The sequence below is a fragment of the Antechinus flavipes genome, chromosome 3, assembly GCF_016432865.1.
Source record: "Antechinus flavipes isolate AdamAnt ecotype Samford, QLD, Australia chromosome 3, AdamAnt_v2, whole genome shotgun sequence".
Lineage (NCBI taxonomy): Eukaryota > Metazoa > Chordata > Mammalia > Dasyuromorphia > Dasyuridae > Antechinus > Antechinus flavipes.
The window spans coordinates 578,247,242-578,379,870 of record NC_067400.1 but is presented as its reverse complement, the minus strand read 5'-3'; the positions used below and the strand labels follow the sequence as shown (position 1 = coordinate 578,379,870).

General features: G+C 41.6%; 2 protein-coding genes and 3 long non-coding RNA genes across 7 annotated transcripts; 2 read left to right on the top strand and 3 right to left on the bottom strand.

Annotated features, from left to right (window-relative positions):
* Nucleotides 1-12,217: 12,217 nt before the first annotated feature.
* LOC127555667 (uncharacterized) lies at nucleotides 12,218-68,470 on the top strand. Of its 3 annotated transcripts, none has more exons than XR_007952257.1 (4): nucleotides 12,218-13,001; nucleotides 13,693-13,807; nucleotides 30,489-30,545; nucleotides 34,044-34,210. It is a non-coding gene; the product is annotated as an uncharacterized LOC127555667 (long non-coding RNA). The 3 variants fall into 3 exon arrangements; XR_007952256.1 differs by lacking the exon at nucleotides 34,044-34,210 and adding an exon at nucleotides 67,984-68,470 and having other exon boundaries at nucleotides 12,223-13,001; XR_007952255.1 differs by lacking the exon at nucleotides 34,044-34,210 and having other exon boundaries at nucleotides 12,242-13,001; nucleotides 30,489-30,546.
* Nucleotides 25,752-30,482, bottom strand: LOC127555668 (uncharacterized). Its single transcript, XR_007952258.1, has 2 exons — nucleotides 26,841-30,482; nucleotides 25,752-25,933 (listed from the first exon to the last, which is right to left on the bottom strand). It is a non-coding gene; the product is annotated as an uncharacterized LOC127555668 (long non-coding RNA).
* Nucleotides 34,308-40,235, bottom strand: STMN1 (stathmin 1). The gene is made up of 5 exons (XM_051988168.1): nucleotides 40,145-40,235; nucleotides 38,470-38,543; nucleotides 37,736-37,908; nucleotides 35,223-35,414; nucleotides 34,308-34,823 (listed from the first exon to the last, which is right to left on the bottom strand). Exons 2-5 carry the CDS (start codon nucleotides 38,480-38,482, stop codon nucleotides 34,752-34,754), a joined length of 450 nt encoding a protein of 149 aa, XP_051844128.1. The 5' UTR covers nucleotides 38,483-38,543; nucleotides 40,145-40,235; the 3' UTR covers nucleotides 34,308-34,751.
* Nucleotides 68,471-79,875: 11,405 nt separating the features above from the next.
* PAFAH2 (platelet activating factor acetylhydrolase 2) lies at nucleotides 79,876-113,018 on the bottom strand. Its single transcript, XM_051988167.1, has 11 exons — nucleotides 112,831-113,018; nucleotides 102,490-102,602; nucleotides 101,431-101,584; nucleotides 100,841-100,937; nucleotides 97,754-97,822; nucleotides 97,433-97,574; nucleotides 89,977-90,090; nucleotides 87,989-88,080; nucleotides 87,338-87,508; nucleotides 83,714-83,868; nucleotides 79,876-81,757 (listed from the first exon to the last, which is right to left on the bottom strand). The coding sequence occupies exons 2-11, from the start codon at nucleotides 102,577-102,579 to the stop codon at nucleotides 81,663-81,665; spliced, it is 1,179 nt and encodes a 392-aa protein (XP_051844127.1). The 5' UTR covers nucleotides 102,580-102,602; nucleotides 112,831-113,018; the 3' UTR covers nucleotides 79,876-81,662.
* Nucleotides 113,019-114,590: 1,572 nt separating this feature from the next.
* On the top strand, nucleotides 114,591-121,577 carry LOC127555664 (uncharacterized). Its single transcript, XR_007952254.1, has 4 exons — nucleotides 114,591-116,678; nucleotides 119,037-119,151; nucleotides 120,380-120,578; nucleotides 121,319-121,577. It is a non-coding gene; the product is annotated as an uncharacterized LOC127555664 (long non-coding RNA).
* Nucleotides 121,578-132,629: the final 11,052 nt, after the last annotated feature.

Below are 132,629 nucleotides of genomic sequence, written 5' to 3'. Positions count from 1 at the left end.
CTGAGGCACACTAAAGTAGTTCTCAGGGGAAAATCTAATCTCAAAACATACATTAACAAAATAAACAAAGACAGATCACATACATATTTTCTTAATTAGAAAATCAATAGATGAATCCCCAAATAAGCACAAATTAGGTGAGAAAAATATAAATTGGAAACTAACCCAAATAAATGATCAACAAAGACAAAACTGGTCCTTTGGGAAGTCACAAGAAGGAATGGCCAAGAAAGAGCAAACATAGAGACTCTAGTTGCTCCAAGATTACAAAATCAGGAGCAATGTGTGAAAGTCGCAAAGGGGTAATTTTAGATCTGATTTAAGGAGAATCTTCTAATGATTAGACTTGACCAAAAGTAGTTTGGGTGACTACAGAAAGCAGTGGGTATCCTGTGATTATTGTTGTTGTCTGTCCTTTGTTCTCGAGGAGGGCTATGACATCAGGGAGGTGATTCCATGACATACAAGTGAATTGGATTTAAGCGACGTATGGCTGGGCTCTAAGGTCTCCCATTGCATCCAGTACCATCTCCAGTCATCTTGATCTATATCTAGCCACTGGACTCAGATGCCTCTGAAGGGGAAAGTGAGGCTGGTGACTTTGCACAGTCCACTCTCACTTAAATACAATTCACTTGCATGTCATAATATTACTTCCCTGATGTCATGGTCTGCTTTGACTACAGGTCTTCAAAGACTATAAGAGAGATCTTATGGAAAGGATGACTTCTTGGTCAGGGACTAATTTAACAAGATGGCCTCTGAGATTCTTCCTACTGCAGGAATTGTAATTTTATAATTTGATTCCAAGAATGATAGTCAACTAGCACTTAATATCAAGCATTTATTATGTACTTATCAGTGTGCTAAGTGCTGTTACAGCTAGAATAAACATTAGCTATTTTTATTAAGGCTTTTTATTTTCAAAACATATGCATGATAATTTTCAACATTCACTCTTGCAAAACCTTGTGTTCCAATTTTTCCCCTTCTCCCTACTCCTTCCCCTGGACAGCAAGTAATCCAATATATGTTAAACATATGCAAATCTTCTATACATATTTTTACAATTATCATGCTGCACAAGAAAAATCAGATCAAAAAGGAAAAAATGAGAAAGAAAATAAAATGCAAGCAAACAACAAAAAGAGTGAAAATGCTATGTTGTGGTCCACACTCAGTTTCCATAGTCCTCTCTCTGGGTGCAGATGGCTTTCTTCATCACAAGAGCATTAGAACTTGTGATGACCGCGTATTTTAAAATCAGCCAGAGTCATGAATTCAGGTTAAGGGAAAATCCTCAATCTTTTATTCTTTTTGAGGTGAAGGGGGATTAGCAATGTTAACAGCTGCAACAGGACCCAGCCAGCAGAGGTGAAGGGAGATCACGATAGCAATATGAGCAGCTGTGACAAGAAGCCAGCCAGCAGTCCCTCCTTGCCTCTCTGCCTCCACCCACCAAAATCGTCATTTCCTATACAACACATTAAGACTTGCACAAAGAGTGGTTGGGGGCCATTCTTTCTCCAAGCATATATATTAATAGAGTATGGTCTAATTACTATTTAGCCTCACATGCTTGGGATCTCAGTACATCAACTTGAGCTTCAGTCCATTACATCTCCTGCTTTCTTTTGTTTTAGAACACAGGTAGTCATGCCATGCCATGCCATGACGAGTCCCTCAGGGATGTCAGAGCCCCAAGGGGGCTCCCTGACTTCTCAGGAAATGAGATGAAAAGCACCAAAGGGAAGTGGGAGTTGCTAGAGGGTTTCTGGGCTGAAGGGTCTTATTATGTAGCCCATCAGCATGGGAGGTATTACACAAGCACATAGCAATAACGCAGAGGCTATTAGTGATGACCATCCCCTCAGTCAGTGCAGGCTCAATGTTGTGTAACAAACATGAATTATACATGCAAGTAGTGGTATAACAAACAATATAAATCAACATGGTGTTGTAAAAGATTGCCAGAAGTCCTAGAAGGAGGGTATGTAAACAGCAGTCACACATACACCTTCAGCAGCCAAGAGATAGTCCAAAACCAATCTATTGTTCATTGCTTCACTTCTCAGGGAATCCGATGATCCCCCGAGTTTTTGAAGTCCTGCAAAAATCTTGTTATGTCTTAGGGAATCCAATGATTCCAGCAGATTTTGAAGTCCTGTAACAGTCTTATCATTTCTCAGAAAATCCAATGATTCCTGAAAGCTTTGAAGTCTTATGTCTCAGAGAATCCAATGAATCCTGAGGGTTTTCAAGTCCTACAACAATCTTATGTCTCAGAGAATTCAATGATTCCTGAGGGTTTTCAAGTCCTACAACAATCTTATCATGTCTCAGAGAATCCAATGATTCCTGAGGGTTTTCTGGTACAACAATTTTCAATGACCATAAGTCAAATGCCATAACTGCCACACTCTTTCAATGGTGAGCACAATCAGCAACAGAACCACCAGATATTTCTTGGGTCTTCTCCTCCATTTCAAGGGTCTGCTCCATCTCTCTGCAATGGACAAGGTGAATATGGCTCGTTGGCACCCATCTGATTCCTTCTCCACCTGTAAAGATACAAACAAACCCTCTCCCCCAAGCAGTTAGCCTATCTGGTCCCTTCCATTCACCACTTTCTGGGTCTCTCCACATCACCTGGCGATTATCTAAAGATAGTGGAGCTGCTTGCACTGGATACTGCCCTTCCGGTGGGTATTAAAACCTGTCTGCTGAAGCCAGTGCATCTTTGTCAAAAATCAAGAAGTTAATAGTATAAAGGTCTAGATTTAGAAGTTTTCTAGGGTTACCTGTAGCTCTCCCTTTCTTTTGTTTTTGGAGGAGCGTGTCTTGATGACTCTGTTTCTCCTCTCTACTATTGCCTGTCCTTGAGAATTAAAGGGTATGCCAGTGGTGTGTAAAATCTTATACTGTGCACAAAAGTGTGCAAAATGTTTGGAGGTATATGCAGGACCATTGTCTGTTTTTATTGCTTGTGGCACACCCATAATGGCCAATGCTTGTGTGAGGAATTCAGTGACCACTTGCGCTGGTCTCTTTTGCCACTGGTATTGCAAAAGTGAATCCTGAAAAGGTATCTACCACAACTTGGATAAAAGATAGACGACCAAAAGATTTATAATGGGTCACATCCATTTGCCAGATTTCATTGGGTCTCAAACCATGAGGGTTCTTCCCTGGAGGCAGTGTAGGAGCATGGAAAGGAAGGCAAGCCGTACAGGCTTTTACTATGCTCCTAGCTTCCTCTCTTGTTATTCCAAATTGTAAACGTAAAGCTCAAGTAGCCTGATGATATTTAGAATGAGATTCCTGGGCTTCTTGGAATAAAGGAGTATTGGCCAGCATAATTAGAAGGCTATCTGCCTTTGAATTACCATCAAAAATGGGACCTGAAGTCCACTATGAGAATGGGCATGCAAAATATAAATCTTACCTGCATGCTTTCTCACTTGCTCTTGAAGTTTCTTAAAGAGCTGATATATATTAGAGGCTGCAAATTTTATTTGGGCTGTAGCAATTCTTTGTACCACACCTACTGAATAGGCTGAATCATATATTATATTTATGTCTCCTGGATAATAAGTAAGAGCTAGAATGATCACATACAATTCATTCTGCTGAGTGGACTGAAAAGGAGTTCTGACTACTCAGTTTATAGTTAAGTCATGAGAGTATACAGCACAAATATTATGTTTGGCTGCATCTGTAAAGATAGTTGGTCCTTTAAGAGGAACTTTAGGAACTTTTTCTTCAAGAATCCATCGCCAATTATGTAACAGTCTGATTATCTTTAATGGAGATCCGTGTGTAAAATTTGGAGCCATGGCTAATAAAATTTGCCACTCTGGGATGGTCTCACAGCACACATTAATTTGTGTATTGGTATAAAAGGTGTATCGTACAGTCATTAGAGATGCCAACTGGCCCAGTCACTGGCCAAAGATTAAAGCAGACACCTATATGTCTGGTGTAGGAGGATCAATAGCAGCTGAAGTTAGTGCTGCCCCTATGAGATGGACTTTTGAAGGCAAAACAGGAGTTTTTACTCCTTTTATAGTTGAAAAAATTCCCATCAATCTGTGGGGAAGAGATGTTTTACAGCAATTAGGGTTAAAAATGAGTACTTCGGTTTTTTAAGCAGGGTTGCTATTGAAGGCCTGCCAACATTTTCACCTGTTCCTATCCAATGGAAAACTAATACACCAGTGTGGATAGAACAGTGGCCCTTAGATAGTGATAAAATTCAGGCCTTATTAGATATAGTACAGGAGCAGCTTGACCAAGGACATTTACAACCTTCTCTAAGTCCTTGGAATTCCCCAGTGTTTGTTATAAAAAAGAAATCTGGAAAATGGAGGATGTTGACTGATTTAAGAAAGGTGAATGAACAGATGGAAACTATGGGAATTCTTTAGCCTGGACTTCCACTTAATTGCCTAGAGAATGTCCTCTCTGGGTCATAAATATTAAGCATTGTTTCTATTCTATTCCTCTGGATAAGGAGGATATGAAAAGATTTGCCTTTTCAGTGCCCAGAGTTAACTTAGCTGAGCCTTATAAAAGATATGAATGGACAGTTTTGCCACAGGGAATGAAAAACAGCCCCACCTTGGGCACCAAATGTGATGACCGTGTATTTTAAAATCAGCCCGAGTCAGGAATTCAGGTTAAGAGAAAATCGTCAATCTTTATTCTTTTTGAGGTGAAGGGGGATTAGCAATGTGAGCAGCTGCAACAGAACCCAGCCAGCAGAGGCGAAGGGAGATCGCAATAGCAATGTGAGCAGCGGCGACAAGAAGCCAGCCAGTAGCCTCTCTCTGCCTCTCTGCCTCCACCTACCAAAATCATCATTCCCTATACAACACATCAGGACTTGCACAAAGAGTGGGCGGGGGCCATTCTTTCTCCAAGCTTATATATTAATAGAGTATGGTCCAATTACTATTTAGCCTCATGTGCTTGGGACCTCAGTGAATCAACTCGAGCTTCAGCCCATTACAAAAACTGGTCTGAATCCTCTCATCATTGAAAAGAGCCACATCCATGAGAATTGATCATCATATAATCTTGCTGTTGCCATGTACAATGATCTGGTTTTGCTCATTTTCCTCAGCATCAGTTCATGCAAGTCTCTCCAGGCCTTTTTGAAACCATCCTGCTGATTGTTTTTTATAGAACAATAATATTCCATAACATTCATATACTGTAACTTATTCAGCCATTCTCCAACTGATGGGCATCCACTCAGTTTTCAGTTTCTTGATATCACAAAAAGGTCTGCCACAAACAGAAATATTAGCTATTAACTCATTCATTTTACATTGGAGGAAATTAAGACCGGAGAGAAAGTTGACCATGTCATGTCTCCAATAGTTAAACAAGCATTTAATCAGTGATTCTCATGTGCCAAGCACTTCTACTAGGTCCTAGGGATACAAAGATCTAAGGTCACACAGTAAGTTTGGGACAAAGGTAAGATCCAAACCAGCTCCACCTCCTACCTCTCATTTTTGCTTCTGGGTTTCAGCTATCTAGTTTTTCCAGGAGATTGTAGGAACAAGTAAATTATTTCGACATCAGGGCTCCTATCAGAAATGCTCATCTCTCAGTGGGTTTGGTTTTGGTTTTGTTTTTTTTCTCTGATCAGCTTGGGGAGGATCTCTAAAGGGGAAGTAGGAATTAAACATAAAATTATATTGAGCACTCACTCTATGATAGGTAAGGTAGAAAAATGCAAAGAAAAATAAATGTGGTCCTTTACTATAGGATGTTCAAAGTCTAATGGGAAAGCTAAGTTACATACACAAAGAAAATACAAATTTAAATATGATGAATATATAAGAATTCCTTGGCATGGTCTCATTGTCTGTTTCCAGAGATAAAAGACAAAAACAAAGTTCCATATGTATTCCAAAATATCAAAGCAGATTTTGCAGTAGCAAAGAGCTAGAAACAAAGTGGATGCCTATGGATTGGGTAAATGGCTAAACAAACTGTGGTATGTTAAAGTAGGAGAATAGCATCATCAATAGTAATAAATGACAAATTAGTAAAAAAATTTAGAGAAACATAGTAAGATTTATAAGAAATGATGAATGATGAAATATATATATGTATATGTATATATATATATATACACACACATATATGTACATAGAGACTGAGATCTTTCTGGTTCTTATTTCATATATGTCTCTATACCACTTTACCTCTTTTAAATTATTTATTCTAGGGCCATGTTTGGGAAGACATCTAGCCTGGAGATCTCACCCCTCACTTTTTCAAAAGGAAACTGGGGAAAGAGAGGGGGAGTATCCATCTACAAGGTTCAGGAAGTCATTCCATAGGATAAAGGGAATATGATTCAGGGACTGTTGTCCAGAATTTTCTCCCTCTGTTTCCTTCTGCTGCTCTTGATGCCCAGCATGCAGGCCTCAGAGAGCAAGCAGTTGTAGTCATTGCTTAGACTAAGACTACATATTTCCATAAGGTGAGGAGGTGTCCTGGGCCACTCTAGCATTATAGTCAATGTGGCCTTGGGAAGAAATTCAAGAGTCTAACCAGGATGACAGAGATCAGACTTAGAGACAAAAGCCATATCTTAGAGCAGAGATATAACTAGTGTAGTCAGGAGTAAGCTACTGACAACAAATTCCATCAGCTGGTGAGCTAGAGGAGAAGAGAGTTCTCTGTCTCTGTGTGTTTGTCTCTCTTTGTCTCCATCTCAGTCGATTTCTGCCTGTCTCTATCTGTCTCCATCTCAATTTGTTTCCGTCTCTCTGTGTGTGTCTGTCTCTGTGTCTCTGTCTCGGTGTGTCTCTTTCTGGGTCTGTCTCTGTCTCTCTTGTCTCTCCTCTTTCCACCCTCCCCCAGAGTTAGGTGCCCTTGATAACTTATCCCCCTTTCCATGACTTCTAGATGGAACCTCAGAAACTTCCCTTCATCCCAAGAGGGCAAGCAGGAGGAGATTTGAGGAGATGACTAGAAGTAAATTGCTCCATGTAGTTCTCTGCTAATTTTTAAAGCACTGTATATTAGCTTTGATTGTCATTATGTAAGAGAACTTAACCTCTAAACTTTCATTTTTGTAATATTCAATAAATTATGTGATCACAGTAGATTTAGTAACTGTGTCCTGAAAATACTAGGGATTGTTGACCAAGAGGAAATTCCAGATATGGAGGAAAGAGTGAAGGGTTTGTAGAGTGTTCAGATTTCAAGTTGTTTTTTTTTTTTTTAACATTTTGAACAGCATTCCAAAACATTCCTTCTTAGCTAAATTCTGAACCTATCTGTCTCTTGGGTTCTAATTGTTCAGTATCACTGCTTTCAAACCACTATGATCATGTAGCCAGGAAGAGAGATGAGAAGGTGGGGATGGGGTGAATGAAGATGTGGCAACAATTTAAGTGTCTTCAGGTTATTACTCTCTAGTACACAAGAGCACATCCCTGTGCAGGTCTTTTGACCACTCACATCTCAAAAAGGAAGGAAGATGACTACAAAGCTAGGAGTTCAAACAGACAGTATTGCCTGGTGAGCAACTCAGATATTATACCCTCTTGATAAATAATATGGTGGTGTGTTGCCTTTCTTAAAACTTAAGCCAGCTTAAAAACAAATTTGGACTTCTGCCACTGTTACAGCACCCCACATATCACACACAGTATACATAAAATGTCATATATATAAAAGGACTGCAGCAATGTAAATGAAAAAATCACTGAGATCCAAGACAATTATGAAAGAGCTAGATGAAAAAAATGCTATCTACCTCTGGAGAAAGAACTGATGGAATCTGAATGCAAATCAAAGCTTACTGCTTTCTTTCTTTCTTTTTTCTTTTGATCTGTATTTTCTTTCACAACATGACAATGAAATATTGCATTTTGCATGATTGCACATATATAACCTTAATCAAATTGCTTGCCTTCTCAGTAAAGGGGAGGGAAAAGGGAGAAGACAAAATGAGGAATTCAAAAGTGTTAAAAACAAAGATTAAGTGTTGTTTTTACATGTAAGTACATACCTGGGTGTATGTGTGTGTGTGTGTGTGTGTGTGTGTGTGTGTGTGTTTGTACACATACAGATGATGAAAGATCACTGAAAGGAAGTTGAACTTTGAGCAACTGAAATAATGGTCTCAAAGAATAGATAGTGAGATACCTACCTCCTCTGGGCAGACAGACAGGAGACTACTAAAGTAAAATGTTGCAAACATAGTCAGATATAGTCACCAGTTGCTTTTGCTTAACGTTTCAAATTTGTGTTTTAAATTAAATATATTATTTTCAGTTCTGAATTTTTTCTTTTCCATTTTCTTCCCTTCTCCACTGAGAAGCAAGAGAAACTAAGCCTATTATAAATATTTATTAGTAATGAAAAATAAATTCACATATTGCTCAAAGAGAAAGAATAGAAAAAGAAGAAAATGTTTCAATCTGCATTCTGAGTCCATCAGACTGGAGGTGGAAAGCAAGTTTCATCATGATTTCGTCATGAAACCATATGAATACAATTATAAAACACTTTTTCCACAAAAAGTCAAAACTAAACAAATGGAAAAATATAAATTACTCATGGATAAGCCAAACTAATATAATAAAAATTATAATTTTACCTAAATTAATTTACCTCTTCTGTGCCATACAAATCAAAGTACCAAATAATTATTTTATAGAACTAGAAAAACATTAACAAAATTCATCCAGAAGAACAAAAAGTCAAGAATATTCTGGGAATAAATGAAAAAATATGAAGGAAGGTCACCTAGCTGCACCAAATCTCAAGCTCTATTATAAAGCAGTCATTATAAAAACATTTTGACACTGGCTAAGAAATAGAGTAGTGCATCAGTGAAACAGATTAGCTTCACTTTATACAATAGCATATGGCCACAGCAACCCTAAAACACAAGCTTTTGGGACAAAAACTCTTGAGAAAACTAGAAGACAGTATGGTAGTAATTAGATACAGACCAATATCTTGTACCATATACCAAGATAAGGTCAAAATGTGTACATGATTTAGACATAAAGGGTGATACCAAAAACAAACTAGGGGAGCATGAAATGGATTAAATGTCAGATCCATTGATAAGGGAGAATTTATGATAAGAGACAAAGACATTATGAAATGTAAAATGGATAATTTTGATTAATAATAAATTTAAAAATTTTTGCACAAACAAGACCAATGTAACTAAAATTAGAAGGAAAGCAGTATGTGTGGTGGTGGTGGGGATGGGGAGATATTTGCAAGTGTCTCTAATAGAGATTTCATTTATCAAATATATAGAAAAATGAATCAAATTTTTGGAATAGAAGTCATCCCCCAATTGATAAATGATCAAAGGATATGAAAAGGCAGTTTTCAGATGAAGAAATCAAAGCCATCTATAGTCATATAAAAATTCTTTAAAGCACTATTAGAGAAATGCAAATGAAAACAACTCTGAAATACCACCTATTACCTATCAGATTAAATATTATGACAGAAAAGGAAAATGACAAATGTTGGAGGGAATGTGGGAAAATTAGGATCCTAAAGTTGTGAACTGATCCTAACATTCTGGAGATCAATTTGGAACTATGCCGAGAAGGGTATAAAACTGTGTATACTCTTTGATCTGCCAATACCACTATTAAGTCTGTATCCCAAAAAGAATTTTGTATTAAGGTTTTTTTTTTTTATTGAAGCTTTTTGTTTACAAAACATATGCATGGGTAATTTTTCCAACATTGACTCTTGCATAATCTTTTGTTGCAAATTTCCCCTCCTTTCCCCCACCCCCTCCCCTAACACATTAGCTTCACAATATAGTAGGTAGTCCAATACATGTTAAATATGTTGAAATACATGTTAGATTCAAGCTATGTATACATTTTTATACAATTATATTGTTGCATTAGAAAAAAGAAAGATCAAGAAAGAAGAAAACCGGAGAAAGAAAACACAATGCAAGCAAATAACAATAGAGAGAGTGAGAAAGAATACTATGTTATGTTAAACACTCTGTTCTCAACATTCTCTCTCTGGGTGTAGATGGCTCTCTTCACCATTGAACAAATGGAACTGGTTTGAATCATCTCAATATTAGAGAGAACAAAAATTGATCATTATATAGTCTTGTTGTTGCCATGTATAATTATTTCTTGGTTCTGCTCATTTCACTCAGCATCAGTTCATGTAAAACTTTCCAGGCCTCTTTGAAATCATCCTACTGGTCCTTTCTTACAGAACAATAATATTCCATAACATTCATATACCACAATTTATTCAACCTTTCTCCAGTTGATGGGCATCCACTCAGTTTCCACTACAAAGAGGGCTGCCACAAACATTTTTGCACATGTGGGTCCCTTTCTCTCCTTTAGGATCTCTTTGGGATATAAGCCCAGTAGTAACACTGCTGGATCAAAGGATATGCACAGTTTGATAACTTTTTGAGCATAGTTCTAGGTTGCTCTCCAAAATGGATTGGATTTGTTCACAATTCCACCAACAATGTATCAGTGTCCCAGTTTTCCCGCATCCCCTCCAACATTCATCATTATATTTTCCTGTCATCTTAGCCAATCTGACAGGTATGTAGTGGTATCTTAGAGTTGTCTTAATTTGCATTTCTCTGATCAATAGTGATTTGAAGCACTTTTTAATGTGGCTACAAATAGTTTCAATTTTTCATCTGAAAATTGTTCATATCCTTTGACCATTTATCAGTTGGAGGATGGCTTGAACTATTATAAATTTGAGTCAATTCTCTACATATTTTAGAAATGAGGCCTTTATCAGATCCTTTGGATGTAAAAATGTTTTCCCAGCCAAAAAGAATTTTTAAGGGGGGGAGGGGGGAAGTGGACCTATTTGTACAAAAACATTTATAGCAGCTTTTTGTATGGTGGCAAAGAATTGGAAGTTGAGGGAATATTCATGAAATGAGGATAACATTTCTAAATGTTAAAATATTATTTTGCTATAAGTAATGGAAAGCCTTAAATGAACATCTCATGCAAAGTAAAGTTGGGAGAATATTGAACAGAAAATATAATATTCAAAGTGACTTCCTATTTGGTTGCAAAGATTCCTCCAAATGAACTAAGTTACCTTTCAGCATTTGTACTAGAGAGGAAAAGGCTCATGTACAGGACTAACATATACTTACAATTAGCTATTCTTAGAAATACAATGATCCAAGACAATCCCAAAGGATCCATGATGAAAATACTATTTACCTCGAGAGAAAGAATTGATGAAGTCTGACTGCAAATTTCAGGTCGCTATTTTCCACTTTATTCTATTCACAGGTGCTTTTGTTGTTTTGTTTTGGTCTGAATTTTCTTTTACAACATGACTAATATGGAAATGTTTTGCATGATTGTACATGAATAATCTACATCAAATTGTTTACTGTCCCAGGAAAAGAGGGTGTAAGGGGGGAAGAAGAGAATTTGGAAGACCAAATTTTTAAAAGGTTTTTTAAATTGTTTTTACATGAAATGAGGGAAAAATTATTCTTTTAAAGAGGGAAATATCCTTTGGAACTGTGGTAGGTCATTATGTTAGAGTTACTAAGTCTTTCAAAGTTAATTTTTTAGAAGTTGATTTTCTTTACAATATTACTATTATTGTATAAATTGTTCTCTTCATTTTGCTCACTTGACTTCATGTAAGTCTACCAATTTTTTTTTCTAAAACTCTTATCCCCCTCATAATTTTTTATAGCACAATAGTATTCCTTCACATTCATATGCCACAATTTGCTCAGCCATTCTTCAACTGGGTGGACATCACCTCTTTGCCCCCACAAAAAGCTGCTTTATTTTTGTACAGGTGGATTTTCCTCTCTTTATTTGGTCTCTTTGGGGTAGAGAGCACTGGGTAAAAGGGTATGAACAATTTAATAGCTTTTGAGGGATAACTACAAGTTGCTTTCCAAGGTGATTGGACCCATGTTCACAGACCCATGAATAGTGCACGTGTATGTTTTCCTACAGACCCTCCAACATTTATCATTTTTCCTTTTTGCCATCTTAACAGATCTGATAGGGTATTTTTATTATGAGGGAAGCAAATCTGGGTTTAAGACTTTGGGATAGTTTCTGCCACAGAGTTGGGACCAGATAACCCTATTTCCTAATTAAGACCATTTATCAATAAGGAGTAAGGATGAAAGACCTGTGCTGCACATTGTGAGAAAATGGAATCCTAGGATTCAGAATATTTGAGCTAGAAGGGAACTCAGGAAGGAATGAATGAAGTATTTATTAAGCACTTACTGTAAGTACTATGCTAAAACTGGGAATACAAAGAGAAGACAGTCCCTGCTCTCAAGGAGCTCACATCCTAAAGAGGAAGATAACACATATGGAAGGTTTCAGGAGCAAGTCAGGTGGAAAAGTTCCATGGATTCAGAGACAAAGCAGATGGAGATACTTTTTCTTTAATGTCATTTCCACTGACGAGATCATATCAGTTTCTGATGCTGAACCATTTGACAAGGTCAAGGACTGTGGTGGAAAGCTTTCTTTTCTGAGTTCTCAGCAGTTCCATAAGGGTGATTTTCCAGGATCGCGGCTAAAAGCATTACTATCCCCATGGTTCGTGTCCTGAGCTGACTCCATCAGGATTTGAGGGAAGATGCTAGTCAAGGTGGTGGTAGTGGTCTGGTTTTCCTGACACGTGCTGCCTACTACTGTCTATCAGTGTACCTTTCTGCTTTGCCTTGGTTGGTAGTTAGTGGTGGATAGTCGTTTTCTAGTAGTCCCTCCTATACAGAAGCTGCTTTGCTTGAATGATGGCTATGGGGTTGGAGGGCTGGGGGTCTAGGAGCTGCTGCCACTCTCAGGGTTCCTGTGCCTTTAGAACAATTGGTGGCAGTTGGTCGGCAGTTGGTGGTGCTGGTGGTGATAAAGAAGCTTAGTCCTCCTCTCCATGATGATTTCTCCCACTGATGATGGCTATGGGGGCTGGGCTAGAAACATCTGATGGTATGGGATGCTATTCCCAAGTCTCCTGGGTTCAGAGTACTTTGAGCTCTTGAGCTCAGATGGACTTAGCTGCCTCCTTTTCAGGGTGCTTTACTACTTAAGCTAGTGATTCTGGATCTAGAACTGGAAGGGACCTCTGAAGCTATCTACTCCAACCCCCTCATTTTACAGATGAACTCAGAGATGACTCACTCATGTTAGAGCAGGGAACTGAACTCTTGTCCTTTGGCTTCAAATTTAGCTGTATCACATTGCCTGACTAGCTCCACCTCCTTTTCTCCTTCAGACCTCACACAACCCTTTGCTTATTATACTTCCCTAACAGATTTGCTTGTGATACACAAGAATACATGCTATCTGTCCATCTGTGTCCTATCCTCCTACTAAACTCTCAAGGGCAGTGGCAACCTATCTTAGCTTATCTTTTTAGAAGCATAAAGTGTATCTCAGTTAATCTTTTCTGTGAGAGAAGGAACAGAACTTATCTACCCTTCACATCTTTTTGGAGCCTCTTCTGGCAGATAGGGACTTTCTCACAGCTAGAAACTTAATGAAAGTTTGTTGCACTGAATTAAACTTCATTTTACTAAGGAGGACACTATAGCACTGGGATGTTACATGAATTGTCCATGGTTACATAGATTCCAATTCAGCACTTCTAATCCTAAATCTAGCTTCCTTTCCATGATAGACACCCTACTGCCTCCAAGCTTCAGGAAATTCCCAGTCTGATGAGCAGGAGTGACAAGAAGAGGTGTCAAGAATGAGGGAGATACCAACTTGGACCTCAAGGACTTTAGAATCCGGTAGGTTGGATCTAAAAACATGAAAAAGTCCAAAGATAACAAGATGCTATAGTGGAAGAGATCACTGACTCATTATTTAGAGGGCCTGGCATTTAAATCTTTCCTTTATGGTGTTGGGCAATGTATTATTCTTCCTGAGTTCCTTTTCTTTTACATGAGGGTCCAGTATTGGATAACCTCTGAGCTTCAGATTTTATGATCCTAGATGCAGATTGATTAGTTTACTCTCAATTATCCATGGGGAAGAGTGAAGGTGAAGGCATAAATAATTCAAAATATGGTATAATAACAACAAATGGTGTGACTTTGAGAAGAATGTATTACATGATAATGATAATAATAAATGTCCAAACAAAAACCTGTATGTTTATAAAACATAAGGTTTGTCCCTCCAGGGTAGTTATAAAAAAAGCTTCTTTGTCAATCTAGAAGAAGAGAATTGACAGATGTTTCCAAGGCACATGACAAACCGATTGAACATTTACAGAAATACTTTTAGCACAAATGGACTTTACTTCATAGGCTGAAAACTGGTAATTGCCATTCCATTTACTGAAAACAATTAAAAGTGGCTTATTTCCAGGTGGAATCCATTAAATTAGAGAGACTCAACTGCAGCTGACAAAGTGACTTCCTATCTGGTGGCAAAGGCTCCTCTAAATAAATAATTATGTTAAGTTACCTCTCAGCATTTGTATTAGAAAGGAAAAGGTCCATGTACAAGACTAATATGGACAAAAAAGATTTGTTAAAGGATGTGAAGTACAGTCAACAGAGGCATCAGGAGCTTAGAGATGGGAATAAGATGCACCCATCCTTCCAATCAACACATGAATTGGAGTGATTGGGAGATGAATTGGACAGTTCTGGGGTGGTCCCAAGCTTTCCTTTTTTAATATACAATAAAATTCCTAACCCTGGTATGTGTTATGAGATGCCTCCTTCTTTCCAGGAGTTCCAGGATAGTGAGTGGTAGGATACAAAGTATTATCTGCTACTTCCACTTTCAGATCTTCATTCTGAGATTTTTGAGTTCAGTAAATAAGGGGAATGAGAGTATGGGATTAAGGATGTGGATAGTATTGTCTATGAGGCCAGGTACAAAGGGTTTGGCTCAGAGAGACCCTTGTCTGTAAGTCTTTATTGGGGAGGGGAAAGAAGAGACCCTTTTGGTTTGGAGAGATAAAAGCAAAAGAAAACAAGGAATAATTAGAACTTATAAGATACTAGCTAATCGATATAAATGTGAGTATTCCCAGAGAAATCTGCTTCTTAAATTGAATAGCTAGTGACAAGAAAATGAATTTGGGTTGCTTCTTCAAACAAGAAATTGAAGGCCTCATAGAAGTGCTTCTTTGTCTCAAAATTTCATAATAAGAATGCAAACTTAGATTCTATCGGGACCAAAAGGCAGAGACAAATTTCTAATACATAGAGATCCTTTAAATTAAAAAAAAAAAAACTTTATTAGAATCCAGTCATAGCATATGTGTAGCAGAGGGAATTATGGCTTAAATCGTTCAGTTGTTCATTCATGTCCAAGTCTTTGTGACCCTAAGACTGTATGGGCTATAACAAGCCAGGTTCTTCTATCCTTGATTATCTCCTGAAGTCTGTCCAAGGTCTTGTATTGCTTCTATACTATGTATCTATTCATTTCATTCTCTACCATCCCCTTTTCTTTCATTCTTTCTCAACATCAGGGTCTTTTCCAGTGAATCCTATCTTCTCATTAGGTGGCCAAAGTATTTACATTTTATCTTCAGTATTTGACTTTCTAATGAATAGTCTGAATAAATTTCTTTAAATAATGATTAACTTGAACTCCTTGCTGTCCAAGGGACTCTCAAAAGTCTTTTTCTAGCACCACAATGCAAAGGTCTAGATTCTATAGTTCTGTTTTCCTTTTATTTAGTCTAGCTTTCATAGTCATACATTTCTTTGCATTAAGGTAAAACCTTAGCTTTACTAATGACTATACCTTTGTTGGCAGGGCGACATCTCTGCTTTTTAATATGCTTCCCAGATTTGCCATAGTTTTCCTTTCAAAAGGCAAATGTCTTAATTTGATGGCTGCAGTTACTGTCTGCAGTGACTTTGAGTCCAAGAATATAAAATCTGTCACTGCTTCCATGTCTTCTCCCTCTATTTCCCTGGAAGTGATGGAAACAGTTGCCAAGAGCTTAGTTTTTTTGATGTTAGGCTTAAAGCCAGAAGGATGGCATAAATTAGGGAACTCAGTAAGTGTAAAACCAACTTTTAAAGCAGGAACGAGCAGCAAGACTAATTGGATGCTGAGTCCACAAGCCAAGGCTAGGAATGATATCCAATCTAGAGCAAGCCTGAGCCTGTGGGTAAAACTGAAATAAAACCAGCTGCCAGGATGAAGAGGGTGTGGAATGGCATTCAGCCAGGTACAACTTCTTCAAACAGGGAACTTGGATAGGTGCCAGGGGATACAAAGAATTTAATAACATAGTCTCTCTCCTTAAAACACTCAAACTCTAGGTGAAGAGAAATGACACTTGAAATAATAACTAATAGTGCAACGAGTACAATTGCTTTTCTTCAGATTGAGCTAACATCATGTATTCAACAAAACAAAATTCATCAAATACTGGCTAAGACTGGCTTTCTTATACAGTGATTTCTGAACTTTGTGTAGTTATTTTAAAATTTTATTTTTTAAAAATAAATTTTAAAAAATCATGCTGTGCACCTTTTAATAAAAACAAGTGTATTTTTCATTCATTTTCACATAATATTAAGAATTTGTGACATGTAACAAAATAATTGATTAAAAAATAAAATCTTGCATAGCTTGATATTTATAATATAAAAAATAATAAAAGGGCCTGGATCTATGATTTAATTGTTACAGGGAACTCTTCTGTAAAGAAATTTAGTTTCTTAAAAATACCAAGAAGTTGTAGTTTGTCCAGGGTTATAAAACCTACCTGACTTAAACAGGAATTGATTTCAGATTTTCCTTGTTTTGAGGCTGGTTCTCTAGTCACCTCACCATGCAGTCTCTCAACAGTAACTAATATTAATGTAATGACTGAGATGTTTTTGGTGAAAAATTTTAAGAGTTAATTTGTCGCAAAATGAATTTGCTTCATCTTTTATCACCCCGAAAAGTGAGTTTCTTCTTTTAACTTGAATTTCCTTAGAAGTACTTGCCAAAAACAAAAGTACTTGTCATTATAATGTCAGTGTGTTCCACAATACTTTAGAAATGTCTTCATATCATCATACAATTTTGCAAAATGCAATTCTCTTTCTAGTGGATTTTTTAAAAACTTAAGTTGGTAAAGCAATTAGAAAATATGCCCAAAGGCATATAAAACTGTGCCTCCTCTTTGATCCAGAATAACTAAGTCTCTATCCCAAAGAGATAAATAAATAAGGGGAAGGGGGAAGGACCTATCTGCACAAAAATATTTACAGCAATTCTTTTTATAGTGGCAAAGAATTGGAAATTGAAGATATTCTCATCAATTGGGGAATGGTTGAACAAGGTGTGATATGATTGTAAAGAAATTTTATTGTGCTTTAAGAAATGATACAAGGTGGAGGCAGCTAGGTGGTGCAGTGGAGAGAGTACCAGCTCTGAAATTAGGAGGATCCTAGTTCAAATCTAATTTCAGACACTTAACATTTTCTAGTTGTGTGACCCTGGGAAAGTCACAATCCCAGCCCCTCATTCCCCCCCCCCAAAAAAAAATGATACAGAGTGATTTCAGAAAAACTTGAAAAGACTTTGGCAAATCTAGGGGAGAGGGTAAAGGGAGGGAGGGGAAAAATCAGAACAGAAGTGAATGCAAGGGATAATGCTGTAAAAAATTACCCTGGCATGGGTTCTATCAATAAAAAATTATTAAAAAAAAAAAGAAAGAAAACTATTTTACATGTATTTGGAAAAATAAAATAGTATTGGGGAAAAAAAAGAAAAGACTTTGGCAAACTGATGCAGAGTGCAATGAGCAGTATGAGAACACTATAGAGAGTATTATATGATGATCAACTGTGAATGACTTAACTACTCTCAGCAATACAATGATCCTAGACAATTCCAATGAATTCATGATGAAAAATGCTATCCACCTCCAGGGAAAGAATTGATGGAGTCTGAAAGCAGATTCAAAGTACATTATTTTAACTTTTTGTATTTTTTTGTGTTTTCCTTTTTTGCTCTGTCTTCTTTCATAACATGACTTATTAGTTAACATTAATAATGTTTTGCATATTATTGTACATGTATAACCTATACCAAATTGCTCATTGTCTCAAAGAGCAGAGAGGTAAGAAGGGAGAGAGAAAATTTGAAACATAAAAATCTTTTTAAATGAATGTTCAAAATTATTTTTACATGTAACTAGGAAAATATAAAATATTATTTAATGCCAAAAATTGATTATTCTTGCCATAAAAAATGGTCTGTAGATTTCATTTATATTTCATAGTAATTGTTTATGAAGCTTGCAATATATACAAATTATATATGGTTTAATTACATTTAATATAATTGTAATTACATTTTTCTATTAGAAAAAATCTGCCTTCTATTCCTCCTGCTCTTTCCTGTCCCCATTTGAAAAATGTGCAAATGTGTGTAGTAAAGCAAAACAAATTTCTGCATTGACCATCTCACACACACACACACACACACACACACACACACACACACATACACACACTCTTCATTCTGCATTTTGGGTCCTTTACCTCTCTATCAAGAAATAGATGGTTGTTGATTACACTGATCAGAGTTCCCAAATCTTTCAAAATTTGTTGTTACCATATTGTTTGTCATTGTATAAATTCTTTTCTGCTCACTTCACTCCTCTATCAGTTCATACATGTCTTACCAAGTTTCTCTGAAATCATTTCCTTCATTTCTTATAGCACAATAGCATTTTACCATATTTATATACCGTTGTTTAGTTGCTTCCCAATTACTGAATGAATTCCTCATTATATAGAAATCTATTTTCTTTTCTTGCTGACACAACTGGGGTTAAGTGACTTGCCCAGGGTCACACAGCTAGGAAGTGTTAAGTGTCTGAGGTCACATTTGAACTCAGGTCCTCCTGACTTCAGGGCTGGTGCTCTATCCACTGTGCCACCTACCTGACCCGTTGTATAGAAATCTATAGAAGTAGATTTCTACTTGCACAACTGATTATGTGAAATTATTTTTCCTAACCTTCCTTTCCCTTTCCCTTTCCCCCAATGTATTGCTCTTCTTTCTCTTTCCAGTTTTCTTTTAAGATCAAGACGTAACTGTCATTCCCAGGCCTTGTCTAACTGGACTCCTTCTCTGAACCTTGATGATGCTAGTTAGGGTTCTGAGGGGAGCCATCTCCTATATAAACAGTTTATCCTTGTCTAGTCCCTTAGCAGTGTTTATTCATATTTGTATTTACGTGTGTTTATACTTGAAAATTTTAACATGACTCTAGTCTTTTCATCAGGAATGTTTAGAAGTCCTCTGTTTCATTAAGAATTCATTTTTTCCAAATGTTAGATTATACTCAGTTTTCCTGGGCAAGTTATTCTTGGTCTCACATGATACTGATTGTGGCTTTTTTTGGTTCATATCTTTCTATCTGCTTGCACTATTTTTTTACTTTGACCTGGAAATTTTGGGTTTTAATGTTCTTGGGAGTTTCATTTTGGGATTTTTTTTCCCAGGAGGTGACCAATAGTTTCTTTGTTTCCATTTTCCCCTCTGGTTCTAAGATATCTAGGCAGTTTTCTTTTGAAATTTCTCAAGATAAATGTCTAGATTCTTTTTTTGGCCAAGGCTTTCAGATAGTGCAATGATCCTTAATTTTGTTCTTAAATCTATTTCCCATATCAATTGCTTTTGCTATAAGATACCTTGAATTTTCTTTATTTTTAAAATTTTTTGGCTTTGTTTTTGATACTATTTTTGGCATCAGAATCATTAGCTTCTATTTTGTCCATGCTACTGTTCAGGGAGTTTGTTGCATGGACAGCTTTTTGTACCTTTTGTACCCACCTACTTATTCCTTTTAAAATTCATTCTTCCATCACTCTCATTTCTTTTCCTAATTTTTCCCTTTAGCACTCTCATTTTATTAATAAAAATATTTTAACTTTAAAAATTCTTGTTTTTATCTCTTCTAGGAATTTTATTCAAATTTATGCCCCACCTGTGTTTTTTCTGAGATTTTGCTTATATTCATTTTGAAATCATTCTCTTCTTCTGAGTTTGTGGCCTCAGCATCGCTGTCACCATAAATACTCTTTATGGTGAAATTCTTCTGTTTGCTCATTTCTTCCAAGCTACTTCCTGACTCAGAACTTGATGTTAGGGCTAGATTCTATGCACTTCTGCAAAGAATATTTAGACTAGTCCTATGTGTTTTCTTTGGGGTATTATTATGTTATTCCAGGCCCTCAAAGGCAGCTCAGATTGGAGAACTAAAAGTTATCAGTGTTCACAAAGTGATCTGATCCAGAGATCAAATTGCTGTTTCCCTGGTCTGAGTTTGCAAGTTCTTGTTGGTCTGGGTTTGAGCAACAAACCTATGGGCTTGTCCATTTGGAGCTCCAATGGACTGCTGGTGGACTCAACCACTATCAATTAGCTGGGATCCTCTTCAGTATGGGATTCTTGCTCTGGTTTTTTGCTGCAGGCTTTAAATTGGGCTGAGTAGAATTGAATTCCTGTTCTTTTCCTGGGGTCAGAGCAAAACAGTTGCAGCATGCTTTTGAATTTGCCTAATGCCTGCAACCATTTGTTGCCTTGCAATGTCACCCTTAGATGGCACCCTTACAGGGGACTCAAGTCCCCTCCTCAATCCACCCTACATCTGTGACTTGTAAACAACAAAGTTGCCAGTTGACATTTCTTCTGGGGCCCTACACCAGGTTAAGACCCTCTACTGGATCTAGGACTCATGTTGTCCTGGCACACAACTTCCCTCTCTATTAACAATTCAAGAAACATTTATTACGCACTAACTCATGTGCCCTTTTGCTGGAATGCTCCTGTACTCCCAGCCAGATGCCCATCATCAACTGACCTTCCTGTGTGTTTCCCTGTATCAATATGTCTGGAAAGATTATTCATTATTTTTTTCCTTGACTTTCCTGATCAAGATTCATTCTGGTTCCATTTTCTAAGTCTGTTTCGGAGATGGGTTTTGTTGTTATTGGAGAGGGAAGGGAGAGTCTATTATTGTTCTTCCCTCTATTTCACTATTTTGGATTTGCCTCTAGTTATATATTTTAAACTAGTGTTTATAGGTCTGCAATTAGTTGATATCAACTGAGTCATCATTTCTGAATTCAACAGTGTGTCTTATATAACTTTCATTTTAAAATGTATCACTATTGTTGAACATTTTTTGATTGCCATTAAGTTTATAAAGTAGCAAATCTTCCCCACCATCATTTCAATGTTATTTATGTTTAAACTAAGATCCTTTTCTCTGATGTTTTATTGCAATGCAAAACAGAAAGATTTGATTTTCTTAATTCATAAATATGGGGAATTTGCTTTTCTGCTATATCATCTACAGATGAAATTGTTAGAAACTTTTTTGCACATAAATCAGATATTTTAACCATATCAACAGCTTAAGATAATTCTGTTTCTCCTATTGACTGAGGCTTTATATGCTTAAAAATACTATAAGCAACTTAAATCAGGCAAGTAATTTCTTTTGACATCACAAATGGGGTCTTTGAAAAGGTTTGATTTGCTAATTAAGTAACTTTTCTCTGAACATCTCATGAACTCTCATGAGTGAGTTCATTCACTTTCATCCAGTCCACAATGTGATCACTAATTCTTATATTTTCCTTTTAGTCCTCACTTCATTATCTGCTCTCCATAATGTTTGCTTTGCTTGTGACCATCCTTTCCAAACTCCAGCCTCCCTCTTAAGCACTGATCTCTCCTCACTGTGTCCCTATTTATTTCTTTATTGAGTTTAATATACTTCTATGCCACACTCTCTGTATGTGTTCTGTCCTCCTTTGCCTTGTTCAGATGAGGTTCAAGAAATGTTCTCATCATCCCAGCCTCCATGTTTTTTTGGCTCACCTCAATGGAGAAATAAGTTCCTTTTTCTTCTTCCCTATTTTACTTTTTTATTCTCCTAAAACCAGCAGAACAGAATAAAACCATCTCCAAGGTGCTGTGTTGTTGTTGTTTTTTTTTTTCCTATAGGGCCTTTGTGAACTTTAAAGATAGTAAGATTCTAGAAGGACACTTATCTTTTTTACTTCTAATACAAATGTAAGCACATGATCATCATTTAGCACTTTCCCATAGCTTAACTTTACTTTCTTGTGTTTCTTTTCTCTCCTGTATTTTCACTTCAAAGATTCTTCACAGCTGTGGTCTTTTCATCAGGAATGTTTTAAAGTTCTCTCTTCTATTAAAAATCTCTAAACACCAGGAAAATGTATATTGTGAATAAATTATTTTTTGTCTGAAAGTTTTTTTATACATTGTATTCCTAGATTTCCTTCCCTTTACATAGCTGCAATATGGTATTTTGTAATTCTGATTGCATTCCTTTGAACTGTTTTATCCTGGCTGCTTGTAAAGTTTTAAATTTTTTTTTAAGTGGAAATGATCTTGTAGAGTTTTAAATTTTTTTTAAGTGGAAATGATTTTGGCTTTCACATTTCTGGGTGTTTTCAACTTTCTTTAAGGTGTTGACTGATGTTTTTTTCTATTTTTACTTTGCTCTTTTAGACTTTTTTAAAATCTGATATCGAGGGAAATGATTTTTAGGAAGTCTGATGATTCTTAACTCTTCTAAACCTTGTTTTCCAGGTCAATTGTGTGTGTTGCTGAGGCAGTTGGGGTTAAGTGACTTGCCCAGGGTCACATAGCTAAGAAGTGTCCATTGCGCCACCTAGCTGCCCCAGGTCAATTTTTTTTTCAATCTTTTTTTTCCATCTTCTTGTCTTAATTGCTGAGCTAAATCTATTCCACTGACAAAAAAAAAAAAAAAATCTACTTCTATTCAATTTTATTCCACTTATATTCTATTCTACTTTTCTTCAATGTTTTCCCTAAGACTTCTATGTTCATTGCTAAATCTCTTGCTTCATTTCTTGCATTCAATCTTAGAGTCCTTGCAGTCAAGTCATTCTTTTTCCAGAGGCTCTATTTAAACAATTAATATAGTTATTCTTTTCTGAGTTAACTTTTGGGCTTTTCTCAAATCCTAGTACCTTTTCATTGTTCTAGGAGTTTTTCTCTTTATTCATATATGAAGCCATCTTCCTAAAGATGGACTTTTTGTCCCAGAGCCAGGTTCTGCCCTGCCTCATAGGCCCTGGTTTGGTCTTCCTTGCAATGTGGATGCTGTCTCAGCTGCTGCTGACTTTGTGAAAGGTCTGGAGGAGACTAGTCTTCCTCCCTTCCCTCTGGTGCAGCCCTGGCCTGAACCTGGCATGAGGCCGCATCTTCTGCCTCAATTCTGGCACTCCTCTCTATTTTATGGTTACATGAGTGCTAGCCTTTCCCTTTGTCCATCTTCTAAAAGTGAGTTATCCATCCCTTCCTGTGGGACCCCAAAAAGAGAATGAGATTTCACTAGACTCAATCCTCTAGGAGCCAAGCATTTCTGCCTTGTCTCGGCCTTCTTTGATCCCTTAGTACAATCCCTTAGTCAGAGATTGCTCCAGTTCTAGGGCTGACAAAGCATTGGGGTCAAACATTCAGCTTTAACAGTTAGTGTACAGTTGGGAAATATTTAACAAAATAAAACATACCACAAAATATCAATATCATATTTAAAACCAAGTCAACATGCAGCCTCGTTTGGAGGCCCCCATTTCTATTTGGCTAACCATTGTCCTACAGGATCTCAGTAGAAAGGGACCGTAGGTGTCTCTGTAACATCTTCTCCTTGAAAATTCACTTAGCAATACATGAATTTGTCCTTTGCTGTGGCTCCAAGGAAATACCAGAGATGGTTCTGGTGCCAGACCTTGGAGATATGTACTTACTTCTTACTAATAGCTGACTATTTTCTGTTGTGGTTCTATTAAGTCCAAGTATTGTTGACTTTAGGCTCAACTGACACACCTCCAAGAGTGCCCACGAGCCATCTTCTTGTGAAATCCTAAATCCAATACAGGAACTTATTGTTGTGTTCCTTGATTTTATTTATTTTCACTAGCCTGGCAGCAGGTGCTTAATAAAGTATATTGACTAACTACTGGAAGTTGAAGTGTGACCTACCAGCCTGGAATGCAATGCCTAGGTAGGCACTTAATACACATTGATTAATTCCAAGAATCAAAATACATAGAATAAACTGGAACCAAAGTCAGTTTTCAGCACGAGATTAATCTATTGCTGGGAAAGGAAATAAGAGCAGAGAAACTGAGTCTGTTATGCGAGAGGTTGTCAGGAGTTTGATAGAAAGTCCAAGTAGTGTGGTAGATATTCACAGAAAAGGACAACAGATTGCAAAACTAGTATGCTGTGGGAAAACCACAGCCTGGGCCACATTGCCATGAAAGAGATGTCATGGTCCAGTGGAAAAGGCACTGGGCTAGAAGTTAGAAAACATGCTTTAGACCTCTTTCCTTGTTTTGGCCCTCTTCAGTATCTTCATTAATGATTTAGATGTAGGCACAGATGCATAAAATAATTCAACCAAATACACATCAAACACCTAGCATGCATAGGCTGCTGTTCTGGGTGTGGGAACATAAAGAGAATTAATTCTATCACTATCTTAGCAGAACTTACGATCCCACAATGGGGATGCCAAAGAGCAGATGTATACAGAGTATTCTATGAAAACCTGAGGCAGGTTTCTGAAATCCACTTTCAGGTTGAAGTAAGGAGTAAAAGACGATTTCATGCAAGAGATGTGAAGGAAGATGATTTTAATATATTTGTGTGTGGCAGAAAGTTTGGTGGCACAAAAATGAGAAGGGTATTGTACCTGCCCAGGTATAAGGTGATGAGGGCTTAGATTAAAGAGGCAGGTACATAGCAATGCTGAATATGAAATTCTGGAAGAATGGATGCAAGAAATATTGTTGAAAGACTTACTTGATAATAATTGTCAATTGACTGTTCCCAACTAAATAGGAAAATCATAATGCCACCAACAAAAATAAAACTGGAAGGAGGGACAAGCTTTGTAGGGCCAGGAGGTGAGCTGAGGTTGAGGAGAATAACTAAGTCTTAATCATGTTAAAATTAAGGTGTCAGTCAATCCAGTAGAAATATTTAGAAAATAGGTGGAAATAAAAGCTAGCATACAAGGGAGAAATTAAGCTTGGATAGATAGATTTGGGAGTCAACTGCAAAGAGGTAATAATTGAAACCATGTGAGTACATGAGATCACATAGTGTACAAACAGAAGCATGCAAAGAACCTCGAGGAATGGAAGGACAACGAACTAGCAGTGAAGACAAAGCTGGGAATGGTCAGAGAAAGAGGAGAACCAGAAGAAGGGTCAGAAAAGTCAAGGAAGGAAGGTATCCAGAAAGAAAGAGTTCTTAATAACGTCAGATGCTGTCAAAAGTTCAAGGAGAAAAAAATTTAATTAAAAAAGATTTTTAAAAAGTTTTTCAGAGGATCAGAACTGAGAAAAGGACATTGAATTTGGTGATTAATAAGTCACTGATGACCTTGAAGAAGGCACTATTATGAATTGTCCTTTTCTTGGACAGGTTCATTCAGTCTCAAAGAAAATGTCTACCAAATACCCAAGTCTGCAAAACCAGAGTTTGTCTGTCAGTGGTTTTTTCAAGTAAGAAAGGTATTCCATAAAAAGAGGCTAGGACAGTTCAAAACTCAAACAATTACACTGGTGCTTTTCCTCAAGACAAATCTGCATCTTTGGGCATGCAGCAGAGGGTGCTTTATGTCATACTTATTGTATTATTACAGAATGACTAAAGAGACATGTACTCAAGGGCTGAAATTTAACAAAATTAATCATTTTTATTGCTTCATCAAAGACAGTCTTAAGTGAAACTGGCAAAGGATACAGTGACTATTAGGACAGTTTAATGCTGTAGCCTTGATTCATACCAAGGCACCAGGAGTTTGATCCACCATGGCTTGTGCACCATCAGCCACAAACATCAATCCAGTGGTCCTGGATAAACCATGAGATGCAAAAAAAGTTAGTCAACACTTTGGTTATTTCAACATCATTCATGTCTATTGCAAAATGTTTACATAAATGAAGATCTTCAATGATTAGTTAGTGATGACAGCAGACAAATACAAGCAAAACACCAAGGCCAGCCTCATCTGTGGATTAGTCCATTTTTAAGGCAAAAATAAAAATCTGGATTATCAACTCAGTCTTTGTGTTCACAGCTAAATCTTTAAGTCAAAGGTCATATATATAGCATCTCAAAAACTCTACTCTATACTCATGAAAGAATGAGTGTGAAAAAAGGCAAAAAAATATCCAAAAATAGTTTGAGTCTTGAGAACCCCCTGGAAAGCATCTCAGGGACTCTTGGGGGGTTGAAAATAATTGTTCTAGATTAATATAAAGGGAGTTCATTTCTCTCCAGGTTTTTGTTAAACCAGATGATCTCTGAGGTCTTTCCAGCTCTGGATTTTTGTCCTAGCTTTGTCACCAACTGTATATGTGACTTTGTAAAAATTATATCCTCTTCTTCCCTGTTACCCCTTAACCAGGGTTCATTTTTTCTCCTCTGCAAAAGGATGAGTTAAGGCTAGCCATTTCTAAAATACATTTAAACTCTCATGACCTTGTGACACCAGGAGGCACTGTCAGGCTAATTACTGACCCATGACTCCCATAGCTGGGATCAATTGGGGAGATTTTGAATCATCCTGATCATGGGAGCAAAGGAGATAAGCTTGGCATTCTCTGTAGGGGATATGAATGATATTCCTGAGAAATTCTTCACACCAAAACAAGTTACAAGTCCTATCAACCTGGAAGAAGAGGAACCTGCAGCTCGTGTTGGACAGTTAAGTTGTGGAAGCAGAGTTGCTTCAGGAGGACTGATTTAAGAGCTTACCTCATTCTGTCATAGCTTTTGTGATGGAAATTTCCTTGTGCCTTCTCCCCATCTCTGAGACTTGGTCATCCCTTTGGCTTCCAGGTGGAAATTTCCATCCTTCTCAAAGGGCTAGCAATGAGATGCTGAGATAAAATGCAATTAAAGGCGGTATAGAGGCTTCAGCAATGGAGGATCAAAGAATCTATTTCTGAAGTATAGTCACAGGCCACATTACATTTTGAGGGTTTAATGACCTCAGCCAAATCTCTATTACTTCTTCCCTCCTTCCCTTGTCACCTAAGCTGAATCTTCCTTCTATCACCTAAACCATTCTGGAAATGCTGTTTCAAGTTGGCCCAAAAACTTGAAAGAGCAGATTCTTTGACTAGAAGAAAATATAGAGAAAGACAAGTGCAGTCTCTGCCTGACAATTTCCTCTTCAGAAATACCCAGGGAAGAAGAGCAATTTTCCCAGATATCTGAGAGTTCAAATTCTGGCTCTGCTACTTTCTACTTGTGTGGCCTTGAACAAGTCATTCAATTTCTCTGAGTCTCAGTTTCTTTACTTGTAAAATGGACCAGATGACCTCTAAAAACTCCCTTCAGCTTTAGTTCTATGATCCCTAGGAATATACAATGTGCCCCTGATCTTTGACTCCCTCTTTCTGATGTTACATTGCAGATCTTTCTTTTTATTTTAACTTTCTACTTAAGTTACAATTAAATCCTCTGAAGCAATGGATAAAATCCATCATAATAAGCAACAATTTCCCTGAATTTCCCTAGCAGAAAATGCTTATCTAGTTCTCTCCTTTGCTACATCAGGTTCAGCCTTATCTAAACTTATGGTGTGTGCATCCTCCCTGTAGATTGTAAGCTGCTCTCCAAGGACTGAGCACAGGGGCATGCGTTTGGATGACTGGAAGAGGGAGCATCTGCCTTCTGCCTGGGGGATGAGTCAGGAAAGCTGGCTGCTTCATGCCCCAAAAGAGACCCTTCTCTAAGGGCCTGGGTCAGACTCAGAATGCATTCATGTCTTAACTTTCCTCAAACCCAACCTGTCAGGGATCCTCTAAAGTTGCAGAGAGGCCCCTGAGGTTGGGCTGTGAAACCAAGAGAAAGACACATAATGTAAATATGTGGAGATGGGTGGACAGCCTAAGAAGGAAGGATTTGCACTATTCTCTCCCTATATCATTTTGTTCTCCTCTTGAAAAATTAACACATTCAACGAGGACAAATAAATTGAAAAAGGAGTAAATTTTCAAAAAAAATACTTTAAATCTGAATTACAATGCTTGATTATAAAAGAATAAAACTTTGATTTTTTGATATTTCAGTGGCTCTATGATCTCCTCAAAGTAGGTATTTACTCCCATTATACAAATGTCCATCTAGGCCTGTCCATCCTGTGTGATTTTTTACCATATTTCTCCAACAAATATGACAAATGGGGCTCCAACCCCATGTGCCAGAAATCTTCCCCTATCACTTGACATTAGGTGGCTACCAACAATCTTGCAGGTACTTCCAGTGGTCATTCTTTGCCCATACCACATGATTGACCCATCTTTTTGTTGGAAAACTACATTTCTCTGAAAACTTCTTTCATTCTGCTTTTCTGGTGTGATACAATTTTTAACAAAATGACTACTAATCTGATCTGTGTTCTCTTCTGAATCTATCCCTCTGTATAAGCTTTTCTTAACATTTACCTTATTCTTCATACATTTACTTCTTATGGGACAGCAGTAGTCTATTACACTTCTAATTGCTAAATATAGATGCTACCTGTCATTCTCAGCAGCAGGAAAAAAAAGGATCAAGCTCGGGGGTACTAAAGAAAAAGCTTTATCAATCAAGGAATAAATGCCCCAAGACCCTCACAGAACATCACACAGAAACTGATGTGAATTTCTAAACTAAAAAGCCTTTGCCTCTTCAGTCAGTCAGTTACTCCATGGGCACAGCTTTAGGAAATAAAACCATGCTAGCCCACCACAAGGGGTTAACACTTGATGCCCATCCACCCTTCAATCCCCCAACGAGAAACTCAGGGGGTCTGTGAATTCCTTCTGAGCTCATCCAATGAACTTGACTGTTTGATCTCATTAATATGCTGAGTCACACTGCAGACAGCTCCAGCCTGGGGTAAGAAAGCCCAACATTCATTTAAGCCCTCTGTTTACTTCAACTTCCCCAGCTTGAGGGAATACCTATTTATAAGGTTTTAAAAATAGGGTCCTTGAGGTTATTGACCAATTCAGGCCTCAGGCCTGTGAAGGTAGGGGTATATGGTCAGTAACTTTGCACAGACTTCCCACATACCTTTTAGAAGGCATGTTCTGTTCTACATTCCTCCCATTTTTCCCTCCCGATGCCTGGCTGATAAAAACCCCAAACATGCCCGGGCCTACTCGACAAGTTTGGTTAATAGTTTCCAATCTGATCATCAGATGCCACGGTGCAGAGGGATCTGTCCATCCCTCTCCCCAACCTCACTGCCATCCCACAACGTCAGCAGAAGTATGCTGTGATCAATTCCTGAGGAGGGGATCACCAGGTCAATCAAAGGGTGAAGCATTAGCTCTGGGTGTCTCAACAGTTATGCTCTTGGGAAAAGGGCAGCCATCCTGCTTCTGGCTCTGTCCCAACAAAATCCTCTCCGTATTCTGATGGCCCCAGGGATCTGAGGACTGAGCATCAGAAGCTAACTGTGCTTGTCAGGGTGTCCGCTCCTCCGTAGACCTCGCCAGGATGCCGTGGTTGCACAGCTGGTACAAAAGCCAGGCTTGGAACCCAGCACTCCGAGTCCACTGATTTTTCCATTACATCATAGAAAAAAACAACCAACCAATGGGGCCTTTCTCCATCCTAACATCAGACACACTTCAAACATAATGCCCGACTTGGTCAGTATCTTGCCCAATTAAAGAATATTATTCTCCTCGCTCTCAATCTTCCTCCAGAGAATGCATGACAAAAACAGAGGAATGAGGAAAAGTGGGTCGTGAAAAGCCTTTGTTTCTCTTAACCAGGAGAATCTGTGCGCCTCCTGGTGGCCACCGTCTCATTGACACCTTATCATTCATTCATGCGTGTGATGATGATTTCCTTATTTTGAAGGCTGAAAAGAACTTTAGAAACCATCTGATCCAGTCCCTTTATTTTAGATGAAAACTGTGGCCCAAGGTAACACATTAAAAGTGACAGAACTCAAACTCCTCTTGTTGGACTACCCTGGAGCAGTAGATAGATACCAGATCTGGCCAGAGAGCTTCTCTGGGTTTCCTCATCTTTAAAATAAGGGAGGTTGGATTAAAGGGCCTCTAAGGTCTCTTCTAGTTCTAAACCCTTTAAAGGATACCAAGTTATTTCACTTCCTGCTGGGTCTACTCCATTTCAAAGTTCTCTCCATCACAGTATCTGAACTCTTATCTGCCTAGGATTTAAGTTTAGATTGTGAGGCTGGGAAGGAATCTGTAAAACAAGGGGTTGTACTAAGCAAGATGGGCCTCCTAAATGCCTTCAAATTATAAGAGCCGATGATGCAGAAGGCCTCAAGTGACCCCCTATGGGATCTGGGGCAAGTCCCTTCACTAGTCTGAGATTCAGCTTCTGCATCTATAAAATGGGAATAAGACTAACTCCTTCTCTCCCTCCCAGGAATGCTTGAAGGAAGAAGGCACAAGAGAACCCTCTGTTACTGCAAAACACGTGAAGGTCAGTCACCTGATATGCAGAGTATTAACATATTCTCACGACAAGGCAGGCAGAAAGAGGACTTCCTCCCCCCACCGACACCTACTCCAAGCAAAGGGGCAGGGAGACAAGTCCCTGGTGGGGAAGAGAAGACAGAGTTCAGCTCCGAAGGGATGTGATAGAATAGGAACAAAAGGCAAGGCTACATAGCTCTTGTTTGATTCTGGCCATATGGGCAGGTAAGGGAAGGACTCCTGAAGTCAGGAAATTTGGGTTCTATTGGACCTCGGGTTCCTTCTGCAAAATAAAGGGGTGGATTGGACCCTGGTGGTTCTGCTGCATTTGAAGTGGGGAGTTTCTAACATGGGTCCCAGGAGTTGTCTGCTCTTGGCTCTCGTGGAGCCAACTCAAACTCTGAAGGAGAAGCCTGGGAAGGAGGGAAGATGAAAAGACACACTCCTCTCTCCTAATCTTGCCTGGAGCAGTTTCTGGTTGCATTTGTGTACCCAAGAGGTCTCCTGGACACCCCCATAGGCCCATGGTCCTCAGGACTTGACCTCTGGACACTGAGAGGAGGCACCAATTGGTCTCCTTCAGTCTCCTCACTATGGCCAGTCCTGCTTTCCTCTCATCCTAGCCCCGAAGGAGCCCACAGCTTTGGCTCTTGCATCTCCCCACCTGTTACATGCATCTCCACCCCTCACCTGGACTCTCTCAATTTAGCCAAATCTTGCCTTTTTTCCAGAAAAGACAAGATTCTCCTCAATGATGTTTTCATATGGCACTAGCTGTACAAGTCATCTGGCACTTGCTTGTATTAATGTTCAACTAAGTTAATTTGAAATTTATTAAATGCCTATTAAGTATGAGAGGCAGTCTGACCCATGGACCAAGAGTAGGCCTGGAAGAAGACCTGGGTTTGAGTACTACGGGCCCATGGGTGACAAAGGCCACATCTCAGCACTGTCATCTACCAGGGAGCTCACAGGTCCAGAAAATGAACAAGACACACTCTGCTAAATAAGTTGGGTTTTTTGGTTTTTTTTTTTTGACAAGATCTCCTAATCTCACTCAATAAGTATTGAGTAAAATACTGCCTTGTGGATTAAATCTAAAGAAATGTTGCTTTAGGCAGAGATCACCAACATACACTAAGAAAAAGAAATTCCATTCAGATTCTGGACTTAGAATCCTGAGACCAGAATTCCAGCACTCTAACTAAGCCCATTTTCTTGGCTATAAAGGATACTAACAATATGCTCCTTCAAGGGGCTAGAAGAAAAGCCCTGAAAACCTAAAAGCATTCTATGAGTTCCCTTCCTGAACTGGGAGCTTCTAGAAGGTAGGGACCAGGTTCACAAGTTTGGAGGCAAAAAATAGTTTCTTACTAACTTCCAGCATGGCTTTCTCCAGGTTTTCTGGACCTTGCTCAACTAGTCAGCTGTGGCTCACCCTGTTTTCATGCTCCAATATGTCTAAATTTTGGTTAAATGACTGTGAATCATATGAAGTCCAAATCAATGAAATGGGACAGTAAGTATGCTACAGGCTAAGGCAGGGATAGTTCACCTTGACTGGAAATGAATCTTGAAATTCATCTAAGAAGAGGAGATTCAAGGAGAGGAGCCCTGGATCTGGTGTCAGAAGAGCGAGGTCCAAGGTTGGATTTTGCTCCTTATTATGTAAAATTGGGCAAGTTCCTCCCTTCTGTGGGCTTTAGTTTGGGATTTCTCAAAGTGTCTCCCAGTCCTAAATTCTATAAAGAGCTAAGCTTTCATGACTGTGCTTAAAGGCCCCCCTCCCTCCCCACTGGTCCCAGGACAAGGGGCAAGTGACTTCTTCCATTCTGCCCAACCACTCCCTCCAAGGTAAGAATCTGGGCCTCTGCTGCTTGTTTTCCTCCAGCATAATACAATGCCATACCCAGAGCACGAGCTTGAAAGAGCTGTTGAATTTATTATTGTGGAGGCCATTCTCTGATCCGATGGTATGGAGTTCACTCTGCTCCAGTGTTGGCCTTTCCAGGACTCTGTTAGAATTTCACATCCTTTACTTCCACTCAGCCCCCACCATCAGCTTTTCTGTCACAGACCCCCAGTTTGACCTCTGCATTGCCTTACTTGCCAGTCTTCTTCCCAGGATGCAATTCAATCCATCTTTCCCAGAAGCTTTACCTGATTCTACTGCTTTTTAGCTTGTTCCCTTCCCTGCCAGAACTCTTAAGGTATGCATATACATGTTCCCTCTGGACTTTTCCACATGTTTGCAGCCTCTGCTGCCCACAGAATGTTAGAGCTGGAAGGGATCTTTAAATCATTTATCTCATCTTAAAGATGAGGATTCTGAAGGCCAGAAAGATATAGTGACAAATCAGGATCACAAAACTAATGGGTGGCAGAGCCAAAATTAGTATCTATATCCTCTAAATCCCAGACTCAGGATCATCTTCCTCAATATCTTTCTACCTTCCTTCTTTAAATTAATTATTATGATTTATACATCTAAAATCATACTAACCATATTTTATGATCACAATTGCCTTAATGAAAACAGATAAAGTAAAACCAAAGATAAAATGAAAGCTAAATTTTATAAAATCCATAGATTTCTGCATTAGAAATATCAAGATCTTTAATAAGATTTTCACCATTTAATCCTACATCTGTGTTTTTGGGACACATTCTTGGCTTCCTAGCACTCAAAGGCCTCTTTACACAGAACAGTCAGCTCTGAAATGATACAATCTTACTGTATTCAGAATTCACTTTCCTAAATGTCTGAGGCCATTTGCCAAAAGTTTCTCTTAAATGAGATATGATACTTCTTGCAACCTCTATGGCAGGATTTCTGAACCAGAGCTCCATGAATTTTTAAAAAAGAAAATATTTTAACAACTATTATTTCAATATAATTGGTTTCCTTTGTAATCCTAAGTATTTTATTTTATGCATTAACCTTAGGGCTTCATAAGCCTGCCAAAGAAGTCCATGATTCAGAAAAGGTTAAGAAACCTTCCTCAAAGATCCAAAAATCAAATCACTGCCAACCCTTATCACTGAAGTCACTCAAGAAGTCTTTAAAGCAAAGGCTAGTCAATCATTTTGAGATGATAGTCTTGAAAGCTTTCTTTTGGGGGGTATGATTGGTTTACAATAAAAATGACTACTATAGTATCTTCCAATTATGAAATTATAAAACACAAAAAAGGCTATCTATTAAGGTACAATAGAATAGGCTTCTACTAATATTTTTCTCTCGTGGTGTACCAAATGGTAGAAAAGGTTATAAGTTTTGGGATCCTTCTCCTGAGAACTGGAAGAGTCCTTAGAAATCTCCTAATCCAGTTTCCCCTCATTAAATGAGTGAGCTGCTGAGGCCCAAAGAAATAAAAGTGATGATGTGCCTCTACCCCAGGAATAGCCTCAGGAGGTAAATAAACATTATCACACCCTTGTTCTATGGTAAAGCCTCCAAATGTTACATACTGTACCAATTGTGATTTTCATCTGAATTAAATAGGAACACAAAAACAGAAAATGATTGTGTGTGAATAAACATCCGAAAGACTAGCAACAGCTGATCTGGGCTGAGGCGTCAAAACAAAGCTATTATTGTAGAAGAAGGACAACTCCAGAACAAAATCTGAAGAAAAGGGGCACAGAGCATGCTGTAGCACATGCTAAGTCATTCTACCAAACCAGAGCAACTTTGGGATGCAATTTAAACTGGGCAAGTCTATTCAGCTGAAGTGGTTAAAACCTGGATAGAAAGAAGTCACTGCCATAACAGCACTGTGCAGTTTTATTAACCATTCAAGTACAGTAGTATCTGGAAAGACCGGGACAAAGGTCAGGTTTCAAAAGTGAACAGACAGATATATTCAGCATCTAACAGTTGGAAAGAAGCATACTACAGATTCCTTTCACAAACATGTTTTCACAGAGCCAATACAGTACTAGCCATTAACCCAGCACCGAGCATACTGGAATAGAAAAGATGCAACAAGAAAAATAGCTACGTTAGAAAGACTTCAACACTTTAGAAAAAGAGCAAAACACTTGTAGTTTCTCCCCCTTTGCCCCCAAAACAACATCTGTACGGTTTGGATCTATCTATGCAGCTCTACATCAGTTTCTAGAATATTTGTCAGGAGGAATAAAATAAAAGCGACACTGGCCAGTTCAGTCTTTGGATGCTCGGGAGGGGGAGAAGCCAGCTCTTGGCCAGCTAGTCAGCTCCGTTCTCGTCAGCAGGGTCTTTGGACTCTCTGTTCTTCCGGACTTCCTCCATGTGCTTATCCTGGAGAAAACAAGGCAGAGCGCACACATGCACACACGCGCACACATGCACACGCACACGCACACGCACACGCACACACACACACACACAAATGGCCCATGAAGGGGCTGCCAGTAAACCACATTCCCTCTCCCCCGCCCCCAGCTAGACATGGCCCCTCGAATGCATGATTTCTAACACCTGAGCCACCTCCCAACCAGGGTGCAACCACACTGCAAGTGACAAAGTCCTGTTCTAAAATATAATGAAAGACTTTGCAGAGGTCACTTTCTGAGATGAGCCCCACAAGCTATGGATGGTCATCTCCTTCCATCAAATAAAACCATCCCAGTGAATACACTATGTGGACAATTAAGTCATGTCATTTATGCCTCAAAGAGGTTTGTAGCCCAGACCTACCTTCTCCCGCAAACGTTCCAGCTTAGCAGCCATTTGTGCCTCTCGGTTCTCTTTGTTAGCTTCCATTTTGTGGGTCAGTTTTTCTTCCGCCATTTTACTGAAGTTGTTGTTTTCTTCAATTGCTTTCTGAAGTACCTCCTTCTCATGTTCTCGCTTCTCAGCTAGCTGCTTCAAGACTTCAGCTTCATGAGACTGAAGGAAAATAAGGGTCACAGACCATGAGCTCTGAAATGGGCTGGGCAAGTCAGTTAAAATAGATACAGAAGTGTTTTCAAAAAGGCAGAGAAAAGGCTCTCTTCAATGCTTCTGAAGTCATTATCTTAAGTCTTTCCTACTAAAGAATGAGGTAAAATTAAAATCTCTGTGGTCATACTTTTAGATATCAGGTGCATGGTTGAGGGAAAATGGGGTGGCAGATGAGTAAATGACTAACATTTCTATCTGAAAACAGAAATGTCTGGCCATAAGTTTTTGTTAAAATTATTTCTTAGGGGTGTAGTTTGAAGCTGAGCTTCATGGTGATATATCTCTAGATTGAGGGCAGTATAATGAAAATCTTTAGTCAAGGCAAAACTGGCTAGATGACCCAAATGTGTCATTTTGTCTCCTAGAGATTTTTCTTCAACTGTAAATGGAGATAATACTTGAATATCTTATCCCAAATTGTGACAATTGATAAAAAAAAAAAAATGGGAACCTCTAAAGTTCCCATCCTAAACCTATGATTCCATTTTTAAAAAGCATTTTGGAACAAAGTATTATAAATAAAAACTAATGTAGTTTTGTGGGTTTTTTTTTTTAAGGTTATTAAGTTTTATTGTTAAAGGCTCTAGAATTTGGCATCAATATCCAAATATTGTGTAAGAATGGACTTGTTGACAACTGAAGACATTCATACAAAAATTCATCCAGCTTGGTACATGCACCAAAAGGGTTTCTACTCTGCTCTGCTCTAAGAGAAACAATATTTAGTTATTCCCTCCTAGGCCATTCCCAGCTTTAGAGCCATTAGCTTAGAGGATCCAGTAGTCTGGATGACAGTTTCTTATGTCTATTCAGCAATACAATATGACTACTATTACTAACATACAGTGCTTAGAGATTTGGAAAATATATTACATAACAGTGTCACACATTTGATCCTGTAATCTTTAAGTCATTAGTTATAACTAGAAAAAACACTTAACCTCTCTGGGCCTCATTTTTCTCACCTGTAAAATGAGACACTTGGACAATTTGACTTTTTAATGCTCCTTTCATCTCTGAATCTCTTATTTTAAGCAGTTGATTCAGATTTGAATAGGGTAGCTCTAATTCCAAATTCAGTCCTTTTTACTACAGCTGCCTTTTTAGTAGCTAGCAGGCATTCATCCAGTTCTATTACAACAGAACTGCATTCTCATAACTCATTATTACAGTAATCCATTTGTACTATGAGTCAAGTCACAACTGTCAAAATATCACTGTGTTCAATATGAGTTTGATCTAACTTGACAGGGCCACAAAGAAGCAGCCAGATATCTCATTCCAAACCAGAATCCTAATGCAGGTGTTCTATAATGTTATAATGGCACAGTACAAAGAATAGTGGCCACTTAGTCAACTGGTCTGGATTCCAACTTCAATTAGATGCGTAACCTTAAAAGCAAATCAGCAAAAAGCTCTGAAATTATTTCCTCATCTGGAAAATGAGGGTAACACTGGGACCACACTTGCATGAGTAGGGGTATCATGGCTGATTGTAAGAACCAAATTAAATAGTATACACATAAGTTTGTGAAAAACAGAAAACCCTATGTTATACCTCCTCTCTCTGATTTGACCAATTAATAGATGACCTTGCAAGTCCCTTACAAATTTCTCTGTCTCAAGGAGAACAAGCCAACATCAAAGGTCTTATCTTTACAAGCACGTGTTTTACAATATTTTGTGGCAACACAGTATATACAACTGTTAATTATAGACTGATGGTCACAAAGGAAAAGAATAAAAATAGATGAATGTAAATACTTTACTACTGGGAATTTTTATCGTTGAATTGTTTCAGTCAACACCGATTCTTCATAGCCTCTTTTGAGATTTTCTTGGCAGACATGTTGGAGTCCTTTGCCATTAACTTCTCCAGTTCATTTTACAGATGATAAAAACTGAGGCAAACAGGATTAACTAACTTGCCCACGGTCACACAATTACTAAGTATCTGAAGCCTGTGCTTTGAATTCAGATCTTCCTGATTCCTGGCAGAAACTCCATCCACTTTGACATCTAGCTGCTCCATATAACTGGGAATACACACATTCAAAGCACAAATACTTAAAGTACATCAGTTATAACTCAGTTAAACAACAGCTTTATTGAATTATTGCAAGTTCCAAAATAGATGCTTAGATGATACAGTACAATAAACAGGCACATTACCAAATAATGTGATGAATAAGAACTTCTGAGGATCTTTAAATTTGGGCTCAAAACGAGTTTTGATATATCCAATACAAATCATAACAATGTTTTACCTTGCGTCTTTCTTCTGCAGCTTCTAGTTTCTTTTGAATTTCTTCCAAGGAAAGATCTTTCTTCTTTGGAGGGGAAAGAGGGAATTCTGGAACTGCTTCTTTTGAACGAGGACTAAGTATCAGCTCAAATGCTTGCCCTGAGGCACGCTTCTCTAGTTCTTTCACCTGGATATCTAGACACAGAATGATGATCATGTTTCTGGAGTATTTGGGAAAAGCTATTGATATTCTAATTATGACCGTCCAAAACCCTGAACAATTTAAGGTACTGAATTAAGATTGAGCGTTATATGTATGCTAGTCTTATCAGACAACGAATCCATTCATCTAAATCTAAACATAGAACCACAAAACATTTTTGTTTCACACTACACTGAAATCCAATCTCCCTTTCACTCATCCCTTCCAGAATTCAGTGGGCTCTGTATTTTGGGGTTAATCTTTCTGTTCAAATCATCAGTAATTGTTGGTTATTTTCATTAACAATATATTTTGTAAAAGTCCAAAGACCTACTTTGAAGGACCTTAATAACAAAATAGGTGAATCGCAGGATTGTAGACCAAGTGTTAGCCTGTCATTTCTTTCTGTTTAAACTCCTCCCCCTACCCAAACAAAGGCAAATACATATGGTTAGATCAGGCTTCCACTAAAAGCCACAGTGCTTGATATGGACCCCGGCTATTACATAATTTAAACATTTAAGCTTATTCAGTTTCTGTTTATTATTACATACCAGAAGAAGCCATGGTGAATAGAAGACAAGAGACTGGCAGTGTACTCTAGACAATCCACACGGTGGAAAAAACCCTGAAAATTAATTTTTTAAAGTACAAAAGTCAAGCTTCATGCATTTCAATATAAAAAGATCTCAGCAAACATTACTTGGGTATCAGAAGGAAGAAAAGGACTACTACCACAATATTTTTGCCTACTAAGGCAGGTGACCATAATGTATAAAGTATTGCAATACCAAAAGATTATGACAATTGTTAAAAGGACATTTTCTAGAAAGAAATATTAGTACTGACAAGGAATTCATCGATAAAAAAAATCATGGGATTTGCTGAACTTGAACCATTCAAACTAAAAAACATTTTTCTATCGAGAACGGTAAAATTACAGATGCAAAAATGTCTTGGGAAATGACTACAAATGACAATCTCTTGGGGCCGTGGGGACCGGTTTTATCAGAATTGTTTTAAGAGCAGAGAGGCACTCTTAAGTACAATCCCTCTATTGTGTAGGATAGAGAGCTACCTCTGCTCCCCCAGAGTCAGGTCTCGGTGGAAAAAAGCTCCCCAAACAGTGACCCGTAATAACGAATTCCTATTGTTAAAGGAATACGGCTGCAGGACAGAACCACAGCGTGGCCTTGGGCTGCCCCTGGGGTCAGGAGACCTGCCAGGCGGTCGGGAAGGCATCCTCATGCCTCAGGCTCGAGGTGCTCCAAGAGAGCCTCGGCTGAGCTTTACTTACTGCATTTATTGCGACTACCAGAGGGTCACCTGAGAAGATGCTATCCTGCCAGGGCTGAGCTACACAGAAGGCCTAAGCACCACCAGAGCCACCTGCCCTGGAGAGGGCGTGGCCCGGGCCCCGGGAGGCAGGGCTTGTCCAATCATCGCGTAATGGGCGCCCCGCCCCTTTCCCTCCCCGCGCCTTTTCGAAATCTCCCCGAACGCTCCTCATCCCAGAGCAGGGAAGCGCGCGCACGCGCGCGCTGGAGCTTCAAGATAAAGAAGGAGGCGATGGGCGGGGCTAACGGTCCCATCCGGGGAACTCCGCCCTCCTCAGGTTTTCCCCCTCCCCCTACTCCCGCCAAATCCCCCACCCGGGCTCCCCGCTTTGACAGAGGATGGGGGGGTGCCCCCGACTCAGGGTAGGACCCCCTCCCCCACGGGCTGTCCGTCAACTCCCCGGCTCGGGTAGGTGGGGGTCGCAGCCCTCGAGGGGTGGGCGCGGTCCCGGTGGCACCCGCACAAAGGCCAGGCGGCCCGTCAGTCACGCAGTCTCGGGTCGGGGCGGGGGGTCGACAGCTTGACCCCGGGTCCCTCGGACAATGGAGGCCGCGCCCGCCCAAAGAGGGTCTCCGCCCCCTATTGTCTCCTCCGACCTGCTTCCGCGCCCCCTACAGGGCCGGGGCCCCGCCCAAGCCACCATCGCAGTCGCCGCATCCCCAGAGCCCCCGGTCCCCCCCAAGCCTCCGAGAGAGGCTCCGCCCGGCGACAGACACAAAGCAGCGCCCGTCGGACCCCGGACCATCACAGCCCCCGCCCCGCTCCACTTAGCGGAGCCGCCGTCCAGCTCAGGGTTAGCCATAGCCGGCCGTCCAGCCCCCCCCCCCCAACTCCCCCGCCCTCCAATGCCTCTGCTGCTACCGCACCACTGCGCCGAGGCCCCGCACCCACCTGCTCGGTCCGAGCCGCCCGGCCACACTCCGAGCACCAACAGACCCGGGCGCGCACAAAAGCGCCAAACAGCGGCACGTGACCGCCCCGCGGGGCTCCGCATTGGCTGAGCTCGGCGGCACGTGCCGGCCCCCTCCCCTCCCCGCCCTGCTTTTTTCATTCTCCCCCCTCCATCCTTCCCTCCCTCCTCCCAGCTCCATCTCTGCCTTGCCCTCCCCGCCCTTCTTTTCATTCTCCCTTCCATCCCTCCCTTACCCTCGCCACCTTTTTATTCTCCTCCTTCCATCCTTTCCTTCCTCTCTTTTCCCAAATCACATCCCCTCCCTCCCTTCTCTCCTTTCCATTCTCCTCTCTCCCTTCCTTTCTCAGCCCTTTTCCTCCTTCCCTTGCCATCCTTTCTCCAGCCCAGTCCCTACCTTCTCTTCCCTTTTGCTCCCTCTATCCTTCCCTTACTCACCTGCCCTTTTTCTCATTCTCTTCTCCTGTCCTTCCCTCTCCATTCTTCCCAAACTCCATCCTCATCTTAGCTTCCTGACCTGTATAGTCTTCCTTATTCTGTCCTTTCCATCAACCCTCCCTTCTCTTCTTTTCATTCTCCCCTTCCATCTTTTTTTTCACTCCACCTTCTTTGCATTGCTCCCTCCATTTTTCCCCCAGCCCCTTTCATTTTTTTCCTATTTTTCCTCCCTTAGCTTGTCCTCCCCTCCTTCAGCTTCTCCTTTATCCCTCTCCTCCCAATGCCCTCTTTAACTTTTCATCCCCTCATCCCTCCATCCTTTGTTTTTCCTTCTCATATCCCTCCTGTCCTCTCCCTGTACATCCTTCCATGACTCTCTTCCCCCTCTCTACCTTTTTCTTCCCCCTTCCTCACCCATCCTTCCTTCTCTCAGCATTTCAGGAAAGTTTGCCTCATTACAAGGATGGGCTGATGGTCAGGTGGGAAGCCAGAGCTGGGAGCAGTTTCTGTTTGGAAGGGGAGATTGGTACTGAAACTCTCTTCTCAGTCCTCAGCCAAATAGGATGTTCCCTTGTCTCAGTCCTCAGCCAAATAGGATGTTCCCTTGTCTCAGTCCTCAGCCAAATAGGATGTTCCCTTGTCTCAGTCCTCAGCCAAATAGGATGTTCCCTTGTCTCACCCTCAGGTGGATAGGGAAAGAACCAAGTTCTAATTGTAACTGTGTCACTGACCCTGCTACTCTGTGTCTTTAAGCAAATCATTTCACCTCTCTGGGTTTATCACGTCAGTTTCGTTATTGGAAGAACAGAGTGGTGAGCTCCATGAGCCCAGCAGCTCTGACTTCCTCTCACTGGAACTCACTGTAAAATAAGGTCTTGGACTAGATCATCCCCAAGGTTTCTTTCAGCCCTAAATCCTATGATCCCTTTAAAATGAAGCTGTCTGGACATCTAGACCTTCAGGACAGAATGTGCAGCTGGTCACATTCAGCATAGCCCCACAACTTGTGACAGGTTCTGACTCCTCCTCCAGCAAGCCCGGGTCTTGAGGCTTGTGTTTTCAGACCCTAGGTGCCCCAGGATTGGGCTGCTACGGAGCCCCAGACCTATCCCTTTGCTGGATCACACTCCCGGGTCTTTAGTTGTGATGCCGTGGAAACAAGGTCCTGCCAGCAGAGGGACAGCAGTTGTGCCTCAGGAATCTGATCCCCCTTTGGGGCTACGAATGTCCCTCTGTCTTGGCTTTTAGGAAGGAGAGACCCCATCTGTTCTGCCAAGTCATTTGCCTGATGATAGGAAAGGAGGAGCAAATACAGCCCCAGACAAGCCATGGAGCGTCCCCATCTATGTGTTGCTTTTGTTCTGAGGACATGTGCTTGGGGGATCTGAGCTCAGATTACTTTAAGAATTGAAACAAAAGAAGCCACAAGGTCAGTCTTCATGCCTTGATTGATCCAGGGTCTTCTGATCACTTAAGGAGATTGAACTGACTCTGGGGAATCCTCACAGAAAAACTCCAACCCAAACAGTTCCTGTGGGGACCACCTTCCCACCCACTGCTCCAGCACTGCACTGTGGCTTGTGCCTGACACATTCAGAGAAATCAAATGTTTGTTTTGGGGCCATGTTCAAGAACCTCAGAAATGAGGACTGACTCTTCACAGACACAATAATTTTTCCTGAAAAGCTTCTCATCTTCGACAATCACCAGGGAGGTGCAGTGGTTAAATGCCAATTAAGAAACACCCTGGACAATTAAAACCTCACAGCTCCAAGGACAGACTCCTGACACAAAGAAACAGTCAGTAGGCGCTGTTGCCTGAAATCAGCCTTTGCAGTGGGGAAATATGCTTGTTGCAGCATTTTTTGCAACAATCCACTGTTGAATGGGGTCCACCCATGCAGGGACCACGGCCAGCCACTGTCAGCCAATCTGCTTGCTATTCCCATAGCATGTGGACCCACCAGTAACAGTGCATCTCCTGAAGCCAGAAAGGGCTCTCCCCTTTCAGAGGGGGAGAGCCCCTCTAAAATCAAACTTTACCTCCAGGCAATGGCCATATTCCCATCTGCCTGTGGGGAAGCCACCATCAGTCAATCAGACTGCAAGGAAGAGGGAACATTCAAAGATGACAGCCTGGAAGTTCAAATTAGATAGCTGGATAGATAGATGATAGATAGATAGATAGATAGATAGATAGATAGATAGATAGATAGATAGATAGATAGAGTGAGCAACTTATATCAGTCATATATACATATGAACCTATATATATGTAATATGAACAGCCCCAAAAGAAAAGAGTATTGTTATCCCTCCAACCAATCTTAGGTTTTCATTATCTGAGCAGGAGGTTAACAGTAAGAGATCCACTCTCTTGGGTATATATTTTTTAAAAAACAAGAAATTGCTTCACAAAAGAATCTCACATTACCCAGCATTAATGTTGTGACAACTCAAAAAATAAATCTTTCAAAATACTCATTGTTTTAAAACACACCACTCCCCTCACCTCTTTTTCCCCCCTCCCAGAGCGGAAGTCTATTTCCATGGAAACCACAGCTAGGAATGGAGTTGTTAGAATTCATGTAGATTTTTTAATCTTTTATAATGATGCTGCTTGGCTTCTGGGTAGTTCATTAGAGGAATAGGAATTTCCTGTAGTCTTCGGTGCGGGCTTTGTGTTAGTTTTTGTTGTTTTTTTTTTTTTTAATAAGATTTTCTGCTTTTTTTTATCTTGATGTACTGCCGTATGTGGTTCCACCCACCCTCCCCCCACCCAGGGTATTCCTGGAGAACAGTAAAGGAGGCTTTTGAAAGCAGGTTCTTTCAATAACTGTTTTTTGAATGGCACTAAAGGGTGTTAATATCTTATGGAGTCCCAGAAACTAGAAGTGTTTTAATTCTAAACAGAGAAAAGCAGCAGAAACCACTTGACTAGGAAACTGGACAAAAAGGACCCCCATGAAACCTTCTTAAAAGCATCAACAAAAAACAAAAACAGTCTAGAGGTTAATACTAACATTAAACTTCCCCCCAAAGAATGACCAGATTTGCAGATGGACTGGAGCTGGGGAGGGGGAGGAGGAAGGGAGGGAGGGAATATGGGATGACAGAATCTGGGTCCAAAATGAGCTCCAGAAATCAAGGTTGAATTGAAAAAAGAATTGAAAAAAAAATTTAACTGTTGTATATTTGAAGCCTAGTCTGGGGGTTCTTAATCTTTTTGATGACCTAGACCCCTTTGTCTGTCTGATAAACCTTAAGGTACCCTTTTCAGGATAATGTTTTTAGATACATAAAATAAATTCAAGATTACAATGAAAACCAATTATCATTGACCCCAGGGCTAGATAGATATTCAGATGAAAAAAGATCCAGGATTTTTTTTTTTTTAAGCAGACCCTAGGCAGCATGAATCAAACAGTAAGACAAAACAGCAAAAGGAATAGTATGATCTTTTTTTTTTCATTAATGCTTTTTATTTACATGGGTAACATTGATCCTTGCAAAACTTTCTGTTCCAAATTTTCCCCTCCTTCCTCCTACCCTCTCCCCTAAATTGCAGGTAGTCCAATACATGTCAAATATGTTAAAATATATATTAAATCCAATATATGTAAATTTATACAGTTATTTTGCTAAACAAGAAAAATCGGATCAAGAAAGGAAAAGAAAAACCTGAGAAAGAAAACAAAACACAAGCAAACATCAGCAAAAAGAATGAGAATGCTATGTTGTGTTCCACATCTGTTCCCATAGTTCTCTCTGGATGTCCATGGCTCTCTTCATCACTGAACAATTGGAACTGATTTGAATCATCTTATTGTTAAAGAGAGCCATGTTCATCAGAATTGATCATTATATAGTCTTATTATTGCCGTGTACAATGATCTCCTGGTTCTGCTCATTTCACTTAACATCAGTTCATGTGAGTCTCTCCAAGACTCTCTGAAGTCATCCTGCTGGTCATTTCTTACAGAGCAATAATAGGAATAGTGTGATCTTAACCTGAATTAACACTATAGCATCCAGAAAACAGAGGTTGTTGTCTCTTTTGTCCTTTGTCTTCATCAGACAGTATCTAGAGGACTGGGTCCTGTGAGGGTCACAGTTTATGGAGAGCCTTGGATAAACTGAGGCTTGTCCAGAGGAGGCTAACCATAACATCATGGTGACTTGAAGACATGCCACAGAAAGATCAGTTTCAGGAATTGGACTATTGCCTGAAGGAGAAAAGACTAAAGAGGGAGCATATATAATCATATAATGATCTGTCTTCAGAGAAATAAAGAGGGAGAAGCTATAGTCTACTTGGCTCCAGAGAACAAAATTGGGACCAACAAGTTAAAGGCTCGTTTTGTATAAGGAAGGATTTTCTAATAATTTAAAGTCACCACTTAAATGGGATGAACCCCATTTTGCTGAAGTAGTGAGTTCCTCATCACTAGAAATATTCATGCAGAAATCAATTCTTGCTTCAGGATTAGACAAGTTGAACTCTGAGGACCTTTCCAATTGTAATAGTCTGTGATTCCATAATTATTTTTGTACATTCTCTAAAGACTGGCTATACTAGGAAGGTATCTATACTATGGGAACAATTCATAGATTCAAAGAAAGTTCACAAATTCACTGAATTGATAGTAGATCCTAAATATAGAATATTATAGATAGAAGACTATAAGGATTGTAATTAGAAGATTATAATTAGAACACGTGATGTCAGAGCTGGAAGGGCCCTTAGAACTCAGGATGTCCGAGCTGGGAGGGCCCTTTAGAGCCCAGAATGTCAGAGCTGGGAGGGGCTTTAGAACACAGGATGTCAGAGCTGGGAGGGGCCTTAGAACACAGGTTGTCAGAGCTGGGAGGGCCCTTAGAACCCAGGAGGTCAGACCTGGGAGGGGCCTTAGAACACAGGATATCAGAGCTGGGAGGACTCTTAGAAGCCAGGATGTCAGAGCTGGGAGGGCCTTTAGAACCCAGGAGGTCAGACCTGGGAGGACTCTTAGAAGCCAGGATGTCAGAGCTGGGAGGACCCTTAGAAGCCAGGATGTCAGAGCCGGGAGGGCCATTAGAACACAGGATGTTAAATCTGGGAGGGCCATTAGAACATGGGATGTCAGAACTGGGAGGATCCTTAGCATAAAGACACTCTAAGGAGATGTCAGAACTAGAAGGAATATTATTGCATGATTTTATCCTCAGGAATACAAAATGGAGAAGTCACTGTGAGACAGTAGCACCAACATTTAAAAAAGACCTCTAGGTCAGAATGGAATTGGAAGTTGAAGGAGTCCACAATATGACCTGACATCCAAAAGAAGTTCAGAGTTCCTCAGAATGCATTAAAAGCAGGGTGTCTAAGACCGGAAGATAACAGCCCTGCTGTGCCCCATCCTGGTCAGCACCATCTGGAACACCACCTTTAGGTCTTAGTGTCACATTTTTCAAAATTTTATCAGTAAGCTTGAGAGTTAGCAAAGAAAGGCAGACAAAATGAATCAGTGAATACAAGCCTTGAGATCATTGCAGATTCTGGTCTTTGCCACTCAATAAACATTTATTAGATAAAGGTCAATTGAAGGAGTTGGAACTGTTAAGCCTGGCGAAGGGAAGATTCTGGGGGCCTCAAGAGTTATCTTCAAGCACTTTAAGGATTGTCACTGGGAAGAATTAGATCCCTCTAACTGGGGTCCAGAGAACCAAACTAGAGCAATGGGTGGAAGAGGAAAAGAGGAACTTCCCTTGTCATCCTTAGGACTGGGGCACTTCCTCTTTGGACAAGGGTGTTGGATTGTATGGTTTTTAGATTTTCTTCTAGCTCTAGAAGTGCTATGTTTTAACATGATCTATTTAAGGTCTCTTTTAGAGCTAAGATTTTAAGATTCTGTCTTTCGTGTGCTTATGCAAACAATAGTGAGAAGGCCCTGAATATAAATTCTAGCACTGCCACTTACTGTCCAAGTAACTTCGGGCAAAATGAAATTAAAACATTGATAAGATGCCTACTGTATACCAAACACTATTCATATCTCTGGGGATATAAATACAAAAATGAGACAGTCTCTGCCCTCAAGAAACTTGCATTCTAATAAGGAAAATAATATATGGAGGAGAGGTGGTTAATGTTCCTAGATCATAGGATGTGTTCTTGAATCACATAAATACATGAAGGGCAGTCAGGTATGAGAAAACTAGAAAGGAAGGAACAAGGTGATGAAAGGCTTTAAAAGCCAGACAAAGGAAGTTACCTTTGATCTTTGAGATAATAGGGAGGCAGTGAATGGGGGCTGACCTGCATCTTAGGAAGATGAATCTGATAGCTAAGTGAAGAATGGACTAGAATGGCAACAAATAGATACATAGGACAACCAGGAAGCTATTGCAATATTCTAGGCATAGAAATAAGAATCCTCATGAAGGTACTAGCAAGGAGAAAAGGTGTGAAAATGATGTTGTAAAGGCAAAATAGATAGGACTTGGCAATGGATTGAATATAGAGGAATTGAGAGTGACATGTAGAATGCAAACCTGGTGGTACCCTCCAAAATCATAGGAAAATTTAGGAAGAGTTTGTGCCACAGTTCCCTTTTGATGTCCTGACCTAGTTTCCCCATTGTCCTATCTTCCCTCTTAATGTTTGATAGGATAAAGGTCTTATATCTTAGACTTTAGGTTATATTTACTCCCTCTTAATATTTAATGGGATAAAGGTCTTTATCCGTTTTAGACATCATCAGAATATCAGGAGCCTCACCAGTACCTCCCATTATGTCATCCTAGGTGCTTCCCCCCATTAGGTTATCCCCATCCAGGTACCTCCCCCATTATGTCATTGTTCTTGTTATTCTATAAAAGAGTCTTGCTGTCTGTTATTCAGGGCTGGATTCTTTGAGATGATAATCTCATCCAACCCTGGGTCCAACCATGGATCCATTTAGTCCCAGTATATCTTTCCATTTAATAAACTATTGAATTGTTCTCGAATCTCTGTCTTGCTCAGTTTCTCAGGCATTACTAGGAGGGGAGGGCTTTGGACATGATGTGTTTAAGAAATAGATCTGGGCTGGTTTTTCTTGTTCACCCTGATCAATGTGGAAATATGTTTAGAAGAACTGTACATGTTTAACCTGTACTGAATTATTTGCTGTCTAGTGGAGGAGGAAAGTGGGGAGGGAGGGAGAAAAATTTGGAACACAAGGTTTTGCAAGGGTGAATGTTAAAAACTATCTTTGCACGTATTTTGAAACATAAAAAGCTATCAGTACATAAAAAAGAAATAAATCTGAGAATCAATAGCAGAGAGATGATAATTGAAGCCATAGGAGTTGATGAGCTCACCAAGCAAATTAGCATAGAGGGAGAAGTGTCCCAAGAATAAGAAGTCTCCAAAGCCTCGAGGGACATGCACATTTAGTGGTTACATCCTGAATGAATACACAGCAAAGGAAAGTCAGAGAGGTAATAGGAGAACAAGCATAGAACAACCTCTTATAAACCTAAAGGGAGTAGCAGTGTCAAGGGTGCTGAGATACCCTTCAGCAGGAGACAGACTGAGAAAAGACCATCGAACTTGGCAATGAAGAGACCACTGATAATTTCTGAGCAAGTGGTTTCAGTTAAATGATAAAGTCAAAAGCCAAACTGAACAAGTTCACCAGAGAGTGAATAAAAGGAAATGGAAGCCCCGTGGACAGGAAAAGGAGGTAAGCTACAGAACAATGGATAGCCAGGATGGCTGGATAAATGGATCAATGAAGGTGATCTTTCTGTATCTCCCTGAAAAAAACCGGGTACATTTTAGCCAAAGACTTGGCAGTGATAAGCATGGCCAAGCAGAAAGGATGAAGTCCAGCAGAGAGCAGGCCCAGGTTGCTCAGTGAAACCGAGAAGATGCCAACAGTCTTAGGAGGCCAGAGAGGTAATTTTGCCCATTATCACAATTCCCCATGTGGGGATGAGGAAGTCCTCAACCTGGATTTCGATATTTGTTTACTTTCCCCAGAATGTTGTGAATGTTTGTGGGAGATTGTGCCCACATTGGGGGAGAAAGAGGGGAATGCTCTAATGTAAATCTTTTTATCATGCAATTCTCATAAATGCCTTTGCTTTAAGTGAATGTCCTCTAGCTGTCTAGTGAAAAATAAGCACACCTGAGGGAGAGGGGGGAGGGGAGGGCTTGTTTTAGGAGTCTGGACACATGGTGCCTTGATCCTGGAGAAGCTATTTCTGGAAATCAAACCTGTGAATTCAAGTTGGAGAGCGCAGGAGTGGTTAACCCAATGGTATTACAGCTATAACAGTAGATCACATGGGTGCTGCTAAAGTACTCTTCTCAAAACAATCAAGTACTGTTATCCCTATTTTGAGATAAGAAAACCAAAGATCAGGGAAATGAAGAGACTGGCTCACATGGCTAGTAAGGACTGACCTGAAGGACACACTCAGATTCTGAGGTCAGACTCTTTCCTCAGAATCCCTCTACTTCTAAAGGAATCTCAAGAGTCAGAAAGGAGGTAGTGGAATTTATGGCCAGAAGGGAGCTGAATTTGGAGTATTTCACAAATATGAGTTTACCAAATTCATGCCTTTTTCTACATGAATCCATAGCAATTAGACATGCCTTGGGTTTTCTATTAATAATTTGAAATGAAACTGCTAATTATCTTTATAAATAATGAGCCAGATTCTATAATCAGATGGCATATATGAGTGTGTCAGATCTTTAAAACTCAGTTGTTTGCAAGTTGGAAAGCTCCCCAGCAAGATCTTAAAATGTTTAAGCTAAAAGAGACCCTTGAATATGGGAAAAACTTAGCTGACAAAATATCAGATTTGAAAGGGTCCCTAGAGCCTAGATTGTTAGATGTGGTAGATCACAGAACCTGAGAACTGAGGTCAAAGTTTTAGGATGTCAGTGGTCTTGGATGGGGAAAAAAATACATCTTTTTTTTTCCTACTAACATCTTTTTTCTTCAGCACCAACATTATTCTGAGCAGAGTTCCACAGGCTACCCCAGACAGCCAAAGAGGACTCCATGATACAAAAAAAGTTAATAACCTTTGTCTTGGAAAATAGAATATCAGAGCTGAATGGGGCATTAGAACTCTCAAGGCCTGGCCTTTTTCAACAATGAGGTGATTCAGGCCAATTCCAATAGACTTGTGATGGAGTGAGCCATCTGCATCCAGAGAGAAGACTGTAGGGACTGAATGTGGATCACAACACAGTATTTTCACCTTTGTGGTTGTTGTTTTTTCCTTTCTCATTTTTTCCCCTTTTGATCTGAGCTTTCTTATACAGCAGGATGAATGTGGAAATGTTTAGAAAAATTATATTTTTAATCTGTAAAGGATTATTTGCTGTCTAGGAAAGGGGGAAGAGGGGAAGGAGGGAGAAAAATTTGGAACACAAAGTTTTGCAAGGATAAATGTTGAAAATTATCTTTGCATGTATTTTGAAAAATAAAAAAGCTATTGTTATTAAAAAGAAGAAGAAGAAGAAGAAGAAGAAGAAGAAGAAGAAGAAGAAGAAGAAGAAGAAATCTCTAGTCTAATCTCCTCATTTGACAGAGAAGGAAACTAAAAGAAAAATGGCCCAAAATCACACAGCCAATGAATGGCAGAGCTGAAATTGGAATACAGGTTTCCTGCTTCCCCAGTTACCTACCTACCTTCCCATATTGTCCTCTCTCTCTGATTCTGTCATCTCTCTCTTTTTTCCTTTTTTCTTTTTGAAGGTAATCAGAGTTAAGTGACTTGCCCAAAGTCACACAGCTAGTCAGTATCTGAGGGTGAATTTGAACTCAGATTCTTCCTTACTCCAAAGCTGATGTTCTAGCCAACCCTCATATTCCTCTTTTGGTGAAGATTGTGGCATATTTGTTTCTGACTGTTCTTTATAACTAACTTCCACATTACTAGAGTGGAGGAAAGGAAGGGAGAATAGAAATAGGATGTCAGACCCACTCTTCAGTGAGTTTTCCAGGGGGGCTTCAAGTGTGACTTGATGTTAAATTTTGCATCTAAGATTCCATATTAACCAGTTTCCTCAGAAAATAGATGACATCTCCCTTTGCTGTCTTGCAGAAGTCACGTATCCATGGAAATGAACACTGTATATAATGTCAGATTTTTTTTTAATGTATCAATCAGTTTTTCTCTTTTTCTTTAAAAATTTTTTGGTTATAAAGCATAATTCTCTGGGAAGGAGAGGGAAAGATATAGAATGAAATCTAGATATCACTAAGATAAATACAAAACAAATACACATGTATATCTTTAAAAAATCCTTGCTAGCTTAAAAATGGGGGGACTACTAATCTCTTGTAACCACAAAAACCCCTGTGAGCTCATGTTGTGGAAAGGCCAAACTAGATTGAGAATCAAGAGACCAAGGCTCCTGGACCAACTCTGCCATGAACTAGCTGTATCACTTTGGTCAAATCCTTTCTTTTCTTTCCTTTTTTTTTTTTAATAATGCTTTTTATTTTTCAAAATCCATGCAAAGAGGTTTCAACACTCATCCTTGTAAAACTTCTATTCCAATTTTTCTCCCTCCCTTCTTACCTCTCTCCTCCCCTAGACAGCTAGTAATTCAATATAAGTTAATTGTGCAATTCTTCTAAACATATTTCCACATTTACCATGCTGTACAAGAAAAATCAAAAGAAAAAAGTGAGAAAGAAAAAAACAAACAAGCAAACAACAGAAGTGAAAATACAATACTATATTGTGATCCACATTTATCCCCATAGTCTTCTCTGGGTACAGATGGCTCTTTCCATCACAAGGCTTTGGGATTGCCCTGAATTACCTCACTGTTGGAATAACCAATCCATCACAGTTGATCATCACATAATTTTGTTGTTGCTGTGTACATAATTTTGTTGTTGCTGTGTACAATACTCTCCGTCAAGTCCTTTCAGCTCAAGGGTCCTCATCTGTAATTTGTTAATAATACCTGCTCTTTCTCTTTTACAGTCATGGATATTGTGAAGATCAAATAAGCTAACACCTGTGAAAGTTCAGGGGTCAAGGATGCCCATTCTAGCAGAGAGCCTTCTGTCCCTTTTAGATAAATATCTTAATAGTTTCAGCATAACCCTGACATGGTTTTAGATAACCTGCTAAGTTGAAATCTAGATAGGTCTCACCAGATACATTTCAAGGAAGGCAAAGTATCACAAGATCATGGAATCTAGAGTTCATTAAACTTAAAATTCATCAAGTTCAACCTCATTTTTTTGAAAAGGAATCTGAAGGCTAGAGAGAGAAAATGATTTGCTCACTGTCACATAGGAAGATGAAGAGCTGGAATTCTATGAAGCGGAAGCCTGGGTCCTTCATGAAGGGCACCAGAGCAACAAAGAGAAAGATCTTGGATAGGATAGCAGGACAACAGGCTGTTCTCACCTTAGGGATGTGAGAGTGGTGCAAGGTATGTGCCAAGGTGGGAGGGAGTATGAGGTGAAGGAAAGGTTTGGGGAGGGGAACACCGTGATTCTCTTAGATTCAGAGCTGAAAGGGACCTTAGAGATCACAGAGTCCTAAATCTAGAAGGAGAAGGGGCAGCTAAGTTATACAGTGGTTAGAGCACTAATCCTGGAGTCAGGAGTTCAAATCTGCTCTCAGGCACTTGCTAGCTGTGTGACTCTCAGCAAGTCACTTTATTCTGTTTGCCTCAGTTTCCCCATCTGTAAAATGAACTGGAGAAGGAAATGGCAAGCCACTCCAGTATCTCTGCCAAGAAAAATTACCATTAGTTGGGCACAATTGATTAACAACAACAACAAAAGGAAATCAGATGCTTTCTAATCCAACCTCCTTATTTATAGAGAAAACACTCTTAGAGAAGGAAGGGACTTGCCATTCTTATAGAAAATGGGGATAATAATCCTTGTGTTGCCAATCTCACAGGGTCTGTCCATGGCTTGTTTGTAGCTACTTGTTTTCAGGCTATCTCCCCCATGGTCTGTGAGCTGCTTAAGGGCAGGGACTGTCTTGCCTTTCTTTGTAACTTCAGTGTTGAAGAGGCAGCCAGATGGTGCAGTCCATAGACTACCAGCCCTGGAGTCAGGAGTACCTGAGTTCAAATCTAGCCTCAGACATTTAACACTTGATTATCTCTGTGACCCCAGGCAAGTCATGACCCTCACCAACCTTCCCTCCCCTTCCCTCAAAAAAATCAAAAAACGCAACTCTACTGCAGAAAGCACAGCTCCAATGGGCTGGCCATGTTGTTCAAATGTCAGACGTACACTTGCCAAAAAAGACTATTTTAGGGAGAACTTGTGCAGGACAAGCACTCACAAGGTGGTCAGAAAAAGCAACACAAGAACATTCTCAAGGTCTTTCTTAAAACTTTAGAATTGATTGTATGACGTGGGAGACACTGCCCCGACATGGGAGACACTGCCCCAGCATGGCATGCCCTCATCAGAGAAGGTGCTGTGCTCTATAAGAAAACAGAATTGAATTATCCCAGAAGAAACAGGTGATGCACAAAATTGGAGAATCCATCCCAAATGTTCATAGTCTTTGTGCCCAACCTGTGGCAGAGCATCCCAAACTTGTATCAATCTGATCAGCCGCAGTTGGACACATGGTAACTCAACTCTAACACAGTGATGTCATTTTGTGAACAAAGGACAACAACAAATCAGCTTAATACAGTGCTTGGCACATAGTAGGTGGTTTAATGCTCGTTGGCTATAAAAACCTTTGAGATGATAAATCTTTCAATACTTCCAAAGGCTCTATAATTTTATCCAAGAGGCTCCCCCTTCACTAAAATTCTGCCTTCTAAAGAGAGGATGCCCTTTTTGTGGATTTCCATCTATTCTAATGCTTTTTTCTCTGTTGATTATTGCTAATTTATCATACACACACACACACACACATCATAACCTGACCATATCATTCATCTTGTTCAATAGGTATATCTACCTATTGAAGATCCTACCTGGAAGATTTAGCCAATGTTTAGAAAATGTTCCTCTGGATCTTTTAAAATTCTACAAATATATCATTGCAACATGAGGGATGTCCAATCTTTTATTCTTCACTTTTGTTATATGAGAAGCCCCCTCCTCATTCTATTATACATTTCCTTAATTTTTTTACACCATTTCTCACATACAAATTGTCATTAGTAATTTGTTGCAGCCTACATATATCTGCCATGTTGGCTTCCATTATCCTTTGTGCCATCTGCAAGTTTTTTTCCCCTTGGGACAGAAAATACTATAAAAATGTCAGCTAATATTATTTTACTAAGTACTCACATTTATGATATGAATGAATGAAAAGTGAATTACAGATTTATCAGTGAAACTGACAATAATGGAGTTGGGGATATGTGTTAGATAGAAATGGAGGGCTTATTTAAAAAAAAACCAAAGACTATAATAGCACATAGTTAATATTCAATAAATAACTGTTGAATGAATGTATGATTTTACTATGGTTAAAGAACAAAATTTTACTTTCTAGGTTATCATGTCCCTAGAGGGAGGGGAAAAGAAATGGAAGGAGGGAAAAACAAAGCCTAAATAATTTTTTCAACTGAAAACCATCTGTCTCATAGCATAAATCTTTCTAACTCAAAAATGAGTTATATGAAATAGAAAAGGCACCAGTCTGGGAGTTTGGAAACCAAATTTTTAATCCTATTATTGCCATGAATAATTATATGATTTTGGGAGTAAATCATGTTCTCTATCTAGCTCTCAGTTTCCCCTTTAGATAAATGAGAGGACTAGATTATTGTTGAGTCATTTTTTAATTGTGTCCAATTCTTTATGATCTCATTTTTGAGGTTTTCTTGGCAAAGACACTGGAATGGTTTGCTATTTCCTTCTCCAGGTCATTTCACAGATGGGGAAATAGAGGCAAACCAAGGTTAGGTGACTTGACTACGCTCACACAGGTAGTAAGAATTTTTATTGGGCTATATAATCCCTAAGTGCCCTTCCATCTTGAATATGCTATGATATCTCAGGAGGGTTTAGAGGTTTAGGAGAGTGTTTTTTTTTTTTTAAACATCCTTGAAGATTAAATATTCCTTTAAACACTTGGTTTACTTGGCCCCAAATTCTATCACTTCAGCTCCACTTTTGCTCGACACAAAAATAGCACAAATTCACTGAGTATCAGGATAGATGCTCTCTTGCTCACCATCTCCATCACAAGCCAAAGCACCTGGGCCACAGGCCATATCAATGAATTATCAAGTCATCTGTGATACCAGAGGACTCAGTCTCCAAGTTGGATGGACTACCTATTGTCTATCACCTATTCTATGTGATCTCAAGAGTGTCTCCTCTTTTTTTAATTTTTTATTTTTTTCAAAACATATGCATGGATAATTTTTTAACATTGACCTTTGCAAAACCTTATGTCTCAAATTTTCTCCCTTTCCTCCACCCTCCCAAATGGCACACCCCAATATATATTAAACATGTTAAAATATGTTAAATCCAATATATGCATATATATGTATACAATTATCTTGCAGCACAAGAAAAATCAGATCAAAAAGTTTTTTACAAAAGAGAAAGAAAACAAAATGCAAGCAAACAACAATAAAAAGAATAGAAATGGTATGTTGTGGTCCACACAGTTTCCACAGTTCTCTCTCTGGGTGTAGATGGCTTTCTTCATCACAAGATCATTGAAATTGGTCTGAATCATCTCATTATTGACAAGAGCCATATCCATCAGAATTGATCATAGTATAATCTTGCTGTTGCTGTGTACAATGATCTCCTGGTTCTGCTCATTTCACTTAGCATCAGTTCATGTAAGTCTCTCCAGGCCTCTCCTGCTGATTGTTTCTTATAGAACAATAATATTCCATAACTTTCATATACCATAATTTATTCAGCCATTCTCCATCTGATGAGCATCCACTCAGTTTCCACTTTCTTGCCAAGAGTGCCTCCTCTTTACATTGAGCTATTTCCTATATGTCTACAATCCTGGACCTCCTTTGGAGCTCTGGGGAAAAAGCCCCAAGGAAAATAAAAAGTGGACTTCCCAAGATCTTAGACTGCAAGCTCTACTGTCTCAGGCAGGAGATTTTAGCTGATCACAGGCTTGATTCCTGAAGCTGAACATTAAGAAATACAAGAAACCCATAAGGAAGGAAGTTGCTGTTAGCTAAATGTCTGATATCCTGGGCTGGTCTTCCAGACTATGCCATTTTCCTCTCCTCAGAGTCTTTATCCTAACACACCAACCATAAATGTGCCATTTGAACTTAATTTTTTTCAAGTTCCAACTTAAATCCTACCTTCTAAGGGAAAGGTAGCCTTCACTAAAATTCTGCTTTCTAAGGGAAGGATGTCCTTCCTGTGGATTTCCATTGATTCTAATGTTTTTTTTTTCTCTGTTGATTAGTGCTAGTTTATCTCTCTCACACACGTGCTATAAACTCCTTGAGGGCAGGGATAGGCTTTTGCCTTTTTTTGTATTCCCATCACATAGAATACGGCCTAACAGATAGGAGGTGCCTAATAAATGCTTTATTGTGGGTGCTTAATAAATGTTTATTGACTGCCTGATTTATGGTATCAGTTCTCCCAGAAAAATGCATGCTATATCCCAAGTATCTGGACCCTATAGACTTTTCTAAGAGAACAGTACAGCACGTAAGAGATGGTAAACAACTCATTAGAGTGGAGTCAGAGGACCTTAGTTGCCCCATATTTAAATCATGAATCCATTTTGATCTTATCTTGGCATAGCATGTGAGATGTTGGCCTATGCCTAGTTTCTGCCATATTATTTTCCAATTTTTTCCAACAGTTTTTGACAAAATGATGAGTTCTTATTCCAGAAACTAAAGTCAGTGGGTTTATCAAACACTAGATCACTATAGTCATTGACTACTGTGACTAGTGTACCTAACCTGTTCACTGATTCACTACTTTATTTCTTAGCCAGTAGGAAATGGTTTTGATGATTGCCACTTTATAATATAGTTTTAGGTTTGGTATGACTAGGCCACCATCCTTTGCATTTTCTTTCTCATTATTTCCCTTGAAATTCTTGACCGTTTGTCTTTCCAGATCAATTTTTTTCTAGGTCTGTAAAATAATTTTTTAGTGGTTTGATTGGTATGGCACTGAATAAATAGGTTAATTTATTCAGAATTGTCATTTTTATTATATTAGCTCGGCCAGCCTATGAGCAATTGATATTCTTTCAGTTGGTTAGATTTATTGTTGTCTTGGCAGGTAGACTTCCAAATACTGTATATTATTTACAGTTATTTTTAAATGGGACTTTTCTTTCTCTTGCTGCTGGTCTTCGTTAGTAATAAATAGAAAATCAAGTGATTTGTGTGGGCTTATTTTATATTCTGCTACTTTGCTAAAGTTGCAAATTGTTTCAAGTTGTTTTTTATTTGAGTCCTTGGGATTCTCTAAATATGCTGTTATATCATCTGCAAAGAATGATAGTTTTATTTCTTCATTGTCTAGTTTAATCCCTTCAATTTCTTTTTCTTTCTTATTGCTAAAGCTAACATTTCTAGTACAATATTAATAATAGTGGTGATAATGGGCATCCTTTGTTTCACCCCTGAGCTTATTGGGAATGCTTCTAGCTTCTCTCCATAATGCTTACTGATAATTTAAGATAAATGATACTTCTCATTTTAAGGGAAGCTCCATTTATTCTTATGCTCTCTAATATTTTTAATAGGAACAAGTGTTGTATTTTTTCCAAAGCTTTTTCTGCATCTATTGAGATAATTATATATTTCTGTTGGTTTTGCTATTGATATGATCAATTATGCTGATACTTTTCCCAATATCAAAGCAGTCCTGCATCCCTGGTATAAATCTTACTTGCTCATGGTGTATTACCCTGGTAATAAATTGCTAATATTTTATTTAAAATTTTTGCATCAATAGTCATTGGGGAGATTGGTCTATAATTTTCTTTCTCTAGTTTGGCTCTTCCTAGTTTAGGTATCAGCATCCTATTGTGTTATAAAAAGAACTTGGCAGAACTCCTTCTTTATCCATTTTCCCAAATAGTTTATATAGCACTGAAATTAATTGCTTTTAAAATGTTTATAAGAATTCACTTGTAAATCCATCTGGCCCTGGAGATTTTTTCTTAGTTCATTGATGGCTTGTTCATCAATTATATTCTAAAATGGGATCATTTAAGCATTTTATTTTCTCTTCCATTAATCTGAGCAATTTACATTTTTGTAAATATTTATCCATTTCAATTAGATTGTAAAATTTGTTGTCATACACCAGTGTGCTTTTACAGAACCTTGCATACTTTTTACAGCTGTTTGGCTTTCTCCCTATTGTTACCCTAATCAAGGAGCCAGGGAAGTTGATTTATATTATGAATGTGAAAGTGGCATTGCTGCTAACATTCGTAAAATACATTTGCCTTTCTCCCACTTTGTACCTAAATCTGTGATTCTATGGCATTGTGCTTGAACTTATAACACCGAGGTATTTCTGACTGCCCAAGGTTTTGGTGTGTGCTAAGCTTAAACCTCAGACATTTTATAGCAAAATCTAACACACAAGACTTTCTACAGGTAGACACACAATTCATGGGAGAAAAAATGAATGCACTGCAAAATTATCCAGGTATCCAGGGATTCCTCAGATCCACATGACTCAGTCCCAGAGTCTGAGCACAATCTCATTTAACTTTATTGCCCTTTTCCCTACCCACATATTCTATAAGTATAAAGGTTATATTGCAGAATTACAGATCAGAGCTGGAAGAGACCTTTGAAATCATCCAATTTAATGCCTTCTTTTAAAAAATTAGGAAATTAGAGGGTACAGAGGTTAAGTAGACAGCGCAAGCTCAAATAATAATTGACAGTGCCAGAATTCAAAACCAGGTTCTTTAGCTTCAAATCCTATCACCTTTACACTGTACCATATGGTCTCCCTGTGTGAACTTAAGTCAGTTTAGCTACAGCAGAGACCTATAGCAGAATGTAGTCTCAGAAGGTCTAAGAGGTTGGATACAGCCTTACAGGGCATTGGTAGCAACTGCTGATTTCCTGTCACCCTTTATCAATTGCCCTACCTCCCTGATGATGGTAATCAGAGGAATAGTGATAACATTTATATTGCACCTATTATGTGCCAGAAACTGTGCTAAGTGCTTTATAATTATTATCTTAATCTATTTTAAATTGCTTGCCTTCCCAAGGAAAGGGAGAGAGGAAGGGAGGAAGAGAATTTGGAACTCAAAATTTTGAAAAAAAAGAATGTTAAACATTTTTGTTTATATGTAATTGAGAAAAATAAAATGTAATTTAAATGAAAAATGATTACCTCATTTGATCCTTATAGCAACCCTGGGAAGTGGTTGCTATTATTATTCCCATTTTATAGATATAGGGAAACTGAGGCATTATATATGTCTCTCTCTCTCTGTATATATATATATATATATATTATATATATATATATAACTGCCATTATGTTTGCATTACATGATATAGTAGACAGAAGAGTAGACTGAGTCAAGAGATCTGTATTCAAGAGATTTGTATTCTTGTCTTTGAGACAATTTCTTTCATTTGTAAAACCACTTCAATGACTGTAGAAATCTCTGAATTATAAAAATCTACTAATTGGAAAGGACCTCAGAAGCTATCTAATCCACCATAAACAATCTCCTTCAACACTGTAATCATACAGCTTTTGCTTGAAGGCTTCCAGTGACAAAAAACTATCATGCATTTTACTTTTGGACAACCCTAATTATTAGGGTTCCTAATAAATAATGTAATTCCTAATAAGAAAATGCTTTCTGTTTTTAAATATAAATTGTCTTCAATGCAATTTCTACCTATTGTTGCTCCTTCTGCCTTCTAAAGTCAAATGGAACAAATCTTTTTTTTTTAATTTTATTTTATTTAATAATAACTTTGTATTGACAGAATCCATGCCAGGATAATTTTTACACGACATTATCCCTTGCAATCACTTATGTTTCGTTTTTTTTTCAAATGGAACAAATCTAATAGTTCCCCTACAACAGACCTTCAGAATCCTGAAGTCTCTCTTATTTTCATTAGGTCTTCTCTTCTCTGGGTTAAATATCCCCAATTCTGAGTCCCTCATCATAATACTTATCTTCAAGGCCCTTCACCATTTTGGCTGTCCTTCTCTAATTATTGTCAAGCTGATTAATATCCTTCTTAACAATGTGTTGCCCAAAATATAATATTTTAGACATGGTCTGAACAGGAGAGAATAACAGTAGAATCTATCACTGCTTACTTATATTGATATTCCCAGCCTTTAGCACAATGATTGGCACCCAGTAAGTTCATAATTAACTTACTGATTGACTGACCCTTGAATCTCCTGTTCCCCAGTCCTCCATCCACTCAAGGTAGGCCAAAGTCCAATCCTGGATTACTTCCACCATCTAACTTCTCTTCTATTCACCTGCTGTTGAAGAAAATCATCCACTGACTGGATCCACCACAAATCTATACCGTCTGATCTCAATTGCACCTTCAATGCAACAAAGTGATTGTTTTTCTCCACCTTAATGGATTTTCTATCCTATTTTCTACAGTTGCTGTCCAATAACTTCTGTTCCCTCCTCAAGTCTCCAAAGCATAGCTCCTCCCACTCTTATAGCTAAGGATATTGCTTATTCCTTGGCCAAGAAAAAAGAGGTTATTTTTCTTTAGCTTCCTTTGCCCTCCTTCTTTCTGTTCAACTCACAACACTTTGACACCACCTTCCACCCTCCCCCATCTCTAACTCCTACTTCTGGTGAAAAGGTGGTCCTTCTCACCACCAAGGCCAACCCTTCTATTTGTACTTAGTCCCATCCTTTCCCCTCTTCTCCAGTATTTTGCTACCATAATTCTCCTCTTTCCCTCCCTTATCTTCAATGCCTTCCTACTTACTGGTTCTACTTGCTACTTATAAATGTGTTCAAGTCATCCTCCTGTTTAAAAAAACTTTTAAAAATCCTAACATCCTTTCAAATTGGTATTCCATATTTTCTCCCTTTTCATCCTAGAAAAAGCTGTCTATCTCTCACTTTGTCCACACCTTTTTCTTCTTTCTTCTTGACCCTTTGTAATCTGGTTTTGAGGATTGCCATTCAACTGAAGCTGCTTCAAAATCACCATTGTTATCAACGCCAACGCTGATGATTTGCTTTAGTTTTCAGCCTTCTTATGGCTCTATTGGTCTTTAATTTTTCTGGATTTTTCATGATATTCCTCTCTCCTATCCATCTGATGTCTGTCTGTCTCTGTCTCTCTCTTACTCTGCTCTCCATAAGCTCACATAGATTTTTTTTACGGTCTACCTTTTTAAAATTGTAGTAATTTTATTTGTTTTTAATACACATTGCTTTATGAATCATATTAGGAGAGAAAAATCAGAGCAAAAAGGAAAAATCATGAGAGAAAAAAAAACAGAAAAAAAGGAGTGAACATAGCATGTGTTGATTTATACTCAGTCTCCTTAGTTTTTCTTCTGGATGCAGATGGCATTTTTCTGTCCACAGTCTATTGGGATTACTCTGGATCACTGAACTACTCAGAAGAATCAAGCTTTTCCTAGCTGATTACATATTTTTGCTGTTATTGTGTACAATGTATTCCTGGTTCTGCCTGTTTCAGTCAGCATCAGTTCATGTAAATCTCTCCAGACCTTTCTACAATCAGCTGGTTCATCATTTTTAAAAGAACAATAATATTCCATTACCTTCATTTACTACAACTTGTTCAGCTGTTCCCCAATGCATGGGCATCTACTCCTTTTCCAATTTTTTGGTACCACCAAAAGAGGTCATGTGGATTTAACGATCACCTCTATGATTATGGCTCTCAGATCTATAATTCCAACTCTAGTTTCTCACTCCAGTTCTAATAATTTATAATAACTGCCTATTGGACATTTCAAAGTGGACCGAATTCATGTTCAAAACTGAACTCATTATTCCTTTCACCCCAACCACTCTACTTCTCTTCCAATATTCAGTCTTAATTGTCCAGGAAACCACAGCCCTTTTATTCTTCCCAAATTCATGGCCTTGATATCATCCTTAATCTCACTCTTCTCAGAGAGTAATGGGAAGAATTTCCAAAGAGGCTGGTTCAGGCTGGTTGTCTGGAAACACTTCCTAACAAAGCTACATGGAAAAATGGAATGGGCAGTCATAGGAGATCGTGGGGCCTCCCCGCCCCATTGGTAGTCTTTGAGGAAAGGCTGGATGACCACTTTTTTAGTAGTCTATTTGTCTTGACCTCCCTTTTCTTATTTAAAACTGAAGTTTTTAACAGCTCTAAGATTCTGTGATATTTGTAATCAAAGGGTCAGAATTTGAACAAATATCTTGGGATTCCCAGCCTCATGCACCATGCTTTGGAATCTGATTAATCTGATCAAATGGGGAGATTTGAGATCTGCAGTCCCCTTTAAAGGTTCAGCCAAGGGTTTAATCTACAACAGTAGTCAAGCGAACATATTTATTTCATATGGGGCCTCACAATGTGGTATCCTGGAAAGAGCAATGGATTTAGAATCTGAAGACCTGGATTCAAATTACAAATTCCATTTTTACTATTTTATTGTCTGTGTCAATTAATCTCTCTAGATCTCAGTTTTCTTAGCTATAAAGTGAATCATAGATTTAGAGAGGAATTTTAGAAATCATTTAATTTCCATCACACACACCCCCACCCCTTTCACAGATGAGGATGAGATGAGTCCCAACATCCCTTTCAGTTTCCCTCCACCACCACCAGGAAATTGGGGTTAAATGACTTGCTCAGGGTCACACAGCTAGGCCTGGTTAAGTGTCTGAGGTCAGATTTGAACTCAGGTCCTCCTGACTTCAGGGCTGGTTCCCTATCCACTGGCTCACCTAGCCTCCCCTTTCCCTCTCAGTTTTAAATCCTCCAACCTCACTGATTGTTTTCCCCAGCCCTAGCCTCTCCATTTCTGACAGGCAGAATGTATTTTTCTCCTCTAACAAACATTTAATCTCTTCGAGGATAATCAAATCATCTATCCCCCTGACAATGTTTCTATATTTAATTGTTTGATCCTGGGTAGCTATGCTGGGCTCTGTTAACCACTAGACAGCTATTTCTGGATCACAGCCCCACAGTCAGCCTATATCCCTTCAACTTCTCTTATTAGAGCTGCAAATTTTCATCTGCTAAATCTGAATGCTAAAGTAAAGCTCCATGTTGGCTGTGAGGCAGCTGAAAGAGCATTGGAGAGGGAGAGCTGGGAGCCCAAAGTCTGATATCAGCCCTTTTACTCAGTCCTTCTGTGACTTAGGGCAAGATACTTCCTCTGAGCCTTATTTTTTCCTCTATAAAAAAAATGAAGATGTGGGATGAGAAAGTATCTAATAATTCTACTTTCTCTGTGCCCAAATTCTGCCCTGCAAAAGTTCCATCCCTTTTGACATTCTCAGTTCTCTCCTAAAACCTCCCTACGGTCCCCATCACAGCCCATTTTCGGTTCTGCCTTTCCAGGCTCTAGTATTTTATGTCGCGACGTTCTTGGGGGCTCTAATGTTTTATGTGTCAGCCTTCTTCTCTTCGGTATCTTTCTGGCTCTCGCCTTAATACTAGCCTACTGTTTGCTTATGTAACAGCCAAAGCGGAGAACTCAACTTGCCAAAATAGCCCTGGCCCCATTTCTCATTTTACCAAAGGCGACGAAATGGAGACGCTGGCTCGACCTTTCCGAGGCTCTGATGAGAAAGAGGACCCAGGCCCGCCAACCCCCCTTTGATTGAGAGACATAATGCACAGGAGGGAAGGAAGCATAAAGGCTGCTTCAGCTCGGGGAAGGAGGAGGGGGCTCGGGGAGGGGGGGACAGTGAGAGGCGGGGAGCGTGTCAAGCAGGGTCTCCAGCGCTATCAGCGGAGGAGCCTTTCTCGGAGGAGACAATAAAGCCTGCCCTTTATGGAAGGAAGGTTGGCTCCAGAGCCTGAAAGCCGAGCGTCTGAAGGCTAGACAAAGCTGGTCAGCTCCCCGGCGCAGCCCCTGCCTCTGTCTGCTCCGAGAAAGGGGGCAGAGCTTGGGGGCCACGCTGGTCTCTGGGGGCTGCATCTCAGGCACCCGCTGGACCACTCGAAGGGAGCCGGGAACGGATTGTCTAGTTTTCCAGAAAAGCAAGGAGCGCTTCCTTCCAGGAGGAGTCCGAGCTTGGCGGGTGGACTCCGGAAAGAGTGGGCAGGGGAGAGGGTCCCCACTAGCAACCATTGCTACCTTAAGGACCAAGAAAGGGAGAGAAAGCTTCTGCTTCTTCCCTCTCTGCACCCCCACCCCTCTGCAGCTGCTGCCTGTCTGTCTCCATGGTAACTGGGGCAAAGGCCTGATCTACCCAGCTTGGAGACGGGTGTTGCAGTCGAAAGGGCGTCGGGATTTGGAATCGGAGAACCTGGGTTCAAATCCCAGCCCTGCTCTTTCTGCTCTGTGTGCCCCAGGGCAAGCCGTTTCAGATCACTGGGTCTCCGTTTGTAAAATAAAAGGCTGGGGACTAGACGGTCCCTCCAGCCCCGAGGGCTGCAATCCCACCTACCCAAAGTAAGGGAATAGACTGGTCCTGCTGGGGATGGGGGAGGAGGGAACACGCAGGAGTATTAGGGGAGAGGCGCTGAACATGGGGAAAAATGGACCTCTATCTTCTAGGAAGAAGAAAATCAAGGCATCTTCCCCACCCCCCACCCCCAACCCCGTATATGCTCTATAATCACTGGCCAATTCACGTTCTCTGTACACTCTCCAGCTGCTGTTCGGGGTCCTAGCGGGATTTCCCAGAGCAGATGGCAAAGGGCAGATCCTTTGTGGAGCCCTTCCCCTTCCAAACTCCAGCCCCCTTACACTCTCGGTGGCCTTCTCAACTCTGCGCTTTGCCAGTTTGAAGACCTTGCTAAGAGCCCTGCTCTGGTTCAGTAGGCCGGGGGCTAGGAGGGATTGGGGGGAGGTGGAAGGCGGCGCAGGAGCTTCAATATCCCCTTTCCCCTTTCTCTCCTCCATCCCATCCGGTAATAAAAGACACTCAAGAGTTAGAGGAATTTGAAGGGAAGAGAGGAGTTTCCTCTCATTTAGTTACTTTCAGAAAATGCTAATTGAATAAGATCTCTGGAGATGAGGGGCCACGGGGAATTCTTGAAAATTGGGGAGAATTATGAGCTTACTTACCTAAGTAGTTTCACAATTACTTGCATATGCATTATAATGGAATAGAATTTAAGCTCTTTGAAGGAAGAGACTGTTTTGTCTGTATCCCCAGTACCTAGCACAGTGCTTGGAAAATTATAGGCATTTAACAAATGCCCCACTAGACTGTAAGCTACTTAAGGTCAAGAACTAGTACTTAGTTATTGACTTTGTATCTCTGCCCCATTCCCTCCCCCTCAACAGATGTCTTTTGAATGGGAAGCCTAGGTGATCACTAAAATTGCTAAAAATCAAAACTAGGCTTGGTGAACATTCAGTGTTCCAGAAGGCTTATCCTATGGAGAAGTCAGAGTTTTCTTGCCAGGGGAATGAGTCCAAGGGGAATCTAGTTTGCTTTCGGTAATTGGGACCAGTGGAAGCCAAAACCGTGGGTCCAGTTTCTGTTGCTCTCACTCAGCCAGTCTGATGCACTCTGGGGAGCAGCAGGATGCTTCATTGAGCCATGTCTCCACTGTTGGAAGAAAACAACTAACTGACTTCAAAGCTCCCATCCTCCTCAGGGAGGGACACGGTGCCATCTTCATGCATTTCAGGCCAGAGAAGCCAGTGGGACCCAATGGAAATCTTTATATTCCTGGCTCTCTGTGGCACTGGGAGTAATAGCATCTACTTCACCAGGCTGCCGTAAGGATCAAATAAGGTACTATTCATAAAGCATTTATCACAACGTCTGGCTCACAGTAGGTACTCCATAGCACGGGCTACATAAATGCTTAGTCTCTTCCTCTCACTTCCCCACCTCCTACAGGACTCAATTTCCCCTTTCTCTCCTTGTACAAAAAGCACAATACCTCTTTCTCTCTATTTTATTATATTTTTCTTTTGATGAGGTCTAAAGCAACAGAATTCTCAGCACAAGAGCCCTAAATTGTAGAAAGTCAGGCTTAGAAGGGGCTTTAGAATCCAACTCCCATTTTACACACAGAAAGGGAAGTGATTTGCTCAGGGTGACACCAGAAAAGGAAAACTCCTTAATGATGATAATAATAATGAGGCATTTGAGGGATGGCTCAGTCTGGAGACAGCCCTGAGAAGAGCCCCCCCCCCTCCTAATCTGGGCTCTGCCCCTGCCTGTCTTCCCTCTGGGGCTCATTTAGTTGCTTGTGAAATGATGATAATAAGTGTGACCCTTCCCTGGGAGGGAGATGGGGAGAAGTCTGGGCTGGGAAGTGGGAAAGGAGGAATGATAACAAAGCAAGAGCCTTGGAGCAAATCCACAGACCAGCAGCTCAGGCGCTGGGGTCATCTCCATCCATTCATTCACCCTCAGCGGACCACTTCTTGGGGAGCTACATTGAATTCTTTATCTTACTGATTTTCAGCCTCCCAGAAAGAAAGTCAGAGCAGATGCAAGGCCAGAAGGAGCTTTCAACACAGGCATTTGTGGAGATGGAAATCGGTCTTACTAGATCTGCTTCTCCCTCCCATACACATCCCCCTCCTTTCTGCAACGAGATACAGAGGGAAAGGGAGGAACTACAGGGAGAGACAAAAAATGCCAAGGGCTTGCTGGTGAATTCTTGGGGGTTGGGGAGGATAGACAGGGAATATGTGGGGAAGGACCAACGGGAGCTTCTCCCTGGGACCTTCAGTGCCCGGCCATTCCCTTAGGATCAGACCCAGACTATTGCTCCTTCCAGAAAACGGGGCGTGGGTTGGGAGCCTGTGGAGTCTGTTAAAGATAAAACCAGCACTTGGAGGGAGAAAAATGTATTCTCCCAGTTATGATTTAAACATGGCCGTGAATGGAATAGCAATGGGCTTTTTATTTTAAGAATCGAGGGGAGAGATGAAAATAGAACAGGCGTGTTAAAGCAATGCAGGTATTTGAAATCAAGGCACCATGTTTCAAACAGCATTACTATAAAAAAGAAATATAAAGTATCTTTTAAATTTTTAAAAAATCTTTATTTTTCAGAGAGCTTATTTCACTGTGATTTTAATTTTAATAAAATTATTTTAGAATCTAGGGGCTGGAAGGCACCTTAGAACAAAGAGTTGCCAGAACTGAGAAGGATCTTAGAACAAAGAATGCATGAATTAGAAGAGATTTTAGAATATAGAATTTTAGAGTTGGAAGGGATCTTAGAAGCCTTCCAGTCTAGTAATAACAACTGATATTTATTTGATTTTTTTAAAAGTATTTTACAAAGTCCTTTCTTCCCACTTTTTTCATTTTACAGATAAGGAAACTGAGGCCAAAAGAGGAAAAGGGATAACACAAGTAGTATGATATCACCAGTGAAGTGGTTCACTGTGATGGACTGAGACTAAGGGAACCACCTAGCTTCAGGGAAGCTGTACCCTCCTTGGGGGTAGAGTCAACAATACAGTAATCATAGTCATTTCACACTTAGATTTTGATAAATGATTATAGAGGGCATTCTCTTCCTGTGTCCTGTGTCTCCTGAACATCCTTAACTTTAGTCCCCTCCCATTCTGTCCCCTCACTGACTTCCTGAGGCAGCTTTGCCTTCCACACTTGGATAGCCTGGCATCCTTCAAGGCTGAGCTGCAGAAGCACCCCCTAGCTAAAGGGTCATTCCTGAGGCCCCCTTCTCTGCCCAAATACTGGGACCCTTCTTCCCCCAGATCATTTGGTTATATTTTATATTTCCTTATTTACATACACTATGTTCCCATTCTCCACCAGCTAGTAGAATGTAAACCCTTGTTCTCAGACCCCTCAGTGCCTATCCAGTGGAGTGTTTGGCACATGGTAGGCATTTAAATACTTTTTGTTCAATTGATCAGTTAACAAATATAGGTGCTGATTACAAGTACTCAGGAAGCAGCCCCCTTCTATCAGCAGAGACCACAAGCTGAGGCAGCTGGTGGTGGTACTTTGGAGTGAGAAGGGCCTGAGTTCTAATCCAGAGTTGGACACTTACTAGCTGGGTGATTTATTATCAAGTTTTAAATGGCAAGTCACTCTGCCTCAGTTTCTTCATCTGTAAAAGGGATTGTTGTGAGAACCCAATGAAATAACCATTGTAAAGAGTTTAGCAGAGTATTTGGCGTATAGTAAATGTTAGATAAATGTCAGCTATTATTATTGCTATTAGCTATTATTAGTTATACACATATGTATCTACGAAATAAATACAAGTTGTTTTTTTTGTTTGTTTTTCAAAAAGGTCCAAAGCCGGTGCTTGAGCTGAGCTATGAAAAGAAAACTAAAGATTTCAAGAGTTAAAAGGGAGTTGGGAGTGCACACCAGGAACGGGAGCTGGCCAGTGCGAAATGTCCAAGGAGAGAGATGGGGAGCTGTGTGTGAAGGACATTTAAGGCTGTACTGTACTGGATTGTGGCTGGATTGTAGACAGTGTGTGCAAAAGGAGTAATACAGAATAAATCTGGAAAAGGAAATTAGAACCAAAAGGAAATCAGAGCCAAATTGTGTGAAGAACTATTATTAAATACCTAATACTGGTTATATATTTTAATTATATTAGCTCACATTTACATAGTGCTTTAAGATTTCAAATATTAATTTTCATCCTTACAACCACCTTGGGAGATAGGGGTTATTGTTATCCTATTTTACAGATGAGGAAATTAAGGCAAAACAATTAAAGTGACTTGCTCAGGGATATACAGCTAGTGTCAGAGAGTGGATTTTGACCTCAGAACACCAGGTGCAGCTATTCACTAGCTGCCGTAGTATGTTTGACCCTTATTGTTCCAATCATTCTTTTTTTTTTGCATTGAAATCATATAAAACATATTTCCATATTAGCCATGTTGCAAAAGGAAACTTACACAAAAACTTAACACAAAAATATTCATTCCACACTTAGATTTTGATAAATTATTCCCTTCCATTATCCTATATCTTCTGAACAAGAAAAACAAAGAAAATAAAAAACTCTGCTTCAATTTGCATTAGAGTTTGTCAGTTCTCCCTGGAGATGGAGAGCATCTTTCACCATGGATACTTTGGAATTGTCTTGCATCATAGTAGTGAAGTCTTTCATGGTTTAATCGTTCTCCCTAGCTCTGACTCTTAGCTCCCTACTCAACATACTTGATCTCCCTCTCAGCTCCACGTCTCCCTGCTCATGTCTCATTCCCTCCATCCTCAAGTTTCCACACAGCAGACTATCCAAGATTCAGCTCCCTACCCCCATCTTGTCTTTTAACAAGCAGGGTTCCTTCTCCCGCTTCTGAATACTGCTCCATATTCACCTCTTCTGAGATGACAGTCTCACACTGTGCTCACACTCCTTTCAGCATCCCCACCTGCTGCTGCCATTCACATGGGAATCATTTAATTTTCAAAGTAAATCCATGTCACTATATCCTACAGCTGCGACTTTATCCATTGACCTATGTGTGTTCCGCCTCCCCATCAATTCATCAAAAAGCATTTATTAAGTGCCTATTGTATTCTGGCTCTAGGATTACAAAAACCAAAAAGGAAATAGTCTCTTCTCTTAAGATTACCTTTTATTGGGGGACTACAAATAGCTTTATCTACAAATTCTTTATCTACAGATAATTCCTAACCCTGCCACTAACTCATTGGAACCTTCCCAATTTGGGTCTGTTTTCTCCTGTAAAATGGGATATTTGAACTGCAGGATCTAGGAGGTCCCTTCCAGTTCTGGTATTCTATGACATCTGCACTGCTTGGATTGACTTCAGCAGCATCAATGCCTTTCCAGGAAAAGTTCATCACCAAGAACTCATCACCATAGAGACAGCATCCATTTGGGTACTCACACTTCATCAGTGCCCTCAGAAGCTTCTGCCCTTCTGATAGAGGGCTGGAGGACACAGCAAAATCTCCTCCTTAAACTCCCATTTAAAGAGGGTTCTTTCTTCGACAAAGAGACCTAACTGAGTTTCAATTGATAAATGATGGACAGAAGCAGCTACACCCAAAGAAAGAACACTGGGAAACGAATGTGAACTATCTGCATTTTTGTTTTTCTTCCCGGGTTATTTTTATCTTCTGAATCCAGTTCTCCCTGTGCAACAAGAGAACTGTTCAGTTCTGCAAACATATATTGTATCTAGGATATATTGCAACATATCTAACATATATAGGACTGCTTGCCATCTAGGGGAGGGTGTGGAGGGAGGGAGGGGAAAAATCGGAACAGAGACGAGTGCAAGGGATAATGTTGTAAAAAAATTACCCTGGCATGGATTCTTCAATATAAAGTTATTATTAAATAAAATAAAATAAAATATTAAAAAAAAAATAAAGAGGGTTCAGCAGGCCAGCTAATTCTTCATCTCCCACCAGCTCTAATGCTTGGGGCCAGCTCTACCATCATCATGTCCTGGTGCTGGGTACCTTCTCCCACTTCATTCAGCTTCATTAGGTCTACTGTCTTCCCCTGTTAAGCTTCTTGAAAGCAGTATTTTGCTTATTTGCATCCCCAGCTGAACACTGTGCCTGGTAAACAGTAGGTACTTCATAAATGTTTATTGAAGTGTTTTGTAAAACAAATACAGGTCAAAGTTATTATCAAGGAGTGTACAGAAAAGCACTTAAGTAGACAGGAGTGTTTGAGAAGAACTTTGAAGGGAACTAAGGATTCTAAGGAAGAGATGAAGAAAGATAGCATTTTAATATAGGGCAAGGGTTCTTTTTTTTTTTTTTTTTGTCATAGAACCCTAGGTTGCTGGCTGATGAAGCTTTTGGCCCCTAACTCAGAATCATGTTTTTAAATGCATAAAATAAAAATTTAAAAAACCCATAGGATTAGAGAGAAAAATATTATAATGAAGCACAGCTATGGGGAAAATTTATATTGATCTTTTTGTTTAGTTATGTATTTTTTCCACTTAATTGTATTTTATTTTTTCCAATTACAAATAAAGTTAACTTTCAATCTTCATTTTTGCAAGATTTTAAGTTCCAAATTTTTCTCCCTCCCTCCCTCACTCCCTCCCTCCCTTCTCACTCCCTTCCCCAAGATAGCAAGCAATCTGATAAGTTATACATATACAATCATTTAAAACATATTTTCATATATGTTATATTGTGAAAGAAAAATCAGAACAAAAGGGGAAAATATGAGGAAGAAAAAAATTAGTATGCTTCAATATGGATTCATTCTCCAGAGGTTTTTCTCAGGATGTAAATGAATTTTTTATGGAAAATTTAAAAAAAATCATCAACAGCAATTTAAGAACCCCTGGTTTAGGGAATAGCCTGTAGTAAGACGCAGAGATAGAATATGGGAGTGTTGTGTTGGAGGAGCAGCAGCAGGGCTGATTTAAGCCAGACTGGAGAGTCTGGAGAGTCTGGACATAGGATGGAGCCAACTTAAGAAGGGTTTTTAAATCCCATTGTATCCGTTCCTGAGCTTAATGAATAACAAGGTCAGAACCAGGCATTAGGAAAATCATTTTGTGAAATGAGCAGGACCAGGAGATCATTATACACTTCAACAATGATTCTGTTTGAGGATGTATTCTGATGGAAGTGGATTTCTTTGACAAAGAGAAGATCTAACTCAGTTTCAATTGATCAGTGATGGACAGAAGCAGCTACACCCAAAGAAAGAACACTGGGAAATGAATATAAACTGCTTGCATTTTTGTTTTTCTTCCCGGGTTATTTTTACCTTCTGAATCCAATTCTCCCTGTGCAACAAGAAAACTGTTCGGTTCTGCAAACATATATTGTATCTAGAATATACTGCAACATATCTAACATATATAGGACTGCTTGCCATCTAAGGGAGGGGGTGGAAGGGGGGGGAAGTCGGAACAGAAATGAGTGCAAGGGATAATGTTGTAAAAAAAAAAATTATCCAGGCATGGGTTCTGTCAATAAAAAGTTATAATTATTTTTTAAAAAATAAAAATCTGTTGCTTTTAAGGAAAAAAAAAAAAAAGGAAAATCACTTTGGCAGCCTTGGGAGGATGGATCACCAAGGGGGCAGAGGATTCTCCTGCCCCGTGAGACTGGGAACTTCCCTGAGCATGGGGGCTGTGTCTCCTCCAGCTTTCATACATCGTGTTCCCTTAAAAGAGGGACTGTGGTTCTTTCATCAGATTACAGGTTTCAGAAGGTTAAAACAATATCTTTCCACTTGGACCAGAGACCTCTGGCTGAATCCATCTTGTTGGCAAGAGAACACACACTCACATACACACACACACACACACACACACACACAACACACTCACACATACATACACACAAAAACACATACACACACTCACACGCAAACACATACACACACATGCAAACACACACACACACACACACACACACACACACACACACACACACACCAGCTAAGGAATGACAATCGACTATACCAGACAGCATTGAACTGAGTTAGATGCTGAAGAATGGATGGCACTGATAATGCTGGAAATTATCCGGGAGGATTTCATGGAGGAAGCATAGCCTGAAATGGTCCTGGGAGGATGAGTGAGATTTTGAAAGACTGGTAGAAAGCCCACTGTACTTGGAATGAGAAGTATAACGGTGCCCTTTGCCAACTCACAGGACACCAAGAGGCACAGGGATTGTGTTGAGCCTGGAGTCAGGAGAACCTGGGTTCCGATCCAGCCTCTGACACTTACTGCGTCACCCTGGGCACGTCACTTAACCCCTGTTGGCTTCCATTTATAAAAGATGACAATAATAGCATTTAGGTCCCAGGGTCATTGTGAAAATTACGTGAGGTAATAATTGTAAATCACTTAGCATGGCACACAGTACAAATGTTAGCCCTCTTTATTGTTATTCTTGTAATCTCATTAAAGTATCACTTTTCTTATTTACAAAATGGGGTTAATGATAATACTAATGATAATTACTCTTAACTTCCCATAGTTATTGAATGAAGATTAAATAAAATAATCCATGAAAAACACTTAGGTTATGCAAAAAGGAATATATTGCTTGACTATTATTACTGATGCAGTAGAATTAGAAGCCCTGCATTCTAATCCAGCCCTTCTACTTCCCAGCTGGTTAACTTTGAAGTTGTTTCAAAACTGTCCAAAATTGCAGCTGGGGATAAATAATACTTATTCTATCTACCTTGTGGGCTTGCTGGGAGTGCCAGTAAGGAAATACTTGCAAAGGCTTTGTAACCTATCACTGGCTCCCCTTCCAAGATGTCTGGTTTGTTTGTTTGTTTTAGCTATAAAATGAGAGGATTGGTCTCAAACATTTCTAAGGCTCTCATCAGCTGAGTCTTACGACCTTATCCCCATTCCCCCTAATTTATTTCTGCCCCAGAGAAGGGGCTCTGCTCACAGGAGGCAGGTTGTCCAAGGGGTGACTGACTGCAGGATCTGGGCAGTTTTTCTTATGACCTGGGGATTATCAGCTGCTGCCGTCTCAATTTGTCCTTAGGGACTGGGTTCATTGGACAGTCCCCCTCTGAGGTTACCTAAGGGGGTCAGGGTCACAGCTCCAGAGCCTGAGCCAGAGACTTCCACCCATTCTTTTTCTTTTCCCTCCCTTGCAAACTGCAAAGCCGGAAGGGGGGGTGGGGCTGGTAAGGGTGAAAGCCAACTGCTAGTTAGTCCATCCAACCTCCTGCCATCTGGACTGAGGAAGGAGACCAAACTTCCTTTCCTTTTGGTCTTCAGCCCCACCTAGTCCAAACAAGACAGACTCAAAGCATGCCTCTGAACTGCTCCCAACCTGTGAGGAAGGGGGATGGCCAGGAGAGGGGAGCTACGGTGCCCAAACCTGGGCTTCTTCTGACCTCCTGGAGCGGAGCTTCCCCCCGGGGGAGTCCCCCCACCAACTCCATCATTTCACAATCAGGATATCATGTGTGTGGGGGAGGGATGATGGGACTGAAGAACATACCATTTAGATGATCAAGTAAAGAGCTAAAGAACACAAGGATAAAGAAATCATTTAGTCGTGGTGACGGGAAAGATTCCTTTCTAGATTCCCAACCTCTCCTAGTTAATAATGTAAATTGCCCTTTAACTCACAAATCCTGGTCCCTTTGAATTCCAATAGAAGATCTGACCTGTTCCCAGCCCCACCCGGATATGAGCCAACTTTGGGGCTACACCTGAAAGCCCCTTGAGCTAAGTCTCCTATTATAAAAAGGCCACGCTGGGAACCCCTCTTGGCAGAGATTCCAAACATGGTGAGGACCCTCTGTCCACTGGACCCTCTGTCCAGTGCCCTCCTTATCTCTACCTTCTCCTATACTTTAACTTTGCTTATCCAATAATAAACCTCTTTTATCAATCTAGCTCTCCGGGCCAATAAATGCTTTTATTGGGAACTCGCACCGCTACTAGACCCCCTTGCGCCGAATCTGTACCCCAAACCTGCCACTAGACCTTAACCCTAATTTCATTTAGGTACCCCAAAGGTAGACCTCAACGGTGGCAGAGGGGCAATGAAAGAAACTGCAAGGGTCCCAGAGGCCAGAACCAGGGGCATCTTAGGGAGGGGGAAGGGAAGCTGCAGTGAGGCAGATTCTAGTTCAATATAAGGAAAAGCTTTCTCCTCATCAGACCTGGCCCAAAGTGGAAATGAGCTACTTTGGGAGGTAGTGAGCTCCCTGTCACTTTGAGTGGAGACATCATAATCCTGTTTAGTTGTAAATTGGACCGGCTGCCGTGTGAGGTCCCTTTTAGTTCTGAGATCTAGTATGATCGAGCACATAAGATCCCGGATAAACCCCCATTCTTTCTGGGACTTTATTTCTCCATTTATAAAATACGGAAGAAAAAACTCCTTTAATAACCTCTAGGAAAGACGTGCCATGAAACAACTTTCAAGTACTTAGGAGAACATTCCACTGGCTTACTATTCTTATTCTTCACAAGGAAGCTTCTCATGCCTCAGGATGACCCGGAAAGGTCTTGGGATTGGGAAGGCTGTATCTGCGGAGGGCATAACGGGGCCTCCCAGTGGGTGCAGGCCCGGGACAAACGACTGTATCTCTGTCTTCTGAGGAAGTCTGGGTTTCATACAGACACAGCACTCGGTTAGTCTCAGGGTGATGATTTTCTTACTATAGCAACTCTCAAAATAGTAATTATCAAGTTGTAGAGCGGTTGTGATCCGTGTGGGAGGAGTGAGCCCCCACAGCAGTCACAGGTCTTTGAAGTTGTATTTTTATCATCATCGGTCCTGAATGGCTTAGGTGCCCCTTTGTTCTGAGGCAGGGAGAGGGACTGGGCAATTAGGGAACCATACCCGGCTCTGGCTGGGCCACATCTAAGGGGTCAGTAGAGGAGTTTGGTCAGGGTCGGGGATGAAAGGAGAACCTTGTGGGAAAACGTCAGCGGCAAGAATGAGCCCTCTAGTCCTAAAAGAAGCAGGTTCTGAATAGCAGGGACTCAGGGAGAGGGCAGCAGGATCATAAGTCCAGGGGAGGGGAAGCTCGGTCACTTTGCTTCAGAGTGGGCTTGCAGGCAGCTTTGGTCCAGTACGTCCCCATCTGTTTCAGACCCATATACTGAGGTTTGCCCACAGGTGTTGATTTTCAGGGGCTGGTTCGAGGAGGGGGTATCGATCACCTGCTATGGACAACCACCTGTCTGCCTGATATTTTCCTGGAATATACGATGCTGACTTCTGCCACGGGCGCTTTTGATCACATCAGTCTCCAGCATCTTCCCCTTCCTTCTCTCTCCTTTTCCTGAGAGTTATGGGGAAATGGGAAGGGCTGTCTTAGAGACAAGTCCTTTATTGGTTATTTTCAAACAAAGGTCAACTGACAGAGCACTTGGGTACAAAGCAGGTTTGGACAAATTGCTTAACTTCTCTGGGGATGTTTCCTCAATCAAAAAATGAAGGCCTTGATGTATGACCTTTAAACTCCCTCCGAGCCCTAAATCCAGGATCCACTGAGGCTTTGCTTTCCCCACTCTTTCATCATCCTAAGGGTCCCTTACAGAACCAGCAGGAAGCACAGCAGTCTTCCCTAAGCCCCTGGGCTGGGGGAGCAGGTGATGATGGGGTCCACAGGGACCCAGAGCTTGCCTCTGCGGGGTGATGTCAGAGCCAGACGCGGATGGGGCTCAGAGAGTATGACATAATCACAACAGACGCCCATGTTCTGTTTGCAAAAGCCTTTGCCCTGCATTTCCCCCTTCCCCCAGACAGCAAGTAATGTGATGCAGGTTAAACACCTACAATTCTTCTAATCAAATTGTTTGGTTTCAGTTCCAGTCACACTTTCTGTCACAGGGCCCACTTTAGAAGTTACTTAATGCACTTCTCTTGTTTTGCAGCTAAAGGAACTGAGGACCACAGAGGTTAAGTGATTTCCCAAAGAAGTAAATGGCAGAGCAATATTTAAGCTTTGTCCTTAAGTCCAGACCTCTCACAGAATCACATTCTCCCTCCGTTTCAGCATTAGGAGGGACTTCAGAAGCCATTTAGGCTAAATTGTATCTGAAAGAGAACTCTCCTTATGGGGGAGTAACGAGCAGAGTCACAATTCGAACCCAGGGCTTCGGACCCCAAACCAGCCCTCCCATCCTGCCTCAGTGAATCCTTCCAGAGGGACATGTCAATGTTCCTTGCAGATTCTGAATCCTACAGATCACCAGCACTCATTTCTTTGTTTAGCAGCTCACGTCTCTAGTTCTTTATGGGGGACAAAGGTGAGGTATGACCTCACAAGGTCAACAGCATCGAGATTATCCCCACTGTACAAAGGAGGAAACTGGGGCTCCTCCCGGAAGCCAGGAGCCAGGTCTTATGATTCTAGGACTTGTGATCTTTCTATCTCGGAAGGTTCCTAGCTGAGGCAGAATATTCAAGCAAGGCAATCATCTCACTTATCCTTTATACTCCAATTCTATTAATTCAGCCTAAAATCACATCAGATTTTATTTATTTACTGGGGGGGAGGAGAGAAGGGAGACTCTTGGTACCAGACCAATATTTTAGACATTAATATTTCATAGATTTCCTTTTTAAATAGTATTTTAATTTTCCCAATACATGCAAAGATAGTTTTCAACATTCATCTCTGCAAAACCTTGTGTTCCAAATTTTTTCCCTTCTCCCCAAGACAGCAAGTAATCTGATGTACGTTAAACACGTACAGTTCTTCTAAACATATTTCCATATTCACCATGCTGCTATTGCACAGATTTCTTCTATAACCTCAGATTTATATATATATATATATATATATATATATATATATATATATATATATATAGAGAGAGAGAGAGAGAGAGAGAGAGAGAGAGAGAGAGAGAGAGAGAGAGAGAGAGACGGAGACAGAGAGAGACAGAGACAGAGACAGAGACAGAGAGAGAGAGAAAGAGAGAGAGACGGAGACAGAGAGAGAGACGAGACAGAGAAAGAGACAAAGAGAGAGAGAGACAGACAGAAAAGAGAGAGACAGAGAGACAGAGACAGAGAGAGAGGGAGAGAGGGAAAGAGAGAGAGCGAGACAGAGAGACAGAGAGAGAGAGAGAAAGAGAGAGAGACGGAGACAGAGAGAGAGAGAAAGAGAGAGAGACGGAGACAGAGAGAGACAGAGATAGGGAGAGAGGGGAGAGAGAGAGACAAAGAGAGAGACAGAGACAGAGAGAGAGGGAGAGAGAGGAGAGAGAGAGAGACGGAGACAGAGAAAGAGAGAAAGAGAGACAAAGAGAGAGAGACAGAAAGAGGAAAGAGAGAGTCAACCCCAGACTATTCCTCAGAAATGGTCACCCATTTCCTATTACCTTATCTGCTGCTGGTCACGGAAGGGGCCAGGGGAAAGTGGAGAGTTCTACCAATCCCACCCCCACTGCTGACCCAGCAACTGCCCTGCAAAGAGGTGCTCAGATATTCCACCATTTACAAAGCCATTTGTTCTTTTGGGTGAACTGATCAAAGACAGGTGCATCGAGGGCATCCGCTGGCCCAGCTGGTTTAGTCAGCAGAAATGGACTGTTGCTCTGAGCTGTGGGTGGGGAAGGGGAGCATAGTGTAGTGTGGTAAGGGTGGAGGTCAGAAGACACAGACCGAATTCCCAACTCAAGCACTCTAATTTGTTCTTGTTGGTTAGCTGTGTCCACTCTTCATGACCCCATTTGGGGTTTTCTTGGTAACGACAGGAGACCGCTTTGCCATCTGCTTCTCCAGCTCCTTTTACAGGTGAAGAAACTGAGACAAGAGTTAAGTGGCTTGCCCAGTCACACAGCTAGTAAGGGTCTGAGGATATTTGAGCTCCTGCCTCTAGGGCTGGCACTCTATCCACTGCACCATCCTGATCACATTGCAATTCTCATCTGTAATACGGAGGAAGAGATGGTTCCTTCTAGCTCTAAAGGGCCTATACCATTAGCTTAGCCTGAACTAATTTCATCGAGTCTAATAAAAATCACAGGCTTTGGAGCAAGAAGTTCATCAAAGCTGAAAAGTGAAATGATCTCCCCAAGTTCACACAGATCATCAGTAGCCACCCTGGGATTTGAACCGAAGTGGCCAAATGCCCCATGGAGGATCCTCCCCGTTATACCTCACTGCTTTGGGTTTCCTACCCACCAGCAGCTAATCAAAAAGGAGTGGGGAGGCTGCTCAGAACCAGACACAGAAGGTTAGTGGGGAAAATCAGAGTTACAGGGTGTAATGAGAGCCCAGTGACTCAAAACAAAGGAAAAAGACAGAACAAATGTCAAAAGGAGATGGAGGTGATTTAAGAGTCTTCATTGCCCGGGGACACTGAGCATATGGCCATATGGGCATATATTCCTTTCTGTCTTTTAGGGACATAACTATTTGAATAGCAGACTTAGATCCTTGGCTCATTAAAAAATGCTTCTTTGTTCAATAATCCCCACTTTATTTTCCCAACTCCAGCATTTCTCTGGTGTCTCATGCATCAAGGCATGGAGATCAAAGTCTTGCCAGAAAGATTTCCAGTGTTTCCAGCACTTGCTGCTCAAGGGTCAGCCTAGCTAAGGATAAAGAGGCCCCCTTCAGGAATCAACTTTTGGAGCAGCCGCATCTATTAAAGAAGGAAGGAACTGCAATCTTCTTTCAGGGAAGAATAGTCTTTTGTCTTGTGTTGATGCAATTAAAAGGTCCTTTTGAAGTCATATCATAGATTAACCTTCATGCTGAAATGTCATGCAGTATAGAAAGGTTTCCATAAAAATTATCTAAATTTTAAAAAAATTCACTGGCTAAGCTTCCGTTATCTGGAAAATTCGTTCTTTTCTTGGACAGCTTTATCCTAATAATGCTGGCAAATGAGGTGTCACCATAGTACTAAGGGCATATGTACTTGCTGATGAAAGAATGAGGTGAATTAGGTTTCCAGTTTTCCACCCATCTCAAGCTTTTAAATAACAGTTCTGAACCACTTTTACTTAAAATTTATATTTCCAAAGTACTTTAAGGTTGACAAGCACCTCACCAACTATGAAGCAGAAAACTTGAATGGACTTATTTCCATTTTTACAAATAGGGGAACTGAGGCCAGAGAAGCCAAATGGCTTGCAAGGCTCATACAACTAGTAAGTGAAAGAGCTGGGCTTTGAGACCAAACCTTGTTTCTTCTATTATATAATGTTACCTCTCACAAGTGGGAGAGAGGGGTCCAAGCATATGGCTCTCACCACCACCGGACCCTTCAAGGGCCAGGTTTCACAAACGCTATTTCTGCCAGAAATCCCCCAACATTCCTTGGAGAACTTGGTGCCTGTGCGTCTGCTTCTCCCTTTCTTAGGGTTTGGCTCCTGGGATGGCCTCAGTCCAAAAGGCTGTCTCGCATTTGATCCCTGGACTCCTTCTAACAAGGCTGGTCACTGGGGCCTTGGCTCCCACTCCCCCGCCCCAGCCCCAGAGAAGCCAGGCTCTCTCTGCCACAGCACCCTCCCTGTAACGCTCGGTCCACCAGCTGGTTCCCGCTTTGCCTTTTGGAGAAGCTGGCAGGCCAGGCCCTGTCTCTGACACGCAGTCCGCACCTGTCCCCAGCCCCTTTTGGTTGGGTACGGGGCTCAGACTGAGGAGGTAAATATAGCTTCAAGTTAAGTTCATGGAATGGGAATACGAAGGACTCTGCCTCCTGTCCTGGAGGATGGACGAGAAGAAAGGAAGACAGACGGTAAAAGCAGGTCCAAATGGCTTCCCATCTTGGTTTAATGCAGATTTGAAAGATATTACAGTATATATCATTTGGCAAATACATGCGTATTCATCTCAGTATGATTCCCATCAACAAACACCAAAGCATGGTACAAATCATGGTAGAAAAATGGAGTCTGGACTTAACGAGTTGTTTCGCAACCACAGGTGGCCCCTCAACGTTGGTGTGACCCACTCCGGCAGGGGCCAGGCCCCTGAATCGAATGATAAAACAGCTTGCTCCCCGGGCTCTTCCACAGAGCCAGGAGGACTAAGCGGCCTCTGGTGACAGTGGCTGGTACAAGGGGACGCTTAATAAGACTATGATTGTTCTTGTCCTGGGCTCACCCCCCTCCTGCTGATTCCCAGCTGAGGTTGTTGTTGTTGACAAAGCCCTGGAGAAACCCCAGCGCCATGAAACACCCCAGACTGCAGCTCCTCTCTCGGTCTCCCTCCCCTTCCCCCAAACAATGCGGCCCGGGGTCCCTTCATTCAGCAGTATTTTCAAGGAACCATGTGCCCAGCACTGTGCCAACCATCGTGCAGATTAAGTGTAAGACGGCCCCAGCCCTTAACGGAGCTCACAAGCCAGAAATTAAAGTGCTCTGATCTCATCACATGTCTTTGGAGAGGAAGAAAGGCACAGATTTAGAACTGAAGGCGGGTCCTTCACAGAGGAGGAAGGGAAGGGAGAGGCACGGCGTGGTTTGCTGGTATCACGTGACTAGTGTGTGGGATTTGAGGGGTTAAGGAGATGCTGTGAAAATAGTCACGTGGAGAAATGATCAGTTACCTTCCCTGGGGCATTAAAAACAGGACAGAGCCCATCAGAAATTGTCTGAGGCGCTTTCCAAAGACAAAGGGAATAATGGGCTGACTGACCCCGGAAAGTCCTAGATGTGCTTCCGAACATTGCCTGTGGTCGGGGAAAACAGTGTTCTCTCATACATGAAACGGTGTCAGATTGGATACAGCGACTGTGCTCCCCACTAAATTTCCCTGGGTCACAGATAACATGGAAGGAGAATAAACAGGGACTCTCGGGGACCATCCAGGCCATCCCTGGAGGCCTTTGTGGATAGACAGCTCGACACAGTAGCCTAAAGGAAGTTCTGGTGCAGATACACAGAATAAGAAGCATTGTATCCACACTGGGGACTCCAGAGGAGGGAATTAGGATGAATGGGAGTAAACGACAAAAGTAAATTTAACGTAAGGAAACGCTTCCTGAACACAAGAGCTGTCTAAAAATGGAACAGTCTGCTCTGGGAAGCAGTGAATTCTCCATCTTTAAAAGCGTTCAAGCAGAGAGGCCAGAGAGCCACAGACAGGAATGTGGTAGAAGGAATTCTTGCATAGGATAAAAAGACAGATTTCCTTCCAAATCCTCTCCAGACAAGAACTACAAATTGGTGGGAGCTCTGCCCTGGCCTGAAATCCTGTCCTTCTTACAGGGAGTGAAGCTCTAGGTCCCACCCAACTGTTCCGTGTGCCCTCGAGGTATCAGACTTTTGGATTTCATGTCTCTCCACTGCCTGGCTCTGAGCGACCTCCAAGTTCTAAGTGTGAGTTCCAAATCAATAAAAGTCAAAGATAAAAGTGCCCAATCCCTTCAATCAGCAGCATGATTATCTGCTCTTGTTGAGAACTGCCTAGTTGGAAGCTTTCTAACAAGAGATCACGGACGTCCCATGAATTTGGCAATTTGGGTCAACCCCACCCAAACCGGAAAAAATCTGGCTTCAGTCGCCGTTCGCCAGATGGCCAACATCTTTAGAGACTGCTCAGCTGGTGCGGGGCCCCGGGGGCCACAGATGGTCCAACACCTTCAATGAGGCTGTCCCACTGATCATAATCTTCTTTCAGCTCTGTGGGATGGGAAGGGAACAAGTCAAAGATCTGTGCTGTGCTGGGGGAGGTGAGAATGACTGGTCATGGCTCGGGGGAATGCGGTTTGTCCATGCGAGGACCCCTCTCCCCCCACACCTACCCCAGCCCACTCTGACTCCACGCCAGCTTCCAGCCTTATCCCCAACACTGCAGCCTAACTGGACAGCCTACTGTTGGGGGGTTCTGTTGCCAGATGTGAGAAAGAAAGGCGCTGAGATTTCCACTTGTCTGGAAGGAGCCCATCCTGCCCTGTCCTTGGGATACCCCTGGTTGAGAAAGGGGGCAGCCCCTGATCTTAGGGAGCTTATAGGCTGAGGGACGGGAGACAGGATAAATGCCCTCAGGGCCAATTCTATGGCAATATGACGGAGAAATGAGCTTCATCGATAAATGTCCCCAAGTGCCTAAGTGAGGAGGGCAGCCTCATGCCTGGAAGTCCTGGAGTTCGGAGGGGCATCCTAGGGAGGTGGGCCATGAAGACTGAATGATACTATCCCTGCCCTGGTGGGCAAGGGGCACACACTCTGAGCCGGCTTCTCTAGAAGTGGGGGCTGGTTATATCTCAGCTCATTTACCAAATTGCCCAGAATGCTATTACTTTTTCTTCCACAGAATCATAATTTCAATTCAACAAAACAAATCGTTAAACCACATAAACCCTCTGACCCAGTTACTACTTCTACTTGGCATATAAGTCAAAGCCAGAGGGAGCGAGCCCAGGCACCCTGAAACATTTATGGCAGTGTTTTTCTCAAAGAACTAGAAAGAGAATGAGTGACCATTGTTTGGGAAATGGCTGAACAAATTATGATATATGAATAAAAGATGCATTATTGTGCCATAAGAATTAATAAATACCAGAAATTTGAAGAAATTTAGGAATTCATGAATGAACTAAGGCAGAGCCAGATGAACAAGGACTTCAAAAAGGAAAAGGAAAAGGAGAGTGAAATGATGTTAGAACTCTGGTCATTGGTGAAGTACACATCCCTCCCACTCTTGGCAGAGAGGTGTATGTGCAGAATAAGGCATACATTTTAAAACATGGCCAATGTGGGTTTTTTGTGTGATTCTACTTCTTTATTACAAGATAGGAATCAACTGGAGAGAGAGAGAGAGAGAGAGAGAGAGAGAGAGAGAGAGAGAGAGAGAGAGAGAGAGAGAGAGAGAGAGTGTAAGTATGGAGTGAAAAGCTTTTCAATAAAATATTTAAAAGAAAAAAAGATTTATAATTTCCTTGAGATGGGTTCTCCACCAGCACAAGTGGCAACCCTATCCCACAATGCTTTAACAGTTTCATAAGATGTATTCCTCACCTGATAAGTAACTAGCTGGTGATTAGTCTCTGCTCTAAGCTAAGCTGGTCCTCAGGCCACAGAAGCACATGATCTAGGTCTTTCCAAACTGGTGGGACTGGTAAAGCTTCAGTTCTATTGGACCAGCCTTGAGGAGCCCATGTGACCTCCATATCATGATGAGATACTGGAGGAGGCCCAGGGTAGTTAAGTGACATGCCCAGGGTCACAAAGCATATCAGAGGCAGGACTGAGATTTGAACCTAGGCAATCCAACTTTTAGTTCCACATTCTTTCTACTAGAAAATATTCATCCCACTCCTCTTTTACCACTTTACTAATTTTTTTTTTTACACTGATGCAATTGAGGTTAAGTGACTTGCCCAGGGTCACACAGTCAGGAAGTGTTAAGTATCTGAGGCCAAATTTGAACTCAGGTCTTCCTGACTCTGGGGCTGGTGCTCTATCTACTGCACTACCCAGCTGCCTCTTCATCCCACTCCTAATCACATTTTCCTCTTTCCCCAAATCTCTGCGCTCCCAGTCCTTCCAACACAAAGCCTTGCCTTTTCCCCTCTCTGGTCCTCCTCCATAAAAATCCTCCCTAACCCTCTTGCAGCCCCTTCACCACTCCCTTACCAAGGTGTTTCTGTAAGAATGCCAGCATGGCCTGCACCACAATCTCTTGTCCCTTGTAAGGGTCCAGCTTCCCTCGGGTTTGGGTAGAGAAGAATTTACCGAGCAGATTTCCAGTCACAAAAGTGAAATCACTTTGACTCTGATGAACAGAACCTCTAAAAGAGAAGAGAAACAAACAAGAAAGAAACAAATGAAGAAGTCATATCTATCATCAGAATTATAGAAGGCTGGAGTTGTCAGAGCCCTTAAAAAAACAGAACATTTGATCTGAAAGGAGATTTAAAATGGAGTTTGTCCAACTCTGGGAGGCTGGCCCAAAGGGGAATCAGATTAAAATGTAATTGGGAAATACTTCACAAAATAAATAAAAATACAATATACAACATAGATAATGTTAAGTTGTGATTTTCCAAATCAATATATGCAGAATCCATTTATTTCTATTTGGTTAAGCTCTCAGAATGTAAAATTTGGAAGAAAGCTTAAAAACACAGAAGGAAGGAAGCTTAGAAAATGGAATGTTAGAACAGGAATGTCGATTAATAAACAGGAATGTTTTCTGTATGTTTCTAGTTGAAGACATACAGAATTTGATTAGGTATTTTAAAAATAACTCAGTATTTTTTTTAGTAATAAACTTAGTTTCTTAGTAATAAACAAATCCTATAGCAAAACACAGCCTTAAAAGAAAAGAAAGGTGAGTTGCTAGAGAATTGGCAGAATTCTCCAACACTTACACATCCCGATGTTTTAAATCCCTGGCAGTAGTAAATGAATTATTCCATGAAATTTCAAATCGATCTGTAATGCTGAGAATTTCAACAGTGACAAGTTTGGTTTCTCCAATTGGACAATCCCTTATTGGTCAAAAAATTCAGGACTAAGCAGCCTATTCATGGTGAGTTTCTCTATACATGGCTGGACTGGTCCTCAAAGAGCCTGATCCCTTCCCAGAGATAGATTTAAACCCTTTTCAGCACAGTAGAACCCAGGATGGCTTGTGCGCCCCTTGGAAAGAGCCTTTGGGAACCGAGGGTCATCTCACTAACATGATGAGGCATCCAAATGGCTTTTGTCCACACAAAGCAAAGCCATTATCACCACTTTTCTGCACTGGGACATCACATGACAAACAAGGAAGAAGGGGCTTTATTTGACAAATGAACAAAATGAAGCCCATAAGTCAAAGTGCCACACTGGGTATTCAATCTGGTAGAATGGCTTTTCTCCCCCTCTGTGTCCATGCACAGGCTGTCCCTCAGTCTGCTCTCCTCAGCTCTTCTGTCTCTTTGTCTCTGTCTTTCTGTTTGTCTCTGTCTCCCCCACCCTTTTTTCTCTCTTCTCTGTCTCTCCTTTTCCCTCTCTCTCTGTCTGTCTCTGCTCTGTCTGTCTGTCTCTGTTTCCCCCACCCTTTTCTCGCTCTTCTCTCTCTCCTTTTCTCTGTCTCTGTCTCTCCCCCCCGCCGCCCCCATCTTTTCTCTCCCTTTCTCTGTCTCTCCTTGACTTCCTTCCAGGCTTAACCCAAGTACCACTCTCTCCTCTCTGGCATCTTCCTAACTCTCTCAGTGTCTCTTGCATATAGTTTTCTGTGTACATGTTGTAGCCACCTCGTAAATGATAAGCTCCTCTAGGGCACAGACTGTTCTGTTTCTGTTTGCCCAGTGACTAACACATAGTAGGTACTTGACTCCTACTGTGTTTTATTTTTTAACCAGCTGCTTTGCTACTGTGCCATGGGCTCCGAGCAATCTTTTCTTATAAGTTAGGAAGTAGTATTTAGGTTTGGGCAGCTGGGTGGCACAGTGGATAAAGCCTGGGCCTGGAGTCAGGAAGACTTATCTTCATGAGTTCAAATCTGGCCTCAGACACTAGCCATGTGACCCTGGGCAAGTCACTTATCCTGTTTGCCTTCGTTTTCTCATTTGAAAAAGGAGCTGGAGAAGGAAAGGGCAAAACCATTTCAGTATCTCTGCCAGGAAAACCCTAAATGGGGTCAGGAAGAGTCAGAAATGGCTGGGAAACAACTGAAATAGTCTGGTTAAGACAAATTAAGGAAGGAGTAGCCTGGTGCATCCTACGCTCCTCTCAGAAGACACCACTAAGGTACCAAATGGGAACGAAGAGTAATTCTCTGTGGCTTCTTGCCAGGAAAAAAATCCTCCTCCTCGCCTGCCAGCCTCCCTTGTATACACACGTGACTGGGCTGTGCTCGGGAAGTAGCCAGCTCCCCACGCCACGTGAGGGGACGCATACGTTCTGAGGTTGTTCACAGGACCACAGAATATTGAGCAGAGCGCGTATCCAGGCAAGGGCCCCACCTCTAAGTAAGTGGGAACCAGAGCTGCTCAGAGGGATAGAGAAGGAGGTTATAAGTCACGAGGGAGTTATGAGGCAGGGGGACCTGAAGGGAAGACAAAGCCCTGGTGTGGCTGCCCCGAGGGGCTGGTGCTAGACACGACTGCTGAAATGCTGCCAGTCTCCGAGGAGCAAGGCCATAGAGCAGCCTCTGCTGAGAGTGCAGAGATCAGGGCCGCGGGAACCATGGGGAACAGCAAGTCAGCCGTGAGGAGGAGCCGGCTCACCAGCCCTGCCCTTGTTAGTGCTGAGAGTCACAGGGGTTGCAGAAGTCACCAGGAAGGTGGCAGCCCCCAGGGAGGAAGGCAAGCAGAAGGCTGCATGGCTGATGGCCCCTTGCCTGAGGCTATTCTGCTCTTTTAACTTCTGCCTGAGGTCTTGCAGGGGAGCCGAAGTGAGCCAGACCCCGAGGTTCTCATTTTCTTTGGGCAGTGGCACAAATGGGGGGGGGGGGGGGGCGCACAACGAGAGAGGAGTCAGTTAGATGCTTGATGTTCCCAAGTTTTCCTGGCCGGGGCACAAGCTGCTGACTCTGTGCAAGGGGCCATGGAACACTTGTAGCCAAGTTCTTGTGCCAAGGGAGATGCCCTGACACTAGTCATAGTTAAAAGTCAATGTTAAAATGGAAACAGAGGACATTAGAACTGAGAGGGACCTTGCACCGTTCGGCCGTTTTTCAGTCATGTCAGGAAGCTTGGGATGAAGTTGAAGGTGAAATGACAGAATCATTTCAGTCATGACTCTGTGATCCCATCTGGGGCAGAGATACTGAAGTGGTTTGCTGTTTCCTTTTTCAGTTCATTTTACAGATGAGGAAACTGAGCTAATCAGTGTCTGAGGCCAGATTTGAACTCGGGAAAATGAGTCTTCCTGACTCCAGGTGCAGCTCTCTACCTACTGGACCACTTAGCTTTTGAGAAGAACCTTAAAGATCATCTAATTCAAAATAATGTGTTCCAGCTCTCACAACCTAGCTCTTCAGTTTCATCGTCTGCCAGACGGGCAGATTAGACTTAAGCTTTTGTTACTGTACTTATCACTGAGGCCCAGAGAGATGACCGCAGTATAGCTGGACCTAGAACCCAATTCTTGTCCAATGCTTATATCATTCAAAGACAGGTAGAGGATTTTATAGGAATCTTACAGTATTCCAGGAGGCTCCCAGATAGTTCCAGGAAATGGATCCAAATACTTTCTAAGAAATCCCAGGAAAATTCCCAGAGAGCTGGTTGGAGAACAGTTATGATTACAATTGTTACTATTACTCACAGGATGGTTATGATCTTTGTCTGGCTGTGACGGGCACAGACCTTCTTCATTCGGCTGAGGCTCTCAGCTGTCTGGAAGTTCTCAGTGTTGATGAAGAAGACGGGGCCCTGGGCCTTGGGGTAGAAGTTGTGTTCCAGGGGAAACATCCAGGCGTCCAAAGCTATTGCACATCTGGAATGAGAGCAGACATCTGGAAATGGTGACTAGCTGGCACCCAAGGCTACAGGGTGGTAGTTGTAGGGCTTCTCGTTACAGACTTCTCTAAAGGGAATTAGAGGCACCGGTACCTAACTGCAGGGGGTGGCCCCCTTCAACTTCATCCCAAGCTTCCTTATGAGAAGGTGGGCTCCTGGAAGACCCTCCCCAGAGGGACCTTTCCTCTGATCTGCCACATGAAATATGATCAATAGAGCTTGGAGACTCTCTCATGTACAGGCAGTGGCAGCTCCAAGGCGCTGAGCCACCAAGAACCATGGAAAGCTGGCCAAAGACGACGTTCACCTCAGAGGGAGGGGACAGAAGAGGTCCAAAAGGAAGGGGATGGGCCAAAACTCCCAAGAACTCACACAGTTCAGATTTCTCATTTCTACTGTGAGCCTTTCCAAGCTCTGGTTCCAGTCATGCCGAGAAAAAAGCATCAGAGAAACTCACCGAAAACGGGGATCCTTGGTCAGGGCTAGAATGGCCGTTGCCCCTCCAAATGAGTGTCCCATCACTGCCACTCGACATAGGTCGATGCTGCCCTGAGAACAGGAGGAGAAGCCTTAGCGAAACAGGAGCCATCACGTTCTTTCTACTCCAGGTTTTGGGGAGGGGGAAATAGGAGAGGAGGCAGCGCCTGGGGATGGAGGTGGGGAGGTACATCAAGTAGTACCTACTCCAGCTTGTACCAGCAATCACTTCTACTACCCCTTGCTCAGTGACAATGTCAAACCTCCACTTAATATCCAATGGGGAGGATACTACCCATTCATTGCCCAAAGCAGCTCACTCTGCTTCTCAGCAGATCCGCTTGCTTGGACCTCCTAACAAAGGGAGAGCAGAGGCTCAATCAACCCTGTAGGCTGAGCCACCCTCACATGCAGAACTCCTTCATCAGATGAGAGATTCCCCAAGGTGGGACACATGAGTCCTTCATCAGCCTAACCCAGAGGGGAGAATGTCCTCCTTCCTCTGGGCCCTGCCTAGTCCACGGATGGCGGCGGTGGTGACTGGGGCATGAATAAAGCTGAGGAGGGACTGGACTCTTCTGGTTCTCAGTCCACTTGACTCATAGGACTGTGGCCGGCTGGTGTGAGGAAGTCAATGGTGAGCTGGCCCATTCTATCGACTACACTCACCCGACTACCTGGGCAGTTTTTTCGCCAACTTGGACCACGTATGCCCAAATGTGTCTTAGCACTCTTGTGAAAAGTCTGGAGTTTCCCTGTAAAAACCTCAGTCCTTGAACCTTCCGTTTAATACATATCCCATGGTCAGGGCCTACAATAACTGATTTGCCAGTGTTTGACCATACCAGGATCTGGTAAAGGACTTGTGGATTTTCAGCTTAAAGAAAATACTTGAACCCAAAGCATCAGACTTAAAGTACAGACTGCAGAGGTCAGTAGTTCAGCTCACATTTGAATCAGAAACACCCTCACCAATGTCCTAGACATTTGTCATTCAGCTTCTGCAGGAAGATTTCCAGTGATGGAGAAATCACTGCTTCCTAAAGCTGCTTATTTTTCTTTTAGGTAATTCTAATCGTTAGGAACTTTTCCCTTCCACTGAGTTATTATCTCTAGCTTCATATATCTGAAGGGAAGTCATGTGGCAGAGGCATCCCAGTGGTCCTGCTAGACCTTTTACAATCCTTTAAAGTCCAACTCAAATGCCACCACTTTGCCAAGCTGGCCCCTCCCCACATACACATACACTTTCTCCTCCCCCAGCCTCTGTTCTCCCATCCATCTATCAACCAGGAAGGTGTTTCTGAGCCATGCCCAGAGATTCCAGGGGTCTCTGGGCATTACTGTTTCCCTAGAATGTCCTGTGATAGTTTGTCCGTACCTCTCAATTACACTTAACACATATGCTGTGCATTGTAGTTATCCGTATTTGTGCCTTATCTTTCTAATGGGCTAGGAGCGCCCTGAAAACTGGGACTATGTCATATTTAAACTCTATACCTGCCCTGGCACTGAGCCTGATGCTCTGTATTTTTGCTGTGTTTTGTAAATGTTTATTGAATTACTGAGGAATCAAGTTTTGAATCAAACTCTGATTTGCAGCACCCATTTGCATTGCTTCATGAAGTAGGGAATTCACCAGCCCATGAAGGTTGTGAACTCCCTTTGCTGGAGGTCCCCCAATGGGGTCTGGATGGCCATTCGCTGGGAGATATCCAAAACAGATGCGAATTCCAGGACTGGTTCTAACAGATCCCTCTAGGTCCTTCCAGCTGAGATTCTAGGCTCACTTTGTACAGCACCTGGTATGCGGGAAATGCTTAATAAACACTTGTTGACTTGACAAGACATGTTTCCTTGGAGGAATTCAGGCCGATGCCTTTAAGGGGAACAGACGTGAAGAACTTCAGACCCAATATCCCCTCCAAGATGGGAAACCGCCCTGATGTTAACTGAAAGCCACTGTACCTTCAGAGTCTTCAGATCCAATCCGCCAGGCAGGATGTTGGAGACATTCTGGCCCGTGGTAATGTCCTGCAGGATCCTCAATACCCGAACACACTCATTAGCTCGCTGATGCACCTGCAATAGGCATTTTTCCTGGTGAGACCCAGCATATGATGTCCCTCCCCATCCCATAGTATTTGGCTTGATTCCCAGGGGCCCAAGAGGGCCAAGACCCCCCCAGACTAGGATACTGTGTACAAGCAGCCAGAATGGTTCAGAGCCTTGGCGGATTTCGAGTCCAGACTCTCCCTAGGAGCCTGATCAAGTCATTTTACTTCTCCTATCTGTAAAATGGTAAGAACAGGAGCCATTGTCTTTCTTTCTTTCTTTTTTTGTTTTTTTTTGCTGAGGCAGTTGGGGTTAAGTGCCTTGCCCAGGGTCACACAGCTGCTGAATGTTAAGTGTTTGAGTCTAGATTTGAACTTGGGTCCTTCCGACTCCAGGATCGGTGCTCACACTTTTCTATCCTAGAAGGCTGCTGGGAGGAAAGCACTTCATAAATTTTGCAGGGCTCTAGACATGTTAGTTATCAGTAATTCCCAAAGACATATCTATGTGGAGGGGAAGTACCAGAAGAACCTGAAACTGGCTGAAGGAGGTCAGGTTTCACATGGTCAGCATGATCACCCTCAAATTCAAGGCCAAAAGCAACTACTACATGCAAAGAACATTGATCACCAGGGTTAAAAAATCAAAACAAAAACCTTTCTCTTCATCCAAGGAGTTTACTTTCCATTAATATTTCTAGTATCCTTCCCCTTCTCTTTACTCACATACTTATTTATACCTTTCTACCTCTAGATTATATTATCCATCAAGGCCACCATCTAGACTATATCAAATTGCTTGCCTTTTCAAGGAGGGGAGAATAAAGGAAGAAAAGGAGGAAATTTGAAACTCAAAATTTTAGAAAATATGTTAAAATTGTTTTTATATGTAATGGGGGCATATCTAATTAATTTATTTTGAATACAATTGCTTGATGAATCATGTTGGGAGAGAAAAATCAGAACAAAAAAGGAAAAGCCATGGGAGAGAAAAAAAGAAGTGAAGAGAACATGTATTGATTTGCATTCAATCTCCATAGTTCTTTTTCTGGATGCAGATGACATTTTCTGTCCAAAGTCTATTGGGATTGCCTTGGAGGGGTATGTATAATAATTAAAATAATTTTTTAAAAAAGAAAGAAAATGCTAGCTGCCTGATGACTGTTCACAGTCTGGCTCCATTCTGGGACTCAGATATTTTACCTGAAAAACGGAGATACTAATAGTTGCCCTACTTATCTCAATGAGATAATGAATGTAAGGTGTTGAGCAGACTGCAATATAAGACCATTACTCTTAGTACTAATAACATTATTGCATACTCTTTTGCCTATGTTCCTATCACACTCTCCATTTTGTGGTCTCTTCTCACGTTCATTATACCTTTCTAAGCAGGAAATCTATCCTCAATGGCTTCTATGAAGGTTTCCCTGATTCACACAGCTGGAAGTGACCCAACCGTGGCATAGTCTGTGACTATGGGAGCTGCTGGGGATTCAGAGTCAAAAACAAGATAATTATAGGCTCAGGAATCAGAGTGAAATGTCCCTGGAAGGGCCATTTTAGAAGCCATCAGGTCTAACACTTTCATTTTACTGAGGAAACTGGCTTAGAGAAGGGAAGGAACTTATCCAGTATGCCCTTGGGGTGAAATTTGAATCCAGATATTGCTGACTCCAATCCCAGTGCCTGTCCACTAAGCTGGAAGTGTCAAACATATGGCCTGACATCAGAAACAGATTAAAATGTAATTGGGAAAGGTTTTTATGTATAAAAACATTTATAGCAGCTCTTTTTGTGAGAGTAAAGAATTGGACACTGAGGGGATGCTTATTAATGGGGGATAGCCAAATGAGTTAAGACAGATGATTGTGATGGAATGCAGCTCAGTAGGATGTTCTCAAAAAAGCTTGGGAAGTCTGACTAGAACTGATGCAAAGTGAAATAAATAGAACCAGAAGAACATTATACACCAATAGCAATATTGGAAGGGTGATCAACTGTGAAAGATTCATCTATGCTCAGCAATACAAAGATCCAACACAATCCTGAAGGATTCATGATGAAAAATGCTATCCACAATCAGAAAAAAAGAACTGATGGAGTCTGAATGCAGACTGAAGTCTACTTTTTTGTTTATTTTTCTTGGGTTGGGTATGGGTTTTTTATCTGCATTTTCTTTGCAACATAACTAATATGGAAATATGTTTTACAAGACTGTACACGTATAATCTATATAAAATTGCTTGTCTTCTCAAGTATGGGAGAGGAAAGAAAAGAGAGACTAGAACTCAAAAATTATAAAAACGGAATGTTAAAAGTTAGTTTTGCAAATAATTGAGAAAAAATAAAATAAAAACATTCTAAAAATGTAATTGGGAAATATTTAACAAAATAAATAAAAATACAATAGAGCATAGATAATGGTGATATGTGTTTTTTAAATGAATCTGTGGTCCCTAGGTATCGGTTTAGTAGCCCTGTTCCTACTGGAGTTTGATACCTCTGCACTAAGCCAGACACCTCTCATGTCCCTGCCTTCAGAAAGCTTACATCCTACCTGGGGATACAAAATGTATAAATAACATAGCACAAGGTAAATCATAACAAGAGAGAGAACTGCCTGTCTGTGTAGGGGCTGGATTGAAGAAGGGAGGGGATGGAAGCAGGGAGACTGGTGAGGAGGTTTCTATAATAGCAGGCAAGATGCCATAAGGCCTAAATTTGAGGAACAGTAGGGAGAAAAGTGAAAGAGTCCAAAGTGAGAAATGCTGCAGAGGTAGAAGCAGGGCCTGTGTTCCTAGTACACATTTGCCACATTCTAATTGGCAGCATACTGAATCTGCATACATATCTGAGCAAAAAAACTTGGCAGGTCTCTGAGCACAGACGGCCGCCCATCCCCATCCCACTCCCATTCGGAGGTGACTGCTGGGCTGCCCTCCCTAGGAAGGATGTGGGCTGGCAGAGCACACCCAACTTGGAGACATGATTCACTTTGTATCTTCCCACTTAATAGTATTTTATTTTTTCCAATTACATGTGAAGATAGTTTCCAACATTCATTTTTATATGATTTTAAGTCCCATATTTTACTCCCTCTTTCCCATACAAGCAATCTGCAGAAATTATATATGTTCAATATGATTCACTTTTAACACTGAGAAAAGCGAGCGCCTAGCAGAGGGAAGGAGCAGGAATTCAACAGGTAAGGAGACAAAGAGAAGCTATTCTAAGAGCTTCTTGTTAATGTACAAAGAAGGGCCTTCAGTACTAACAATGAATCTGTGGTTTGAGGGAAGCCGAGTCTGAGCCGGGGACTTTCACAACTCACCCACTTCCCCCCAAACCACCACAGATTCCCTCTGGGTACCCTAACAACTATTTTTCATACATTCTGCACTTATTTATGTAGTCACTACCTCCCCCAATAAAATTCATGCTTTTGTGGGCAGGAAATGTTTCATTTTTTTGTCTTTGCATCCCTAGCACTAAGCACAGTGCCTGGGAGACAGTAAAGATTACTGGTCTTGCTACCACTGGACTTCCCTTTTTCTAGTTCAGCTCTTCTCTGACTCAGATTGAATTCTCTTAGGGCAAGCTCTTTCTGCCTTTCTTCTGTTACCTTCTGGAGCTGATGATCAGCTAATCTAATAACCTGGCTGTATTAATGTGCTGATTCAATTCAACCAACACTTATGAAGTGGCTGCCATGAATTAGGCTGTCCTTGGGGCTGTGGCTGAGCCACCAAGCACAGGCAGCTCCTAATCTACCAGGAGGTTTCAACCTGGGCACCAACACAAGTGAGCCCAACACAAGTGAGACAAGTACGCCGGCCAAGCCTGGCAAAGGGCTCTCTGAGGGGAGAGCTCACTTTCCCTTAAGGGGAGAAGGCAGATGCTTCATGAAGCAGGCTGCCACTGAGCTGGGTCAGAAAGGATGAGTGGGGGGAGGCCTGGCTGGGAAAGGGAAGGAGACTAGCAGAGTCTGGCTAGAGGGCACGAAGGGGAAAGCAGGAGATGAAGGTGGGACCAAGAACCCCTAAAGGAGAGAAGGCTGAATGGGAGGCTGGCCCCAGGGTTGGGAGGGCTAAGTGAGGTGGCCCCTGAAGCCTGGAGTCAGGAAGGCTCAGACACGCCCTGTGGCCCCAGGCAAGTGGCTTCCCCTGCCTCGGTGTCCTCGGCCAAACAGCATCTAAATGAGCTGTCCGTAAACAGGTTAACACAGGGCCTGACACGTAGTAGGCAATACAGAAAATGTTTATTCCCTTCTCTAGTAGGCAATACAGAATTCAGAGTAGGTTTTAAAGGAGAGAAGTGACATGATTAGAAATTTTGAGATGACTAAAACGGAATAAGGTTTTTTAATAGTATTTTATTAAACTTAAATAGTATTTTATTTCCAATTGTAGAGAGAGTTTTCAACATTGATTTTTATAAGATTTAGAGTTCCAAATTTTCCTCTCTCCATCCCTCCCCAAGATAGCAAGCCATCTGATAATAGGCTCTCCGTGTGTAATCATTTTATTTCCACGCTGGTCATATTGTGAAAGAAGAAAAAGGACAAAAGGGAAAAAACCACAAGAGGAAAAAATAAAGTGAAAATAGCATGCTTTGTTCTGCTTTTAGACTCCATAATTCTTTCTCTGGATGTGGATGCCATTTTCCTTTATGGGTCTTTTGAAATTGTCTTTTATCATGCATCAGTGAGGAGAGATGTTGATGAACACAACATGTTGCTATTTAAACAATCTCTCTTCATGATAACTCCACCTCCTTTTTTGTTATTGTTGTTTTTTGTTTGTTTTGTGAGGCAATGAGGGCTAAATGACTTGTTCAGGATCACACTGGAAATGTGTTTTGCAGGACTTACACAGGCATCAAATTCTAGCCTTCTCAATGAAGGAAACAGGGAAGAGAAAGAATTTGGAACTCAAAGTTCTAAAAACAAATGTTAAAAACTGTTTTAACATATAATTGGGGGAAAATAAAATATTAAATAAAATTTTAAAAATAAAAAATAAAATTAAAAAAAAGAGAAATGTTGAGAAAATGACACTAGCAATGTTGTAAAGGCTGAATGGGAGAGGGATGGTCTGAAGATAGGAAGTTTAGATAGGAAACTATCATAATACTTTAGATCAAGGGTCAGCAAGCTGGTTCGAGGACCAAATCTGGTCAGCCATCGGTTTCTGTATGGCCCATGAGTTAAGAATACTTGCTAGATTTGGCCCATGAGTTACAGTTTGCTGACCCCCGATCTAGCTGAAAAGAGATCAGTCCTGTAGTTTCACTGGTATAGGGAACGTCCTCTCCCAGCGCAGATCAGTCCCTTCTCTGTCATTTATGGACTCAGAAAGGTTACAAATGACTTGTTCAGGTCAAAAGAAGCCAGATGTTCCTGCCTTCCGGTCCCACCTTTCTACTGACCGAGCCACACTGCGTACATTAGTTTAATGGTTATAAAACATCTCGGGGCTAAGGAGCTGGGAGCACCACAGTACACGCAGAGCTGGGCCTGCAGTCGGGAAGACCCAAGTTCAAATGTAGCCTCAGACACTCAGTGGCTGCGTGACCCTGGATGAGTCACTTCACCTGTTTGCTTCAGTTTCTTCATCAGTAAATGGAGGGAACCAGAGTGCCCACCTCCCAGGATTTGGAGAATAATAATTATAAAGACTTGGCAGAGTGTCTGGCCCACAATTAAGACTATGGGAATGTTAGCTGCTGGCACACAAAATGCTTAGTACTTTCTCTTCTCTCCCAAGGCTCCAGAGCCAGAATTTATCAGAGCTCGCATTCTGGCCCTATATGGGATTTCACAATCTGAATGTGGGGATCACAAAAGTTATGATTTGTTATCAATAAATGTTTGATTTGCACACCTATTTTACATACCTATATGTCCAAGGTGACATAAAAAGTGGGGCAGCAAGTGGAAAAAGTTTAAAAAGCCCCATTCTAGCCTGTATTAGAGGAACCACAGTTTTAGAACTGAAAGGGATCTTAGAGGTTCTCTCTTGGAAGTGATCTAATACTTCCTTTGTCAAAGGCCCAAAGTGACTTTACCAACATCATACAAAGTGAGCAATAAAAATGGGATTTGAACCCAGACCTCTGATTCCCAATTCAGTATTCTTCCTAATGCTCCCTACTGTCCTTCCTGAACTTCAAGTTCAATATTCCTTCCCCTTTACTTGGGCACCTCCCAGACTGCCAAGTCTAAAGGGACCTATCAGGGAAGGGAACAGAACTGCGCAGGAGGTAGGAGCAGGACATTCACAGAGAAAGAGGCCTTTTTTAATTGTGTAATTTGGACAAAGTAAACACAATGCTTTGAAGAACAACAGACAAAGAAGCTGATGTTGTTGCTTTTCCATTATGTATTAGGTATGTATTATGAAGTGGTACTGGAAAAAAAGGGACAGACATCAGAGATGGGGGCTTCTCGGGGTCTAACAAAAGTCATCTGAAGACCATTAAGGAGAGCTGTTTGTTACTGTTTCACTTGTATAAATAACATGGTATAGTGTATAAACAGTATGGATGAGGCTGACCAAAATATCTCTGGCGATAATTGAAAAGAAATCACACAGGTACATGTGTGTGTGTGTGTGTACATGTGCATACATATATGTATATACCATGTGTGTATGTGTATCACACAGTGAATGACGTGTGTATGTGCACACATGCATGTATTCTACATGTGTGTGTATACAAAACATAATAAAGAAGCTACCCATGTTGACTTCCAAAACGTACTAAGTGTCGCAATGCTTATCCCTCGCCAGCCCCTAATCTGAGCCAATCTCAATGATGCTCATGAGGAGACAATTATTCCAGGCAGATCCCCACCCCCCGCCCCCTGCCTGCTCAGGGAAATGTAATGAGGGGCAGAATGTGCACTGGCATGTCGAGTGCTAAGCATTTTCTGCTTAGCTGTTCCTAGGGGATTTCCCGGCCTCCCGTTTGTGTGGCTATTGGGAAGAATAAGGGAAAGGCTCTCTCCTTGGGGCTTTGAGACCTGAGTTCAAATCCTGACTTGGATCTTTTGGGGTGCGGGTCAGGACACTTCACTGGAAATTTCCTTTTATTATAAAAGAGGGATAAGAATACTTGGATTATAGTGAGGTGAGAGCTCTGTGAACAATAAGGCCTTGGAGAAACAGGATGAACAGAAAACCAAGGCTTCCAGCCAAGGGTCCCCAAGGTCCGTTTCTTTATTGTGCTGTAGGAACGTTCTCTCCTACAGCCTGCGGCTACCTCAGGCCTTCTGCCACAGCAGCTCTGAGTTGGGGAGGGGGACTCAGGCCCGGGGGAGGGCCAGGACATACCCCCTGGGCCTCCCTTCCCTGGCACAAACTCACCTGGGGGTTTCGAATCCGGAATTCTTTCTCTCCTTCCTCGACCCTGCGGTAGGCGATCCACTCCTCCTCCAGTGACCCAGCCTGGGGACAGCTCTCCCCCGTAGCATGCTTGTAGAAGTAGGTGGCTGAGGCAGAATGGTCCCTTGAAAGACATAGGGCTGACTGGAGGAAGGGGAGGGGAAGAGAGAAGGCATTCTTCAGCCCCACTCTCCCCCTCCGCCGCTCTCCATTTGGCCCCTGCCACTGCTGGGCCCCCCAAGAAGAGAAGAAAGCTAGAGGCAGTTTCCAGACCGTCCCCTCCCCCTCGGGTCTATCCCTCACCTGTGCTCGGGCACAGCCACCACAAAGCCACGAGAAGCCAGCTCCATGCAGAAGGCAGAGTACACGGTCCTGGGGAGGAGCAGAGAGCAGACAGGCTGAGCAGAAGACCAGCCTCCCTGTCCCAGAGGAGCCACAAAGGCTCGTTTGGGGCAAGACTTATGGGGCCTTCGTTTCCCGCTCCCTCTTCCTGACTATGACATCTGTTCCCTTTCGGCTCCAGATCCCCTTCTTTGGGAAACCATGGGGAATTCACCCCACACATTCCCTAAGCCCAGACAACCGTTCCCCCCTCTCTCAGCACTTCAGCACTGTTTTATGTCTGCTGATTACAGAATTTTAGCATCCGGATGGGACCCCATCCCAGAATCCGGCCTGAACCTGCCCAGGGGTCTTCTGGACAGTGTCCCAGACAGCGGGGCTTTCCTGGATCTCCTCCTGGTCTTAAAACCCTTCGAGCGCATGCAGCCCTTCCTCCAAATGGGACCCAAAGGGTATCTCCCCCGGGTGCTTGGGCTCTTCCCAGAAAAAAAGGGGAGCTCTTTCTCCTTTCTTGCTTCACTTTACTTCTCTGGACTCCAGGCTGTTTCGGCTGCTCCTCACTCAGCCCTTTCCTACCAGCGAGCTCTTCCTGCTCCTCCCATTTTGAGAAGGCCTTCGCTCCGGGCCCCCCTCCATGCCCCTACCCTGGTGCTTTCCTTGATCCCCTCTGCTTCTTCTTGGAAACCTCCCTGGTTAGAACGGAAGCTCTTTAACGACAGGTGTCTTACTTATGTTTTCAGGGCTTAGCACTGTGTGGGGCATACAGTGACTGCTTAATAAATGCTTATTGCCTGTTCTTGTTCACCTCTGATCTGTCTTCTCCCATGACCAAGGAAGGGTTTGGCAGCAACAGGGAGACCATGGCTGGTAAGGAGAGCCCCGGAGGCCCAGAAAACTGGTTGGTTATTGTGGCAAAGGTAGCAGAAGGAGGGAAATAAGGGGAAGGAAGCTGAGGAAGCCTCCCCGCCCGCCCCATATCGTGCAGTGTCTTTCCCCATCAGAGTATTACTACTCACTCACCCATGGGTGAATATATTTAGCCAGCTCTGCAGAAGCTAGAAAGTCAGAGAGAGGACACCCTCAGGCTGGCGTTCCAAGGCTTTCCAGGAGGCCAAGGAGCACACAAAAAAGCCCCCTAGACGAGCCCTGAGAGGCCTGGCTTCCTTCCTGCCCCGACCACTTATTTTGTGGCCTCAGGGAGCTTGCTGCCAATCTGTCCCTTAGTTTCCTCATCTGTAAGATGAGGGGGTTGCAAGTTCTGGAGCTGAGTCCTGGAACTCTCTAGCTGAAGGACTCTGGGGAAATCACGTCATTCAGCCCGAGCAGCAATTTCACGGGAGTGATCCTACAGCATTCACCTCACAGGGCTGCTCTAAGAAAGCACTTTGTAGGTCTTAAAAATGCCATAGAAATGGGGTTGCTTATTATCCAGATCTGGGATTCTGTAGTGCTTCCTGTCTCGTCACCTCACGATCCTATTTTCTCACAGAATCTTCTGCTAATCACCATTCCATGAAAACACTGGGCACTTTCCAGCCCCCACACCCTGGCTCCTCACTATTACGCCCCACCGATACAGCCTAGGGCACTGGTTCCGCCTCCATCTGGTCAAGGCCAGCTCACCTGCTCTCTGCTGAGGGAGGCCTTCCCCAACTCGTTATCCCCCTGCACATCCACTGCTGATAATAAGACCCTTATATGTCTTAATATGTCCCTTTCTTCCTCGAACTGTGTTTCCCACACACATTTCTCAATCCCCCATTAGACTAGAACTCCTCATGGCGGGGAGGCTATTTTACTCAAGCTTGAGTTTCTCTCACTATGGTGAACTATCTACCTAATCCACATTTGCTGAATGAATCAAAAGATTATCAGAAAGAAGATATGATCCCTCCTTTGAAGAAGCTGGCCCCCTAAAGGTCGTCCATCAGAGTTCTCTGCCGATGCCTTAATGTGGCACAGAGGGCCTTCTGGCCTCCGAAACCTACCCCAGAGGGGTTTAGGCCCTGGCAGACCCTACCCAGCAGGAAGGGCGTTATGCAGAGCTACAGCGGGTTTGCCACCTGAGAACTCATCCCTAGAAAGTGGAGATGAAACTTCTGACCAGAGTGACTCGTGAAGCCTTATCAATGATGATGGAGCAAGATTTGGCCTAAGTCAGCCATAAAGATGAAATACTAGGGCATTAGCACAGATTAGCCTAGATTAGAACCTGCCAATTACAAAAATGGAAGGAGAAAATTCACAAGATTCAGAGGGAGGCCAGACCACGGTTTAGAAGTTGGAGTTTAAGAATCTCATTTGGAGTCATGACTGGCTTAGCAAACGAAGGACATTTTTTGACCATTTCCCCCATGAAAACAAAGGGCACCATCCAGCCTGCTAAGTACATCTCAGATTTCTATACATCATCTCACTTTTTTTTTTTTTAATTAAAGCTTTTTATTTTCAAAACATATGCATGGATAATTTTCAACATTCACCCTTGCAAAAACCTTGTGTTTCAAGTTTTTATCTCACATTTTTAAAGATAAATCTTCTGTATATTTCAGTAAAGGGGAGGAGTTAGTGAAGTTAGAGGGGAAGGTATCTGAGAGAGGGAAAGGATTGGCGTCATTCTGGAAAGACTTCATGGGAAAGGAACTCACGTAGAAGGAAAAATCTTAGTATAATAGTTTCCTGCAGGCATTGTATGTGCAGTCAAGAGATGGGAGTTGAGTCTCTATGCTACTTGCCAGCTATACAATTGTGAGCAAATAATGACCTATGGGGGCTTAATTTTTCTCATCTATAAAATAGGAATAATGACATTTGCATTATAGCACCTGCCTTGGAAGGTTATGAGCCAACTGCTTTGTAAACTATAGATTTTGATAGGAACATAAACCAATACAGAATGGATAGCAAATGGAAAGAAAGTACTATTTCTCCACTTACCTGCTGCCCTCTGGCAGTGTGGCCCATAGTATGAGAGTGTAGATTAATAACTTTATTGGATTAGTAACTTTCACTGCGCAAGAAATGGGAGAAGCAGAAGAGAACTCTTACCTGAAGGCTCCCAAGCCATGGGAGAAAATGATCAGTGGGTACCCAGAGCCCTGTGGTTTAAAGCGTCCATTCCAGCTGATGGGGAGGCGGCAGGAACCTAGGAGAAACACAGAAAATGGAACTCCCTGTTACATCGGAGTTGGTAGAGTCAGGGGCCAAATGAATATAAGTGGGAGCAAGGGCACTTCCCTGATCCCAAAAGTACTTATCACTTATATCATTACTATCCCACCAGTCTCTTGGGGAAGATGAGAATAACACAGAAGTTAGGATTAAATATGGTGAAAGGGGAGGATGAGGTGGAGAAAATACGCAGATTATTAACATTTCTAGGGGGCAGGGCTTCTAGGGACAGATCATGTCATCCGGAAGGGACAACAGGAGAGCGGAATACGTAGGCTACCTTGTCAGCCTCTGCAAAAAGGAGTGGGTACAAGCCCATTCTTTGAGCAATGCTCACTAGGACAATCCAGTCCAACCTTGGCTTACAGGCTCTGTTCCTTTCACTTCCAGAGTTGTTGTGCCTGTTTAGGCACCTCTCCAGTAGCAGATAAGGGGAAAGAGAAGCAGGAGTTCAGTCCTACCCTTACCCATAGCTACGTTGAATAGCATTCCCCCCCAGCGCTTATTGATGCGCAGAAAGTCTGCCAGGCCGACGCAGTATTCATATCGGGGGATCCACAGGGGCTGCTCAACTTCCCCCTCGGTTTCTTGGCAGGGGTAGAAGAGGCGGAAGAAGCTACCCTGTTGGAGAAAAGAAGGCAATGGCTGCTCAAGACAGGTAATTTCCTTGCCCAACTCTAGCCTAAGTCCCTGCAATTTGGAGAATATACCCCAGTGCTCGGACATTGATCTAACAGGTTACTTTTGCTGGCTGACCACAATAGGAAAGCCACAAATTTATCCTATATAGCAAGAGGTAGCAGAGCTAGCAGGAACTGAGTGCCTGTGGTAAGAGAGGAATCAGAATGAGAAAGAAAAAGAATGAGAAATAATGCAGACAGAAAAGTGAAGAATAAAGCAAGAAGAAACTAGAAGCAGAAAACGAGCCTTTGACCTTCAACTTTTTACTAGTTGGAATGTGTTATCAAGTTTGGTATTTAGGGTTTAGGGTTAGGGTTAGGACAGAATGTGGAGGGGATAATTTGAGAAAGGAGGGGAAGAATTTCTTCCCCTGTGGAGAAATAGGGAGCCAGAGTTGAGCAACACTGACCTCAGAGGGCCAACCTGACTTCTAAGAGTCAGACAGATGCACCCCGACCCATGATCCATCTGTTCTTCCATTTTTAGAAGCTGCTAAAGATGAGATCAGAGAACTCTCTCACTAGTGCATCTGTTGCAACCTCTCCCCCTGGAAGGATTAATGGACTGAAAGATGTCTCTAGTGACCGAACTCTAGAGGCCCTTTCCAAGTCTTTCCCATAACCTAGCCTATTTGAGGGAACCAACCATTAATCCTCTCAAAGGCTACTTCTAAAGGGGGAGAGGAGGAATCTAAGAGGAGTGATCCTCACAGCTCTATCACCAGAATAAACTCTATTTGGGAACTGGCAGTAAATTGTCATCACGTGAAATGTTGGGAGAAATGGAGAAAGAGAACTCCGGGCAGTCAGAGGAAGGGGGAGAAGGACTAAGGTAACACAGCCTACCTGGCGAGTCTGGCCTTCCATCACATCTCCACAGCCTACAAGATGGGGGCCAGCTACGGGCGGAAGCCCCAGGGAAGGGCTGACTCCCATGGCATCCAATGGGCGGCTCAAACCTGGAAGGACAACACGAGCAGCTGAGTGGGATGGCTGAGGCAGAAGAACCAAGAAGGATGTAAGAACAGCCTCACACTGGCTTCCTCTATGTGTTTCCTGTTGATCACTCCTTCCATCCACCAGTCGGACTGTGAGACTTGTGCAATGTTGGTTCAGGCAGACAAGGGCAAAACCCTCTTGTATTCCTGTACTATACTATATTTACTGAGTACCCCAGTATATGCTTATCCAGAATTATTCCAGATACTGTATTTATTAGTAATGATGATGATGATGATGAAAGCTAGAACTTATATAGTGCTTTAAAGTTTGAAAAGTGTTTTATAAAAATTATCTCATTTAATCTTCACAACAACCCTGGGAGGGAGGTCCTATTATTCTCATCTGATAGCTAAGAAAAACCGAGGCAGACAGTAGTTAAATGACTTTCCCAGGGGTCACACAGTTACTAAATGTCTGGGACTAGATTTGAACTCGGTGTTCAAACCTGGTTCAGCACTACCCACTGCACCACTTAGATGTTGAGAATTCATTGTCAAAATCAGATGTTGTTTGTGCATTTTCTATTTGATTTGACTCTGTAAGTGGTTTTATTCTGTAACCATATTCTGTATTCTATGTAAGCCTCTTTGTCTCTGAGTGAAGAAGCTTAGGAGTGCAAAAGTTCAGTCTCTCTAGGAAGTTAAATAACAAAGGCTTAAGTTTTCCCACTTTCACTGTTAGTTTAAGGAAGTTCTATTCTCATGACCACATGACACACCATCTCAGCATCCTGCAAGGGCTGCATGGGTTAAACTTGAGAAGCTGCACTAACTGACCCTGTCCCATCTTTAGCAATTAAAATGGTGATTTTGCCCAATCCTCCAGGGGCCAGTGAGCCTATATACCTGGGTCCCAATCAGTGACCTCAGACTGCATTAGGACTCATTAATTCACATAAATATTTGTGAGAGAGAGAGAGAGAGAGAGAGAGAGAGAGAGAGAGAGAGAGAAGTGGTCTTAGCTCCACATGAGGGCTATGTCCATTTTTTAAAAATGTAACCAATCATGATCCCAAAACCCTATGATGTTACCAAACTTAACCATATGATTTCTGTTGTTTTTTAAAGTTTTATGCTTACAAAACTGAATTGTACCTTCAATTCTGGATCTCTAGCCAGAGCAGTGTCACTGACCATCCTTTATCGATAGGTTTGGTGCCCTATTAATAAAACAACTTGCGTGAAGAATTGCCTCAGTTTACCTTTTGGTTAAATTTCACACTTGATATTACTCAACAAGCTTGTTAAACTTCTGACGGGCCAGGTGGGAGGCAGCATGGTTTAATAGAGAGAAAGCCAATTCTGGAGTCAAAAAGATCTGGATTCAAATTCTCACTTCTGACAAAAACTGGCAAATCCCCTACGTGTTTTCTAAGACAAACTGCTGAGAAGGTAACAGACATTGGTATTTGTTCAGGGAATTTTTTGTACCTGAGTTGCTGAGACTGATAAAATCCCAGGTGTAATCCTGGCTTTCTGGGTCACAGACTGTCTTAGGAGCTGAAGATGCCAAAAAGAGACTGCCACTTTCCTCAAAGAGCTTAAAAACTACTGAGGAAAAACATGTGCACAAGCAAGTATGGGAAATATGGATACACACTGTGAAAGCAAAGGAAAAGGGAAGGCAAGCACTAGTCAGAGGGATCTGGAGAAGCCTCCTGGGGAGTAAGCAGTTGGGTTGATGCTCTGGGCATGGGAACAGACCTGCAAAGGCATGGAGGTGAGAGATGGAATATTGAACATGGAGAGGAACAAATAGGCCGGTTTTCTTGGAACATAAAAATCGTGATGCAATCACGCAATCAGCCTAGTTAAGTAGCATGCAGTCAAATTATGAAAGATCTTAAATGTCTAACAGAGGAGTCTGCGTTTTATCCTAGAAGCAGCAGGGAGCCACTGAATCTTCTTGATCTTTATGTGTGAGCTCTGTGCCCAGCAACTGCCTGCTGCAAACCACAGAGTCAAACAAGAGAGCCTTTGATGGGCCCAGGGCTCACCTTCCCAGGCAACAAAGAGGAGGTCAGGTCACATCAAGGGCCCCCAGGACCACAGAGCCCTGCCTCTGGGAAACAGCCCCACTGAAAGGGCAATCACAGGCCGTAAGGTGGGCAGCTGTTACCCGGAGGGCTCCCCCAGCCCCGAGAAGCTGGGGGCGGGGAGATCAGAACTGCCAGGTCTCGGCTGGAGCAGTCTGTTCAAACAACTTTTCAGCAGTTTGCATAGTGAAGGCCACAAAGGAAGGAAGCTGGGAATAATGTCCTCAAGTCTGGGCAGAGGCAGACCTGCCACCCACCAGCTTACGCCATCTCGCACTGGTTGTCTGCAACACACTGAGAGAAGCCGCAGGCCAGAACGACACCAGTCAGCTAGAAACAAGCAACCCCAGAGGAAACGCCGCCACAAGGCCCGTGTCTGCCTGGATCGCAGTTGCTACTCTTTACAAAACAGATGTCCTGATTCTGCTTCTTTGGGTCCTTTCTGTCAGCCCAAGGACAGCTGTGAAACCTGCGGCCGCCCCAGGGAAAGCCGCCTTTCTCCACCAGAGTAGGCAGGAATTTCTCAGTCTGTGTCGCTCTGGGCCTGCAGCACTGCAAAGTTTCCTAGGTGGGACCCACTGGCTCACTTCGGTGACTGGCTGTATCACTGGCAGGCTTCAAGAAAGCCTCATAATTCATCTTTAAGCTGTTTTTAATCTCTTGCCTAAAAATAAATCCCATAATAGTAGCCACCAGCTCCCCCAAGAAAATGAGGGTCAGAGTGACGTGGTCAGATCTGTACTTTAGGAATATTCCAGTGGAGGAAGACTATTAAAATAGTATGGGTAATATGCATCCAGAAAAAGAACTAAGGAGACTGAATGTAAATCAACAGATACCATATTCACTTCTTTTTTGTTTTTTCTCTCTCCCATGGTTTTTCCTTTTTGTTGATTTTTCTTTCCCAAAATGATTCATAAAGCAATGTATGTTAAAAATAAATAAAAAAATAAATTAAATTAAAATTAAAAAAAAATAGTATAGGCAAGAGGGGAATGAAGACTTGGGTAAGAATGGAGGCTGTGTTAAATCGGGAGAAGGGGAAGGATGCAGGAGAAGTCAGGGAGGTAGAATTTACAAGATTTAGTACCTGACTGAAAAAGAGAAATTAAATCAAGAATTAAATTAAATTAAGAACTGAAATTAAAGATGATTCTGAGGTTGTACACTTCAGAAATACATATAAGATATCTTCCCCACTCTTAAGTTTATCATCCAGCTGAGAATACAGAACTGACATGCATGAAATAATTCCAGACTAAGTAAGTGGGTTAAACTACAGGCCTAACTATACAAATAGTAGTACAGAGAGAAAAAAGATCAGCCTACAGTTAGAAAAAGAGTTGGGGCCATGTCTGGGTCTTGAAAAATGAGTAAATAGGACACAGATAAGAAGATGGCAGATAAAAATCACAGAATGTCAGAGCTGGAAGAGACCTTAGAACTGAGAACATTGGTGCTGGGAGGGGCTTAGAACACAGTGTGTCAGAGCTAGGAAGGGCCAGAAGGACAACTAATCTGACCCCCTCGTCTTACAAGGGAGAACTGGGCCCCCAGGGAACTGACCCGTCCACTCTGAGGAGTGGCAGAACAAGGCCGGGACTTGAGCTCTTTTGGCTGAAGCAAAAGGAATTGAAGTGGGTGAAAAAGCAAACAAAGTCTGGTGGGAAACTCTGCTTCTGAAACCACCAGCCTAGCCTCTATTCCTGCCCAAGCTTTAGCCAGCATTTAAAGTTCTCCCCAGAGACGCAACCCACTTCTCGGGCCCTGCTCTGCTCCACCATGCTGGTCCGCTCACTGCCCCTGGGTGAGTCTGAGACTTCATTTGCCTGTGATGAGGGATTGTCTGGAGGTACCAATGTAGGAAGAAACTTGGAGTCCAGAGACCCAGGCTCAGACGCCCAGCTCTGTTCATTTCAGCCTGGAGAACATATTATATAAATCACATTACCCATCTAACCCCATGTTCCTCATCTCTAAAACAGAGATAACAACACTGGCGCTGAATTTCCTCATCTTTAAAACGGAGATAAAAATATCAGCACCATCTGCTTCTCAGGACTGGATGAGATCACTTTGTAAACCTTTAACGTACTATATAAATGAGTTATTCTGCGCTTTTATTTTTATTTTTTACCTTTTTTCTTACCTGGTTTGTCATAATAATATCCTAGCTGCTCTTTTTGCCTTTAAACCTATCTATGCTCCATATCATGAAAACAATTTTACTAATACACACATATCTCTTAGCTGTGACCTTCTTCTATTCAAAAACTTATGGTTGCTCCCTATTGCTTGCTGCATGCAGTACAAGTTCCTGGTTCTGGCATTTCAGGCTTTCTACAAACAGGGTCCAGTGGCCCATTCAACTTCATCTCATACTATTCCCATTCATTAATTCTGCCTCCCTCAAATTGTACTGTTTTCATCCTGTCTTCTTCCCTCTCTGTGCCTTTATTTATAACTTTCTTCCATGCCTGAAATGTTCTTCTCCATCCATCAAAGTTCCTTCCTTCAGGGCCTAATTCAGGTACCAGCCCCTTCATGAAGCCTTCCCTATTTTCTCTTCTAAGAGGAAAGTGATCTCTTCTACTCTGGATGACTTCTGGGAATTAATCTCATTTTTACTTATTTCATATTAATTTGTGCCCGTGTTGTATTCCTCCCCCATATCCATTAGATTATAAGTACCCTAAGGTCAGGGACTATATATAATATTTTTTCTTTTCTTTTCTTTTGGCTGAGGCAATTGGGATTAAGTGACTTCCCCAGGGTCACACAGCTAGGGAGTATTAAGTGTCTGAGGCCAGATTCAAACTCAGGCCCTCCTGACTTCAGGGCTGCTGCTCTATCCACTGTTGCCCTGACTATACTATTTTTTTCATCTCTGTCCAGCCCCAAGCACAGGGTCAGTGGTAGTCATTTAATAAATGTTTATTGCATTGAATTAGTACAGTAATAGAGTGAGGTTACTGAAGGAGCTTCTTATCACCCTGGCCCTAAGGGGATCAGCTATGAGGTATATGAGGAGAAACACCAGAGGGAGGTCACTAAAGAGAACTGCCCAAGGAAGGTACCTGGGGGAATTCGTCTGGAGAAGGGAGTTTTTGTTGGCCTCCAAGCCTAGGATTCGCTGTGGGCCCACCAGAACCTTGTGCATTAATGAGAGGCCCCTAGAGGCTCATTTTGTCTTCACCTCTGGAATTCCTAATCTTCCTAATTCCATCTTGCAAGAGCTCAGTTTTTTCTGGGTTTGTTTACTCTGGTGCCTAAAATCAGCCCAGGAACTACTGCCAAGAAGAACAAAGGGAAAGGTCTGCTCTGGCAGAAGAGGAGGAGGAGGAGGAGGTGGGCTGGCTGCTGCGTAAAACGTCTCTGAATCTCTTTGCTCAGACATGTATGAAGTCCAAGTGCAAAATAAATTAGAACATGGTGAGTCCTTAAGAGGAGCCAAAGTCTTTAATTCCAACCCCCTATGTCTTGAAGTCTTCCCCCTGTCTCTCGCTCAATTCCTGAGCACTTCTCACTTGAACCACTGCAATGGCCACCTAATTGGTCTCTCTGCTTCCAGTCTAATTTATCCTCCATACCTTAACCAAAATAATTCATAAGGCAAAGACAGGCTCACTCCTATGCTCAAAACTTTCTGTGGCTCCCCACTGCTTCTAGGAGAAAATGAAAACTACTGAGTTTTCTGTTTAAGATCCTTCACAATCTGATTCTTTTCTGCCTTTTCAGCCTTATTTCACATTACTTCCTTTTAAAAACTCAACGTTTCAGCCAAACTGAAATACTAGCTGTTTCCCAAACTGGATTTCCAGCCTTCAAACACTCTCACAAGTCACTCCCAGACTCCCAATCTGTGACTTCCTTCTAGATTTAGCTGAAGTGTCAACTCCACTGTGAAATTTTCCCAGATCTCCCCCACCCGCACCTTAAACACTGTCTCCCTCAGTTTACCCTTGTACTCTATTTATTTGCATATCCCCCCAATAGACCATTTGATTCCATAAGGGCTGTTAAATTGGTGTCTTTGGAGCCCCACTAGAGTGCCTTGCACATAATTGGATCTCAATAAATGTTTCCTGAATTGAATTCAAAATATGCATTTCAGGTACAAGATAACAAATCACATACTGAAAAGCATAGGGTTCAAGTTTTAGTTATAGCTCCCCCATTTCTTCTTTTCTTTTTTCTTTCGAGGTGATAAATTCTATTCTTTTGTCACATACACAGTAGGGCTCAAGTGAAAAACTGTCAGTCATCTCTGTTAATGGAAGGAGCATACCCATGGGAAGCCAAAAGGTCCTTTCTATCTGGCTTTGGGAAAGTAAACATTTGGGGAGTTATTATGCTTTTCCCCTTTATAATTTTGCATGTAATTTCTGAAGTAAAATGTGGAACTTGAGGTCAGGAAGACCCAAGTTCAAATTCCACCATTAGACATTTTAGTTATGTGGCATTCATCAAATCACTTAACTCTCCAGCACCTCAGTTTCCTTCTCTATCAAATGGGACTAACAAGAGAATCAACTCACAGAGTAATTGCAAGGATTAAGTGAGATAACAAAAGTGAAATGCTTTGTAAATAGGAGTACTGATTCTGCCTGGGCTGTGGGTTTAGGGCAAGTCACTTAACCTCCCAGATCCTCAACTGTAAAATGGAGATAATACTTGCATCACTTACTTAACAGAGTGCTTGGGATCAAAACGATTTTCAAGCAAAATAAAAATGTAGATTATCATTACATTCTTTTATGTGATCTATGAGGGAAGGAATAATTCCTATTTTTATGGTGCTTGAAGGTTTTTAAAATGCTTTTCTCACAATCATCCTCAAAGGTAAATAGTGTAAGTAGTATGTAACCATCCCCCCGGGCAAATCCCAGTTAAGTGACTTGCCAAGGGTCAGACAGCTAGGAAATGTTGAGTGTCTGAGGCCAGATTTGAACTCAGGACCTCCTGATTTCAGGGCACTCTCCACTGCACCATTTTGCTGCTTTAAGTTGTATGTAATTTAACTACATTCAGTAAATGTCTATCAGGCCCCCACTATGTGTTACTGACCCAAGGGGCATGGATGGGATACAAAAACTCTAATAGAAATCCTCACCCCAGAGAGCATCTACTCTGCTGGGGAATACAACATGCACAAAGATATGAGTCAGTGCAAGAGGATTACAAGGGGGCAGTGGGAGAACTAACAAACTGAGAGACAGGAAGAGTGCTTCACGAAGGAGCTGCCATATAAAGGAGGGTCCTGCCCTCCAGGAAGACAAGAGTTCTGGAGCCAGAGCTAAGGGGGGGGGGCAGGCCGGGGGACAGCCTGTGCAAACATAGAACACGGGTGGAACGCTGAGTTTGAGGAACAGATTGTAAGGACAGTTTAGCTTAGCTAGAATATAAAGCTCTAGAAGGGGAACAATACAAAATCAGGCTGGAAAGTAGATTAGAGCCAGATTTAAGGATGGCCTTAAATGGCAAGTAAGTTATCCTTGAGGCAACTGTGAGCCACTGAAGAGTTTGGGGCATTCATCATTGGGAAAACTGAGGTTCGGGACAAAGTGATTTGCCTGTGGTTTCACAAGCTAACAATGAGAGAGCTAGAGTCAAATTCAGACCCCCGCCTCCAGTGCCTGTTTTACACAGCCTCCTTCATTAGATCTTCTTTCCCCCTTGTAGCTGCACTCTTGTCTGCTCCTCTCTGCTTCCCCACCTCCTGCTCTCTCCTACAAGGACTAACAGATTAACCTTCCTAACATGCGCAGTATCTTACTCTTCCGGCTCCCTCTAGGACTCAAGAGGACCAAGTCCAGATTCCTTCTTTCCAGACCTCATCTTCGCCGTATTCTAGGGCAGATATCATATACCCACCGCAAACACTCCCAAATACAGCCCAAACCAGCTCAAAATGAAACTGGGAAACATCTAACAAAACAAACATACAACAGAACACAGGTGATGTTACTATGTGAGTTTCTAAGTGAGTAGGTAACCTCAGGAATCCTTGTGTACAATCATTTCTATTTGGGTTTGCTACCACTGCTCCAGGAGAAAAGGTGTGGAAAATGGAGGGGCAGGGCAGCACTGGGGGGAGGGGGAAGTTGTGAGTTCCAATTCTAGCTCAGCCACTTACTAATTTGGGGTAAGTCCCTCCATGCTCTATGACGTTTCCTCATCTTTAGAACAAAAGACTTGGACTAAATGGCCTTTCAAGTTCCTCCTAGTTTCAAAGCTCTGATTCTGAGGGCCATCAAGAAGTCTGCCGCTTAGTAAGCAGGGAAAACATTTACCAAGCACAGGAAATAATTAAGTTTGTTGACCAAAGGTCTTGCCTCTTTTTTTTCTTTCCCTATGTCCTGACACTTCAAGATGCAGTTTCCCCTTTAAATGATCCCTGGCCCAGTTCCCTAGTCCTAAGATCCTTTAATCATTTCCAACTATTTGGCACAGGGCTGTTGTGCTGGGAGATCTTCCAGAATCTGAGGAAAGAAAAAGATTAGGTTCTAGACCCGACTCCACATCTGTCCATCTCTTCTTGAGATCCTGGTGGACTGGGCAAGGGCAGAGTTTAAAGGACCATCATCGCCAAAAGTGGATAGATAAATTTCATCAAAATCAATATTAATTTCCTTTTCAAAACGGAACTTAAAAGGAGGAAGTCCCTGGTACCTTCTCTGAGGCCCAGGAAGAAACCAGATGAGATGAGAGGAGAAACCATTCCGATCTCACACAAATGGAGACACCAAGCAGCCAAGGGATGCGTTCTGAGTGGTCAGTATCCAGGCCGACTCTCTCCCCGCCTATCACTTCTACAATGGCTGCCCAATTTCGGAGCTTATCTTCTCCCCTGGGTTGCAACATCTTCCTTTTGTCACCTCTACCTAGCACATTCCTCTCTGCTCAAATATCTTTTATGGCTCCCCAAGGCCTACGTGATAATGTCCAAGGATATCATAGAAAATTCTTAAGTATCTTATAAGCTTTTAGAAACTAGACAGAAATACTATCCTTCAAACCAAAACCTTGGTTCATTTATTTTATAAGTTTTGGGGGAAAAAAAAGGACCTTATCCGGTCCTTCACAGATCTCCAGAATTAAACCCCCCCTTTGTCTCCCCGCTTTTCTATTCTTGTCAGCCTATTTGTACTTGTCGGAGACGGTGTCCGTGAGGGACTCAAGGGGTCAGCAGAGGCCACTGAAGGAGTCAGAGGAGACCAGAAGGCTTTAGAATCAGGGAGCGGTCAGTGAGGGACCAGTCAGGAAGAGGGGGTGGGAGGGAGGTTATCAGGAGGATTAATAAAGGGCTTAAGGGAGGATCAATAAGGAGGGAATATAAAAAGTAATGGGGGTCATTAAGGGGGTAGAGTTATTGGGGGTTCATGAGATTTATCAATAAGAAGGTGATAATGGGGACTCTGAGGAATCAATGGGGGGGGGGGGGATCCTGGGCATCTGGCATGGGAAGGTAAAGGATGGAGAGAGGCCATAAGAAATCATAGAGGATTTCTGGTGGATATGAGGGGTTGGAAAGGGGCTTTAAGGAGATTACAGAAAAGCTTGAGGGCCGTAAGGATTCTTTGGGAGGTTTCTGGGGGTCAGTAAGAGAAGTGGAGGGGTCACAGAAGGATCTGTGAGTAGGCTATAGAGACTTTAGGGTATCGGAAGGGTTTGGCCATTACAAGGAGTCTGAGGTCACTGAAGGGTGGGGTTACCCGTAAAGGGACTCATGAGGTCTTCCTGGGGGGTTCCTAAGGAGTCAGGCATATAAAATGGCTCTGGGAGTCAAGGGTTCTCAGGGAGAGGTTCGGGGTACGGCTGTGAGCGGAGCTCGGAGGAACCTTTGGGGTACCCTGAAGGTTGGGGTGTCGGGGGTGATGAGGAGTCATGGAGGGTTCACTGAGGGGTCATGGGAGAAGTCAATAAGGGGGTCTTGAGAGGACACTGAAAAGACCAGTAAGGATTGTGAGGGATCAATGAGGTAAGGGGGGCTGTGAGGGGTCACTGAGGGGTCAGTAAGGGGAACTATGAGGAGTCATGGGGTTCACCGAGGAGGTCAGTAAGTGAAGGGGCCAAGAGGAGAATCGCGGGGCCAGGAAGGGGCTCAAGAAGGGATGCAGGACCTGGGGATCACCATCAGTCATACTCACCCTGCCTTGGAGGTCCCTCAGAAATCGACCTTTTACCTTCTGGATTCCGTCAGAGCCAGAAGCGAGAGCAGAGACCCCTCCCCGTGCCCCGCTGCCTTCTGGGAATCAAAGTTCCCCAAAGTGAGAGTCAGTCCGGCGGAAGCCGAGGAAGCCCACACAGCCCTCTAGTCGGTACTACAATTCCCAAAAGGCATCGCGCACCATCTCGGGAGAGCTTTCCTTTCGGAGAAAGGACTACGATTCCCAGAAGGCATAGCTATTCTCTGCTTCCTTTGCGCTAGGCTCTCTAACCTACACCCCCTTTAGGCCAAGCTGGAATGCAGTGCTGCTACTCCCTCTGGTGGGCTGGAAAGGCGCTTTCAGACGCGGGGTGGGGTGGAGAGGGGGAGTTACAATTTAGAGTTCCGGGTAAGGGTATTTTTGTTAATTTTTTATTACAGTAAATCCTCCGCCGGACTTCTTGTCCAGCTAATTCCGTGGAGTGGTTGGTCTCTGAGGATCCCGGATCTGCGGCCTGCCAAATACACTTACAGGACGTAACCCTGCTAACACTTATCTAAGGAACCTTTCTCTGCACAGGTGCATCACTCTCGGCTTGGGCGTGTGGCCCCTTTCGAGGCTAGTAAATACGGTGTCTGTCTGACTTGGGTCGGGAAGGCCTCCCTAACTCCCTGCCTTTCTACCCCGCGGAGGCTGTCACTCCCTCTCCCCCTTTTCCCCTCCCTCCCTCCCTGCCCCGGGTAAGTTATCTCTCTCTCCCAACTCGAGGTAGGTCCTGTCTCCCCCGCTCCCTCTCTACCTACCTCAGGTAGGCTGTCTCTCTCTCCCTCCCTTCGTACCTCGGGTAGACTATCTCTCTTTCCTTCTCTCCTTTTCTCCTTTCCTCTTTGTCACTCCTTTCTTCTCCCCTTTCCTCCTCCTCCCCTTTCCTCCTCCTCCTCCTCCTCCTCTTCTCTCTCTCATGTGGGACCCTTTCCGCCCCTCCCCCCCAGGTCCGACACTGGGCGTACTGGGCAGGATGCTGAGGAGACAAGTTTCCCCCACACCCCGGCTCCCCTTGAGGAGGGCGCCCCCATTTGCACGTGTCTCCGTGTAGAGGAATGGCTGGGGGGCGGTGCCCATGTCCGGAGGAGGTTCTGGACCATCCCTCCCAGCATCTCTATTGAAGGCTTTGGAGAGCAGGGAAGATGAATCGGGCAACCAAGGTTGTGGCTGCAGCAGTAGGGTGACTGTTGCTGTGCCTCCTAAAGGTCACTACCCAGGGTGCCCTGGGTCAGGCTGCAGAGCCATGCCCATAATTCTAGGAAATCGGCACTGGGCTTCTTGTTTATCTTCTTCCTGGCTACTCTTGTGGCAAGTAGGCCATCCCACATCTGCATGCGGGTCTGAGCCATCCACACAGGGCTATCTCAGCCTCCCGGGACCAGGTGCCCCCTCCGGGACCAGGTGCCCCCTCCGGGACCGCCCTCCCTCCGGGACCGCCCCCCTCCGGGACCGCCCCCTCAAGGACCTCCCCCCTCCCGGGACCGCCCCCCTACAGGACCGCCCCCCTCCGGGACCGCCCCCTCCGGGACCGCCCCCTCAAGGACCTCCCCCCTCCCGGGACCGCCCCCCTACAGGACCGCCCCCCTCCGGGACCGCCCCCTCAAGGACCTCCCCCCTCCGGGACCGCCCCCTCCAGGACCGCCCTCCTCAGGGACCGCCCCCTCCAGGACCGCCCCCCTCCAGGACCACTCCCCTCCAGGACCGCCCCCTCCAGGACCGCCCCCCTCCAGAGTGATGACCTACTTGCCGCAAGCCGGACCGACTGTGATATGTGACAGTTGATAACCAGGAATTAAACAAAGTCATCCCACTTTTACATGCTGCTGTCCTCCCACTTGGGACTTTTAGACCAATTGGCTCTAACTCTGAGGACATGTCATTATGTTTTGCCCTTCTCTGTACAAATGCCCATGTTTCGCAGGCCTAGTTTGCAGACAGGGGGCATTGACAATCCCGCCAATGGGACACCTGCACAGTTCCACGAGATGCTGTGAGCTTGTGGCCAGGGACTTAGAAGGGTGGGCCAGGGAGGGGAATGGGAGCGCGCTGATCTCTGAGCCTTTGCCAGATTTAGAGCCTGTGTCACCAAGTGTTGTTACCCACCTGCAAGCGTGGATGGGCCATCAGTCCTGCAGAGGTCCGGGGGGTTGGGTGAGACACAAGTAGTGCCCAGGGCTATGACTGATAAGATGCAAGCGTACATCCCACCCCCCATTAATTTCACGATTGCAAACCTTCCTGGACTTTTTAGGTGGGTGTTTATTACTGAGACACAGCTGGTCCCTCTGTTGGCTGCTGCCCAGGACACTGAACCGATCACTCAGCGAGCACCAGTGTTGGCGCAGACCACATACCCAACCCGCAGATAGGTCCAGAGCTGCTTATACCCCAGACTATCACCCTAGAGAGATGGAGAGTCTACCTCGAACAGCGTAGCATGTTATTGAATAGTCTACTGAGTGCGGAATTACAGGACAAACTGGGGCCATTGGAGGGCCAGGACTCCCTGGCCCTGACAGAACTGCCTCCAACGGCCCCTTCTAGGGAAGGAAAGGGAACGATACCTGAGTCCGGCTAGTCCATGGACCGGTCCAGCTCTGGTACCAGTGCTGCATGCATTGCAGTACAGCCCTCCACCAGTATCCTTGGGAATGAGGCAGGGGTAGGACAGAGTAGCCAGTGGGCCAAGTTTGGGGCTGTGTGCCTTGGGGTGGGTTGGGAAGAGGGTTCTTTGAGCCCATGTGCAGATAGATGGGCTGACCATCAGGCCCTCATCCCAGGGGCTGCACCCCTTATACAGTTAATAGTCTCTTTAGAGGATGTCCTGATAAAACCCTGGATGGGCGCCCAAGGCAGCGTACTCCCATCGGTGCCCTGCACCTTCTCGCCAGACACCAAGGTATGGTTGGAGTGGCCCCGGAAGGGGAAAGCCCCTCGTTTCTGTCCGATTGCTCCCTGGGGGACAGGTTTAGAACAGAACCTAACTGTGGCCGCTTGGGTTAGGAACAAATGGCCTTTAGAAGTTTATGTCCCTCCTGAGGGGGATCTGTATCCTCTCCCTAATGAGTTCTACAGTGTTTCTCTCTCCTGAAGATCCCCCAAGGATTCCATCAGAAGGCCGGCTATGGTACACCAAACCTGGCCAGAACCCTAAGGCCTCCGACTCAGGACTCGAAATTTGGTTGCATACTGTTGGATGGGCAGGACTTACCGTTGCTTGTGCCAGTGACTTCCCTCTCCTATCACCTTTAAACTGTGTCATACTAATACTGCCCTGTAGGGCCCTTTGGGCCTGTGGGAACACTGTGGGCTTACTCGGTGGGACAATGGAGGGGGCAACATACCTGCCTGGAGCCTATCCAACCATGTGGCCTCACAACTTGGATACCTGTGGGGATGGGCAGTACATGAAGTGAACACCATGGGATGCCATATTCTCACCCCAAGGGGAGGTTTGCACACAGCAGCAGGTCACTGCTCTGACCCTCCATCCGGAGCAGGCCCTTAATGCTCATGTGGCGGGCTATCCCTCCTGAACGACAGATTTGGACAAATGTGGAAGGTCATGCTGCAAAACTGAATGGCTCTTGATCTCCTCATGGCTGCCAAAGATAGCACGCCTGCTCTGTTATACACAAGGGCTGTGTCTTCACCCTTGACCATAGTCATATCACATTCAGCAACCCCACAAACCGTGAGCTCACACAAACAGGAGATCCACACCCTCATGGAAGATCCCCTGCAGCGGTGCTGGAATAGCCTGGGCTCTACTTGGCCACAACTGCTGACCATCCTCCTCTCTGGTAAGCTTGGCCTTCTCCTGTATTATAGCATATATTGTTGTTTGGGTGTGAATGCAGTGCCTTGGGCAACAATCTTACAACACAACCAAGCTGGGCATGGATCCTTGAACAGGTGGAGTGTGAAAACCGAGGCCTCAAGGATCCTGGATCTGCAGTCTGCCATATATACTAGCAATGATGTAACCATGCTGACTAATGCTTATATAAGTAATCCTTTCTCTGTGCAAGCGCATCTCTCTATGCTTTGGCATGTAGCCACCTTTGTTTGATTCTAATAAATACTGTGCTGGAGTTGAGTCGAGAAGGCTGTCTCTCTTTTTTCCTCTCTTCCTCTCTCCCCTGGTAACTGGTTGTGATGAATCGATTCTCTTTTCTGCATTGTGCATTCTTTTACCTCCCAGAAATTCAAGTGGGACCCTTTCTGGACCCCTGTGACAGAGCCACATCCAATTCTGTTTTTAACTCCTAGGAAACTATTTGCTTCTCATCTGAAGGAAAACCTGGCTCTCAAGATTTGCTTTGAATAAGATAAGCCTTCTCTAATTGAAAAGGCCTTGTACTGGGACTCATAAGACCCAGATTGGAATCCTTTCTCCATTATTTTATATCCGGATAGTTGTGGGTAAATTATTTCTCTTCCCTGGGCCTCAATTTCCTTCTTTCAAAACGAGGAATTGGGCTAGATGATCTCCAAAGTCATTTTCATTTTGAAAGTCTATGATCCTAACTGTGTAATGCAAGCATTATTACCTCTATTTTACAGAAGAGAAAACTGAAGCCCTAAAAGCAGAGTATCTCATTAAAACTGCATCTGAGATAAGACTAGAATCCAGATTACCCAGCATCCCCATTCACTTAAGCATTTTCTTTTGGAAACAGAAACCCACTCAGTTACTCACAATTCAGATAAGTTGTACTAGATAAAATCCTTTCTCTCAGCCTTCATCATTGTTTATTTTATACTGGTACACGTTGCATAAAAGGTAAAAGTCAAGGGCTTTTGTTATAGGCAGTAAAGTGAACCAGAAGGCAATGACCTTGTTTTGTCATAGCTCTGGGATTAAAAGAGACCTTGGAGATGATCAGCTTCAACTTCCTAATTTTACAAATGAGGAAACTAAGGCACAGTATAATTTGGTGACTTGCTTAAGGCCATATAACTAATCAGTGCTTTTTTGCTGTTTAGCTTTTGCTCTTGCTTACTGTTACTTTCACCCCTATCATAGTGGATCTTGGAATTTTAGAAGTTTTTGATTTCAGCTTTTAATTTTACAGAATTTCTGAAATGAAGTTGAGAAGTTCCAAAATCTTTGTTTCAAGTATATTTAGAAACACAAAGATTTTTCTCACTCTAAATATGGCAGCTGTATGGGACCATAGACTTCAAATCAGTACTGGACTAGAGCAAAAAAATAGACTTAATCTTAACCTAGCAGGAGTGTGACTTTTGTGAACTGTTTTTAGCTAGATATGGTAACTAGCTACGTTGTAACAAACCTTTGAAAGAGAGAAGCTTTCTTAATTACTGTGTCTTAGTAGATGAGAATGCATAATAACATAGTAGATAATCCTGAAGAACTAAATCACAAAAGACAGTAGCACAGAGAAGCTTGATGCTCTGACAAGATGATACACTCATCAGAAAGAAGCATGATATCATGCAAGGACATTGGCTATGTGTGGCATCAAAAGTGTTATTTGCCCAGGCTTTGAGTTTCCTCATGTCACATGTATATTCATTTTCTTTTCCTTTTTAAAAAAATAGCATTTTATTTTTCCAAATAGATGCAAAGATAGTTTTAACATTCACTTTTGTAAAATCTTGTGTTCCAAATTTTTCTTCCCCTCTTTCTCCATCTCCTCTCCCCTAGATAGCAAGCAATCCTATATAGGTTAAACATGTGCAATTCTTCTAAACATATTTTTATATTCATTATGCTGTGCAAAAAAAAAAATCAGATCAAAAGGAGGAAAAACATGAGAAAGAAGAAAAAGCAAGCAAACTACAACAAAAAGTTGAAAATAGTATGCTATGATCCACTTTCAGTCTCCATAGTTTTCCTGCTGGATGCAGATGGCTCTTTCCATTCCAAATCTATTGGAATTTCCTTGAATTGCCTCATTGTTGAAAAGAACCAAGTCCATCACAGTTGATCATCATATAATCTTGTTGCTGTGTACAATATTATCTTTGTTCTGTTCACTTCATTTAGCATCAGTTCATGTAAGTCTTTTCAGGCTTTTCTGAAATCAGCTTGCTCACCATTTCTTATAAAAAATAAATTATATTCCATTACATTCATACAAATACTCACTTTCTTTGTTGTTATTGTTGTTTGTCCTTTGTTTTTGAAAAAGATCATGACTTCAGAGAGGTGGTGCCATGATATGCAAATGAACTGGATTTAAGGGAGGGAAAGCTTTGCAAAGTCACCTGCCTCACTTTCTCCTCCAGAAGCATCTACCTCCACTGGTAAGATATACATGAGGATGGCAAGAGATGGCCCTCAATTCACTTTCATACGTTTTAATGACCATTTCTTTTCCTTATTTGTGTGCCCTTACACAGTGGTGATGGGATTTAGTGTAGAAGTTTACTTCATGTGTTCAGTGGGGACAGAATTATATTTTCACTTTATTTGCTATGCCATTTGAATTAATGTCTTTAGTTTTGAACCAATTTATTTTTTTGGATAATTGGTTGAATTAATAATTGGAGCCTTATAAGCTGTGGTTGTGAATGGGTTCTGATCTACAGAGTGTTCTGAACCTGGGATGGCTTTTCTGTGAGCCCATGTGGGATAGAGGGTGCCCTATACACTACTTAACAACTGTCTTACTCTCTTGGTGCCCATACAGGGTAAGGAGCTTCTCAGCAAGTCCCATTGTAATAAAGGCCCTTGACCTCATCACCAAAACACAGAAGTCCATGTTTGTCAATGGAAGGGGGGATCTCAGAAAGCAACTGTCCCGATCCAGATGTGAACAAAAGTCTTTTCTATAACATTCCTAACAAGCATTCAGATTCTTCCTTTTTTCTCAACACTAATTTTTTCCAATCACATGTAAAGATAGTTTTCAACAATTATTTTTGTAAGATTTTCAGTTTCAATATTTTTTCTCTTTCCTTTATTTCTACTCTTCCCAAAACAGCAAGCAATCTGATATAGGTTATACTTATACAAACATTTTAAGTATGTTTCCATATTAGTCATGTTGGGAAAGAAAAATCGAAATAAAAGAGGAAAGCCACAAGAAAAAAAAGTGCAAATAGCATGTTTTGATCCACATTGAGTCTCCATAATTCTCTAGATGCAAATGGCAGCCTTTTAAAAACTTTTAGTAAAGGGAAAACCTGTTACCTCCTAAAGAGCACAGTTCCACTTTTAACTCATTGTTAAAAATCTTACCTTCCTACAATTCTATCCATTACTCCCTATTCTGCCCTCTATGACCAAGAACATTTGGTCCTTCTAACACATGTTCATTTGTTTTTAGTTGACTCTCCATAATCCCAGTAAAGCGAACTAGAAGGCAGTGATCTTGTTTTGTCATAACTCTGGAATTAAAAGAGACCTCACAGACCATCTAATTCAATCTCCTAATTTTGTAGATGAACATACCAAGGCCCAGGGTAATTTAGTGACTTGCTCAAAACCACATAACTAATAATAATAACCAATTGGGAATTTTCTTGGCAGAAATACTAGAGCGGCCATTTCCTTCTCCATCACATTTTACAGATGAGGAAACTGAGGCAAGGTAAAGTGACTTGTCCAGGATTATACAGCTAATATCTGAGGTCAAATTTGAATTCAAGAAGATGAGTCTTCCTGAATCCAAGCCCAATGCTCCATTTCATCTATTACTCCAACTAGCTGCCCCTCTCTTTGCCAAAAGGTAAGTTTGTTTAGAAGAAGTGGTTACAGACAAAATAAGGTAAAATAGGCATCAAGAGTGGCAAATATGAAATAAATTTGAGGGAGGAATAGAGTTATCATTATCAAGGAAAGGACTTTAGAAGAATTCATTGAAGGAATATGCCATGAGGTCTGGGTACACTGTTGACTGACAGGTTAAATCCACAGAGGAATTTAGCAAACTAATAAGACTTAGCCATAGTAAGGACAAAGACTCCATTAAAAGGAAGACACTAAGTAGGAGAGAGACAGTAACTGATAACAGGCTTAGGCCTGCAAAGAACTTAGCAAAGATCTTCATCATGAGCAGATCTTTTATAGGGCAGATATAAACCTGCAGAGTTCTCATGAAAGAATTTGGTCACTCAGAGGGAGGAATTAAGGAGGAATTAGATGGAATACTTGGCAAATCAGGTCTCAAATCTGTCTAAAAGATATATTAATATCTCAAAGGTTGTTTAAAGATGCCCAGAAGTTGGGGGATAGACAATAAAGTGATAGAGTTCCATCCTCATAATCATTCTGTACAAATAGGATAGCCTGGGAATTGGTGATGCCTGATAATAGCCATATAGGTTTCTTCCTGGCAGGAAAAGAGAATAAGTCTACATCATTCCCCACTCTCTAATTTGCTTCAAAAAGTGTTGTGTGTGTGTGTGGGGGGGGGAGGATTGTCCCTAAATAACAGGGGATTTAGGAATCAATGCTGAAATTTTGCAGGCCAAAGGATAGCACTTTAAATATCCTGAGATTACTTGGCCCTCTTCAACAATGAGATGAACCAAATCAGTTTCAATAGAGCAGTAATAAATTGAACCAGCTACACCCAGCAAAAGAACTCTGGGAGATGACTATGAACCACTACATAGAATTCCCAATCCCTCTATTTTTGTCCACCTGCATTTTGATTTCCTCCACAAACTAATTGTACACTATTTCAAAGTTCGATTATTTTTGTACAGCAATATAGTTGTTTGGACATGTATGTATGTATATATATATATATATATATATATATATATATATATAGTATTTAACTTATACTTTAACATATTTAACATGTATTGGTCAACCTGCCATCTGAGGAAGGGGGTGGGGGAAAGGAGGGGAAAAATTGGAACAAAAGGTTTTGCAATTGTCAATGCTGAAAAATTACCCATGCATATATCTTGTAAATAAAAAGCCATAATAAAAAATATCCTGAGATTGTATTAATTTCCTCCTATAAGAAGCAAAAATATCTTAACAAGAATTTCACCTGTTTAATGATGAATGCAGGAAAGATTTTATTTTACATTCTTGCAAGAAAGGATGTACTCCAATATTACAGATTAAGAATACACTTTACAGAGGCTAGGTTAAGCTTTTTTATGTTAGTTCCATTCCTCCTATCAGGATCCTGATTGGTCAAGATCCTGCCAAAATATAATGCTCCTTAAAAGGTAATAATATATTCAATTCTAAGCAAAGTATGACCAGAGCAGCTCTTCTTTCATTATTTGAGCTCATGCTGGCACTTCCCCAATTCTTTTAAGTCCAAGAGGCAACCTCCCCCTCCCTCTCCTTCACTGCAACCCTAGCACATTTCCTGGGGGTATTTACTCTTTCTCAAGGACACCTATGAAAGCAAAACAGCTAAAATTATAAAATCCCATTCCTTGCATTCTTCTTTTTGGCCCAAACAACATTAGTTTTTTCAATTGACGTGTCTCAAAGAGAATTCACTATATTTTTCCTGAAACTCATTCTTCTTCTAAAATTCTTTATTTCTATTCAATCTCCCAGGTTTATAACTTTAACATTATCCTCGATCCATCATTCTCTTTAACTCTTCATTTGTCCAGTCATTTGCCAGATCTAGCTATTTCTACCTCTGCAATATATTTCACATCATCCCCCTCATGTTGGACTCACACTACCTCCCACCTTAGTCTGGCCCCTCACCACCTTTCACTTCAATTATCGCCAGAGTTTCCTGTGTGATATTCCTGCCTTGACTTTCTCCCCACTACCAAAATGATTTTCCATAAGCACAGAACTGACCAAATCACAATCAACTCCAATGACTCCCTTTTGCTTCTTGGATAAAATATAAAAAGTCCTCTCTTTAGCTTTTATAGCCCTTCATGATTTTGTTCCAACATACCTTTTTAAAAATAGTATTTTATTTTTTCCAAATATATGTAAAGATAGTTTACAATATTCACTTTTGCAAAACCTTGTATTTCAAATTTTTCTCCCTCTCTTCCCTCCCTTTCTTCTTCCCTACATAGCAAGAAATCCAGTATAAGGCAAACATATGCAATTCCTCTAAAAATATTTCCATATTCATTATCCTGCCCAAGAAAAATCAAACCAAAGGGAAAGAAAACATAAGAAAAGAAAAATAAGCAAACAACTAAAAAAAAAAAAAGGTGAAAATACTATGCTTTGATTCACACTCAGTCTCCATAATTCTCTCTCTTTTTATCACAACTCAATTGGAATTGCTTTGAATCACTTCATTGTTGAAGTCTAGTCCATCATAGTTGATCATCACATAATCTTATTACTGTGTATGATGTTTTCTTGATTCTGCTCACTTCGATTAGCATCAGTTCATGTCTCTCCAGTCTTTTCTGAAACCAACCTGCTCATCATTTTCTTACAGAACAATAATATTTCATAACATTCATGTACTATAATTTATTCAGCCATTCTCCAACTGATGGACATCCACTCAGTTTCCAGTTACTTGCCATTGCAAAAAGGGCTGCCACAAACATTTTTGCACACATGGGTCCCTTTCCCTCCTTTATGATCTGCTTGGGATACAGACTCAGTAGAGACACTGCTGGATCAAAGTTTATGTACAGTTTTATAGCCCTTTGAGCATACCAACCTTGCTTCTTACTTCTTTGGACATTGTTCTCCCTCCTGCAACTCTGTGATCTATTCCTGAGTATTTCCTGTTTCTTACACAACACTCCATTATCTCCAATCTATGTGCTTTTTGCACAAGAGGCCAAACATCACTCCTGGAATTCACACCATCTTCACTTCTACCTTAAAGGATCCCTCTTTATTTCCAGTTTCTAATTCCTTCTAGACACCAGTGTTGTGCCACAGTTCCCTTTTATTGTCCTGACTCAGTTTCCCTAAATCATTTTGCGTCAGTTTCCCTAAATTATCCTGCCTCAGTTTTCCTGGTTGCAACCCCCATTTTCTGCCCATTAGAACTGAGATAATTAGGGCTGTGGAGAGCTGACATTCCAGAAGATAAAGACTTCAAATGTCCTATCTCAGATACCTAATTGCATTGTTTATACTTCTAAGTCCAGACTTCCTATCTCTAAGCTGGACACCTCCTTAACTCCCAGTTTGTAAGAATTTATGGTCCTACCCCTGCAACCTGTCAGAACTGGATTGATGGTCCCTGCCTGGAGATTCCTGCTCACCAAAGTTTGGACTCTTCCTCCCCCTGATCTGTAACTTATAGTCTTAAAATTTTCCTGGGAGCCTTGGGGAAGATCATCTGTTATCATTATTATCAAGGACTTACCCATAGTCACACACCAATCTATATTAAAAGTACAGAAAAAAGAGGGCTGGATTTAGAATAAAAGTATCTGAGTTGAAATCTTAGTTCTGCCAATTACTGCCTACAGGCAAGTGACATTATCACGCTGGGCCTCAGTTTCCCCATCTGTAAAATGAGGGGGTTGACTTAAAGGATTGCTGAGATCTGTACTGAGTTCTACATATATCAGCCTACAAATTCAAGTCTTTCTGATTCTGAGGCCAGATCTCTATCCACTGGGCCATAATGCCTCTCCCATAGAAAGAATAAGGACCTAACCACCTCATACCTCTCAGATTGGTTAAGATAACAGGAAAAGATAATGATGAATGTTGGAGAGGATGCCAGAAAACTGGGACACTGATGCATTGTTGGTGGAGTTGTGAACACATCCAACCATTCTGGAGAGCGATTTGGAACTATGCTCAAAAGGCTATCAAACTGTGCATACCTTTTGATACAATAGTATCTCTACTGGGCTTATATCCCAAAGAGATCATAAAAAAGGGGAAAGGAGCCACATTGCAGCAGCCCTTTTTGTAGTGATGAGGAACTGGAAACTGAATGGATGCCCATCAGTTGGGGAATGGCTGAATAAATTATGGCATATGAATGTAATGGAATATTATTGTTCTATAAGAAATGGTCAACATTTACATAAAATGATACTAAGTGAAGTGAGTAGAACCAAGAGAATATCGTATATAACAACAAGATTATGTGATTTTCAATTCTGACAGGCTAGGCTCTTTTCAACAATGAGATGATTCAGGACAATTTCAATAGACTTGTGATGGAGAGGGCCATTTGCATCCAGAGAGAGGACAATGGGCACTAAATGTAGAGCACAACATAGTGTTTTCACTTTTTGTTGTTGTTGTTTGCTTGGTGGGTTTTTTTCATTTTCCCCCTTTTGATCTGCTTTTTCTCGTGCAGCATAATAAGTGTGGAAATATGAAGATCTGCATATGTTTAACCTATATTGGATTACTTGCTGTTGGAAGGAGGGGTGATGGGGAGGGAAGGAGAAAAAATTGGAACACAAGGATTTCCAAGGGTGAGTGTCAAAAACTATCTTTGCATGTATTTTGAAAAATAAAAAGCTATTATTATAAAAAATAAAAAGCAAAATCATGTAAAAAAAATGACACAAAGATATCTCCATGGGTCAGATAGTTTCCATGAACAAAGAACTTCCTACCTGCCCTGGTCCCCTGGGATAAGACAGCTGTTAGAAGCAAGGTTGGAAGAGTCAGTTGTGAATGTCCCCATTTCCATGGGCAGCACCCTTGAGGCCACACCACAGCCTTCTGCTCAGAGCCAGAATCAACTCATTGGGAGAGAGATGACAGAATTTCACAGCGGTCTTTATATCCTGGATCTAATTAAAGCTGTGGTTGGCAGTTGGCTCCCACAGTCTATAAAAAGCTTAGTGCAGATCAGAGTGGCTCCTGTTTGCTGATTAATCTTCCCAGTGGGAGCTGTGAATCAAAGAAATCATCCTGAATCCCCTGTGTACAGGAGGGCAAGAAGGAGGTCACCTGAACTAGACCTTCAAGCTGTTCAGCACCTAAATCCTTGAAAGATGTCCAGACATAGAAAGGACATGCTAGCTCTTGTTTATTCAAAGGAACATGCAAATGTTGCCTTTGATCTGAAAGGGCAGAATTAGGAATAATGGACAGATGTTTCAGAGAGGCTGATTTAGGCTTGATAGAAGGGAAACTTTCTTGATCATTAGAGCCATCTAAAAGTAAAAGATTGACTCCCAATCCACTATATCATATTGGGAGGCAGGGAGCAAAGGATTTTGCAGAATCCTAGAACTGGACAGGACTACAGGTTGACACCATCAGTGCTGACTGACACTTACCTAAATAAGGATGTTTTTTAACCTGGTTGTCTCAGAAAAAAAGAAATCAGTATGTACATTTTACTGGTGAAGAAACTCAGGCTCAAGAATTCAATAACTTGCCCAAGATCACAGAGGTAAAAAGGAGAGTCAGAACTAAAATCCAAGTATTGTGAAAGTTCACATTTTTTTTTTTTACTCTATGATCCTGCCTACTCCACTTTCTTGATATTGGGGACATCTAGTTTTTCCTTTTTTTAACCTTTTTAACCTACCTGTAGTAGATCTGGGACACATGAATTAATTAAAAATGGTCTTTAAACTATGTTTTACTCAGTCCTAAGGATAATGAATCCAACAAGTTTATCTGTTGTTTCATGAATGATATTGTTCTGACCACCTCAACTTGGGAAAAAAGAAATTAACATAATCTGTGTTGATTTACATTCAGTCTCTTTAGTTCTTTTTCTGAATGCAGATGGCATTTTCTGTCAAAAGTCTATTGGGATCACTTTGGATCACTGAACCACTGAGAAGAACCAAGTCTTTTATAGCTGATCATTGCACATTCTTGCTATTATTGTGTACAATCTATTCCTGGTTCTTCTTGTTTCATGTAAATTGTTTATAATTTAGTCCATTGTTAAGCAATACCCCAAGAAGGTCAAAGACAAAAAGAAAGGTCTCCCATGTACACACACACACACACACACACACACACACACACACAGCCCACAATACAATGCAGTCATTTTAAGAATTCATAATTATGGGGAACTCAGAAATACTCAGAAAAATGCATATAAACTAACACAGAGTAAAAGCATGAAGAATCAGGAACATAACATACAAAAGAACTATAACAATGTACACAAAAGGAACAATAGAACAAAAAGTAATGCTTTATAATTATAATGCAATCTTGGCCATAGGGAAAAGATGAGGAAATTCCCCTCCACTACTTTAGTTGGAGAGATGGATCAATAAGTATTATTAAGTGCTTACTCTATATCAGGCACTGTGTTAAATGCTGGGGATAGAAAGTAAAGCAAAAAGAGTCCTTGTCCTTAAGGAGCTTACAGTCTAAAGGGAGAGACAACATGCAAACATAAATGTACTAAAAGATAGAAATAGGATAAATTGGAGGCACGAGGATTAAGGGGGATCAGGAAAGACTTCCTATAGAAAGAGAGAAGCAAGGGCAGCCAGGCGAAAGTTATGGGGGTGGAATATTGCTATCAGATGTGTCAATTGGTTTTGCTTAACTGATTCTTTCCTGCTCCTCCCTCACCCCCCCAAAATGGAAAAGGACATATTAGAAAATGTGGGGAAAACAGGAACACTGATGCATGGTGGGTAAAGCTGTGAACTGATCCAGTCATTCTGAAGAGCAATTTGGAATTATGTCAAAAGAACTCTAAAGTTATGCATACCTTTTTTTTCCCTTTTTAAAAATGTATTTGTTTGTTTTTAACACATATTGAGCAATTTGGAATTATGTCAAAAGAACTCTAAAACTATGCATACCTTTTTTCCCCCTTTTAAAAATTTGTTTGTTTGTTTTTAATACATATTGCTTTATGAATCATGTTGGGAGAGAAAAATCAGAGCAAAATGGAAAAACCATAAGAGAGATAAAAAAACAGAAAAAAGAAATGAACATACCCTGTGTTGATTTACATTCAGTCTCCTTAGTCCTTTTTCTGGATGCAGATGGCATTTTCTGTCAAAAGTCTATTGGGATTGCTTGGATCACTGAACCACTGAGAAGAACCAAGTCTTTCATAGCTGATCATTGCACATTCTTGCTTTATTGTGCACAATGTATTCCTGATTCTTCTTATTTCATGTAAATTTTTTCAGACCTCTCTAAAGTCAGCTTGTTCATCATTTTTATAGAACAATTATATTCCATTATTTTCATATACCACAACTTATTCAGCTATTCCCCAATTGATGGGCATCCACTCCTTTTCCAATTCTTTGCTACCACAAAATGAACTGCTACAAATATTTTTGCACATATGGGTCCTTTTCCCTCCTTTATGATTTCCTTGGGATGCAGAGTGAGTAATGGCACTGCTGGGTCAAAGGGTATGCAGGGTTTGCTAGCACTTTGAGCATAGTTTCCAGATTGCTCTCCATAATGGTTGGTCATTTTGCAACTCCATCAACAATGCATCAGTGTCCCAGTTTTCCCACAATTCCTCCAACATTTCTCATTTTCTTTTCCTTTTCATTTTAGTCAATTTCAGAAATGTGAGGTGGTTATGCATACCTTTTGACCCAGCAATACCACTGCTAGATTTGTATCCCAAAGAGATTTTAAAAAAGAAAAAGAAAAAGGGTCTATATGTACAAAAATATTTATAGTAGCTCTTTTTGTGGTGGCAAGGAATTGGAAATTGAGGGAATGTCTACTAACAGGGAAATGGCTGAACAAAATGTAGTATATGATTGAGGGGAAATACTATTGTGCTATAAGAAGTGATGAGCAGGATGGTTTTAGAAAAGTCTGGGAGGATTTACACGAATTGATGCAAAATGAAACAAACTGAATCAGAACATTGTATTCAGAAACAGCAACCCACTGTAAATGCCTTAGGTATTCTCATCAATACAATAATCTAAGACAATTCCAAAGGACTTATGATAAAAAAAAATGCTATCCATCTCCAGAGAAAGAACTGATAGAGTCTGAATGCAGATGGAAGCTTACTTTTTAAACTTTATTATTCTGAGTTTTTTCCTGATCTGCATTTTCCTTTGCAACATGACTGAGGGAAATGCTTTCCATGACTACACATGTATAAATCTATATCATATTGCTTGCTTTCTCAAGGAAGGAGAAGGAGAAAAAGAGAGGGGGAGAATTTGGACCTTAAAATTCTAAAATAGAATATTGAAAATGTCTGTTTACAATGTTACCAGAAAAATTAAAATAAAAAAAGAAGAAGAGATGGTAAGGGAACTGGAGATGTTTACTCTAAAGAGAAGAAGGCTTGTGGTGGTGATGTGCTGATAAATGTTTAATAACTAGCTCTTTTTGGGAGGTGAGAGGAAATTTATACACAGCAGGGTTGGAGCTGGCTCCTGTATACCCCTGACTCAGAGAGAACAGGACAATTGTCTTTGAGTGCTTGAGAGATTGTGGTGTGGAAGAGGGATCAGATTTGGGTTGAGAGTGGGAGTTGTGTGTCAAAAAATAAAATGAGCAGTGAGGTCAAAATTGCAGAGATACATTGAGGTTTACCATGAGGAAGCACTTCCTAACAAGTCAAATAATCTGAATGTAGAATGGGATCCAGTGAGAAGTGGTGGGTTCCCCCTCACCAGAAGTTTATAAATAGTGGCCAGATGACCATTTGTCAGGGGTGTTGTCTTGGGATTTTCTGCCAGGCAGCTGAAATCCCTTACAATTCTGAAATTCTGTGACATTGCTAAAGAAATTGGCAGCTCTGCAGTATCACAAGGACATATTGCCCTCGCCACATGTATTTTTTTTCCCATGGTATACCCTGTAGGTACCCATAGAATGGCTCAATCTGGGAAAGCTTTTCTGGGAACTATGTGTGAAGTAGGCCCAAGTAATATTGTAACTGGTAAACCTATTCTCAGTTCTAGCAGTTTATGTTCTAAGGATCCTCCCAGCTCTGACCTCCTGGGTTCTAAGGGTCCTCCCTCCCAGTTTTGTACTCTAATGTCCTTCTCAAATTTGATATTCACTGTTCTAAGTTTCTAATACACACACACACACAAACACACACACACACACACACACACACACACATATATATATATATATATATATATATTTTTTTTTTTTTTGCTGAGGCATTTGGGGTTAAGTGACTTGCCCAGGGTCACATAGCCAAGAAGTGTTAAATGTCTAAGGTCAGGTTTGAACTCAGGTCCTCCTGACTTCAGGGCTGGTGCTCTTTCCACTGCACCCCCCTAACTGCCCCAGAGCTCTACTACCTTTAACATATCATGAGTGATTACAGAACTTACAGCCTGTGATAGACTTGGATTTGGGGAGGCAAGCAGCTTGACAAATGTGAGAAGATAAAGGCAGTAGTGAGTGAACATGGGAGTTGCCCTTCTTCTCCCTTAAGAGACCTGGAAGCAGTATTACCCTTTTCTCCCCCTTTATTCTTCCCTCATTCTCCAGGGATGTCATTATCTGAAACATCATTATCCTCAACATTTAGCAGTTGCTTCTTATAATTTCTTGATAGAAAGGATTCTTGTAGACAGGGCTAGGTCTGCAAATCCCTGAGGCCAGGGTCAGCATGGTTTCCTGGCACTTGATTGCTTGCACCTTCCTTGATGGGACAGAGGATATTAATGTATTGGAGGGAGGGGTTGATTTAAAGTAAAGAACTTTATTTTTTTATTAAAACTTTTCATTCACAAAACAAGTGCATAGATAATTTTCAGCATTCACCCTTGCAAAACCTTGTGTTCCAAATTTTTTCTCCCTTCTCCTCCCCCCACCCCAAAAGCAAGCAATCCAATATATGTTATTATCACAATTATCATGCTACACAAGAAAAATCATATCAAAAAGGGAAAAAATGAGAAAGAAAACAAAATGTAAGCAAACAACAACAAAAAAGAGTGAAAATACTAAATCGTGTTCCATACTCAGTTCCCATAGTCCTCTCTCTGGGTGCAGATGACTCTCTTCATCACAAGATTATTGGAACTGATCTGAATCATCTCATTGTTGAAGAGAGCCACATCCATCAGAAATGATCACCATATAATCTTGCTGTTGCCCTGTACAATGATCTCCTGCTTCTGCTCGTTTCACTCAGCATCAGTTCATGTAAATCTCTCCAGGCTTTCTATAATCATCCTGCTGATTGTTTCTTACAGAACAATAATATTCTATAACATTCATATACCACAATTTACCCAACCATTCTCCAATTGATGGGCATCCACTCAGTTTCTAGTTTCTGGCCACTACAAACAGGGCTGCCACAAACATTTTGGCACATACAGGTCCCTTTCCCTCCTTTAAGATCTCTTTGGGATACAGGCCCAGTAGTAACACTGCTGTATCAAAAGGTATGAACAACTTGATAGCCCTTTGGGCATAGTTCTAAATTGATCTCCAGAATGACTGGATCAGTTCACAACTCTACCAACAATGTATTAGTGCACCAATTTTCTCACATCCTCTCCAACATTCATCATTATCTTTTCCTGTCATCTTAGTCAGTTTGAGAGGTCTGTGATGGTATCTTAGTGTTGTCAGAATTTGCATTTCTCTGATCAATATTGATTTAGAGCATCTTTTCATATGATTACAAATGGCTTCAATTTCTTCATCTGAGAATTGTCTGTTCATATCCTTTGACTATTTTTCAATTGGAGAATGGCTTGAATTCTTATAAATTTGAGTCAATTCTCTATATATTTCAGAAATGAGACCTTTATCAAAACCTTGAATGTAAAAAATTTTCCCCTAGTTTATTGCTTCCATTTTAATCTTCTCTGCATTGGTTTTGTTTGTCCATAACCTTTTTAACTTAACATAATCAAAATTATCCATTTTTGTATTCAATAATGTACTCCCGTTCTTCTTTGGCCATAAATAAAGAACTTTAAAACTCAGTTCTTTTCCAAGCACGCAATAAGGGGAAGGGAACAAATTAAGTAAAATGAATAAGGGAATAAGTTAAGTGCTTAACAAATATTATCTCATTTGCTCCATCATCACTGGAAAAAACAAATAAACAAAACTCAAAACTATTGTAAGAAATGCATATCATTCTGCATTTTTAGCTCATTACACATCTGTTGAGAGGTAGGTATCATGATACCATGGAATCATTGGTGGATCATTGCATTGATCAGAATTCTTAAGTCTTTCAAATCGTTCATTTTAGCAATTTAAAAAAAAATATAAATTGACCTACTTCTGTGCATTTTCCTCAGCATCAGTTCATAAAAGTCCTCACAGATTTTTCGGAAACTGTCCCCTTCATCTTTTCTTATGGCACAATAATATTCTACTAGATACTATAATTTATTCAGCTCTTCCTCAATTTTTTTAATTTTAATTTTATTTTATTTAATAATGACTTTGTATTGACAGAATCCATGCCAGGGTAATTTTTTACAACATTATCCCTTGCACTCGCTTATGTTTCGTTTTTTCCCCTCCCTCCCTCCACCCTCCCCCCAAGATGGCAAGCAGTCCTATATATGTTAAATACGTTGCAGTATATCCTAGATACAATACATATTTGCAGAACCGAACAGTTCTCCCGCTGCACAGGGAGAATTGGATTCAGAAGGTAAAAATAACTCGGGAAGAAAATCAAAAATGCAAATAGTTCACATTCGTTTCCCAGTGTTCTTTCTTTGGGTGTAGCTGTTTCTGTCCATCATTTACCCATTGAAACTGAGTTAGGTCTCTTTGTCAAAGAAATCCACTTCCATCAGAATACATCCTCATACAATATCGTTGTTGAGGTATATAATGATCTCCTGGTTCTGCTCATTTCATTCAGCATCAGTTCATGTAAGTCTCTCCAAGCCTCTCTGTATTCATCCTGCTGGTCATTCCTTACAGAGCAATAATATTCCATAACATTCATATACCA

Excerpts from the sequence above, each read along its gene's own strand:
- STMN1 (XM_051988168.1), bottom strand. Across the intron at positions 35,415-37,735 it reads CTGCAGAAGAAAGACGCAAG|TCTCATGAAGCTGAAGTCTT; the intron begins GTAAAACATTGT and ends ATTTTCCTTCAG. Across the intron at positions 34,824-35,222 it reads TGGAACGTTTGCGGGAGAAG|GATAAGCACATGGAGGAAGT; the intron begins GTAGGTCTGGGC and ends TGTTTTCTCCAG.
- PAFAH2 (XM_051988167.1), bottom strand. The coding sequence starts at position 102,579 with ATGGGAGTCAGCCCTTCCCTGGGGCTTCCGCCCGTAGCTGGCCCCCAT. Across the intron at positions 97,823-100,840 it reads CATGGCTTGGGAGCCTTCAG|GACCGTGTACTCTGCCTTCT; the intron begins GTAAGAGTTCTC and ends GCTCCTCCCCAG. Across the intron at positions 97,575-97,753 it reads GTGGCTGTGCCCGAGCACAG|GGACCATTCTGCCTCAGCCA; the intron begins GTGAGGGATAGA and ends ATGTCTTTCAAG.